General features: G+C 37.4%; 4 protein-coding genes across 8 annotated transcripts in view; 2 read left to right on the plus strand and 2 right to left on the minus strand.

Moving 5' to 3' along the window:
- The window catches only part of GUCA1C (guanylate cyclase activator 1C), a gene marked incomplete at its 5' end in the record, with an annotated part of 14,861 nt that extends 141 nt beyond the window's left edge, over positions 1–14,720 (minus strand). The window contains 4 exons of the mRNA XM_081326553.1: positions 1–310; positions 3,391–3,478; positions 5,882–6,031; positions 14,529–14,720. The exon at positions 1–310 is cut by the window's left edge and continues 141 nt beyond it. Of these exons, the coding sequence (XP_081182679.1) occupies positions 198–310; positions 3,391–3,478; positions 5,882–6,031; positions 14,529–14,720 (543 nt within the window). The 3' untranslated portion in view covers positions 1–197. The remainder of the gene's footprint in view (positions 311–3,390; positions 3,479–5,881; positions 6,032–14,528) is intronic.
- Positions 14,721–27,739: 13,019 nt separating this feature from the next.
- Positions 27,740–113,747, minus strand: MORC1 (MORC family CW-type zinc finger 1). Of its 5 annotated transcripts, none has more exons than XM_081327302.1 (28): positions 113,698–113,747; positions 86,713–86,766; positions 84,951–84,985; positions 83,612–83,680; positions 83,294–83,349; positions 80,248–80,335; positions 78,869–78,898; positions 75,941–76,100; positions 74,617–74,722; positions 73,555–73,680; positions 71,138–71,217; positions 69,087–69,151; positions 57,175–57,248; positions 55,714–55,857; positions 55,313–55,467; positions 53,224–53,349; positions 50,521–50,623; positions 49,543–49,678; positions 47,944–48,012; positions 46,837–47,049; positions 44,726–44,812; positions 38,813–38,888; positions 37,905–38,004; positions 34,849–34,992; positions 33,711–33,801; positions 30,886–30,936; positions 29,594–29,776; positions 27,740–28,291 (listed from the first exon to the last, which is right to left on the minus strand). In XM_081327302.1, the coding sequence occupies exons 8-28, from the start codon at positions 75,972–75,974 to the stop codon at positions 28,211–28,213; spliced, it is 2,244 nt and encodes a 747-aa protein (XP_081183428.1). In that variant the 5' UTR covers positions 75,975–76,100; positions 78,869–78,898; positions 80,248–80,335; positions 83,294–83,349; positions 83,612–83,680; positions 84,951–84,985; positions 86,713–86,766; positions 113,698–113,747; the 3' UTR covers positions 27,740–28,210. The 5 variants fall into 5 exon arrangements, with proteins under 5 accessions (XP_081183428.1, XP_081183427.1, XP_081183425.1 ...); XM_081327301.1 differs by having other exon boundaries at positions 78,869–78,977; XM_081327299.1 differs by lacking the exons at positions 83,294–83,349; positions 113,698–113,747 and adding an exon at positions 88,113–88,241 and having other exon boundaries at positions 46,837–47,046; positions 78,869–78,977.
- LOC308667597 (uncharacterized protein) lies at positions 99,667–100,304 on the plus strand. Its single transcript, XM_081326917.1, has 3 exons — positions 99,667–99,764; positions 99,857–99,943; positions 100,049–100,304. The coding sequence occupies exons 1-3, from the start codon at positions 99,734–99,736 to the stop codon at positions 100,285–100,287; spliced, it is 357 nt and encodes a 118-aa protein (XP_081183043.1). The 5' UTR covers positions 99,667–99,733; the 3' UTR covers positions 100,288–100,304.
- On the plus strand, positions 102,538–103,848 carry LOC308667198 (uncharacterized protein F54H12.2-like; the record flags this gene model as incomplete). The annotated part of the gene is made up of 1 exon (XM_081326345.1): positions 102,538–103,848. The coding sequence occupies one exon, from the start codon at positions 102,538–102,540 to the stop codon at positions 103,846–103,848; it is 1,311 nt and encodes a 436-aa protein (XP_081182471.1).
- Positions 113,748–144,179: the final 30,432 nt, after the last annotated feature.

The following is a 144,179-nucleotide window of genomic DNA, read 5'->3' on the forward strand; positions in this document are numbered from 1 at the left end:
GGCAATGGGGAAAAAGTCACAATAAGTTGCGACACGACACATGACATCTTGAGTTTGACACCCGTGGTCTAGACCATCTTATGCTTTGAATAGTGGATGGGAAATGTAACAGTCAGTCTTGGTATTTGATATTATATTTCTTATATTCTTTTTGTCATAAGTACCGTTTAGAATAGGTGTGAGATGCTGTGTCTTCTCTAACTTTGTATAATTTTCAGTACGTTGGAGAGCTCAAAGCTCTTCGAAATGACTTCCCGGAAATGTTCATCCTTTTCCATTTCATTCATGAATTCTTCTAAGGTCAGTTCCCCTATTATGAAAACAATATACACTTCTTAAGACTCAAAATTTTGTAGACTGACATTTTCTGTCTTGGAATTGGGGAAAACACTATAATTACCTCTACAATATTTATTACAGATAGTCGTTGAGTTACGAATGTAATGGAGCCTGTCCATTACAGTTGTAATGTTAACTGAATCATGTTAAATGAATTAGCCCCATCCCTCCTCTTCCCAATGCATTCATTAATCGAATGTGCGTTAAGAGCATATGAAGTATCTCAGGAGTGGCAAAGACTATGGGAGCCCTAGTGCAAGGACGAGACCACAGCCTCCAGCCACCTGAGGCCTCTCCCCACCCACTGAGATATCCCATGCTCCTTTCCACCCCTTGGGGTCCCCATAGCTGTTTGGGCTTTCTCTCTACCCATCACCCACTTACTTTGTGAAGATCTCCACAGCTCAAGTTGTTGCAAAGTTGTTTTCCTTAGTTCTTGCATTTTTACATACACTTCCATCCTCTTTGGAAAAGCGTATGTAACACGGAAGCGTATGTAAGAATGCGAGATTTATCGCATCTCTTGTTTTGTCCATGTGTGCCTTCTGCATATTTTCAGCAACAGTTTCCTAATAGAGCAGCAGCACCATTGCCAGGGTCTCCTGAGCCCTTGCAGAGGCATAGGTCAGCGCAGCTGCTGGGTGCCATGCCTGGGAGTTCCACACCACCTGCACTCACCTCCTGTACTGCCTTGGCTGCTGGGGCCCTTGTTCAACCAGGTGGAGAAACCCTGGGCTGGCCCCTCCCCTTTCCCATTGAGCCTCAGCATCTCTCACAAGTGAGCGTCGCCCTAGCCTACCACTTACTGGAGTGCCAAACTTGGCTGCATCTTGCCAATTGTGTTGTTGCAGAGCCAGATAGAGAGTTAGAGATATTGGCGCAAGAAAATTTGAAGTGGTGCACCTCTTGCTTGTCAGGTGCACTCTAGTAGAGATCTGGCAGGCATGGAGATACCTGAGGGCCAAGGGGCACCCTGAGGGAGGAGACCCTCTTCAAGGTGGGAACAACCGGATCTCTGACTGTGTGCCTGGCAAGCGAGGGGTATAGGGCAGCCGATGCACCAAGCTCTCCATTTCTCTATTCAGCTGCACAGTGGTGCAATTGGCGAGATCCAAGCAGGGTTGACTTCAGCTTTGGAGATCTTCCCAAGTTAAGTGAGTGATTGATAATAGGTGCAGAGGAACATGGAATGTGGTGGGCTACCAAAGCATACCCCATGTCTCTGGAGCCCTGGCAGGGCAGTATGGCGGGGGGGGGGGAATTGGCAGGGAACATGTTGCAGCCACTCTGCAGTTGGTCATAAGAGGAAAAACTGCTGTGGTGCTGCAACATATGTAACTTGGGACAGTATCATAAATACTTTTGGGGGAAATGTTGTAACTTTGAACCTTTGCTAAGTGAACTGTCATAACTCAAGGACTACTTGTACTTGGTAAAAAATAATATAGTTGCCCAACAATATCTCCAATTTGTGGGGAACCAAATATTCCATTCATTTGAAATTGCATTTGATGCATTTCTGAATCCTGCAGTTCCATCTGTAAAATAGACCCACATAAGAACTCATTTGTTAGATGAATAGAGCAGACTTCAATCTGTTGCATGACATTCTAATAATTAAAGGAAATGATATGGAGAGCCTAGACTGAGGAAGGCTGGAGATATGCACAGCTATGTGACTGCTTCAGGGTGAAAAATGGGGATAATGAAAACTGGGAAAAGAAACTCTTAAGCTCTAAGCAAATGTTGAGGTAGATAGTACAAACTCCTTGCTTCCTCAAGCTGCTTTTACTGAAACAATAAAAATGCAGAAGAAAAATATATTTGTCTTTGTGGGCCTATCTAATTTGAATCTCAGTTATTAGTTTCATTTTAATGTGTCAAAATAATGAGTCTCTCATCTGCCTTTAGCTCTGCATATTTATTCCATTCTGATCAATTTTATATTGCAAGGAATAGTGTAAGTTTTTCTTAAATATTTCTTTTTGGAATTGATTGTTGCTACTTAGGGGGTTATTGAATGTGACAATAAACTGAGATTTATAATTACGATAGAGCTTAACTAAAAAAAAGCAGATTTCCCTAACATACAACCAAAGCAAGAATATCTTATGTAATAATGCAACTGAAGAATGCTAGGTACAATTATCCTGTTCCATCTGGATAAAAATATAGCTTGCGACATTTCAAACATTCATGTTTCTCACTTTGATTCTCATGGCAAGATTCAGCACTTTGCTTCTAAAAAACACAGAATATATATACATATATGTGTGTGTGTGTGTGTGTGTGTGTGTATACACATACATACATATATATACACATATATGCAATTAATTATGGTACAGTTAATTTGTAAGAATCTCTGTAAACCAATTTAATAAAATTTGCTCAACAAAGAATACAAAAATAAAGAATGAAATGAATGAACCATGCTTTTCTCCATTCTCTTTCTCTGCTGTCTTCGATTTCATCTTGCTGCAAACACACAGTGAGATCAAGCCATACAGTCTAAAAGACTCTTTGAATTTAAAAAAATCAACTTTTGCTTTATACAGTGTCCATCATATAGTAATCTTCTTATCTAATTAGATCAATTTCAATCAGTTATGTTATTTCTGAAGTATATACATGTAAGGGACACGGTAGCTCAGTGGGTTAGGACACTGAGCTTGTTGATCAGAAGATCGGCAGTTTGGCGGGTCGAATCCTGAGTGCCGCGTAGCAGAGTGAGTGCCTGTTACTCGTCCCAGCTTCTGCCAACCTAGCAGTTCGAAAGCACGTAAAAATGCAAGTAGAAAAATAGGGACCACTACGGTGGGAAGGTAACAGTGTTCCATGTGCCTTTGGCGTCTAGTCATGCCAGCCACATGACCACGGAGATGTCCTCGGCCCTAGAGTTGGAAACGACTAGCACGCATGTGCAGGGGAACCTTTACCTTTATATACATGTGGCTAACTCTATAGATATATCAACAAAATGCTTTTACCAAATTGCAAAGTCGTTTCAAAATAATGAAAATAAAGATTTCAAGATGTATTTATCCTTACCATCATTGTTTGCATCTATCTTCTGAAAAATCAGGTTTGTCAATTCTTCAGGAGTCATGTCTTGGTTGTTATTGATGGTTTGAATAGCCTAAATAAATAAGAATGCAAAAATAACTACATTCATATTGCAAATATAAGAGGCAGCTTTTGTATACCCTGCACTTGAGGGATAGTTAGAAAAGCAATCCAGTTAAATCAACACTGAAAGCTAATCACATTATTTAAAAGAGACTAAAACTTTAGAGACTTAATAGCATAGTTTATGCTGAAATGCATATCACAGTGTTTTGATACTTAATTTTTTTTTAAAAAAAACTATTAATACTATTCTGCTTTTAATTTTTCATTGCAGCTGAAGAAATGAAGATGGTGATTGAATATATCAGTATTTATCCATGTAGAAACACCATAGGTTTACTAAAATACTATATGTGGAGGAGCCTGTGGAGATAATCCAGAAGCTACAACTGGCAGGTCAAAAGTATTCTGGCAGAGTAACATGTCTTCTAAAATCACTACACTGATTACTAGTAAGCTTAACGGGTCAGTTCAGAATACTGGCCAATACTTATGAAGTCTTCCATAATATAGCTAATATCTATTAGGCACTGTATGCTAGCATTGAATCTGTCCCTTGGGAATACCTTATAAGAGCTAATCCAACTTCAGAGGTAAACAGATGTAAACTACACAACTCTGAAACTCTGTCACCGGACATATGCTCAGCTCCAGGTCTCTTTTTACAATTCATATATTGGTTTACACTGTTTCATATTTTTACATCATTATAATCTGCTGTATAAGCTCTTCCTGTTGGGGCACACTATAAAAACATTAATAAAAACACTAAGAAGAAAATCAAAGCATAAAGTTGGAACGGGGTCATTTAAGTCAATGCAGGAATCCAAATCAAAACATGCATAACACAGAGAAGCCTAAATTATGAGCACTCCACTGCAGAAATCTTCTGAATGTTTGAACTGGCTTTTCTAAAGGGCCAAATTAGGTGTAATAACAGACAAAATTCTGGCGATAGAAATGACGATCAGAAATAATTCAACCTGAACATAATCTAGGTGGCCTTAGTTTTTGCTTGCTTAGTTCTTAATGACCTTTATGCTGGATATTTGTATTTATCTCTGTTCTGTAATTACATTAATGAAGAAATAATTAAATGTTAAAAGGCTAAAAATACCAGATATGGTGCACTGTTCCCATTTATGATAATATTTTCTTGCACTATACGAATAAAAAATGAACTTGGGAAAGAGCTTAAAATACAAAAACTATGTGAAGTAGTTTAAGTAGTTTTCTTCTTGTCCTGCTGTTATAGAAAAATCACTCGTATATACAAACATTCAACTCTTGGTGTTTCCTTCTTAAGTGTATGTGATTATTTGAACAAGAAGCTGTCCATCTGCACATAGATGAACACACATAATTTGTCCCAGGAACTCTCATATTTTTGGGGTTTGTTGTAATTCTAAGTCTTAAGTTGGATATTCTAGAAAAGAAATTAGATTAACTGCTGCCCTAAGTGATACAATAATTTTTTTAGGAGAGTTTTAAGTTTTTTCTATATTGGAATCACGTTAGTCATATATATAGTAATAGCACTTAGACTTATATACCGCTTCACAGTGCTTTATAGCACTCTCAAAATGATTTTACAGAGTTAACATATTTCTCCCAACAATGTGGTCCTCATTTTACCAACCTTGGAAGGATGGAAGGCTAAGTCAATCTTGAGCCAGTCAGGATCAAACTCCTGGAAGTGAGCAGTGAGTTAGCCTGCAATACTGCATTCTAACCATTGTGCCACCAAGGCTCTGATATATAGGAAGGCTTTTTCCTATGTAAAAAGGCTTGGGAACTATGATCCCTATATGAAAATAAACAGTTTTACTGTTTATGGCTAAACAGTTATTCTATTTGCAAAAATATGATTAAGAATCTCTGCCTTACCCTTTCAAATCTGTTTAAAACACAAAGAATGATAGTAATTGTGATACTGGGCACCTGGTAAAAAAGATAGTTGCATTTTTCCCCAGTTTCTTTGAATAATATGTAAAATAGCTGTGTAACTCAGTTCCTCCCATGAGCAATGAAACACTTGTCCCATCTACAAAGTTTGGTTCAATCCTTTCCACCATTGTGGTTCATCTCTAAATGTACTAAAATGTTTGGTTGTGATCACTCAGCACTATCTTAGGTAAAGCAGCTCCTTTGAATGTTCTTGAGCTAGATTACTTCCCCAAAATTCCAAGAGCCAATAGCAGCTTTGGATAGTTTCAGTTTCACCTAATGGAAGTGAGGAAAGCTCAGTGTAGATACGTATTGCCTTTGCCTCTGGGACAGCAAAGAAATCATAGGTGATAATTTGGCCATATATTTTTTATAACAGTTGTTAAATCAGTCAAAACATCAGCATGTTGACAATATTAAAATCCCATAGAATGATTTATCCTTGCAAATTTGAGCATTTACTCACCATTAAAATGCTTATTACTTCTTTTTTGTCAATTGTTCCGCTCCCATCAATATCATAAAGTTTAAAATACCATTTCAATTTTTGGTCAATTTTCCCACGTATCACCAGATTTATAGCAGCTAAAAGCTCCAAATAGTCAATAAATCCATCCTTTAAAAAAAGGGGGGATGTGGGGTGAGTAAATTTAAAAGTATATGAAATTGCATTTATTGTAACAATAATATTAATAAGAGAATAACTGGTTGCAAAAATAATTAAGGATGATTTGATGGCTTCTCCATCCTTTAATTTTCTTGCTACAGAAGATTCTCCCATTCAGAAAGAAGGAAAAAGGTCAGTAGAAGACCAGAAACAGAAAAAACTCACTGTCTATCCATAGATCATGAGAATAATAACAATGTAAAACAGAGACTTCCTCTCTATACCACCACTTCAGACTGCCCACTAGATTTTAAAAAGTAAAACTTTGCTGCTGTTACAGCAAACCAGAACTGTTCATTATGAAATGGCAGTTCCACATCAAGAAACGTTTCTAGCCCCTTAGAAGAACAACCTCACTGTCTCATTCTACTGCAGCTCAAATTTCTGTTAAAGCAATTTTACAAAAAGCACATTGTCAATAATCTAAGTGATGCTAGCAGAGTGTGTGGTTGATAGCAGTTGTTTGCTCCATGTGAAAAATAGCAATGTAAGTTGTTCATCTATTGAAAAGGCTAGTCATATCAGGTATGTCATGGAATTTTCACAAAAAAATGAGCACAATGCTGAGGGGAAAAAATCGAATCGTTATTCAATGATTATGAGTGCCTGCTTTGCAAGAACGGAATCCTGAACAATAGAAAGGAAGAGAACATTATACATTTTAGGATTGAGGGCGGGACATGTGAATGAGCTTATTTATGGACACAGTTTGAGCAAGTGAGACAGGTGTTTAAACAAAGAAAAATGTATTAGCAAGCAAAGCTGCTGAGAATTCCATTGTTAAAAGGATGGCTCTTTCACCTATTTCACAGATGAACTTATTTTAGGTGAGGAATGTTCATTATTTTCTTTTTGATAGGATTAAAAAGCTTTTTGGGTAGCAGAAAGATAGCCAATAATGAGTTATGCATTAGCCAAGGATGGGAAGGATTCTGTAGCTTTATTATTATTATCATCACAATTGATTCAGTACTTTTGATTTATTTTATTTTCAGGCATTTGATACCCTACCCTATCAGTGCTTATTCTAAAAAAGGTTCCAAGGTGTTCCATTAAAATGTACTCATATAAAGATATATAAAACTCTGCCATGGCGGCTAATCCAAACTTCACTGCAATACATTGATGAGAAAGATGCAGAGTAGGTCAACAATAGGTAAGTGGCAAAAACTAAGGCTTGAATATACAGTCAAGTACTGGGTCATCAGAAACAAAAGAAGTGATGTACTAATACCACTTTACAATGCTTTGGTAAGGCCACACCTGGAATACTGCATCCAGTTTTGGTCACCACGATGTAAAAAAGATGTCGAGACTCTAGAAAGGGTACAGAGAAGAGCAACAAAGATGATTAGGGGGCTAGAGGCCAAAACATATAGGGAACGGTTGCTGGAATTGGGTATGTGTAGTTTAACGAAGAGAAGAGTGAGGGGTGACATGATAGCAGTGTTCCAATATCTCAGGGGCTACCACAAAGAAGAGGGAGTCAAGCTATTCTCCAAAGCACCTGAAAGCAGGACAAGAAGCAACGGATGGAAACTAGTCAAGGAGAGAAGCAACCTAGAACTAAGGAGAAACTTCCTGACAGTTAGAACAATTAACCAGTGGAACAATCTGCCTCCAGAGGTGGTGAATGCTCCAACACTGGAGGTTTTTAAGAAGAGACTGGACAGCCATTTGCCTGAAATGGTATAAGGTTTCCTGCCTGAGCAGGGGGTTGGACTAGATGACCTCCAAGGTCCCTTCCAACTTATTATTATTATTATTAAAGCATCAAGGCCCTGGTGGAAAGTCAGAGTTTAATAGAAAAATACAGCAGAGACCAATGGATGGTGCCTCTCAAAATCTCAGATATTTCTACACCAACAAACAGCATGCAAAATAAACAGGATATCTATAAAACTAGAGATCCTAACTCAGAAATAGAAATATGTGATTGTTATCATTGAAAGGTTATGGGATGATATTTATGTTTGGCACACAACACTGGAAAGCTGCTACTTGTGCAAAAGGAGCAGATCCAACAGAAAGAAGAGGGGAAGCAAGTGTTTTATTTAGCACTCGCCTACTCTAGTGACCTAGAATTGCTCAAGCAACAGTCCAGGATTGACTGTACTGGTCCTGGGGCGCAGTTGGGCTTGCTGCTGGTGTACCTTTCGCCTAGTCTGAGCTTCTTGACATTCTCTCAGGGTTGGTGACTGAGTTCCCCAAACTCATAGTTTTGGGTGACTTCAATCTACCATCCCTGGGAGGATCATCTGAGTTAGCTCGGGAGTTCATGGCTTCCATGATGGCCATGGACCTGATGCAAGTAATTCATGGACCGACTCATGAGGGAGGCCACACCCTTGACTTGGTTTTCTTATCTGGACGGTGGTTAGATGATCTTGGTGGGGGCTCTCCAATTGTTATGCCCCTGTCATGGACCGATCATCATCTCCTACGGCTGGTCTTCCGTTTTGCCACTCCCCGCCGTGGGTGTGTGGAGCCAATTAGATGGTACTGCCCCAGGCGCTTAATGGACCCTGATAGGTTCCAGCGAGCGCTGGGACCCCCACCTGCCTCCGTTGCTCACAACTCGGCGAATGCCTTAGTGGAAGCCTGGGAAAGGGCAGCCACGGAGGCACTTGACCCTTGCGGCCCCTGACTCGGGGCAGATCCCAGCGAGCTCCATGGTTCTCCGTGGAGCTTCGGGAGATGAAGCGTCAGAGACGGGGCCTAGAGAGCTGTTGGAGGTCCAGCCGATCCGAATCCGACCGATTGCGACTAAGAACCTATATGAGGTCTTATCTCGCAGCGATAAGGGTGGCGAGGTCTAACCACTTCGCTACCCTTATCGCGTCCGCAGATAACCACCCGGCCACCCTGTTTAGGGTGACCCGCTCCCTCCTTAATCAGGAGGTGAGGGAGGAACCCTTGCAGGGTCATGCCGAGGAGTTTAGTCAACATCTGTCGGACAAAATCGCTCGGATTCGGACCGGTCTGGACTCCGACTGGGCAGAGTCTGATGATCAGGACACGAGCGGGCTTGTCGATATTATCTGGGAGGAGTTTGATTCTGTGACTCCAGAGGAAGTGGACAGGATTATGGGGAGGTTGAGCTCTACCACATGTTTATTGGACCCGTGCCCTTCCTGGCTGGTTTATGCAGCTCGGGAGGGGACACGAGGCTGGTTCCAGGCGGTTATATCTGCTTCTTTGAGTGAGGGTAATTTCCCCGCCGCCTTGAAGGAGGCGGTGGTGAGACCTCTCCTCAAGAAGCCCGCCTTGGACCCAGCTGTGTTAAATAACTTTCGTCCGGTCTCCAACCTTCGCTTTCTTGCGAAGGTTGTTGAGAGTGTGGTGGCGCATCAGCTCCCTCTGGTCCTGGATGAAGCGGATTATCTAGACCCGTACCAATCGGGTTTCAGGCCCGGGCACAGCATGGAGACGGCATTGGTCGCTCTGGTGAATGATCTCTGGAGGGCCCGGGACAGGGAACATTCCTCTGTCCTAGTCCTATTAGACCTCTCAGCAGCGTTCGATACCATCGACCATGGTATCCTGCTGCGGCGTCTCAGGGAATTGGGAGTGGGAGGCACAGTCTTTCAGTGGTTCTCCTCCTATCTCCTTGGATGTTCGCAGTCGGTGTTGGCAGGGGGGCAGAGGTCGACCTCGAGGCCTCTCACTTGTGGAGTCCCTCAGGGGTCGGGCCTCTCGCCTCTCCTGTTCAACATCTATATGAAACCGCTGGGTGAGATCATTCGTGGTTTTGGAGTTGGGTATCATCAGTACGCTGATGATACCCAGCTTTTTATTTCGACCCCAAACCACCCCAGTGATGCCCTCGACGTGATGTCCCGTTGCCTGGAAGCGGTTCGGGTCTGGATGGGGAGGAACAGACCTCAACTCAACCCCGACAAGACTGAGTGGCTGTGCATACCGGCATCCTGGGATATTCAGAATATTCCACCTCTTTCCATGGGGGGTGAGCTTTTACCCCCCGTAGATAGGGCTCGCAACTTGGGAGTCCTCCTAGATTCACAGCTTACTTTGGAAGATCACATAGTGGCCGTGACTAGGGGGGCCTTCGCCCAGGTTCGCCTGGTGCGCCAGTTGCGACCCTATCTAGACCGGGATGCCCTGTGTATGGTCACTCATGCGCTCGTGACCTCTCGTTTAGACTACTGCAACGCTCTCTACATGGGGCTGCCCTTGAAGACCACTCGGAGGCTCCAACTGGTACAGAATGCAGCCGCGAGAGTTGTGTTGGGAGTCTCCCGATACTCCCATGTTACACCTCTGCTCCGCGAGCTGCATTGGCTCCCAGTTGTCTTCTGGGTGAGGTTCAAGGTGCTGGTATTGACCTACAAAGCCCTACATGGCATGGGTCCGGAATACCTTGGGGAGCACCTGCGGCCGGCATCAACTTCCCTCCACCCAATACGCTCCCACAGAGAGGGTCTCCTCAGGGTGCCTCCGGTCAAAGAATGCCGACTGGTGGCCCCCAGGGGGAGGGCCTTCTCTGTGGGCGCGCCGGATTTATGGAAACATCTTCCGGTTGATCTCCAGATGGCGCCCGACCTTCGCTCCTTCCAGCGCGATCTAAAGACGTATCTTTTTGAACAAGCTGGCCTGGCCTGATGGGAGGGGGTTGGGTTTTTATTGTTATTTTAATATTTGTATTTACTGTTTTTAGTGGGCATATATTTAATCCTTTTTAACTTTTGTAACTCTGTATTTTTTATGCTTGCCCTGTTCACCGCCCTGAGTCCTTCGGGAGAAGGGCGGCATATAAATAAAATAATAATAATAATAATAATAATAATAATAATAATAATAATAATAATAATAATAATAATAATAATAATAATAATAATTATTATTATTATTATTATTATTATTATTATTATTATTATTATTATTATTATCTTTTGTTTCAGGTCTTTTAAAATCTACTGTTTGCTGGGCCAAATTGCCTTGGGCAATGCAGATTTACAAACTGCCACCTAAGTGTTTGTTTCTTTGATTTGTATCCTCTTTCATATGGAGTATCCTTCTCTTTTCATTTTAGAATGCCAGGTATGTAGTGCGATATGCTCATTTTCTTTTTCAGATATAATTCCTGGGGTCTCTTCAATGGTTCTTTTGGAAAAATCATTTTTGTTTAAATCATAAGTAGACAGGTTACAAGCAATCTCATTGAATTTAGTGGAGAAATACATTTGCAGGATTAAATCCTTAATAATACCATCAAATGTATAGCAAAAATAGCTTTTTATCTAATACTTTTAATTGGATGAGATCTTGGATATAAAAGAAATGATTGATTCCATAGGGAATGTCAGCGTTGTGACAACAGAAGAAACTGTAGCCATTTTATTGTTGTTGTTTATTGTAACTTTCTACTCTTTAGCTGGGGATTTTTCACATAGAATAAGTGGGGGGAGGGAGAGGTATGAGCATTCTTAATCATAACAATTGTACCTGCATTTTTAATCAAGGTTGTGAGAAAAGAATTTTGGCTGTAGGAGGGTGGTGGAGAAAAGCCCGCGCTTATTTGTCATTGGGGAATGTGATGTGTGACAGCTTGGTTTGGGGTGGGAATTACAACTTGTAACTTTGTTTCAGGGGAGGGAACTTTCAGTTTTGGGTTCAACTAGGTAAGTGCTGATATCTTGTTTTCAAATAAAATGTTCTCGAGGATGAATTTTTCGCCTTGAAGTTCTTTTGACTGGCTTCATTTATCGGAACCATGACAGGGATACAATTGTGACATAATTGAAATTGTTGAACTGTGAATGATACGTCCAAAGCAAATTTGTCAACAACTTGCAAAGAAAATGTCAGAGTATGTAAGTATGTCTGGACAAATGGCTGCATTTATGCAAGCTATGTGTATGAGACAGAAAAGGGGCATACTCAAAAGTGGATATAATGCATAGTTTAATCAGAATAAAACCATCATGTTTTAATAGTATGGAAGCATATAAACTTTTCTGACATGCATGGGAAAGGATACAATTAGTGCCTCCCATCATGGAATTTAAATATTTACAGTTTAATATTTGTTGATTTCTTTTATCAAATCATTTTTCTGAAAGAGTATTTTTATCATTTTTTGTGAATTTCTTTGAATTCTAAGAGATTACTAAGAATAATAGTGCAGAATAGATGAGTCCATCAATACCACTGGACTGCTACACAGTTGCTGGGAACTGAGATTCAGCAACTTCTGCAAAATTGTAAATATTCTGTTCGTAGACTAGAAGAAGTGCAGTCAAATCTGGTTCAACTTTACTACCGCTGAGTATTACCAACTGCAAAGAATTTCATTTTGCAATTTGTAAATTGTAAACAATAGATGTATTAAATATGTGCAAATTAACTCAAGTCTTGCTAAAGTCTGGCGCTTGTCTTCAGCACAGATATGGCAGAAAAGTGGGCACAATCATATTAAATGGATAGATGATGGCTTGAGGAATGTTACAATAAAAACACATGCTGTGTGTGTTTGTGTGTGTGTGTGTGCGCGCGCATCTTTTGTGAATCTATGCATATGAATAAGCAATTAAAATTGTGTGAGTTCACGGGTAGACAATCTCATTGGTGCCAGCCAGTGAGTGGGTAGACAATCCATGGAAATATTTTTAAAAATGACAGTGATTATGATTTAAAGCCTCCCAGAGTTGCCTTATACAGGAGATGGGCTGCAGAAAAAAATAAAAATAAAAAATAAATAAAATAAATAAATTTGAAATCACACGCTGCATAAGAAGCAGTCCTAAATATATACTATATATATATAGTATCTATCTATATATAGTATCTATCTATCTATCTATCTATCTATCTATCTATCTATCTATCTATCTATCTATCTATCTATCTATCTATCTATCTATCTATAAATATATACTATATATATAAATATATAACTCTGTGCCTAACCAAAACTCTTTCCAGGATCTCTGCAACTGTTTCAATGCTAAGAAAAAGTAATGAGAGCTAACTATGGTTCATATGAGTCACATTATTTTGACACTTCATAAAGGATTAGTGATATTATTTTTTCTCCTGAAGTTCTGCTTTTCTTTAAGCTCTTCTCATTACAAAGTACTATCTGCTAAGATCAATTTCTAATATTCTACAGTATTGTCACATTTTTCAAGCAAAAAAAATAGTGTGTAAATCAAGTATACTATAAGTCTCGGTGAAAGCAGTATAGTTGCTGGGCCTGTGGAAATACTGCTCATAAGTTTACCTTATATTCTTAAACTTGTATTTTATGGCAGATTGTATCTTCAGATAATAATGGTTGACATTAGTATCTTGTAATTTGTCTGAGCTAGGATTACACTTGACTTTAGCCAAAAGGCTGACATTAAGTCAATAATCCCCAAAGTACAAGTCAATCAATAATTCATACATATTTAATATGCCTAGTTTTTTTTCCAGGAAGACAATTAAAAAAAGTTTTATGAATACATTATGTATGATGAAAGAAACTGTCACAAATAAATTGTAAATAAAGAAAATTGTTTTTTAAAGTGTGTATCATCAGAAAAGCAAGCAAATATAAAACAAGTGAGTAAATATGATGCAACCACATTTGGAATATTATATACAGTTCTTATTGTATTTCAGAAAGAATATTGTACAGTAGTAATTGGATAAAATTAGAAAAAGATAAATTGTGGTAATGAAATATTACAACAACTAGGCAAAGTGACCAAAGGACTTACTATACAAGTATGATATGATATGTATGGTGGGCTCCAAAATTTCAAAGAATCATGTGACAAACTCATGAAAATTAATAATGAAGCATATTGATTGAATTTAATAGTTACTAGCTTTCTACAACCTCTAAAATTGAAGGCATAGAGCTGGCAACCATAGCTAAAGATGGCAATCGCTATTATATACATCTTAATTCTGTGCATCTCACAGATATCTGACCAATGTATAAAGCAACAGATGGAAGTAGATAGGTCTTTGTTGAAAGTAATCTTTTAATTATTTTATTTATTATTTTTCTTTAAAAATAATCGAATCAGAAAAACCAGTTAACATGCATATTTGAAAACACACTGATAATCATTTATGAAATTCTGCCAGCTTGAGAGGCTGTTTTCCCTTTTTGGCTTTTTTCCTTAGCTATCCTGTTCTGCATATATTAATATAAACTGTTAGCATACTCTGGGGATGGTATTTTTCCAAAAAACACAGTGTATGAGATATCAGGATAACTATCAGCTATAAAATATATTTTTAATCACTGATAAATTAAATCCCTGTTAAACAGGCATATACTCTTCTAGCTACATTTATATCTTGCAGAATCAATCTGGAAGGAATTGTAAATCAAATATGTCCGACATAAGATTCTAAAGTGTTCTGTATACAATAAATGAAAAACAGCACACAATTACCTAAAACTATGTACTATAGAAATAACCCTTACCTTATTTGTATCAAAAATATTGAATACTTTCTCAACATAATTATTTGCCTGAGGAGTTGAATTTTCAAGACCAAGGATCTTCTTGCATTCATATATGGTGAGTTGTCCAGATGGGCATTCTCTCATGAATTTTGCATACCACTGGTAATTTTCCATAGCAGTCATTTCCTCCATTGATTCATTAGCACCCATTTGGATGCAATTAATCTATCCTTCTTTCTTAAATTTGTTTCCACGATCACTTTCCCTCACTGCAGTGGCTCACGTTTAACTGGAATCAAAGGAACTCCAACACATGTAACAACTGTAAGCATCTTAAGATCACTATAGATTTAGTTTAAGTAAAAATAGAAGTGGGATTACCTTCAGCTCTACCAGTTAATATATATTTCTTTTACAACATTAACAGTCCTAAGGGAAATAGAAATATGTTACTGTTAAAAATAATTCATGCAGAAATAGCTATTATGATAATTTTATTACTAATCAACATTATATTTTGTATGTCGAGAAAAGAAAATCTATCCATTATATTTTTTAAACAACTAATTAAAAAGGGTTCTATATGGGAAGAAGGTTATGTTAGGACATAACTTTAAATATTTCTTTAAATATTTTTCTTTTTCTTCTTATTTTTGGACATAATAGAATAACAGAGTTGGAAGGAACTTTGGAGGTATTCTAGTCCAACCCCTACAGGAAACCCTATACCATTTCAGACAAATCTCTTCACCATTTCAGTCCAATCTCTTCTTAAAAACTTCCAGTGCTGGAGCATTCACTTCTGGAGGCAGGTTGTTCCATTGATTAATTGTTCTGTCAGGAAATTTCTCCTTAATTCTAGGTTGCCTTTTTTCTTGATTAGTTTTCATTCATTGCTTCTTGTCCTGCCTTCATATGCTTTGTGGCAATCCCTTAGATATTAGAACACTGCTATCGTGTCACCCCTTGTCCTTTTCATTAAAGTAGACATACCCAATTCCAGCAACCATTCTTTATATGTTTTAGCCTCTAGTCCCCTAATCATCTTCAGTGCTCTTCTCTGCACACTTTCTAGAGTCTCAACATCTTTTTTTACATCATGGCAACCAAAGCTGGATGCAATATTCCAAGTATGGTTTTACCAAGGCATTATAAAGTGACAACACTTCACATGATTTTGATTCTATCCCTCTGTTAATATCTAAATATCTTATTTTTTCTTCTGTCTTTTTTCGTTCTATATTCATTTTTATTTTTCTTCATTTTTTATCTTAGCCAAAAAAAAAACTTCAATAAAAATTAGACGGACAGAGTCCATTGTCTGAGGATAAAGGTAGATTAGAGAGAGTTTCATTTGCTGGCCTGCTCATAACTAAGTAAAATATTATATGAAAAATATCTGCTGTGCCATTCTATCTTAAATTGCAGAACAATAAATGCTGCTCATACAAAAAGCTTATTAAAATCAAGCTAATTCAAGTTACCCCTTCATGGATTACTGCCTTGTCGTGGCGAAGGGGCTTGCATAATTCAATGAAGCTATGAGCTATGCCGTGCAGAGCCACCCAAGACGGACAGGTCATAGCAGAGAGTTCTGACAAAACGTGATCCGCTGGAGAACAAAATGGCAACCGACTCCAGTATCTTTGCCATGAAAACCCTATGGACAGTTCCAAAAGGCAAAATGATATGATGCTGGATGATGAGCCCCTCAGGTCAGAAGGCGTCCAATATGCTACTGGGGAAGAGCAGAGGGCTAGTACTAGTAGTGCCAGAAAGAATGAAGTGACTGGGCCAAAGCTGAAAGGACGCTCAGCTGTGGATGTATCTGGTGGTGAAAGGAAAGTCCAATGCTGTAAAGATTTTTTCTCCATAGGAACCTGGAATGTAAGATCCATGAATCAAGGCAAGCTGGACGTGGTCAAACAAGAGATGACAAGACTGAACATCGACATCTTAGGAATCAGCGAACTAAAATGGACAGAAATGGGTGAATTTAATTCAGATGACGATCAGGTATAGTACTGCGGGCAAGAATCCCTCAGAAGAAATGGAGCAGCCTTCATAGTCAATAAAAGAGCAGGAAAAGCAATACTGGGATACAATCCACAAAATGACAGAATGATCTCAGTTCAAATCCAAGGCAAACCATTCAATATCACAGTAGTCCAAGTCTATGGCCCAACCACCGGTGCTGAACAGAATGAAATTGACTGGTTCCATGAAGCCCTTATAGAACTAACACCCAAAAATGATGTCCTTATCATCATGGGGGATTGGAATGCTAAAGTAGGAAGCCAAAAGATAACCAGAATAACAGGCAAGTTTGGCCTTGGAGTACAAAATGAAGCAGGGCACAGGCATAGAATTTTGTCAAGAGAATACGATGGTCATAGCAAACACTCTTTTCCAACAACCCAAGAGACGGCTCTACACATGGACATCACCAGACGGTCAACACAGAAATCAGATTGACTATGTGCTCTGCAGCCAAAGATGGAGAAGCTCTATACAGTCAATAAAAACAAGAGCAGGAGCTGACTGTGGCTCAGACCATGAGCTTCTCGTTGCAAAGTTTAGGCTTAAACTGAAGAAAGTAGGGAAAAGCACTAGGCCACTCAGGTATGAATTAAATCATATCCCTCTTGAATATACAGTAGAGGTGACAAATAGATTTAAGGAATTAGATCTGATAGACAGAGTACCTGAAGAATTATGGACTGAGGTTCGCAACATTGTACAAGAGGTAGCAATTAAAACCATCCCAAAAAAGAAATGCAAGAAAGCAAAATGGTTGTCTGAGGAAGCTTTGCAAATAGCTGAGGAAAGGAGGGAAGCGAAAGGCAAGGGAGAAAAAGATACGCCCAATTTAATGCTGAATTCCAGAGAATAGCTAGAAGAGATAAGAATGCCTTCTTAAATGAACAGTGCAAAGAAATAGAAGAAAACAATAGAATAGGGAGGACCAGAGATCTTTTCAAGAAAATTGGAGAGATGAAGGGAACGTTTCATGCAAAAATGGGCATGATAAAGGACCAAAATGGCAGGGACCTAACAGAGGCAGAAGAGATTAAGAAGAGGTGGCAAAATTACACAGAAGAACTATACAAGAATGAGCTTAACGTCCCTGATAATCACAATGAGGTGGTCACTGACCTCGAGCCAGACATCCTAGAATGTGAAGTGAAGTGGGCCTTAGAAAAGCTGAGCAACAACAAAGCTAGTGGAGGTGACAGTATTCCAGCTGAGCTATTCAAAATCTTAAAAGACGATGCAGTAAAAGTGCTACACTCAATTTGCCAGCAAATTTGGAAAACTCAACAGTGGCCACAGGATTGGAAAAGATCAGTTTACATTCCAATTCCAAAGAAAGGCAGTGCCAAAGAATGTTCAAACTATCGCACCATTGCACTCATTTCTCATGCTAGTAAAGTCATGCTTAAAATCCTACAAGCTAGACTTCAGCAGTATGTGGATCGAGAACTACCAGAAGTACAGGCAGGATTTTGAAGAGGCAGAGGAACTAGAGATCAAATTGCCAACATACGCTGGATCATGGAGAAAGCTAGGGAGTTCCAGAAAAATACCTACTTCTGCTTCATTGACTATGCTAAAGCCTTTGTTTGTGTGGATCACAACAAACTGTGGCAAGTTCCTAAAAGAGATGGGAGTACCAGACCATCTTATTTGTCTCTTGAGAAACCTATATGCGGGTCAAGAAGCAACAGTGAGAACTGGATATGGAACGACTGATTGGTTCAAAATTGGGAAAGGAGTCTGGCAAGGCTGTATACTGTCGCCCTGTCTATTTATATGCAGAGCACATCATGAGAAAGGCAGGGCTAGAATGAATCAAAAGTTGGAATTAAGATTGCCGGGAGAAATATTAACAACCTAAGTTATGCAGATGATACCACTCTAATGGCAAAAAGTGAGAAGAACTAAAGAGCCTCTTGTTGCGGGTGAAGAAGGAGAGTGCAAAAGTTGGGTTGAAACATTAAGAAAACCAAGATCATGGCATCCGGCCCTCTCAATTCCTGGAAAATAGATGGGGAAGAAATGGAGGTAGTGACAGATTTTATTTTCCTGGGCTCCAAGATCACTGCAGATGGGGACTGTAGCCACGAAATTAAAAGACGCTTGCTCCTGGGGAGGAAAACAATGGCAAATCTAGACAGCACACTAAAAAGCAGAGACATCACCCTGTCAACAAAAGTGCGTATAGTCAAGGCTATGGTCTTCCCAGTTGCAATGTATGGCAGTGAAAGTTGGACCATAAGAAAGGCTGAGTGCCAAAGAATTGAGGCCTTTGAACTATGGTGCTGGAGAAGACTCCTGCGAGTCCCTTGGACTGCAAGGCGATCAAACCGGTCAGTCCTAGAGGAGATCAACCCTGACTAGTCTTTACAAGGCCAGATCCTGAAGTTGAATCTCAAATACTTTGGCCACCTAATGAGAAGGAAGGACTCACTGGAGAAGAGCCTAACGCTGGGAAAGATTGAGGGCAATAGAAGAAGGGGACGACAGAGAATGAGGTGGCTGGATGGAGTCACTGAAGCAGTAGGCATGAGCTTAAATGGACTCCAGAAGATGGTAGAGGACAGGAAGGCCTGGAGGAGCATTGTCCATGGGGTCGCAATGGGTCGGACATGACTTCGCAGCTAACAACAACAACACTTCTAATACACTAAAATGAAAGAGTATAGATATTTCTTTTAGTTCCTTTATTGTAAAATTATTGTTCTATTATTATTAAAACATTGCATAAAATTTTCAATGTGCCATAAAGTATTGTACCCTTTACATGGTAATATGGCAATACACTAACACTTTAAAATGATAGCTTAGTTGTCTTGCCAAATTGAAGGCATTTTGAATGAACATTTCCTGACAAGCAAAGAGGTATTGCTCTTGTTCATGTAGGTCATCCTCAAGAAATGTCTAAGCTTTCCTTTAAATAGTTCTTGAAAAACAGGAATTAGAGTACAATGGCAGTGAGGGTGTTTATCATGCTTTATTGCTTGTGTGCCACCTAGAAACATTGCATGAGCCATAGAAGTTCTGAAAATAAATAAATAAAGCATAGGCAGAGCTGGTGTATCAGTTGATTGACAGGAAATCAGCAGAGAAGATGATGACCACAGTGAGAAAAAAAACCTGAAGCACTCAAAGATCTGAAGGTTTATCTATGTGATCACTAAGAATCAACAGTGAATCTGTCAAAAATATTTTCCTTATGTTCTTTTGCTTATTCATGTGAATCTGAATGAGACATGATTTATGCATTTTTAATCTGATTTACTTGGCTATGTACTTTGAAATATTTTGATTTTGCAAGTCTTCTGTAGAAATGTATTTCCATTTTGCCTCAACAAATATGTTTGTATAATATTAAAGCCAACACTACTTGTCAAAGATAATTACTTTAGGACTTGTTAAAGATAATGACCTTGCAACAACAAAACATATGTAATGGCTAATATGTAGATTTTAATAGTGCAATGAATTACATTTCCATTATTCATAGGACAACCACCAGTAAAAAGGATGTCAGGATCAAAAAAGAAGACATATTTCTCAATTATGAGCATCTTAAACAAATACATGCAGATACATACTTGTACCTTAAGTAAGGTCACTTGAATAGCCATTAATCCAGCAAAACCATAACAAAACTTTTAGAAGAGAAAAAAATATATTTACTTTTTATCACTATATTGAATATTTTATTATCTCTCCAGTTTATTGGACTTGTTCAAAAATATCAATATCTTCTTTTAGAATTAGTTCTGAAAATGAAGATTTTAACTTACAGAATGGATAGAATAATTGTTAAAATACCATAGAAGTCCTATTGAAATCTGTTTGATTTCATTTGAAAAGATTTTGTAATTGTTTTCTTTTACTACCATCTGCACATTTTGTACTGTACTGTTCTATAGATAATTGTTCATTTATTGTAGGGAAAAATATTTTTAATGTGATTTTATTAAATTCAATTTCATGGCTTTTGCTTTTGTATTTATGGTCAGAAGTCCTAATCTGTTTACTTTATTTATTTATTTATTTTATGGGATTTGTATGCCACCCTATCTCCCAAAGGACTCAGGGCGGCTAACAACAATAAAAACACAAAATACAAACATTAAAAGATATTAAATCAAATTATCCCATAAATAGTCCAATTAAAAACACAATAAAACAAAATTAAGAAAACCTCCCTTCCATCAGTCCAGGTCGGCCTTTTGAAAAAGCCATGTTTTAAGGTCACGATGAAAGGAACGGAGATCCGGGGCCATCCGGAGCTCCAAGGGGAGTTGATTCCAAAGGGCAAGTGCCCTCACAGAGAAGGCCCTCCCCCTGGGGGTCGCCAGTCGACATTGTCTGGCCAATGGCACCCTGAGGAGGCCCTCCCTGTGTGAGCACACAAGGCGATGGGCAGTCGTTCCTGGCAGCAGATGGTCCTGCAAATATCCCGGACCTAAGCCATGTAGGGCTTTATAGGTAAGAACCAGCACCTTAAATCTCACCCGGAGGACAACCGGTAACCAATGCAGCTCACGCAGGAGGGGTGTAATATCTCCCATATTACACCCCTCGGGACGCTCCCATCACAACCCACGCAGCCGCATTCTGCACCAGTTGAAGCCTTCGGGTGGTCTTTCAAGGGCAGTCCCATGTAGAGAGCTTTGCAGTAGTCTATACGGGAGGTAACAAGCACATGAGTGACCGTACGTAGGGCATCTTGGTCCAGATATGGGCGCAACTGGCACACCAGGCGAACCTGGACAAATGCCCCCTGGCCACGGCTCCTATATGATCTTCTAAACTGAGTTGTGCATCCAGGACGCCTAAGTTGCTCACCCTTTCAACGGGGGGTAACACCTCTCCCCCCATAACCAAAGATGGAATTTCCTGGATTACCTGAGATGCCGGTACGTATAGCCACTCAGTCTTGGCCGGGTTGAGTTGGAGCCTGTTCTTCCCCATCCAGACTCGTACCGCTTCCAGGCAACAGGACATCACCTTTCCTTGACAAAAGGATGATTTCTCCCCCCAATGTTTGTATTTCTCTTTCTCTGTCTCTCTCTCTCTCACTAACACACACACAAAGACATGAATGATATATAAAAATCACTTAATAAACATAAATGTTTACAATCTTGTGGGGCCGCATTACTAGCTGTCCAGGACTGAAAGCAACACATGAGCTGCAGGTTGGGCATGCCTGATCTAAACATTCTATCCCACAGATGTATTGTTTGTCAGCTTTGTGTAGATACAATGCAGCAGACACCCATAGAGGGTGTCCAAAAGTGAATTCTACTATATATGGCTCTATAGCCCAAACTTTCTGCTAATTGTGCTTTATTTATCAAGTTAACTGTTAACTGTTATCAGTTTACAACTCGTTATATACATAGAAACCAGTCAAGTTGTGTTATTTGTTTTGACTTTGCAGCTAACAACAATTCAAGTTAATAAAAAGTTTAAATATTTGACAGCCAAATTTTAAACTATATGACTAAATGACACACAATATTTCCAAATTATATTAAGCCAGTCTCAATAATGGTTTAGCTGCCACATTCCTAAATATCACGCATATACTTTCCTCATTTCAAGAGGAATTTGTATAGGATGACTTCTCCTGTTTTTTATTTTTATAAGTCTTAATATATCTAAATCCTATTTCTTTATAAAGTGATTTCGTTTTTGTCTATACCTGTATATCTAAGCAACTGATGACTTCTAAATTTGAGTTACCGGTAATTTCTCCATTGCATCCCTACTCCCAGATGTGATGGATAAATTCAGTTAACTGTAGGCTTGAAATGCTATGAAGTTTCTGATCTGATATCTTATGTGGAAATTGTGAGGACTACAGGAGGCCAAACAGCAGGCTAGAAGTACTGTTTTTCTACAAATATCTGGGCTTTGCAAAAACATGTTCCTGTTGTATTCCCTATATGGTTTAGAGCAGAGGTGTCAAACTGCTGGCCTGCAGGCCGGATGTGTCATGCTGAAACTGCGCCCACCCCAGCCCCGGCAATGGGAAAAAAGTTGTGATATGTTGCAACACGTCACGTGACATGGTGAGTTTGACACCCCTGGTTTAGGGTTCTACCCCTTACAGCTCCTGGTAGAGCTTGTGTAGGCTATGATTTGAGTTAATGAGCATCCCTTCAATTGAAGCCTATCCTGAGCCATCGTCTTCTAACCATCATCTGGGATGTCAAAGAAGGCTAGTACCATGTGCAGAACTAATCCAACTGACAGGTCATGGGCATAGAACAGGATGTTAGGAGAGATCTTCCTTGTTTCAACTGTTTTTCTAAGCACCTGCTCACTGTTAAATGAGAACATGCCTGGTCTGTTTTTATTGTGCTATTTTTTGTTTTTAATGCTATAAGTCATACAGTCTTATGGAGTTACATGGCCTCTTAAGCTGAACAAATAAACATGACAAGGGCCTAAGTCCACCATATTTTTTCCCCAGTGGCAGGCAGGTAATGTTTTGTGGGAGGGAAAGCAAAGTCAAAGGAATTCTCAAATCCTTAATTTGGACCACAATATATAAGGGTACTACTGTAAAAGAAAGGGAAATGAATGAACAAGCTGTTAAAGGGGATTTTCAGAAAATATTACTGAATCCTGAGAAAGAGGAAAGCATAAGAACCCCCCCTCAAAATATCCTTTCTTTTTTGGTAGAAGATGGAGTTGCTTGTCAACAACAACAATAAACAGCATTCCTAGAATTCCTGCTGTGCCTGTTTTTTGACCTTGCTTGCCTCAAATATCTGACACATGTCATTTATTGCCTTCATTATTGTGGCAAGATAGGGATTGGCAATAGGGCCACCAATTTATATCAGCATACTTTTATGTAACTCAAGGGTATGGATAGCATTTTAACTTAAGATGTCTGCAGGAGAAAACCCATCTAAAGAACTGCAACCCAGCTCTAGTGTGTCAAATAAGAAAATGTAGTTTTTCTGATATGATGTGAAATCATAGAACCTTTTTCAAGTTTTAATAATACAAGTATGTAATCAAGGGATTATACTGCACAATATCACATTATCAACCCCAGCAATAGTTCTCACCTGTCAAAGTGGATCAGACAATGAACCAAAAGCCATGCATGTCAATGCTACATTTATTATAACGGCATTCCCAACCGGGGGTGCTCATACCCCCTGGGCGTGGGAGACGATATTCCAGGGGGTGCAAAAACTTGGGTTTAGAAGTTTCAAAATTATAGTGTATATGCATAATTTGTTTCAAACTTTTGTAAGGGGTGTGAGACTGTATCAGAAGCGTTCTAGGGGTGCGGGGTATAGAAAAGGTTGGGAACTGTTCTATTATGTTATAGTAACAGAATCTTAGAAGTCTGAATGAGCTTTTCCCACCATCATTTTATCTTTGTGAGAACTAGAGATTTTTTAAAAAATATTTTTGTTACTAGTTTTAGCCAAACAAAATCAGATAATTACATTTACATGAAGATACAAAAAAACAAAAATAAAACCTAAACATATGGCAAGTACCAAGGAGATGTATTTCAGTGTAAATAAAAAAACATATTATACATATGAAAGTTTGGCATATAACAGATTATAATCTATTGCTATTGCGATAAACCATAAAATCCATAAAATTTAATAAAATTGTGGTCCCAGTATGATTCCAGGTTTTCATTATGTACATTCTAAGTTGGTACATAATTATTTGTAAATATTTTAATAATATGTTGGTTTTAGCAATACCTAAGTATTTTAAAGATGTATATGCTATTGGAATTCCTAAAACTGCGTCAATTTCCATTTGAATATTTTGGGATATGGGAAAACATTGTGATTTATGAAAATTAATGGTACTCCTGATACCCCTGCAAATTCCTCTAATTCCTCAATATAACTAGCTGAATAAAGTTTATATAATTGCAAACAGATTTAAAAGATATGCCTTATGTCCTGTTTTATACCATTGATCTGATTATTGAATCTAATAGCTATTGCCAGTGTTTCTATAGTTAAATTGAATAATAGTGATAAAAAACAATCCTGCTTAGTACTGCTTGGATTTGAATCAGTCTTATCTAGATTTTAATTGGTCCATAGGTAACGTATCTTACAGATGCTAGATCTAAATTTAAATTTAATTAATACTTGTTTTAAAAACTACTTTGAAAGAGTCAAAGGCTTTTAATACTGTATATCTAAAAACATATGCTTAATGAAGATTTATTAATTTTAGTAATTTGTATAATAGTTTCCTGATCTGGGTAAATATACAGTATTAGTGTGAAATAAAACCAGATTGTTTCATATGGTTAATTTTACTTGTAATCACTTTTATTAGCTAAAAATTTAGTGTACAGTTTATAATCCATATTGAGAAGCAACAAGTGTTTATAAAATGCCAAATCCTGGGAATCTTTATTCAATTTAAGGTTCAAAATTATCTTAGATTATTTCCAGGATTCTGATAAAGGATTCTTGGTGCAATGCATTGCACAAAAGTAAAAATTCGTAATTTAGATGAATTTTGAAATCCCTTGTGCATTCCAATCTGAGGTTTTAATACATCAATATCGAAGTCCCTTCTATTATTTGGATTACTATTGTTCTTTTTGTAATCTTTTGTCAGTACTCAATCTGACCTGATTAGAGGTATAAATAAATGCTAGTTAATATTATATGATCAAATTCCCTATATAGTTAGTTAAAGAGACAAAGGTGTTTACCAAAATACCTATCATTGACTTGTTGTACATGTTTCTTGTAACATAACCACAAGGCTTAAATTATTTAATACAATTAACCATCCTTTTTGTCTTAATAGAATCTCCAGACTTCTGACATTTAAAGAAATACTTTTATATTACTCTCCCATTACCTACATTTTTAGAATGTCTCTACTTTCCCTGTGCAGTTTTTATCTTGCAACCAAAAGTTATTAAAAGCTTATTGCTCACAGCCTGATTATATGAAAGACTATATAGCATTAATATCTCCCCTCCCCTACTTTAATACCCTCCTCCCCTTTCCCTGTCTCCTTAGAAAATCTCTTTCCACCCTTGTCCACTCCATGCCATCCACCATCCTATGTCATGTCTCCATTTCCAATCTCCCTCCCCATCCATCCCACTTTTTCAGAGGATCCTTAACAGATCATCTTCACAGTCACAGACCTAGTGGGCTTCCTTCTCTTTGTCACTAGCCAATAAACTCTTAAATTTAATTACAATAGTTCCTTAGCCATGCTTTTACCTACATTATTTTTTAATTTTATTACTTGCTCTTATTTCCCTTCTAAGCCTAAAAATTCAAACAAGATGATACAGTTAATATAATTTCTTTTATTCCACGGTTCAGTCCAGCATGCTGATCTAATCTGCAGCTTGTGGTTTGGTTTGCTTTCCACAGTTCCAAGGATAAGTCCTAATATGTTTGCTCTATCCCTTGTTAAAAAACTCTGCCACAAATTGTGCATATAAATTTAATAAATAATAAATAAAAATAAATCTCACTCAAAATTGAAATAAAATTTTGTCTTTATGGCAAAATTAAGGAAATCCCCACTTACATCAAATTTCATTCTGGGTAAGATTTTCTGTCAGTGGTTTAAATTCCTTTGCTGTAATGTAACTACACTGATTATCTTAGAAAAAGAATATTATCTATCTCACTTATTCTCCTCCAACCCATGTGATTTTCTTATAATTTTATCTTTTACATCTCAGTTTACAAATTAACCAAAACGGTGCTCGGTTTCTGAGGGTTCCTAGAAGAGTAAAACCAATAAGCTTGCTCAATACCATTATTTGTTAAGTTGAAATCATTGCTTGGGTCATTCATTTTAGAGATGAGATGTGTAATCAGATTATTTTCCCCAGTTTTCTCTGACCAGTTTCCTTTTCCAGCTGTGATTCCACAAACCTGTCAACTCAATCTTTAGTTCAGAGATAAGTCTTTTGAGGCTTGCCTATCTGACCAATATCCCAGGTTTTGCTGGCAATCTGAGCAATATGAGTTATTTGACACTTTCTTAAACTGTTCATTTGTTCAGCCAAATCTGCCAGACTTTTAGTCCCAAAGCATGTTCATCCCATTCTATCTTCAGCTTTATTTTGTTTTAATTGACTAATTAACATTCAGATTAAATGTTTGTCTGTGTCTGTGGGAAGTGCTTTCCTCTACCATTGCTTGTTCTTCATTCTGTTGAAGAATTCTGTCTTCCAAATAAGCTTTGATCCACTTTCCTTTGTACAGTCTTCTCCCTTAACATCCTACTTAAATTATTATTAAATGGTTTATGTAGAAGAAAAAGCCGGGGTGTGGGGTGGGCGGGTACAGGGTGTAGTGAAGAGAGGAATCAGCCTAGAATCTCTATGTTGCCACAAGCAGACTAAGTTCAATCGCTTTTGAATTATTTTAACCTTTATCTAATGCTAAAATAGTGCTAACCATTAGTTGACTAGTTTCCCGTGCAGACATGAGCAATAAATCAGTTTAATTGGAACTGATGCCTGACAGTTTAACATTATAAAGCTTTGTGATGTTACTTGTACTACTTTCAGATGCAGTTATAATTTAGATCAATGTATTTATCAGTATCCTGTTGTTTACAAGATATTAAAACATTAACTTCTTGAAGGTATTTTTTAATTTGTCAAAAAATAATAAGAAAAACAGCAGGATTTCTAATCTTTAAACATTATGGTATTAGTTTTATTGCATTAATTAATTTTGAATTGGGTTTTCACAAAAAAATTCATGAGTCTCATGCTAAACTATTAATTCATAAGGTAATGATTCATTATATTGGATTGCCTTATCTATGAGCCATAAATTTAGAAATGTTTTCATTGTAGCTGATCAATAGTTAAGGCTTCACCAACCAGCCTAGATATCTGGAAGTCTAGAAGCCACACAGAGAAAGTAATTAGTGATTTCAGAAAGAGAATAGGATTATGGCAAAGAAAATGAAATGGAGAGAAAAACATGCAATAGATAGAAAAACTGAAACAGAATAAAAAAAATCAGCTACAGATGATTATTTCAGGCTTCTAGAAAGAAAGCAGGAACAAAAAGTATAGATTGGATACTTGAAATGATTGGAAGGAAGAGAAATATCCTGCAAGTAATACTTAAACTCTATTAAATGTTTCCATTAATAAGTTCATATCAATTACTTCAGTCAATAAGAGTAGTCGATCAAGCTGTAAATTAACTTTATTTATGAGTTGTGGTAAATTTTAATAACTTGACATAAAAAACTTTAATTTTCATACAAAATGTTCTATAACATTTATGGGGTTATTTCAAAGCAATAAAAGTAAACAAAAACTATTTTAATAATTTCTGCAATAATTCCAAAAGAATATTCAAAAGACTATAGACTATAGAATACAAATCATTTAGCAAATATTTTCTTGCTAAATGTCACCCATAGACTTCAGTGTAAATACTCTTCATGGACTGGTTCCAATAATTTCAAAATATAACAGGTAAATCATAAAAGTGCAATTTAGAACTTTGTTTACACTATAACATGGAAGACTTCTGCACAATAACTGTAGATTGTTTACCTTCTGTTATCTACATATGTATCTTATTATACGTTACAAAGTGTTAAATACACTCCCGTTTTCTTTATCCAACAATGTAGATTCACTTATCAGTGATTAGTATTTACAGGAACCAAGGGATTTCTTGGTTTAGACATTCTTCCAGGATGGTATCGACGTGTTCCAGATTATTTATAACTAGATGCTGAAACAACAGACAGCAAAAAATGCATAGTATGTTATAGTAACAGCTCCAGATAGAATTAACCTAAATAGCCCCTTTGGCTAAAAACTACGTATCACAGGCAACTATCGTATGCAATGGTTTTCTTAGAATGGAAAATTTAAATAGAAAAAAAATCACTGGAAAAGATAACTTTTATTCAGACATTTGATTATGCATAATATATGCTTGCCCTACTCCCAAACTCTGATACTTCTGTGTTCTATCCCAATCTTGTAAAGCTGCACAGGAAGATATGAACATTCATGTGGATGTGAATTTTCATTGTAATAGGGGATAGCTTTATCAGTTGTTCCAACTATATAGACAGAACTTACAGAGTGGGACAGCACAATCATTCTTATAACTGATTTCATATTTTATTCAGACTTAAAAGTGTAAATAAGGCTAAACTCCATCAGAAAAAGAGCAGCCAAGGAAAATATTTTCATTCTCAGCTTCCCTCCTGTTTTGCAAATCATTATTTCCTTTTCTGAATGGCTTTTGGGTATTTTGGCCTATATTTGGAGACCTGTATGTTAAGACCTTTGTGTGTGAATGTGTTGTATATAATTTATATTGGAAATTATATAATTTTATACCTTATCTTATTACTATTATTTTATTTTTTCAAATAATATATTAAAACAATAATTTATTGTTTAATATCTGTTATTTCTGTGAAATTCTGATGCAGCTTTAGAGCAAACTTATCTGAATCACCTGTACTGAAAATTCTAATAAAATCAATAGTAATATTCAAGTTAAAATAACTGAATAATCTAGGATTCCATTTTATTTTGTTACAGAGTTATATAAAAACAACTATTTGTAAGTAAGGACCAGCTTGTCTAGTGTTTTAAATATCATTCTATGTATCAATACATAAAGATAGACATTAGAAGTGTCTGCCCATAATAAAATTTGGTTAATTATTTAAGTTTTAATTTATATCTCATTAAATGAAAGTATCCTACTGATCAGGGAAAATATATTCCTTCTTACTTTAATATGTCAATGGAAACAGAGCTTGCCAAACAAACGGCAACTTTAATATTTTCATTTTCCATTGCTTATCATTCTAAAAGCATAATAGCCCATAAACCTTTTTAAAAATTATTTCCTTGGCTTCCTAATGAACCTCATTTGGATTACAGCTCTGTTGGAAATATTGAAACAAACCATATTTTATGTGACATAGAATGATAATACTGAAATATAACTTTTACAGAAATAGAAGTCATCTAATTGCATCTAATATTGCAATTGAATAATAGCACTTACAGGATTCATTTTTGATAGCAATAGGGCTATTTTTCTACGAAGATGTTCAAGCTTTTTTTGGGTTGCTTTTACTTGCTCTTTGCGTAGATAAATTTGTCTTTTAATGACACAGACTTTTTGAAAGCATTGTTCTTCTTGAAGCTGGAGTTTTTTGGAAAGTTGTCTTTCATACTGTGAGAAATACTGAAATATATGCTTAAATGTTTGCAAATTACTACAAATTTTAAGCAAAGTTTTACATTCCCTGTGCAACTTTCTTCCATCTATTAAGGAAACCATCCTCCTCCTTTTAAACAGTTGCTCAACCTCTCTATGGAAGAGGCTCTCTGACATTTTCTATAGCACAATATCCAAGACACTATAAATTTGCAATTCCCTCCCTCCTCCACAAAACAATATACATATTTCAACTATGAAACTGGCCACTGGAAGGAATTATAGATTGGTCATACAGCTAAGAATTCTCAAGTAGCGAGGTTAGGAAATAAACTTAAAACTGTGAATAATGCAGTGAAAATGCAGATTTCAGTTCCACTTTTAAGTGATAATAGGCGGTTATAAACTCTAAGGCTAATGCCCTTACATCAAAGATAAAGAATCCCCAAATGTCTTGTGTGGTTCCAAGAGTTCTTATTAAATTAGTATTTCCCAAAGTGAAGAGAAAAAATATTCAAAACCTATCATATTAGCTATATCTACTTTTGATTCAATTTAAAGGTTAATACAAATAAATTGAATTTAATTTTTGTCCTTAACCTAGACCTTACCCAACATTATTCAAAAGCCTATAAAATGTGCATCCCTGCTTAACATGATTAGGTTTGAGTGAAATACTAGTCTTTGTTCTGCTGTTTGCCCCAATGTCTCAAAAAATTTTTTTGCTGCTGAATCTGGAGATTTGATTTATAGCATAATTACCCTGGCTATATTTTAAAGGTAGCCCTTCGGGCTCTGCTCCTGAAGTTAAGTATATAAAGAGAATACAGATAACTTTTATTTTAGATTAGAAAAATATCTGTATTCACAAAACAAGGATCAGTATAAACACAAGAAGATGGTTTTCAATGGCAAGACTAAGAGACTTAAGAGTTGCACATAATTCCAACACAATTTGTAACAAATATAAAGTTACAAAGCTAGCAGCTGAATAATAGTTTTACATGTATTAATTAAGCATACTATGAAGCGGTGCAATCTCATGAATTGCATCTCACTGTTATTTTTTTTCAAGAATCTATTACCAATGATGAAAAATCAGTTCAGAAAATATTCGTTACATTTTTATGTTTTACCTGATCGATGGATAAAACGACAGTCTTATTGTGATCCCAATGTCTTTTTAACTATTTTTACAAAAATAAAAAAACAAAAGGAAGTACATAGGAAATGTTATCACATAGCTTAATCATATAAATAAATCAAACTACAATGACTTTAATCATAGTTTTGCCTTTCAAAAGTAGAATATTTCAAAAAGAATTAAATTCATATTAGACCTAATATAGACAGTTTGGTTTAATGATTAAGGTAGTAGACTAGGAACTGGGAAGCCCAAGTTCTTATCCTGTAATATCTACAAAAGACAGATAATTAACTTGTGGCATCTCTAGTAATGATAAATCACTTCTAAAAGTATTTTCAAGAAAATTGCATGGAGTTGTCTATGTAGTCACCAGGAATCAAAACTTGTTCAAAGTCACCAAAACACAACAAACAAAAGAAGAAAGATCTAAAAATGCTTTAAAGGCCTCCATAGACAAAAATGGAACAGAAATAATGAAAATAATAAATGAAATAAAAATGGCCTTAAAATAGTAAAGTTACACACACCTCAGTACAAATCTGAGATCATATCTCCAACCTGCAATTTGCATTGTGAAGAAGATCCTATGCATGGTGATGTCCTAAGACACCTTGTCCACTTTTTAAATGTAAAACCAATATCTGGTTGTTATTTCAAAAAGAGAGATCAGAATTTTCGTAAAAAGCAAGCAACATGGATTTTCAATGGCTATGTAACTAAGATTTGCATTTACTGATTTAAAAATAATAAATTGTAATAAATACACAAGGAGAGTTATAAAAATTTGAAAATTACAATAAATTATCTTGTTTTAATTATTTATATTATGTCTTTACACTTTGTAATAGTTTTATATTGTAACCCATACTGAGTGTAGTGAATTTGTGACATATACATTTTTACAAACAAAATAGTTGAGCATGATTCATTGCTCAATTTCATCCCCTATGTTGAGAAAACAAATTATGGAAAATAAAATTCTGTATGAAACTATTTATACTCACTTTAGCTACAAGAAGTTTGCCAGTGGAAATTTGCAAGGCAGTTTAAGGAGGACTCCCTAAGTAATTTTCCTTCTAAGATAAGAGTCTATATTAGAAGGCCTAAGAAAGGAAGAACTAAAACCCTTTCTGATGTTGGTGCCTTTAGAAACAAAAATGAAGATGAAGAAATTTGCAATTGTGACATGCAATATCTCTAGAAAGTTTGTTCTTCTGTCTAAGAACCTGGCATATATTTGCAGAATCTACAAACTTGGCAACAGTTCTTGAAGAATATTTGAAAGGATGGAGTAGCGGGGGGGGGGGGTATGCTTTGAGTGTAGCTAACCTAATGAGAAAACAGATACTACCTAATGAGAGAATGATTAGTTCAGACAAAGGAGGTATTAGAACATAAACTCATAGTGAAAGAAAGGAGCCAAGTAATATAAATCAGGAAGCCCAGAGGATAATGGTAACAATTGGAAGCAAGAGATACAGATGATCTTCTGCACTACTAGAATTCAGAAACAGTTTTCAGGTTCTCTTAGGCTCTGAGTTTTCAGAAGCAGGAATAGAAGCAAAACAGGACAATGAATATCTACATAAAGGAGTTGTGATAGGGAATTTGAAACTGAAATGAGAAAGTTTCAAGTACAGTAAATTTGATTAGGGCTAGGAGGGATTTAAATGAATGACTGGCTATGTACATGATGCCAACTGGAGAGTCTGTTTCTGAGATAAATGTCTGAGTTTCCTGCTAAGTGTTAGCGGGAGATAGATTTAACCCCCCTCAGAAAAAAGGAAGAAAAGGCAAAAATGTACTTGGGGAAAGCATATTGAGTTTGGTTAGGGTTAGAAGAGCTTTAAATTTAATCTTCATGGATTGGAGATGAAAACCTTGAAATAAGAAGATTTAAGTGCTACACCAGGGGTAGGCAACCTCGGCTCTTTTATGACTTATGGACTAGATGAAAAAGTGGAATTGGAAATAGTGCCCATTTAACATTCAATTAAAAATAAGAAAGAAAATTGGGCCATAAGGTTCAGGGCATTTGTTGGCTATACATTAACTCTCAGAATACAGAACAAGATGAGTTTGAACTCTTAATACAAGAAGATGAATATGATTTTCCAGGTATAATAGAAACTTTGTGCGATATCAGTGAAAAACAGCAGCTGAAGGACATTTGCTTGAAAGAAATAGAAGCAACAGAAGAGAAGGTCTTAGACTATATATACTAAAAGTATTTATTATGTTAAGAAACCCAGAATGAATGAATGAATGAGGCAGTGCTGTAAACAACATCTAGATAAAAATGAGGACAAATAAACTGTTGCTGATGTCTACTTTTAGCTGCCTAATATATATATGATGTCTTCCAATAGCAAATGATGTATCTTCAAAGAAAAATGGGAAGTTATAGCTGCAATCCAGTCTGCATCAGGTCTCTGAGTCTTCAGCTTGCCCTGTCCGAAACAGGCTTATTAGTGAACTCGGGTTGAGGAAGGCATAAGATATCAAGTATCCTTCACAAGATACTCACTAGCGTGGAAAACCTAACTGAAGAAGTGGAAATGACCATGTAATGCTAGTAAAAGCAACTAATGAGAAAATAAACTCAAGATAGGTGGAAATTCCTAAAAAAGGGCAAATTAAAAGCATAATTACAAATAATTCCAATGAGAAAAAAATGAAGGGTGTAAGTCCCTTTATTCAGCATCAGCATAACTTTGAATGATTGCTAAATAAATGATGTTCAGTAAGAATACTAGTATATTGGTATGTATACGTTGACACATTTATTTTAATATAATTTAAATGTTCACTCACATTGAACATAGATAAAACATCTTCTGGGCACATAGATGTAATATGTTCTCTTGATTTATCACGTTCAGGTAAAAAATAGAGCAATATTTCCCTGAAAAGAAAATGAAACATTGCAGCAAAATAAGCAACCATACATGCCAGTCATTACATGGTTCTAGAAACTTCATGAAGGAGAAAACCTTCTCATGGACATTTTTAAGGGGAGGATGTACATACAATGCTTTGCTCTTTCTATTAGTAGGAATGGTATTCCTAGAGACTCAAAATCCAGACTTAATACCATATATTCAAACTTATGAGAGTATATTTTATGCAATTGATAAAATAGAAACATCCACAAATGGTGATAATATGTACATCTGTTATCGTTAAAGACACAAGACCCTTTATTGAAACCAGGTTGATACACAGCCATTATATATTTTACCAGACAGTTTAGGCATTTCTGTGTTCAACTGAAATTATTGCTGTTTTTACAACATTCCAGTCCTTAAAACTACACTTCTGTAAACTAACATATTAAAAAAATAATGAATTGCTTTTAAAATCCATTTAACCAATTTGTTTTCTCACTTAGAGGAGTAAAACAAAAAAGCTATTCCTGAGTTTCTGTTCCTATCCCAAAGGAGTTCCATGTAGTAATTAGCACCTCTGGGACCAATTAGCAGCTCAGGAGGATTTTTCTTCTAGGAGAAAAATGAATAAGCTCTTTATACGGCATTGTGAATGATTGTATCATAATGCAGCAATTCCCCATGTCCAAAATAGAGTGGGTAATACAACAGATTTTAACAAAAAAGTACAATTGTACTTTTTCAAAAATGTGCTGTTCAAATTATCATGTCTGTCTGAAAATGTAAATTCTTTTGATTACCTACTTAGTAAAACAAAAAAGTATAATAGCTACCCCCACCCTAATTTTAATTGTGGCTCTTACTGAAACAGTCCCTGGAGAATTTTATATAAGGTATCTTTAGCACTGATTTCACAGAATGCAACAATAATTAAATGGCCATTTTACTGGTGTGAAATTCAGCCTAAAAATATGACTTTGCACTGTTTACAAGGACACACACTGACTAAAGTATATTTACATTCCTTTATGTACTTTATAAACTTGGTCTTTAGGACCACTCACTTGATACGAGATGTTAATGTCTGAATCATCTTGGTTTTATTTATGTTCTGGGAATTTTCAGTTATGTGTGAAGAAACTGCTACTAAATTCTCTCCCACAATACAGACTTGATCTTTGTCTTCTTTTGTAACTGCTATGGATCCACTAAATAGAAATACCATAGGCATTATTACAAATTTTACATTATACCCAATGTAAGCAGATAGAACCACATTGAAAGCACAACGTTAAATTAAAAGGATCAGATTGTGCACTTTTAAATCATCTTTATTTAATATTCTAGTTTAGACACCTGTTATTCAATGATTGCTAAGCCAAATGAACAAATAATCTGATTGGGCTTAAGTTGCTATATCACTACGATACTAGATCTTAGAATGACCCTGTCAGATCATTAGCTCACTTGGGTTGGCATTTGTGTTGCCTGCTCAAGATTTCTCAGAGGCCTTTGCAATTGCAAGTTACAAATTCAGATAATTTTCTGTTTGCTTACATTTTCAATACACAATATTTCTTGTCTATAGGATGTTAAGTACAGGTGAAACTCGAAAAATTAGAATATCATGCAAAAGTTCATTTATTTCAGTAATGCAATTTAAAAGGGGAAACTCATAAATGAGATAGACTCATTACATGCGAAGCAAGATAGTTCACGTCGTGATTTATCGTAATTGTGATGATTATGGCTTACAGCTCATGAAAACCCCAAATCCACAATCTCAGTAAATTAGAATATTGTAAAAAGGTGCAATATTCTAGGCTCAAAGTGTCCCACTCTAATCAGCTAATTAAGCCATAACACCTGCAAAGGGTTCCTGAGCCTTTAAATGGTCTCTCAGTCTGGTTCAGTAGGAATCACAATCATGGGGAAGACTGCTGAACTGACATTTGTGCAAAAAACCATCATTGACACCCTCAAGGAGGGAAAGCCTCAAACGGTAATTGCAAAAGAAGTTGGATGTTCCCAAAGTGCTGTATCAGAGCACATTAATAGAAAGTTATATGGAAGGGAAAAGTGTGAAAGAAAAAGGTGCACAAGCAGTAGGGATAACTGCAGCCTGAAGAGGATTGTCAGGAAAAGGCCATTCAAAAGTGTTGGGGACTTTCACAAGGAGTGGACTGAGGCTGGAGTCAGTGCATCAAGAGCCACCACACACAGACGGATCCTGGACATGGGCTTCAAATGTCGTATTCCTCTTGTCAAGCTGCTCCTGAACAACAAACGTCAGAAGCGTCTTACCTGGGCTAAAGAAAAACAGGCCTGGTCTGTTGCTCAGTGGTCCAAAGTCCTCTTTTCTGATGAGAGCAACTTTTGCATCTCATTTGGAAACCAAGGACCCAGAGTCTGGAGGAAGAATGGAGAGGCACACACTGCAAGACGCTTAAAGACCAGTGTGAAGTTTCCACAGTCTGTGTTGATTTGGGGAACCATGTCATCTGCTAGTGTTGGTCCACTGTGCTTCATTAAGTCCAGGGTCAACACAGCCGTCTACCAGGAGATTTTGGAGCACTAAATAGTTCCTTCCGCAGACGAGCTTTATGGGGATGCTGACTTCATTTTCCAGCAGGACTTGGCACCTGCCCACACTGCCAAAAGCACCAAAACCTGGTTCAATGACCGTGGGATTACTGTGCTTGATTGGCCAGCAAACTCGCCTGACCTGAACCCCATAGAGAATCTATGGGGCATTGCCAAGAGAAAGATGAGAGACATGAGACCGAACAATGCAGAAGAGCTGAAGGCTGCTATTAAAGCATCCTGGTCTTCCATAACACCTCAGCAGTGCCACAGGCTGATAGCTTCCATGCCACGCCGCATTGAGGCAGTAATTGCTGCAAAAGGGGCCCAAACCAAGTACTGAGTACCTATCCATGCTTATACTTTTCAGAGGTCCGGTACTGTTCTATGTATACTCCTTGTTTTATTGATTGTATGTAATATTCTAATTTTCTGAGATTGTGGATTTGGGATTTTCATGAGCTGTACACCATAATCATCACAATTATGACAAATCACGGCTTGAACTATCTTGCTTTGCATGTAATGAGTCTATCTCATATATTAGTTTCCCCTTTTAAGTTGCATTACTGAAATAAATGAACTTTTGCACGATATTCTAATTTTTCGAGTTTCACCTGTAAATCCCATAAATTTAGTTCTCTATAAAACGAGGGGAGGCAGAATAGAACTTTTCAAATGTTTAGGTCCTACTGTTTTTTTCAGGAGGAAGACATGCTCAAATGTATACAGCAAACGTATTCTGAGGATATGTGAGCAGTTAGCATTCATGCATGACTTCCAAAGACATTGCTTTATAAACATGCATGGTAAGACATGCTTTCAACAAATAAAACTGACATCTGGCTTTAGCTGTACTGAGAATTAACATTCATCAACACAGAGCATCAACAGTTTTAAAAATAATTTAATATTAATCATATACTGTTTTATTATATGCTTATATCTAATTTTTAAAATTAATCACAATTCTAATTAATAAGTAATCATAATTTTTCTTTGCAGTGGCATTTGCTTTGTACAATCAGAAATAACATAATGGAAAAATTCTGCTTAAGTCCTTATATTTCAAAGGATGTTTACCTCTGATTGAACAGAATGAATATTTACTAGTGTGATGCTTTTCTAATATTACATGTATATACTTTTGTATTTACCAAAGTTAAGCAAATTATTTATTATATGCAAATTAATTATATGCAATTAAAACAATACTTTGACTTTGTTCAGTCCTCGTCATTAAAACTATTGCAATGTTACAGTGTATTTCACTTTTATATAGTGTATTTCACTTATTAATTTCATATCCTGCCTTTCCTCTAGCATTTTGAAATTACATACACTGCATTCCATTCTATTTTTTCCCAAACAATTCTCTCTATGTAGTAGATTGGGCTAAGTAACCAGTGAAAGCCCATGTAGCACAGTTCTGTGGCTGAGTTGGATTTGATCGATTCTCCTGAATCCTAGGCTAACACTAAACAGTGCTAATAGAAGAAATCCAGAATTTGTCTACCAAGTGTTCCAATTCACTCACCTTTTTGAGTTTGCTGATAGCATATACCTTTTTTTAGATTTTCCATGCTTGTTTAGACCAAGGAAATTATCTGCTGTTTCTTCAGACTGTTCCTGTTTTACTTCATGTGGTTTAAACATTTAAGATAATAATAAACAAAGTTATTAAACATGGATTTAACCAGATGGCCAGGATAAGAAAACTGGAGAACTTCCTGAAAGTTGGGGTTTTGAAAAAAATGAGTGGAAAATGTAGTTACGTGTTAATTGGTTATATTAGCTAATAAATTGTACAAGAATTTGAACTTGGTCATGGCTTGACCAACATGAGCTTCATTATGATTTCCAGTTATTTAGGACATGAAAACTCTCATGTGGAAGTTCACCTTTTGAAGGATGTTCCATAATACAATTACAGAGTGTGCAAAAAAACCCCCAAACCCCGTTAAATAACACACTATGTTGTGTAATTGCTGCAGGGCAGAGATTACTAGAAATCTTTTAGAGATGTCTTTCATTCCTGATCACTCAGTATTATTAGACAGCAACAAAAACTTTTCCTTCTTCCTTTAATATCATACAACAATACTATTTTTAAATGCAGTGCATTATACCACATATACTGTTATTATGGTTGCCATCTACAATACAGGCATAAAGAGTTCTCTGCAGTTTATTCAGTAAACACCTTCTAATGACCATTTTGATGTTGTGATTATACAGTATCCTAGTACTTCAATTGTTTTTACCTTTTACCCAGAGAGAAGGTATTAGCAATGAAACAAAAAAATAAAAATTCCCAACTTCTGCAATAACTTCATCCAATGACCCCTTGCCCCCTTTAGCGCATTTAAGATATAAAACGACATCTGAAGGTAAGATTGTTAGCTTTAATCCACATACAAGTTAAGAGTTTAACATCAACATTACCTTTTGGCATTAAAAAGCATCCTGCAAACAATTCATTCTTGGGCAGATCTTCAGTTTCACTATCAGATGATATGATCTGCAGTGAAACACTTTGGTTATAAAGAAGTAGCATGCAAGTCCTAAATAATTAACTTCAACTTAAAATGTATTACTCACACCTTGATTTTTCTTTTTATTATTCACACGCTTTAATTTTTGCATTGGAGGAATAACTATATATTTCCTTATCTACTTTCTTGGAAACTATTATAGGTTAGAAGCAACTGTTTGCCCCATTTAATAAAACAAGTAAGAAGTGAGATATTTGCTATTTTACAAACATGTGTCCCCCCTCCACTTTGCAAGGAACTTTTTGCTTCTAGAGTCTAGACCATTAGCTATTAAGAAGTATTTTAAGGAAAAAGTATTTTCTTCCTAATTTCATGTAAAGTCTTTCTTGAAGGTTTCCTGGGTGTACTATATGTAGAAAAACAACAAAGATTTACTACCACATTTACATTTCAAATGGACTCTGTGAATGCAAACAAAATTTATTTTAATCTCTGGTTATTATGCATTTTATGATGCAAATGATTCTTAAGTTATTCTAAAATGTTTGTTTTGCATTATTTTCTGGAAGCCAATTGTTTTCTTTTCCATAATGCTACTTAACATCAGTCTCCAAAGTGACTGTAAAATAGTATCTTTAAATGCTAATATGCAGTAACATAATTAACTGACAATGGTTAATTCTTTTAAGCACGTGCAAATTATACCAGTGTAACTGTTTAGGGACTTTTTCTTCATTAGAGACAGACTGTACAGTATTTTTGACAAACCAAACAGTCAAGACAGATGAGTCATAAGTAATAAAGAATATTTAAAAGCAGAATTTTAGAAAGTTGTATGGACCCAGCATAGCAATATTATGCTATATGTAATGAAAACTGGGTTTTTTTGCAAGAATATAATAGAGAAATACAAGTGAATGAGATGTTTACTCCCAAGTATGTTAAATAAATCTTTTAGTAGTAACAATCAGAAGAAGAATGTTATAGCAATTGGTAGCATCTAGCCAGTTACAGCTGACCTCTTGTCTCCTTCCCCTACAGTGGGGTGGGATCTTGCTGGACCTTTTCAGTTCTCTAGTGAAGAGGAAGTTCAAGAGTTGTAGGCCACTCTGGAAGGTGAACTACAAACATCCAGAGGAAGATAATAGTATACAACTTCTGTATACAAGGAAACTATATGGGTAGTCCATAGTTACCAAAATCAAGCTCAATTTGAGTCTTCATTTGTTTGTTAGTCATTCAAAGTATACTGCAGCCAAACACAAGAATAGAATAAGGCAATTAACTATTTAAAAGTAGAAGAGGAGGACAGAATATAGAACACAAGCTATTCAAATTTGACATCAACTCCCATGGTCTGTCAGAATGCTTCTGATTTTTTTCCACCAAAGCTAGCACACAGACATATCTCAATGCTACTTTACGTGGATGGTAGAATCATTCTGTCTCAGACTGGCCTAGGCAAGTTGCCACCCACTGCACAGATGAAGTTAACAATACAACCCTGCTGACTTCTGTTTTGACATCGCGGCGTTGGCGGATACATGGAGGAAAGCTCTGTCTCCAGTGTCTCATTTTCTCCTGCTGGGGGACCCTGGAAAGGGTTGGAAGTCGCCCTGTAGGGGCGACGAGCAAGGAGAGGACCCCGCTTGATCGTGGAAGAACCCCTGCTTGATCCAGGGCAGCTTTTCAAACTGACAGGAAAAAGATCAGCCATAGCAATATGGCCGTCATTCAGCTGCTGACAGCCGAAGTCAAACTTACTACCAAGCACACTGAAAGCAACACAGATGAAGCTGGGTGAGATTTTATCTTCTCTCTATCCTAAGTACTTTCCTGTAAAAGCTCCTTGAAGTACTATCTCCCTGTGAGGAGAGGGGGAAGGGAATTTCTACCCCACTCTCCAAGAATAGCGGCATCTGACTACCCAGGGGAATAAAGCATCAAAAAGAACAATTTTAATCGAATTGGATTTATATGCCTTTGAAACTTGGGGACCCTAAAGTGTCCTATTCTTACTGGAAGTTCTGCAAAAAAGAAATAAAATTGGAAAAGAACCCAGAAAAATTTGGGATTTAAAAAACCTTAAATGGTGCCAGTGACATCTTGTGGTGAAGCTTGGTATGGCAATTTGTATTTCCTAAAAAGAGACTTGGCTCACAGCCCAGACCCAGATATGACTGTCCTGACCTTGGCACTATCCAACTGTAAGAGAACATCTGGGCAGTGAAACTGGCCTACCTAAACTGTGAATGTAAACACTTACTGATTTTTGTTTAATACACTAGAAAGACTGTTTACAAACACACGAAAGAGAAGGACAAAGACCAGCAAAAAATCTTCTCCATGCTAAAAGCAATACATGAAACCATCCTTGCAGTTTGTGACAAAATCAGACCTAAAATAAAAGACCAAGACACCAGCTTAGATGCACAAGGCCAAATTTTGATTGCAACTAAAGAATCAACAATGCAGAAGACAGCAGAAGTGGAACAGCTAAATATTAAGACAGAGGACTCAACTGACCAACAAGTACAGCTGATGGATAATCCAGACAAGAAAGTGACAATATTGAAAATGGAAATGACTTTCTATACAAACCAGAAGAAATTTCAGAAAGAAGAACACACTGAATTGAAGACGAATGTACCAGAGCAAATATGGGGGACTGGAATCACAGGGTGACAATTTAATGAATACAAATGGGCCAGTCCTTCCAGAAAACTGGCAATTAAATGGTCTCCTTTGATTCAAATAACACATATAAAAATGGAGGGAGATTTATTTGATGATCTAAAGACGTTGATATGGAAGCCTAGTTGGCAAAGGAAGAAAACTAGAATAAGGTTGAAAATTGGGGTTTTGATTTATTAGAGGGGACTTTATACTGTCAATTAGAGGGTTAAAAGGAGATGCTGAGACAAGGGGAATTTGGGTTATTAGATTCAAAATAGTTGGAAATTAGTGAAAAAAAAGGATTTAATATTGAAAAATTAGATTTAAAAGAGAAATGAAAATTAACTATCAGGAATATGTTTGATTTATTGACTACTGACTAACCCAGGCAATCTATCAATCTATCTATCTATCTAGGTTTTGATCTATTAAAAGGGGATATTTTATTATTAAGTAGAAGATTTAATATGGTGGGAAATAGAAATTTTTTAGGAAATAGAACAATATTACATTTAAAAAGGTAAAATGTGTATTTTCGATATTACAGTTTCTAATGAAATGAGATAAGGGAAACCTTGGTTACCCAAAGTTTGAAAATTATGGATATTAAAGGTTAATTGGAATATTGATGAGAAATTAAAAATTAGATACAAATTAACAACAGGACATGGATTGTTTTACAAAGATTAATTAAAATATGTATAAGCTAAAAATGTATTGATAAATGTAATAATGGTGTTTTTACTGAGTTGATATAATTAGAAATGTACTAGCTTGAATATGAGATAGTAAATGTTAAGGGAAAAAAAGAGAAGAAATATTTGATGATGTAACCTGAGATTTGTACTAAAGATTTTGTTATTGAATTATCGTTTAACCCGGCCACCACGTTGCTTTTTAAATACTTAAATGTAAAACTGGAAAACCAATAAAATATTATATTAAAAAAAAAAAGAAAACAACCCTGCTATTTGCTAATTGCCTTCAAAATTACAAGTGGCAATAAAATGGGCACAAACGCAACAAGTCAAAGTTCTTAGATGCCTTGGAATTGAGTTTCAGGCTTCTGGATTATGTAACTCAGAAGACCCAAACTTCAGCCTCAGCAACTGAAACTTTTTACAGGACAGAAATGCCTTTTTACTACAGCTGCCATAAGCTACTTACAAAGTATCTGAAGTTATTTTTTTTCCCTATAGGATTGACCCTCCAGACATAAACAGACAATTTTAGTGCCATGTGAAAGTGATAGCTTCTTGATAAAATGTACTTTTATAGCTTTTCATAGGAGGCTCTCCTTCCTCTGGGGTATGAACAAGCCAAGAGAATTCTAACACAAGTTCTAGATGGGGAAAGACAAGAAGGGCATCTCTACTGCTAATGTTTTCCTAAGCAGCTGGTCTTGTATGTTTAGCCTGATGAGATACTTAAACCACATCATACTATCAAAGCTGAGAAGGGCCTTAACACTGATTAAATGTTTGAGTTAACACTCAGTTCAATGCTCTTCAGGCAAGATACAAAAAAATAAAAATAAATCTATATGCTACTCAACTATATGTGTGTGATATAGGCACCATAGAATCTACTGCCTACATTTTACTATCTTGCTATTTTTTTATATAGATGTTAAATTTTGTTTTATGTCTCCTTATCTGATAAAGTACCCAAGTCATTCTGATTTTCTACATACAAACTCTGCTTTCTTATCAAAATATTCTACTTTCCTAAATGGTGACAAATTCTATTTCCCAACATGATCAAATCTTGATTTAATCTCCATCTTTTAATATGTAACTGTGGCTAACTTTTGAACAACTTTAAATAAGTATATAGTTAAATAGGTGTTACATTATTTCAAATTAGCTTTAACATAATTTTAGTTTATGTCTTAGTTTTAGATAAATAACACTCCTAACAGAAGAGTATATATAACTCATATGTAACATAATTCAAATTGAACTGTGGAGAATTGATGCTGTCTAAATTTGGTTGTTTGCATGTAGATATTTCATTAAGCAATCAAACAGAAAATACTATTCTAATCAAAGAATTATCATGGCCAAAACCACACCCCCACTAAAACTTGCAGGGCAAACTACTACATATAAAAAGAGAGCAAATCCCACACTCACTCATGCTGTTGATGTTATCTAGATGCAGTGTTTTGTAAAAAAACAAAACAAAACAAAAAGGTGCCGGAACTCACACACGTCATACAATCCGCCTTGCCTACCCTACAAGGTTCCATCCAAAAAAGGTGCTGGAACACCGTTCTGGGTGTTCTATGACAAAAAAGCCCTGCCTAGATGGATAGTGAGGGACACGGTGGCTCAGTGGGTTAGGACACTGAGCTTATCGATCAGAAGGTCAGCAGTTTGGTGGATCAAATCCCGAGTGCCGCGTAGCAGAGTGAGCGCCTGTTACTCGTCCCAGCTTCTGCCCACCTAGCAGTTCGAAAGCACGTAAAAATGCAAGTAGAAAAATAGGGACCACTACGGTGGGAAGGTAACAGCGTTCCGTGCGCCTTTGGCGTCTAGTCATGCCGGCCACATGACCACGGAGACGTCCTCGGACAAGCGCTGGCTCTTCGGCTTTGAAACGGAGATGAGCACCGGCCCCTAGAGTCAGAAACGACTAGCACGCATGTGCGGGGGAACCTTTACCTTTTTAGATGGATAATGAAATGTCTGCAAGCAAACAACCAAGCTAAGAGAAGACTAAGAAAAGAACTCCACAAGTAGCACTGTTTTTTGGTTCTATAGACACAATTTACACTAGTAATGATAGCGACAATGTTTCCATTATTCCTTAGCTTTTGTTTTATATTAAACTTTGACTGAATGCAGATCTATTAATTTGATTATTGGAGGAGTATGTAGTTTAGTACAAGTTACAAAAATAGAGACTGATTTGTTTCAACCTGGATCTATCCAGAGCATATATTTTAAGATTTAGGGGAAAAAAACCCAAAAAACGAACATGACATACACTTCCACTCAAGATTCCCTCCCCACTTTTGTTCAGCCAAGCTTAATTTAGCTATCAGAAACAATGTACATAAAGTTATCCCAGGTAGATTCCCTAAATCCTCAAATGCCCTCTTGGCTTTTGAAAACAGCTCCCATTCCTCCCTTGGAATAGATTCAGATCAAGGAAAAGCAAAGCAAAACAAACAGGTTCTTACATAAATGATTTCTGGCTTGTTATCTGATTCAATTTTCAATTCAGGTTCTTCATAATACAATCTTTCAAAATGTACTGAAGGTAGCATCTGTATGAGAATTATTTAATAATAGTTAATGAAAAGTGAAAGGCTAAGTGTTGGACTTATAAAATAAGAACTGCCTTTCTCAAATTATTTACTAATTTAAATCAATTATAAACACTAAATAAACAACCTCAACATTTAAGAAAGGTAATCTTTTGTACAAATGTCCTATTTCTTCTGCATTCTTGTTCTATTAACAGTTGTTTTCCCATTTTTAAAAATGTAAACAATACAATGTGGTAGTATAAAAACTATTTGGACAAATGATGAGGTGTAATGCAACCTGCCCCCAACCTGATAATTTCCACATATGTGGAACAGAATCATGATGGCACAAGATTAGGATCAGAAGGCTACCAATTACCAAAACTAGGTAGATGCATGTTTGCACTGTACAAAGTACAATACGAACAGGCTATCCACTATAACAGAGGTCCCCAACCTTTTGGGCACCAGGGACCGGATCCGTGGAGAGAGCTTTTTCTGGGGACAAGAGGGGGCATGATTTCATGTATTGCCTGCATCCCGTGGATGAGGCTTTGCTTGTTTGTGCTGACTCGTTTCTGGCATGTTGTGACCCAGTGCTGGTCCATGGACTAAGGGTTGGGGATCCCTGCACTGTAAGACCCAGCAATGGTAGTCCGAGAATGGGATGGAAAGCAAGGGGAGAAGAAAGGAGATATGGCAAGAGAAAAGAGGGAGGAATGAAGAAAGGAAGAACAACAATACAATCTACTCAACTCAGTCTTTGAATCCCTAGAAGGCAAGATGTGCAACATCTGAAATGCCTCTCTCTCTCCCCCAAATCTCTCACTTCCCATAAGCCAACTCCCTTTATCAGTCTGAAGTTTTAAAAAGTTATTTTAAAATACTGTTTATTGAAATAAGATCAGATATCTTTATGTTCCATATGAACATCTATTACATTGGATATAGAATGTGCATTAATTCCACCAAAAAAACATGAGATGCATTATTATATATGTAATTTATAGCTAACTTGCAAATAAGTGTATAAAGAAATATATGTATCTAAACATCTATGCAAGCATCTCAAGACTTGATTTCCTCTAACATTCTTTCTCTCTATTAAGTGTCTTACGTCCTGCCTTTCTCTGTGGATAAGTCTTGTTTTCCCCCCAAACCTTTTAAGTAGTAATTTTATTGAAACATTACAATTAAAAAAGATAAAAGTTAAGACAAATTGGATAACAAATAAAAAAAATGAATATGCAGAAAAGAAACAGATAAAAATAAAAACAGTGAAAAAAGAATATAGGTAGACTTTGACATAGACCATATTGGAGCCTGCCCATTATGTCATAAAATGGGTTGGTCATGTGATTTTATGTCTGTAGTTTTTTTTGTGATAGTTGTTAAGCTATACCAAGAATGTAAAGCAAATTCTGCAGTCTACAGGAGAACACCATGGTCATTAAGCAAATCATTGGTTCCCTATGAACATGTTTTTTTTTAATAAGTGCTGATTTTCAGCAAAATCATCATAAAATGTGGGCACATGATCATGGGATGCTGCACATCGCTGTAATTGTTGCCATGAGCCCAAAGTTTAGAACTTCGAATCTGGGTCCAGTCCCTTTTTTGGGTTAGTTGTAACTTGAACTGTTACTTGTTAATAAGTCAGAGGTCCCCAACCCTCAGTCCATGGACCGGCACCGGTCTGCAGCATGCATACAAGCAAAGCCCCATTCGCAGGATGCAGGCAGCACACAAAACCACACCCCCTCCAGTCCACGGAAAAAACGTTTCTCCACAGAACCGGTCCTTGGTGCCTAAAAGGTTGGGAGTTCCTATACTAAATGATTGGGTGTAAGTCAAAGACTACCTATAGTTTAAAAAAAGGTTTCCTTCTCAAAATCATTTGATTTTATACATTCATTTAGCAATCTATTTAACAAAATCCCATAAGGCAAACAAAAACTCGTGTTTATATTACAATACAAATTATTAAGTACATTGTAACTATCGTCAGGCTTTTCTTTTCAGCATTTTGAAATATATTATACCTTTGCCATACTATGATCCTTTCTGTCCTCTACTGTGGAATTTTTTTCATCCTTATAAAAATAATGTCTCCTTTCTGAACAAGTTGTTTGCCTTGCCAATGCTTGTTTTTGATAATCTGCTTGTTGCATATATCCTCTACTTGCATTTTTCATAGCCAGGTGTCTATAGGCTTGAGGTGAACCTTTATAAAAAGGCTTCTGGTAGACATTCTTCTAGACATTTTTTTTTAAAACAAGAAAACAACAATCCAATATTACCTTTAAGCCTGGATATGGAAATTTTCTCCAAATTCCCAACTCTTGTCAGTTCTTGGGGAAAAAATGATCCTAAAATTGCATTCTATTAAAATTCTTATTTTTGCTTGACTTACAGTACAAACCAGGATTGAAAAATGGGGTCTACTCTTGCTTTCTAAATTCCAATTTAACTGTTGTAGTCCTGAAAAGCTAGGTTTTCTAGTCATAGCAAATGATTCCTCTCTTGTACTTGTGGTTGATGTAGTTTTATTTAAGGAAATACGTTTTTCCCTGAAGAGAAAATACATTATTATAGCATACTTTAAATATGTAGAGTGGATCTTGCACTTTCATATGTATATTTGCATACATAAATGACAGTCTCCATTGTAGACTGTAGAATATTTGTGGCTCAGGTTGAACTGTGGAGTTCTTAATATTGTCTGAGCTTAGTTGTTGATAGTTAACAATAGTTTTGAATCCCAGTTAATTGCTTTTCTATTGCATGTTTTGTAATTATTTCTACCATATAGTATTTGACTAAGACATATTGAAACAGATTGTTTAAATGGACTATAATGGGAATAATAATGTATTTTGCACATATTAATATTTATTTTTGTTTTCATTTTTAACACTTTTTGCCCCTTCTGAGTTTAATCTAAATAAGGTTTAAAATTTCATTCTCGGCTATGGATGCTCTGTTAAACTTCAATACTTAAAATTTTAAAAAGCATAAGAATGTATTTCCATACAAGATTGAAACTGTACGCTAGGTTAAGTTCTGATGCTTATCTCTGATTTCCATTAATATTAATGATATATGTTTCCAAGAAAGTTATAAATACAATTGCAGTCCAAATTACTCACATCCTTAGCAGGAGTTTTGCTGTCATCTGTATGTTTAACGAATTTATGTGGTTGAATCAAACGAAGTTGCTGTAAAAATGACCCAAAAGTAAGATAGATGTTTTTACTTTTTATTCTTTTAAATAACAATTTTATTATGAATGGGAAACTCAGTGAAAAAAGTCCTATTATTTGCTACCTTGAATATTTACTATGTACAAAGGCAGAATATCAATCAGTTAATCAAAAAATGACATCCCTAGATAATATATAAAAACTTTCCATTCCCCATCTCAACATAGATAAAAATAGAATTCTGAATAATATTACAGGTAAAGTGTTAGTGATTTTGTATTTGTCACTGAAGAACCTTTCAAGGTTTACAGAAAGTGTCTCAAAGTTTGGAACACAGGTTTTACAACCCTACTATATACTTTCTAAATATATAGACAACTGGAGTAGGAATCACCAAGATTGTTGGACCAATGTCCTGACTGTAGCATAATATCTCCTATGTGTCCCTTTCAGGAAAATATTGGGGATGTGCAGTTCAAGGAAATTTTTGCCTTTTCTATGCATTTAGCATGGCCATCTAGTCTGTTTCTTTCTTTAAAAAAACGAGTTAAGCTTCTTGTAAGTAAACTTTTTCATCTAATTGAGGAAGAGGACATCGTTATTGTCTGACACCATGCCTTCCTCTTTATTCAAAATTTCATCTTCCTAAAATTTGCCGCAGATCTTCTTCATTTTATAATTAGCTTGTTTCTGAGACAATTTGTTCGATCTTGAAAAAAAGTTATAGGCATTTTTAATAAAAGGAGAATTTATATGAGCAAATCCTTCTACTGTAGTTATTTCTACCAAATTTATTATACTTTAGTTATACAACAGTCCACATGACTTCTGTCCCACTCTAATAAAAGCTACAAAAAATAGACATTTACAAAAGCATCTACATTACAAGAATGCAGCTCAACACTCTCTGCCCACTCTTTCCTCCTTTCTTTCATTTTAATGAAAATTGATCCATTTCATGTACCTATACTTCTTTCCCTTTATGGAAATTTCTATCATATGAGAGACATACATACTGTACATAAATACTCGTATTTACATTTCCTCATGCTAGATCATAGGAAGAGAATGTGTAGTCTAGTTTTTCTGATTTATTTTTGGACCAAAAAATCAGGCTGTGGATAGATCAGTGATCCAGTCTTTCCGGTTTGTCTGCTTGCACAAATGGCATTGTGTGTGCATACTTGCCCACTGTTCGCGCAAGTGGAGCTGTGCGTGTGCACATGCTCACCTGCTGCTTCTGTGGCCCAGTTCCAAATGGGGCCAAGGCCTGTTAGGGCCACAGCCTGGAGGTTGGGGACCCCGGGGTAAGATAATTCTTAGATGATCCTGGTAAATAATTCTTTCTAACAATTTGATTCATTTGGGATGCCACTTAAATTTTGTGTTCAAAATCACTACCTTCCAAAACACCGCAATTTTAATTATCCAAAGTGTATGTATGATTCTATATAATTTAATAAAAATGGAATTATTTAATTCTACCCAGATAAATTATTGGAACAAAACATATTCATCTCTATGATAATTTATATAATAGCTCACCAGAAAATCCTGATTTTCCACTTTCCTTTTATGCCTCTGAATGGAATCAATTAGCAGCTTTTCTTTGTCATTCAAATAATGAGTTGGGTTGAATGTGCCCAAAGGGATTTTGGGCAAATTCTCTGGTATACTGCACCTATCAAATTATTTTGATTATTGCAAGAAAAATACATTATTTATAGAAATAATTATGCTTTCCTCTTTATGTTTTGCTTGGGCTTCCAGATTTTGGACACTGATAGCTGAATGGCTTTGCACACGGTTTTATGCTATTCATAACAAAATACTAAACCCACAGTCATTGAACATGTGCATTTGTGTTTAGTTGATGTTTTTTATATGTACGTGTGTGTGTGTGTATCTTCAAAACATATGAAAATACAAATCAAATATGTACTGTATATTGGATATAAAATGTTGTTCTGACTTAGTATTCCACGAACTACTGAATGTACAATATGCTGCACTTAATAGCTTAATGTTGTCTTTCCATGATTTCTAAAAGCCCTAGTGTTATTACTGTTATTACTATTGCTCCTAATATTTTGCTCTACCTTTTTGGTGGTATTTAAACAGTCAATCAAGAATATTTACTCAATAAAGGTAACTAATTTGCTAATTACAAAGAATAGAGGTTTCTTTGAACATTTGCTCTTCAACAGTTCCTATAGTCAATGTTTATAATAGTAATTCTTTTATCAAAATGACTTGAGGACATATTTTAAGTGGTTTGCTTGTTAAGTACTGCTGTTGACTTTAGGAACATGCCTACTATTATAGACTTAAATAGCAGTGTATTGTAAACTATTTATAAATACAACAATCTTGAGAGGCATAAAATATAGTTGATATGAATATAAAAATAATTATCAGTCTGATGTCTTATTAGGATCCATGTACATTTAATGGAACTGTGCTGAGGAAAGTAACTCTGCTGGTAGTGAAAGAGCGCAGATTTACTGTAATGTCATTACTTACTTATTTTCTAGAGAGTTGGGACTTCTTCCACAGTTCCAGATCTCATGATGAACATTATTTATATCAGTATTAAGTGACAAGAGTCTCCATTTGAGGCAAATATCTAATGAGTTAACAGAATTAATCCAAAATTAATTATAAACTAGATTTTACATGGGGCATTACCTCTATCATTTACTGTAAGTAATTAGGAACTTGATACCTGTATCACAAATCAGAAAATATTAGTTAAGCTATGGAGTTTTCTTTCAGAATAATACTATTATTATCTGAAATTAGCTTAGAAATTTTTGGGTGATTAAAATAGTTTCCTTCAAATTAAAATCAACACCTGGTAATCACATTTATGTGGTTTCCCTGAAGTCAAAATGGCAGCAGTTTTTTTTAAAAAAATCTAGCTTCAGCCTGGGATTTCCCACTCAAACATTAATCAGAACCTAAGCTAAGTATTATGAAATATGCAATACTACTCAGACCTGAAATACATATTTAAAGAGCATATTTTCCCAGATCTCTGGATTTCACTTAGTGTTTGGATGATAAGCTACTCTAAAAAAAAATTAGTGAAGAAAAGACCAAAAGAAGTTAGGACAACCAGAACAAAAACTGCATTCAATTTAAATTTAGATTTTATTAAAAGAAGATTAGAGATAGACTAAAAGTAGATTAAAAATATTTAATATAATTAAATATATTACTTCCTCATTTAGTAGTGCTTGTTTAGAGACCACAATTGGGACTGGCATTATTGTCCCAGATATGTGGAATGAACCCAGAAACAAACTGGTAACAATGGAGAGAGAGATATATTGTATGACATTTGTTATTCTAGAGAAACACATAACTGTCTTTCCCCCAATTACCACTGACTGGGATTGACTCCAGAGAAAAGAAGCAAAACAGCACAACACTGTGCTTCTCACTCTCAATCCCTTTAGTCAATCCAAAAGGATACCATGGTCGATGGTATCAAAAACTGCAGAAAGATCAAGTAGGGCAACAGTGGATATAAACCTAAATCCTGCTCTCTTCAGAGATCATCCTTAAGTATGCCAATGTTGCTTCATTCCATATCCAGTTCATCCAAAGTCCTCAACTACTTTCTCACTGGCAGCAGCTATCAAGGTCACATTCCTATCATAGTTGTGTAACTGGGTTCCCTCAGCCCAGAAACACTGAATCCATCGCTGTCACTGGTCAAGCCTAGCAGCCAATCACGGTCACTTCTCTGTCTCTCCAACACAGCCACTGACAAATCCCAACAAACAAATATCCATAGGGAAAAAATGCCATTTGCAAAGAAAAGATAATACATATAGAAGGGCTGTCTCCCCAAATGCTGCAGATCTACAAAGTGGTATGCACTGCACATCGGCATAGCCCATCCTACAGCCTGCTCATCTAGGAACGTAAGAACAGAATCTGAACAACCATAACAGGTCCAAATCCAGGTCCAAACCAAATCCAGCCTTAGTCTGTAAATTCTATGAGGACAATCCCTCCATGGTTCCTGCTATCTCTGCCACATTCCAGAATCAAAGACTTTGCTTCAAATTCTTCTAAGATATTTTACTGGATGGTTACTTTGTTAGTGCTGTTGTAACTTTGAATAGTTGCTAAACAGGACAGTTGTTAAACAAGGTTTATGTGTAATGATGTTGCCCTTCTGCAATCTATAACTTCTGTTGTAATACTCTGGGAATTGTAGCCAAGATATTTAAAAGGGATACATGTAATTTTAGTCATAATCACATAAATCTCTGTGATACATAGGATTCACATCATGCTACACTACTTCTGATTTCTTTACTGAAGTCTAGTGACACAGTGGCCATATCTGTATAGTATATAAGGAGGATAATCCTTATCTACAGCACAATTTCTTGAACTAATTCACAATCCCAATTAAAATTGTGCATGTGCTCCCCACCCAACACACACACACACGCACGCACACACACACACACACACACACACACACACACGTAGCCTAGCAATGTCTTTTTCCCACAAGGGAAGGTGGAATGATTAAGTTCCCTCACCTTGTAAATGGTAGACAAGATCTAGATGGGGCAACCATGTGTTTATATTTTAGCAAAGAAAAATCAGAAGTTGGGCACCAAAACATAAATCTTATGAATTGTATATATTTCAAGTAGGAAAATGGATATTAAAGAAATCTTAAGCCGCACTTTGAAAAATAGTAGGCTGAATAAGATCCTGCAAAAATAGATCAAACACTTTTTTTAAAAAATTGTGACTTCAGTTTGTATCTTCCATCTCAACATCCCCAGGAATGCCACCGCATGAAGAGATTAAAAGAAAAAAAAAGGTTTTTTTTATCTGAACTGTTCTCAACAAATAGTATACTTGCCTATAATCCTTTTTATTCTACTGTGAAGCTAACAAAGATATATGTTATATGCTGTGAACTTTACAATAAAACATGAAGGAAATCTTTTACATCTGCTGCCTGATAGTTTGCTTTTAAAGGCAGCAAAAATGAAACAAAGGAAGTGTTTACAAGAGGACCTTTTCAGTGAAGAAGGAAGTGAAAAACACAGCTGTATGCAGCACCCATGAAGAGGAGAGCTCAAACTCTTCTTTGAAGTAAAAGGGAAAAAAGGCTTTTAAAAAACATTCACTGAATTCTATCTTTTCTCCTTTTCTCCTCTTTCAAACTGCCTAGCTATAGAAACTCACCACATTGCACAATGTTAGGAATTTCTGCTGCTCGTCTTCTTTTATACTGAACTGTCTCAGAAGGTCTTTCATACCATTTATCACTTAGATATCCAAAATCATTCCAGAACTTTTCTCCTTTTTGACCTTGGAAAATAAATAGTTCCAATATTACATTATACGTTACCGTGAAAGAACAATAATAATCTCTATCAGATCAATTTGAGTTGGAAGACTATGAAGATTGCTGGGTCATAGTCAGGAGAAGGACAAGAACGTGTCAACAAGAAATTTCTCTCAAAGATAGCAGTGTAGGCACTTAAATAGAGTTTGTTTTCTTGAGGAAAATGTCTTATTTTGACTGAAAAAAGCTATTGTAATTGTTTACAGTGTTAACACTGCAAAAGCAAATCAACATAAAATAATTTTTAAGCATGTTTATTTTGCAATTTCCAGCTTGATCTCACTAATTCTAAACTTTTTTACGCAATGTACAAAGTGGTCCCAAATCCACCTGCATTTTTTTTATAAATTTCATGGGTCTATCAGTTTTCCTCTAAAGCAGGGGTGTCAAACTATCAGCCCATGGGCCGGATACATCATGCCAAAACTGTGTCCACCCCAGCTCTGGCAATGGGAAAAAAGTCACGACACGTCACGTGACCTTGCGAGTTTGACACCCCTACTCTAAAGTCTTAAAATGAAATAAGTAAAGGTCTTCTATAACTGTGTGTTCACAACAATAATCCTGTCATTCAAGTGAGCTCTGGTTAAGTTTAAAAGTTGGATGTCTCCAGCTGAATTTGCAATATAAGCCATACAAAATGGTGGAGAGAAGATTGTGCCTTCAAGTCAGTTTTGATTCCTGGTGATGGCTGAAATAAGTCTGGGCAATTTTCTTAGCAGTATTTTTGGAAGTGGTTTTCCAGTGCTTTTTCCTAGGGATGAGAGAAAATGACTAGCCCAAGGTCAGCTAGCTGGCTTTATGCCTAAGGAAGGAGTAGTACTCATAATGTCCCAGTTTATAGAAGCTTTGTGCCTTTAACCACTACATCAAATTGACGCTCTCTGTCTCTTTCTGTTTCTGAAAAAGTACTAATTCTATTTTAGCCTCTGTTCTTTTGCCCAAAGTACACTCTTCATCCTACAGTGATCCTGTAGATTACTGAGAGAATGGGGATTCAAATCCTGGCAGAGTTATGTTTCACCAGGAAAGGAACAACGTTGCTTGCCTGGGATTATAGGAAACATCTATTCAGGACACAATGCATTGGGTGAGGACCAGGGATGGGGTGGGGGACATTAAAACAGATGAGGTGATTCTGGCAATGTTATCCATTAGAAGGACAGAAACCAGATCCTTTGTTTGTGATCCACCTATCTCAATCTATCTAGTAACCACCAGAAGCTTCAATGCTTTATGAATTTTCCACCTGCCAAGGATTTATTAACCATTTACATTTAAACATGAAAAAATTATTCCAACTACCACCTTACAAATGCCAATAGAATAGTTGTTTCCTCAAGTTCTTATTTTTATCATAACCAGTTTGATATTAACAGTTCAGCTTGATAGGAATAATGGAGCCACAGATTGCTGGCTATAAAGGAGCCAAAATAAATGATCTTTTGAAAGAAACGTTATTCTGCCCCTGCCCATTTCCCATAACTGTTTTGAATAATACTAATAAAATAGATATTCCATGCAATATTTTTTTATATTGCATTATTGGTTTGTTCTATATCTGCATTCAAGGAGACATTATATATGCATATTACCCTAACATGAAGGATGTTATCATTTCTGCCTTAATTCTCCCTTTTCCCACACTGAGGGGGGACAAATCAGAAATTGTTTCTCTTTTCTGTCTTACTAATCTTCCCAACCCTACTTGCCTTCAAGTGAATTACAAGTAGAAAGCTTTCTTTGAAACTTGTTGATAAATGTAGAAAAGAAGATAGCATCTGTATGCATGGGAGTTATGAACAGGGCTGGTGTGCATGACCATGAGCCCATTAATGTCCCCGGTGACTCACTGAAGCATAATGTATTAACAGAAATAACATGAGACTATGGTTGCGTGAATCAACTTCAACAGTGGCTACTTACTTATTCCCATGTCTTTCCAGTACTGACTAAGATAATTTTCCGTTGATTTCAGCAAGTGCCTGTATTCCTTAATGTTGGCAAAAGCCTGCTTGTTGTGTGTGGGTTCCATAATGTCTAATGGTACATCTACAATCCCCACAGCTCCAGCACCAAAACTGAAAAGATGAAAATGGATGTTAAATAATGAAACAATGGATCATGACTTTAGTCCTAAATGCTTTTATTTATATCAAATTTCATAAATTGTTTGGACAGTTTTTTAAAAAAATAATACTTTATAATTTTTATTTATAATCAGAAATTTTATCTATAACCGATCCAATTAAATCAAATTAAGGTAAATAAAATAATTTTTAAACAATACAGAAAAGTGATTCTTACATATTAAGAAGAAAACTTACTATGGTCCTACAGTTTTTCGTGATCCCAATTTCTCAAACATTCTAATCAAGCGATTATTGCTATAGATAAGCATTCCATCTTGACTTCTGTTCTGAATGTTTATTCCAAATATTATGAATAACTTTTTTGGTCTTCTCAGATTTCTAAAAAGAAACAAAATAAGAGGGGAAAAAACCCTCTTTCTCTTCTTTTAATACAGACCCATGCACACCTACACCTATATAGTATATAGACTACACGTATGCGTGTGTTTTTACAGTGCATTCATAAAGTATTCAGACCTCCTTCATGTTTGTCAATTTTGTTATGCTGCAGTCTGATTCTACAGTTGTTGAAATACATTTTTCCTCATTAATCTATACTCAGTACCCCAGTGAAAACAGAATTTTAGAAATGTCTGTAAATATACTAAAAAGAAAAAAAAATGAAATATCACATTGGCATAAGTATTCAGATCCTTTGCAATGCTTGAAATTTAGCTCAGGTGCCTCCCATTTCTCTTGATTGTTTCTGACTCCTGATTGGAGTCCACCTGTGGCAAATTAAATTGATTGGACATGAAGCCTATAGAAGGCTTCGCAGCTGACAATGCATACCATAGCAGAGCAAAAGCCATGAGGTCAAAGGAACTGCCTTCTGTCATAGACAGAATTATTGCAAGCCTTAGGAAGGCTACAATAAAATTTCTGCTGCACTGAAGGTTCCTAAGAGCACATGGCCTCCATAATTCTCAAATGGAAGAAATTTGGCAAAACCTTCTAAGAACTCTTGTAAGAACTGGTCGCCAGGTAAAACTGAGGAATTAACCAATTTATTAGCTGTATGAATGGAGGAAAACTGAGCACTAGGTAATGACATTTAAGGAATTGGCCCTTCTAGTCTACCTTTAGGCATGAAAGCCAGCTGCTCATGAAAGTCACTTTGCCCCATTAATCTCACAGAGTTGTTGTTGTTATGGGAAAATGGAAGAAGGAGTATTATGTAGGTTCAATGCCTTAAGTTATTTATAAAAATAATGGTTTAGTTAAAACTAATCTGAAAAAAATGCTAAACAGACTAAAAACATGTCATCAACTATGAAGTTCAGTAGGAGCCATATCAAGATAGCAAAAGCACTTAGACTTATATATCACTTGATAGTGCTTTACAACCTTCTCTAAGCAGTTTACAGAGTCACCATATTGCCCCTAACAACCTGGGTCCTCATTTTACCAATCTTGGAAGGATGGAAGTTGATCCTGAGTTGGTCAGAATCAAATTCCTGATAGTGAGCAGTGATTTAGCCTGCAATACTGCATTCTAATCACTGTGCCATCAAAGCTCTGTTGAACAGGTAATGACTGTGCTTCCATCAAGCAATTGTGTAAGCTAGAAGATTTCAAACAGGTGCTGCAAAGGTATGGCTTTCTTTAGTTGCAATACCTTTTCAAAAAAATAAATTATTATATGTCTTAACTTGCCTTTTTTTCTCTTCATTTTTTTCTCTTATTCTCTTTTCTTCATCCAGAGCGTCTTGTAACACAACTTGCAAATACTTTTCCCCCACAATATCAGAAAAGAAAAAGAAGTTATTTCACTGTTTTTAAATGAATGTATTTATTTTGAAGAACATTTTGAGGCTAAAGAAGGAGTAGGAAAACTACATATGTCAGTTGTATATCCATGATACAGTTCCTGGCTTTTGTGATTGTGGTATACTGAATATTAGAACTACAATGTAAAACATAAAGCAGACAAATTCTGCCAGAAAACTACTGTTGCCCCTTTAGTTTCTTGCCTTCAAAAAGATTACCTGCTGCAGGCTAAAATAAATGACACATAGATAGCATTTCATTCTATTTTAGTGTGTAAATTAAGGAACAAATTGGAGGAGGACAATGTAATATTAAATTTTATTCTTAGATGTTGCCTTGATTTTGTAGAATTAAGCCCATAAATTAAATTAGAACCTCAATTTTGGAGGAAGCATGCACAATATACAGTCTATCACACTCAATGAAGAAAAATAGCAATTTTTAGGACTTAAAAATTATCATGCACTTCACCCCTTTTTGTGATATAAGAGTGACTGATGGTAGTTTTACGGCTGGGGATACATAGGACTTTCAGAAAAATAATTGCTAGAGACCAAAGGAGCTGTTTTGCTTTGTTTTTCATGTGTTCAGAAATTTCTATACAGAAATTAGGGGAAAATCCAGATTCAGCAATGTATCCAGTTTCCTCCCCCATCCTACCTCTCAAAGGGCTGTTTTTTCTAGTTCTCTTCCAAAGCTACTGTATTTGCTAGCAACCACTTGCTCTGTTGTTTACCTACCAATTTTCCCTCTCCTGTTTTTTTCCTCCCTCTCCCAGCTTTTGACTAATTTTGGCCATAAATCACTGTAGTTGTAATATGACTGGACTTATGATTATTATATGAAAGTTGTTAAGTAAGCCACCATGGTCGTTAAATGAACCAGGTAGTCATAAATCAGAATCCATCTTATCCAATGGTTATTTTTTTTGCTGGAAAATGGCAAAAAATACCATCAAATGCAATCACATGACTGTGGAATGCTGCAACCAGTCATAAATGTGAACTGGACATACTTCCCTCCAGGTTTTCTTCTCCGACCATTTTTGGTCTGAGGCTTCCTGGAGGGCTCCAGCATCTCTCTGTTCCCTTCTACCTTGGTTTTGGGATAAAGTACATTTCTCTGTCTGGTTCTTCATTTATCTTCTCCCTGGGAATCCTTCAGCTAACATGTTCTCCCTCTTGGACCAGGAAACAGCAACTGCCCACTTTTTGACCCAGCATAATCACACAATGTCTCTCCAGCCACCAATTTCCCTCATAGTCATTTCAAAGCACTTTCTGCCTTCATACCTCAGTTGCACAGATTCAAATGTAGCAACATGTATTTCCATCTTTCTTCTCTTTCTCTCTGGCTTATACCAGTTTCATTTCCCACAGTAATAAAGGGGGAGAAAGAGCCCTCACTTTTGAATTCCAAAGTCTATCTATAAAGCTTAGCTGTTGAGAATCTGCCTGTATCTACTGCACAAAAGTCTTGGCTAGCACAGTTGCCCTCCAAGGCCATATCTGAGCTTGTTCTTCAGGATCATTTCCTCTATTAGAATTTGTCTATCCTACTCTATCTGGCTGGGAGAGGATGTTGCCAGTACCTATCCTTAAAGAAACCAGGAGGGAGAGAATCTTGAAAATTAACATTCTCAGAAGCAGCCTCCTCACAAGGAACAGTTTATCCTTTGAGAACCACCCTTTCATCTTTTTCTGTTTTCCACAGGGCTTTGGGAGACTGAATTTGGAAGACCACAGAAGACTTTTGAAAATGCTAGGATGCAATGTTTTAAGGCACTATAACTAATAATTTAAGGCTTAGAGTAGGTTACATACATATAATTGCTACAGATAAATACAATATCAACTCATACTGCATATGGATGCATGAGGTTAGCACTAATAGTCTAGCTAAAGAATCCCTTTACCCTTAATGAAAGGGACTGTATTTGGCATTTCCTCATGTAAAACTGCCAAAAAGCAATGGAACTTCCACTATATTAATATCTTATTTCTAGTAGACTGGCTCTCAGAAAGGTTTATAAGACACATTTGGTTGTTAATTAGCACAAGTGTTTTACTTTCCTGACTTGGAGTATGTAAGACTATTTATGTATTGTACCCAGCATATCCCCTTCATGGATTACTGCCTTGTCGTGGCGAAGGGGCTTGCGTAATTCAATGAAGCTATGAGCTATGCCGTGCAGGGCCACCCAAGACGGACAGGTCATAGCCGAGAGTTCTGACAAAACGTGATCCACTGGAGAAGGAAATGGCAACCCACTCCAGTATCTTTGCCATGAAAACCCTATGGACAGTACCAAAAGGCAAAACGATATGACGCTGGAAGATGAGCCCCTCAGGTCGGAAGGCGTCCAATATGCTACTGGGGAAGAGCAGAGGGCTAGTACTAGTAGCGCCAGAAAGAATGAAGCAACTGGGCCAAAGCCGAAAGGACGCTCAGCTGTGGATGTGTCTGGTGGTGAAAGGAAAGTCCGATGCTGTAAAGATTTTTTCTCCATAGGAACCTGGAATGTAAGATCCATGAATCAAGGAAAGCTGGACGTGGTCAAACAAGAGATGACAAGACTGAACATCGACATCTTAGGTATCAGCGAACTAAAATGGACAGGAATGGGTGAATTTAATTCAGATGACCATCAGGTATACTACTGCGGGCAAGAATCCCTCAGAAGAAATGGAGTAGCCTTCATAGTCAATAAAAGAGTAGGAAAAGCAATACTGGGATACAATCCTCAAAATGACAGAATGATCTCAGTTCGAATCCAAGGCAAACCATTCAATATCACAGTAGTCCAAGTCTATGCCCCAACCACCAGTGCTGAAGAGGATGAAATTGACCAGTTCTATGAAGCTCTACAGCACCTTATAGAACTAACACCAAAAAATGATGTTCTTATCATCATGGGGGATTGGAATGCTAAAGTAGGAAGCCAAAAGATAACCGGAATAACAGGCAAGTTTGGCCTTGGAATGCAAAATGAAGCAGGGCACAGGCTGATAGAATTCTGTCAAGAGAATACAATGGTCATAGCAAACACTCTTTTCCAACAACCCAAGAGACGGCTCTACACATGGACATCACCAGACGGTCAACACAGAAATCAGATTGACTATATGCTCTGCAGCCAAAGATGGAGAAGCTCTATACAGTCAATAAAAACAAGACCAGGAGCTGACTGTGGCTCAGACCATGAGCTTCTCCTTGCAAAGTTTAGGCTTAAACTGAAGAAAGTAGGGAAAAGCACTAGGCCACTGAGGTATGAATTAAATCATATCCCTGTTGAATATACAGTAGAGGTGACAAATAGATTTAAGGAATTAGATCTGATAGACAGAGTGCCTGAAGAACTATGGACAGAGGTTCGCGACATTGTACAACAGGTAGCAACCAAAACCATCCCAAAGAAAAAGAAATGCAAGAAAGCAAAATGGCTGTCTGAGGAAGCTTTGCAAATAGCTGAGAAAAGGAGGGAAGCGAAAGGCAAGGGAGAAAAAGAAAGATACGCCCAATTGAATGCAGAATTCCAGAGAATAGCTAGAAGAGATAAGAATGCCTTCTTAAATGAACAGTGCAAAGAAATAGAAGAAAACAATAGAATAGGGAGGACCAGAGATCTTTTCAAGAAAATTGGAGAGATGAAGGGAACGTTTCATGCAAAAATGGGCATGATAAAGGACCAAAATGGTAGGGACCTAACAGAGGCAGAAGAGATTAAGAAGAGGTGGCAAAATTACACAGAAGAACTATACAAGAATGAGCTTAATGTCCCTGATAATCACAATGAGGTGGTCACTGACCTCGAGCCAGACATCCTAGAATGTGAAGTGAAGTGGGCCTTAGAAAAGCTGAGCAACAACAAAGCTAGTGGAGGTGACAGTATTCCAGCTGAGCTATTCAAAATCTTAAAAGACAATGCAGTAAAAGTGCTACACTCAATTTGCCAGCAAATTTGGAAAACTCAACAGTGGCCACAGGATTGGAAAAGATCAGTTTACATTCCAATTCCAAAGAAAGGCAGTGCCAAAGAATGTTCAAACTATCGCACCATTGCACTCATTTCTCATGCTAGTAAAGTCATGCTTAAAATCCTACAAGCTACAGCAGTATGTGGATCGAGAACTACCAGAAGTACAGGCCGGATTTCGAAGAGGCAGAGGAACTAGAGATCAAATTGCCAACATACGCTGGATCATGGAGAAAGCTAGGGAGTTCCAGAAAAACATCTACTTCTGCTTCATTGACTATGCTAAAGCCTTTGATTGTGTGGATCATAACAAACTGTGGCAAGTTCTTAAAGAGATGGGAGTACCAGACCATCTTATTTGTCTCTTGAGAAACCTATATGCAGGCCAAGAAGCAACAGTGAGAACTGACCACTGATTGGTTCAAAATTGGGAAAGGAGTCCGGCAAGGCTGTATACTGTCGCCCTGCCTATTTAACTTATATGCAGAGCACATCATGAGAAAGGCAGGGTTAGATGAATCAAAAGTTGGAATTAAGATTGCCGGAAGAAATATCAACAACCTAAGATACGCAGATGATACCACTCTAATGGCAGAAAGTGAAGAAGAACTAAATAGCCTCTTGTTGCGGGTGAAGAAGGAGAGTGCAAAACTTGGGTTGAAACTTAACATTAAGAAAACCAAGATCATGGCATCCGGCCCTCTCAATTCCTGGCAAATAGATGGGGAAGAAATGGAGGTAGTGACAGATTTTATTTTCCTGGGCTCCAAGATCACTGCAGATGGGGACTGTAGCCAAGAAATTAAAAGACGCTTGCTCCTGGGGAGGAAAGCCATGGCAAATCTAGACAGCACACTAAAAAGCAGAGACATCACCCTGTCAACAAAAGTGCGTATAGTCAAGGCTATGGTCTTCCCAGTTGCAATGTATGGCAGTGAAAGTTGGACCATAAGAAAGGCTGAGCGCCAAAGAATTGAGGCCTTTGAACTATGGTGCTGGAGAAGACTCCTGCGAGTCCCTTGGACTGCAAGGCGATCAAACCGGTCAGTCCTAGAGGAGATCAATCCTGACTGCTCTTTAGAAGGCCAGATCCTGAAATTGAAACTCAAATACTTTGGCCACCTGATGAGAAGGAAGGACTCACTGGAGAAGAGCCTAATGCTGGGAAAGATTGAGGGCAATAGAAGAAGGGGACGACAGAGAATGAGGTGGCTGGATGGAGTCACTGAAGCAGTAGGCGTGAGCTTAAATGGACTCCAGAAGATGGTAGAGGACAGGAAGGCCTGGAGGAACGTTGTCCATAGGGTCGCGATGGGTCGGACACGACTTCGCAGCTAACAACAACAACAACACCCAGCATATGGTGGACCCTACATATATTTAGCTGGAAGCTTTGAATTATTAGTAAAACTCATAGCTCTTTAAGCATAAAAATTCAGCACAGTAGGGATTAATAACAGGATTATTCCCAAAGAATATAATGATTTGGAAAGGTATAATTAGGCTTCAATTATCATGATGAAATCCAAAATGAGAATTGCTTTCTAAACATTGTTTTAAAATAAATGAACCCAAAGCTAAGATAGCTTAGTGAAAACCCGGCAGTAGTAAACAGGCAATTAACAAGATGTGAAAAATTTTCCTGCTGTTTAAAGGTCATGCAAGGAAAACTTTCAATAAAGTGGAATTAACAATGTTAATAGCCTTTATTTTTCAGCAACTAACCTATCTAACTGTCTTAACTAACACAATCAGGAAGCAAGGATAAGTGTGGTTTATGTTGATATTTTACAGTGTTTCTAGAATTTGTTTTACCCAATGTTTTTAATGTAAATAGAAATTGTGTTAGAGACTTCCTGTTCCTGTTTTCCAGCGAGCAGTCTGAAGATTCGGAATGCCGAACTCTTCAGCTGGAATTTCTTTTTGTTGGGGACCCTAAGGGGCCAGAACCCACCCTGAAGGGGTGGAATGAAGGAAGGAAATCCCAGGAACTTAGGAGAGATGGCGGTGTCTCCGAATGGTCCAGGAGAAGCCTCCCAGAAACCAACAGAAGAAAAGGCTGACTAACTGCATGTTCAGCCATAGTTGGAAACAACAGAAGTCATAAGCTTTTAAATTAAGCGGATTTAAAACAGCATGCTTGAATCTGGGTAAGAATATTGATTTTATCTATCCTACTTATTTTCCTGAAGAAGAAAGTTGCCAAAATAAGAGATCTCCGAAGAAGGAAAGGGGAAGGGAGATTCTGCTCCCTCCTTTTGGTTATCCGAAGCGGCGAAACTTACCCTTTAGAGAGAGAAAAAAGACTAGAAGACCTGAAAAGTGAGCAAATGCTGACAACTGCTGGTGGGTGGGGATTTTTTTTCTCTGACTCTCAAAGTTTTTAGAAAATGCAGCTGTGTAAACAAAGTGAGAGTAATAAAGCTGAAGCAATGAATACTTCACAAAAGGAAACATATGATAAGCAGCAACAATTTCAAGGGACAATGACTTTAAACTACAAAGAAATGCAGAATAACCTTGAGAGCATGAATCAACTTATTTCCAACTTAATTTCACTCCAAGAAATTTCCCAGGAAAATACAGTAGAGATGACAACATAAATCTGAGGATAGAGACCTAAAGATGGAACTGTATAAAATAAAAAATCATGATTTAATTCAAATGGGAAATATTTCAACACATCCAAGCAACCTTGAAGAGAAGGAAAAGAATGAGAAAAAATTCTTTACAGGGAAACAAATGATGCAGCAAAACATACTGATTAAGAAAGGCAATGGCCAGAGAAAAAAGACTAAAATGGAAATCGAGAAAATAGATGATGGAACTTATCAGAGAGAATACTTTAAAAAGAAACATTTGTTTTAATATAGCTAAAGAAATGGAAAAACTTTGAAATATATTATTCTTAGAGGGATGATTTTTTTTCTTTTTTCTTAATGTTTTTTATGTTAAAAAAAGTTGAAATGATTTAAACAAAGCAAATGTTTTAGTTATTTAAATGTGACGATAAGAAAAGCATAAAAATGTGTTTTGAATGAGAGTTAAAGGATTAGATGATTAGAACTACTGAATGGAATGCTTAAAGTTTAAATAAGATTACCGTATTTTTCGGACCATAAGACGCACTTTTTTCCCCAAAAGTGGGGGGGGAAACGAGGGTGCATCTTATGGTCCGAAGGTGATCTGTATGGCCAGCCCCAACCTCCGCAAGTGGAAAGTAAGGGAGATTGCCAGGAGCACGAATCGGCACGTGCTGAGAAACGCCGATCTCACGCTCCTGCACTCTCCCTCGCTCGGTTTCAGCTTCCCTTGCTACAAGAGAAAGCAGGCTGAAACTGAAAGAGGCAGATTGCCAGGAATGCTGCAATCTGCCTCGTTTCAGCCTGCTTTCTCTTGTAGCAAGGGAAGCTGAAACCGAGCGAGGGATTTGCCAGAATTTGCCGATTCGCATTTCTGGCAATCTCCCTCACTCCGTTTCACACACGGACCATTTCCTATTGCACAAAGACAAGCAAGGTGAGTGGCTCAGATTTTCAGTGGGAAAACGAGTGAAAGCAAACAGAGGGCCAGCTGCATTTCTGAGAAGAGATCCCGTTTAACATCTGGTAAACAATCTGGAACTGCAATTCAGAGAGAAGGAAGTCTGCACATCACAAGGAGCCACAAGTTTGTTTTAAGTGACAAGCAAAACAAATGAGCCTCAGTAAGTTGGGCCTGATTGGTAAAAAGTTCCCAAACTGTCCCTAATCTAGTTAGCTAAGTTTCATGTTCTTTTCTCTGCTGGGAAGAGTATGGAAGGAAGCCGTCAACCAAGTGAACTTTAAAAAGGGATCCATGGTTTTGTTTTGTTTCTTTAATTCCAGACAAAGTGAAAATTCTCAGGTTACATCTGCAATGGTGACAAACCACAAGCCATGCTTGCTTATAAACGTGTTAGCGGCCCAGCCATAGTTCTTGTCTCTACAAGACCCCCGCTGCAATCCTCTCTCATAATTTCTCTGGGATGCAAAATAAAGAGTTGCTGGTACCCCATCTTGCGGGATTAGTGAAGGATAATTCAAACAATAACCCATGTAAAATATTTCGAGTAACGCTCAGCATTGCCTGAAGTCCAATCCATTTAATGGCGACTGGAAGGAAGGAAGGGACAATGGGAGAGGGAGGGAGAGAAAGAGAGAGAGAGAGAGAGAGAGAGAGAGAGAGAGAAGAAATAATTTTTTTTCTTGTTTTCCTGCTCTAAAAACTAGGTGCGTCTTATGGTCCGGTGCGTCTTATGGTCCGAAAAATATGGTAAATATATTACTAGCTATGGTCAAAAAGAATAAGAAATTGAGGGAATAAATATATATTAAATTAGGAGGGATACATATTTTAAGTTGTATGTTATTTTTTGTATCTAAGTGCTCTTGTCTTTCTTTTTTCCCCTTTTCTTTCTTCTTTTTTCCTTTTTCTTCTTTTTTTTGGTCTCTCTCCTCTATTCTTTTCTCTTTCTACTTTTTTTACTTATTAAGAAATATAAAATTATGAGAGGGCTTATAGGGAAAAAACAGAATTAAATCCACCAATGTAAATATAGTTAACTGTTGAAAAAATTGTCACTAGTAAGAATACAGGTGAAACTCGAAAAATTAGAATATTGTGCAAAAGTTCATTTATTTCAGTAATGCAACTAAAAAGGGGAAACTAATATATGAGATAGACTCATTACATGCAAAGCAAGGTAGTTCAAGCCGTGATTTGTCATAATTGTGATGATTTGGCGTACAGCTCATGAAAACCTCAAATCCACAATCTCAGAAAATTAGAATATTACATGCTATCAATAAAACAAGGAGTGTACATAGAACAATATCAGACCTCTGAAAACTATAAGCATGCATATGTACTCAGTACTTGGTTTGGGCCCCTTTTGCAGCAATTACTGCCTCAATGCAGCGCGGCATGGAAGCTATCAGCCTGTGGCACTGCTGAGGTGTTATGGAAGACCAGGATGCTTCAATAGCGGCCTTCAGCTCTTCTGCATTGTTCGGTCTCATGTCTCTCATCTTTCTCTTGGCAATGCCCCATAGATTCTCTATGGGGTTCAGGTCAGGCGAGTTTGCTGGCCAATCAAGCACAGTAATCCCACGGTCATTGAACCAGGTTTTGGTGCTTTTGGCAGTGTGGGCAGGTGCCAAGTCCTGCTGGAAAATGAAGTCAGCATCCCCATAAAGCTCGTCTGCGGAAGGAAGCATGAAGTGCTCCAAAATCTCCTGACAGATGGCTGCGTTGACCCTGGACTTAATGAAGCACAGTGGACCAACACCAGCAGATGACATGGCTCCCCAAATCAACACAGACTGTGGAAACTTCACACTGGACTTCAAGCATCTTGCAGTGTGTGCCTCTCCATTCTTCCTCAGACTCTGGGTCCTTGGTTTCCAAATGAGATGCAAAAGTTGCTCTCATCAGAAAAGAGGACTTTGGACCACTGAGCAATAGACCAGGTCTGTTTTTCTTTAGCCCAGGTAAGACGCTTCTTACGTTTGTTGTTCAGGAGCGGCTTGACAAGAGGAATACGACATTTGAAGCCCATGTCCAGGATTCGTCCACTCAGTCCACTCCTTGTGAAAGTCCCCAACACTTTTGAATGGCCTTTTCCTGACAATCCTCTCCAGGCTGCGGTCATCCCTGCTGCTTGTGCACCTTTTTCTTCCACACTTTTCCCTTCCACATAACTTTCTATTAATGTGCTCTGATACAGCACTTTGGGAACATCCAACTTCTTTTGCAATTACCTTTTGAGGCTTTCCCTCCTTATGGAGGGTGTCAATGATGGTTTTCTGCACAACTGTCAGGTCAGCAGTCTTTCTCATGATTGTGATTCCTACTGAACCGGACTGAGAGACCATTTAAAGGCTCAGGAACCCTTTGCAGGTGTTATGGCTTAATTAGCTGATTAGAGTGGGACACTTTGAGCCTAGAATATTGCACCTTTTCACAATATTCTAATTTACTGAGATTGTGGATTTGGGGTTTTCATGAGCTGTAAGCCATAATCATCACAATTACGACAAATCAAGGCTTGAACTATCTTGCTTTACATGTAATGAGTCTATCTCATATATTAGTTTCCCCTTTTAAGTTGCATTACTGAAATAAATGAACTTTTGCACGATATTCTAATATTTCGAGTTTCACCTGTATTTAGAATCTGGGGGGAGAAATAAACTGAAATAAACACAGTAACAGGATTTACGATAAGGCAATTAAAATGACAAACAGGATTGTTGAAATTATATACTTAATTGTTGTTAATTAAAATTATGAGAATTGTTTTAATCTAATGTTTTGCAAAGAAAGATACTTTGGGGAAAGAGGAAATCAAATGAAATTAACAAATGGAATATACAGTAGATCATAGAAATTAATTGTTAAAGATTGTCTTATCAGTGTTACCCAGACAACATACTGTTTACAAATTACTGAATGATTTATGTTATGTTAAAAAATTCTAATAAAATATATATACAAAAAAATTGTGTTAGATATTGTAGGGTATAGATTAAAAACTAACTCCTGCTGTATTTTGAAAGCTGGTATGCAACAATACTGATCAAGAGTATCAACCCTTTTAATTGGATGGGTATAGTTTAAAAAATAATGCTGTTTTGCCCCCCCCCCCTATTTCTCCCCCTTTTTATTCGAACTGCTGGCTTCACAGATTGTGTAACAAGCATAATGGAGAAACCAGTTAAGATAAATAAAGATAAATCTGCTCTAGTGATACACATATAATTCTTCCAAAGTTGGATTACTGCAATATGGTCCTTGTGTGCAGCCCTTGCAGCTCACCTAAACATAGCAGGCCACATGGTGAAGAAAACTGCTCAGAGATGCCTCACCTCCCATGAAGAGTACTATATTGAATTGATTATTTCCCAAGCCAAATCAAAGTATTTATTTAGTATACACTTCTTTACATGATTTAATTACCTAGAGCAGACATGTCAAACTCGTGACATCAAGTGACATTGCGCAACATATCGGGACAGTTTTGCCACTCACTGCCGGCAATGGGGTGGGCGCGGCTTCCATGTGACACATCTGGCCCATGGGCCGGCAGTTTGACATCCCTGACCTAGAGCCATATGGTCTGCTCCATGCCTCAGGTTTTTAAGAGGGCACCTTTAGTATACCTCATGAACCTAATTTTGACAGTAAATTCTGTTTTCTTTTTCAGGTACAGTCTTCACTAGTAAATGTAAGATGTCCTAAATCAGCAATCTAGCTATGCCTTTTTGAGTTTATAGAAGGTTAGAGATTTATGCATTATTTTTTATTTATGTGATCAGCTGTCCAAAGCCATTTGGGAATATTTGTAAATAAAAGGTAAATATAACATAAAAATCATAGAATCATTTAATTATACCCTTTTGGCTGAAACCCCATAAATTCAGTTCTATGAATTTTACAATGCATCTTTAAAATAAAAATTGTATGCATTATATATAGCATATATGTATCTAAAGACATATCATAGAATCTTGCTTGCAAAAAATGCAGGTTCAGCAAAATAGTATAAATGTGCATATAAAGAAGCAATATGTACAAATATACTGAAAACAATAAAATATTTTTTGGCATTTCATTTGGAGTATGGCTATCTACAAGCCAATGTAATCCTGAGAAGGGTTTATCACACTTCTCCGATTCCATATTTATCACTGATTGATTTCAGTGAGCTTTATACTGGGGATAACCACAAAGGATACTGATCTCTGAAAAGAAAACTTCTGATCAATATAAGATACTGTTAATGTTATTTCTGGTTCAATACCTCACTATCTTCATACAAGGAAGTCTGTTTTAGTCTGCCCTTTACTTCTGTCACAGCATTTTCAGCTACAAGCATAAGCAAAAGAATTTGTTAAACTATTTTGGAGAAATGCTTCTTCAATCTGACATACACACAGCAAAACTATTAAAGTTGATTCTAGTTGGCACCTGATTTATGATCATTTCATGAACGGGAGTACCGTATTTTCCGGCGTATAAGACGACTTTTGAACCCATGAAAATCTTCTCAAAAGTTGGGGGGCAGTCTTATACGCCCAGTCGTCTTATACGCCGGAAAATAGTACATAAATCGAGCGCCCCCGTTCTTGCAAAGCAATTTCAAGCCTCCTTAGTCCAATCCCCCCTCCTTCGTGACTCTCCCTTCCCACCCCCCAAGAGCCTCTAAGCCCCTTCCCCTCCCCCTTGCAAACGCCAGACCCTGGGAGCGGCAGGAAGCCCCTCCCCCTCGCCCAAGCGGCATCTGAGCATAAGCAGAGCGCGCCCTGCTACCCGCTATCTCTCCCGGCAGTCTGGACAGCGGTACTTGGCGGCCTGGCGCCCCTCTCACCCGCAGACCATGCAGCGGCCCTCGCCAGCTGGCCTCGGCATGGCTGCCCCAAGCCCAGCTCTCCAGCGCGTCTTCTGGGCCCGCCTGGCTGACCGCCTCCCGGGCGGGGCTTGGCTGCAGACGCGGTGGCTGCTTTGTCTGCAAATGTGCTTTCAAAGCCGGATTGCGCTCGGCCGTGCAGGCTGCCGAAAGGCTGGGACTCGGAGTTCTCGTGGTGGTTGCGGCTTCTGGCATGCCGTTTGCAGAGTCTGGCCTGGAAGAGCGCGTCGTGTGAACGCAGCTCTTGCGTTTATTCCAAAGGGTGGGTGGAAGGAAAAGCCCCTTTGGGCTTCAAAAGGGAGGCTTTGCACCATCTGCATCAGACGGGGCTGAATCGGGCTTGTGTCGGACACTTGGCAACTGGCATGTAATTATTTTCCGGTGTATAAGACGAAAAATCTTGAAAATCTTCTCAAAAGTCGGGGGTCGTCTTATACGCCCAATCGTCTTATACGCCGGAAAATACGGTAGCACAAAAGATCTCCCTGCACTGAGCTTGAAGACATGGCTCTCCGAGCTCTCTGGCCCAGGCTGAGAATTTTTAATTTTTAATTTTAACTGGGGTTTTTATTTTCTCTCAGGGTTTCATTTAATCTTTTTTAATTGTTTTAACTTTTGTATTGATTTTTCTTTTAAACATCCTGTAAAACATTAAACATTCCCTGAGTCCTTCGGGAAAGGGCGGTATATAAATCTAAATAATAAATAAATAATAAATCTCTGAACATTGCCTGAATTCAACTAAAAGTTGGTTTTGTAGGCATGAGAAGCCAAAGTAAAAACTGATGAAATTGATAAATAAAACTTTTCCATTTTCCATGTTGTGTGACATTTATTTTTCACACGCAATTTTCCCTTATTTGCAACTTATATTTTAAAACTAACATTTTGTATTCTGTTATTGCAGAGGTATTAGCTACTGGTTTCCCAAAACATGCAGTTATTTCTCTTTAACCCAGACTATTTTTTCCGTGAAGGTAAAAATTAGGTAAATTTCAAACAACTAGGAGATTAGAGAGCTTGACTGCTTTTTCGTTTTATATATGTGTTTGTGTGTGCGTGTGGGTAAAAGGGAAGGGGAATTTACTGCTTTTTCTTCTTTCAACATCCAGCCAGGGTGGATCCTACATGTTAAATGTTAAATTTAATTGATCACTTTTTCTTCTTTTTTTGCACACTATTTTTTCTTTTTTGTTATTGTTTGGGTTGAATGTATGTTTTGCTGTGTTTCATTTTGCTTGTTTGTTTTACTGTTCTGTATTTTATTTTTTATGATAACATAATAAATATTAAAAAAACAAGTTGGCAATAATAGAACTAAATTATGTGTGTATGTATATATCTCTATCATCTATCTATCTATCTATCTATCTATCTATCTATCTATCTATCTATCTATCTATCTATCTATCTAAATATAAATATGAATATTGGATACTACATACCAGCCTTCAGTTCCATTTGCGCCTTCTGTAATTCATCAGTGGCAATTTGTTTGAATGAAGATGATATATATGGATACATCCTATTAAAGCATAAAACATGAATTTCACAGAATTAATATGCATACAAAGGGCTAGTCTGGTGTAATGGTTAAGGCACCTGCTAGAAACCAGGAGACTGTGAGTTCTTGTTAGATAACTTTGAGCCAGTCACTCTCAGACCTAGGAGGCAGGAATGCTACCTACTTCCAAAATCTTGCCAAGAAAACTCCAGGAACCAGCCCAGGTAATTGCCAGAGTCAAAAGCACACACACAAAAAAGCATATATCTTATTTACAATTTATATCTGTAAATTAAGCCCTCATTATTTGCATTTTACAGGTGAAGATATTTATATCCTCCTATGCATATGGAGAACTACGTCTTGTTTACTCCTTTTCCCAGTACTTCTGTACATTTTACTTATTGCGTGGGGAATTTGCACAATAGTAATAGCAACAACACTTTGACTTATATATTGTCCCAGAGTGCTTTACAGCACTCACTGGGCGGTTTACAATGTTAGCCTATTGCCTCCAACAATCTGGCTCCTCATTTTACTGACTTTGGAAGAATGGCTGACTGAGTCAATCTGAAGCCCATCAGGATCAAACATCTAGAGTTTGCCCGCAATACTGCACTCTAATCACTGCACCACCTGGGCTCCAAATAAATGATAACATAAAACTCCCTTTATGCATAAATTAAGATATCTGTAGAACTCTGTCCATGGATGTGTCTTTTGCATTATATAATTGTTTAGAGTAGAATGAAGACAAGTTTCCTGTGATAAGCTAAATTTCTATAAGGTTTCAGGAGTTTCTAGAAGCCTTCAAAAACCAGCCTCAATAGTCCACAACTGAAGCAGGATTTGAAGCTAACAAATATTGTGAACTGGGTTTCAGTTTTCTTCTCTGTCTAAAATGGCTATATCTGCAAAACATAGAAGCCATCCTGGCAGGTACCATGGAATTAGTTAAAATATTTAATTTGTTGTTCTCGTACAAGATTAAATAATTATTAAGACAAAACCTCTGGTCCCTGTGACCAACCCAGATTAGATCCTAAATGATTATTTTTCAAGTAGGCAAAACTGAGAGATCAGTGGGATAGTTTGTCCTCTCTCCTCAAAGTTCACAGTGCTGATTATATTATTTATTTTATTTTATTTATTTATTTAGCGTATGGCTGGTCACACACAGAATTAAAAGCACTTCATATTTACAAGTTAGAACAGTTAAAACAATTTTTTTTAAAAAGAAGCAATTATAAAACCTAAGAGGAAAGCAGAAATAACATTTCAGAGTTTAATGTCGAGTTTGGAGATCCAGTCAGTAGCTGCCGTTGTTACGCAGAGGAAGTCCTTAAAATCTCCTGGGTATCTTCTATTAGTGCATTCCCTCACTATATGTTGGATAGTCTGTCGGGGAGCCCCGCAATCACATTGTGCTGAAGGTGTCTTTCCCCATTTATACAGAGAATTGGCACACACCCCATGAGTCGTTCTAATTCTATTGTATGTCACCCATATGTGTCGGGGTAGATTAAGTCCTGGAGGTATACTATTAGGATTAATATGCTCAGAAATATCTTGGGAGGTATAGCTACTCCATGCTTCCATGGATTATATTATGTGGCATATACTTTCCCCTTCACTTTATAGTTTTCAGCTCCAAGATTACTCAGAACTGGGTCAGTTTTCAGCCTCACCATAACTAGTTCCAGGATATTAATTACTAAACTTCTAAATCCACATTGTATTTGTAATGGTAAGTGAGAAAGACCTTGCAAAGGAAGGTGAATAAATTTTGCCTAGGGAACAGATAGCTAAGAATCACAGCTACTTAACGGGCAGACAGAGACTCAGAAAAGACATACCCTACCTTCTCATATTTGTAAAGGAGGCAGCTTGAGATTTGTACTTTGAGACTTTCAAGATTCTGCTAATGCAACCTTAACTAAGGTAAAATTAGCTTATCTGGTCATGTTTCCTATCTGGTCTACCTGAGCAAGTGACAGTATTATAATACTAGAGGTTCGTTAGAAAATAAAACAAAATATAAAATTTGCATTATTCAGCAGTTTCCCCCCCCCAGAAACAACATTAAAACAGAAATTCAAGCAATAAGAATAAATCAAATAAAGCCTACCCCACTGTTGCTAAAGGTGATTATTTTATTTAAAGTGTTCTAAACTCTAGGTCACAGTTGACTTACTTTTAAAGAGTTCACTCTGATTTTAGTTTGACTCAGATCATACATTATTCTAAATCCAAATCAGTTTGTCGCTGGGGCCAAAGAAGTGTTTGCTAATGCTTTCAAGCACATTGCTTTGAACATTTAAATATATGCCTTTATATATGTAGGCGAAGCTGACTCACCTGGGCCTGTAAAAACAGAAAGGCAAATGCTTGGTTTTGACTTTCTCAGCTTGAATGAATATCCTCATTCGTGGGTTGAGATACAATATAGCTGTATAAGCTCTTAGTGATTTTTCTTCTGGATAGCTGGTGTAGAAAACATTTAAGGCCAAATGAATTTCAATTAGAGTTGTACTGGTTAGAGACAATGAAGTGTATTACCAATGTGAAAGAAAATATACAAAACTAAGATACTGTGCAATTACTTTCCAAGAAAGGCATACAAACATTTTTCAGAGAAAGCTGAAAATAAACTGAATTACTTTGGGATGCCAATACTATTCATTTGCTGGAGAAGAAATTGACTCTTGAGCTGAATGATTAACAACCTTCAACCACAGGTTTCAGGTAAGATATGTTCCTTACTGAGTAAACTGTTTTCATAAAGAAAAAATAATACAGGTCTTTCTTAAAACATTGAAATTGTTTTTAAGAATGCAAATATTTGGAATGCTGAATTCTGCAGTACCATTATAAAGATACAGTTATCTTTGACAGAATCCTTGACATTTCTCAATGTTTTAAAAGATATAGGAACTACAACATTTTGTCATATTACAAAGCCCAAATATTTTGTTAAAAATTACTTTCATAAAAAATAGTTCAAACTGTATTTAAGGAAATGACGTGTGTGTGTGTATATGTATACACACACACACACACACACACACACACACACACACACACACACAGATTTTTAACACTGGAAACAATATACTGGAAGCAACCAAGAACAAAGCTATTCTTCCTATGCTTGAGTAACAACAAGATAAACATGCTAAATAATTTGAACTTATATATATATTTCCAAGATAGTGTTTTGTGAATATATTTTCAAAAAATGCCTAGTACTATAATGGGCTGAAATTTCTATGGAAAGAATGAATTTAGGGCTCTATCTTTCAAAGAGATATATAATACATGTGTGATCAGTAGATATCAGATTTCAGAACAAATTTGCTTCTTGTAAACATTTTTTTTAACTTGCACAATATTCTTACTTTCTTTTTCATAGTAACTTACTTCTCTGGAGTTCTACCAATCAATATATCCTTCTCATCTGTTAGAATATCAAGTTCTGGCTCCCCATTCAATGTGAGCTTCAGATTGTATATCACAAGCAGAGTTCCTAGGTATGAATATGTAAATAACAGGTTGTATTGTTTTTTTTCAAAAAACAATCTTACTGTATAATGTCAGTGAAGATTCACTATAATGGATAAAATACAACAGCTTATCTTTTTTTAAGAACTATTCATGTATGGATACTTAAGTATTCTACATTAAAATCCTTCTTTGTGTGCAACTCAATTTTTAAGAATATACAATAGAAGACACCATTTTTGTTATCACCAGAAAAACAGAATTCTGTTACTCCAGTCCAAAGTTGCTTCTGACAATAAAAGCAGTATCAGCATGATCTTTTTATACTTCTGCTATCGTCATAAAATAAGGATTTATTCATCTTTCTCATGAACTTTGTTCATCTAGATCTTACACTAACTGAAAAGCGTGTACATAAATTTATGAAGTAAACCACTTTGTGCATATTTATAGGGAAAGCACAAAAAAGAAGTTAAGTCATCATAAGGGCTTGTTTCAAATATAAAATACATTATTCATAAAATACATTTTCTATTTTAATTGTACTAAAAAGGCACATTTAATTTCTATTTAAAATAAATTTTATTCAGAATTTGCTTCAAATGAGTAACCCAAATATGGCCTTCCAAGTCATTTATTTAATCTACATAATCTGCAAAACCATTTTTAGTTTTCCTTTAATTATTCTCTAGGCTGGAAGTTTTGTATGTTAGTCAACAACAAAGTTACTTTAGGGCCTTCATACATGCATACAGCAACTGAGAAATGATTTGCTGCAAAGAACATGAGGGATGACTAACGGTTCCAATTTCTGAAGATACTGATTATGCAGAATGCCGTCTCTTTGATTCTGAAGTCTATATTGCATTCTAAGGAGGTGCAGACTCACTTGGATATTAGGTTCAAGAACAGAAAGCCTGATTTATCCGGAGAGGCCTCTGTGATATTCTGAACTTCAAGATGCTTAAAGGTCAATTTAAAATTCTTTATTGCACTTGCTAATTGCTGGAAAAATATCTATGTACTAATTGCAGCCATTGTCTCCTTCAGTGTTGAAACAATAGTGCCTATATCTTTGGTCTATTGTTTTAGTTTAGTTTTGCTAATTGCTACAATCTCAGTTGACCCATGTTAATTTCTGCTGCTTCCTACCTTGGTCCAGCTCACAGTACTCTTCCGACAATAGAGCAATATTGATATTGCATAACTGGATTTAATATTTAAATTTAAGTTGTAAACTCACCTGTTTTTCCATAAATGGCATTAAACTGATTCATCAATTCATCTTCATTCTTAAAAGGAGAATATTTGCAAATTATAGATAATTGTGTAGGAAATTTCTCAGGATCATTTATTATTGGAGTCGTTGTGTCACTTGACCATGAAAGGATTGGCACTATGACCTATAACCAAGAACATCATTAGAGTGATTGATCTGGTTCAAAGATACTAAACACAGTAAGAGGTTTTTCTATTACCTATACAGGCAATCCTCAACTTACAACAGTTCATTTAGTGACAATTCAAAATTACAACGCTATTGGAAAAAGGGACTTATCACCATTTTTCACAACCACGACCTTACCTTTGCAAAATACCACTGATCATGTGATCAAAATTCATATGCTTGGCAACTGGTTCACATTTATGACCGTTGCTGTGTCCCAAGATTGTGTGATCACCTTTTATGACCTTCTGACAAGCAAAGTCAATGGGGAAAATAGATTCATTTAACAACTGGGTTACTAATTTATCAACCAACACTGATAGGGCAAGCTGCTAGAATATAAAAGAGAGCAAAGCCCACTCTTTACTAGCACAGAAGATGTTATGTAGTTTGGATAATGAAACGTCTGCAATAAAACAACCAAGAGCAGAGAGCACAAGGACACCAATTATTTTTCACGGTTCCAATATTTTCAAGTAATAAGTCTCCATTTTTGCCCATAATAATGGCCATTCTGATTTTTATTCCAACCTTATTTATGACTTTTGGGATGTTTTTTTGGCATAAAATGGCAAAAAACACCCACTGGATATGTTGACTTCTCTTAATGACCACATAGTTCAGTTAACAACCACAGTGACTTGGTTTACAACCATCATCAAAACAGTTGTAAAATTTAAGTCAGGTCATGTGGTGACCTGGGTCAAAATGAGCACATGCTAACAACTGCAACGACATGTAACCAAAGGTTCAGGCCCAGTTGTGATCATTGAGGACTTAACATTCTGGAAATAAAGAGAGCTTCACTTCAAATAACCAACCACACATGTGGATGGTATAGGTATTTTCCCTTTTTTGTTTCAAATCTTTTGGGGCTTACTGTACAGTTTTTGTCTGTAATGCCTCAAAATGTTGATCAACCATGTCTTCCATGTGCACTAATTAAACTGTCCAAATACAGTAGTAGCAAGATGGGCACGAAAAATATGCTTTGGGAACTGTTTGCAACCTTGACCATAGATGGATATCCTATATTTGTGTGCTTAGCCTTCTCTTTCCCACATTTCGTCAATGGGTTAAAATTAGGTCCACAAGCAAAACATTATTTCTAAATGGGGTCATGATTTTCTGCCCAAGAATCCGATGTATGTTCAAAACATCCCATCGATCACTGTCACAGCAGATTGGCCAGGCAGAAATAACACACACCATCTTCAGAGAAGCACATATTTAGTCATTATCCACTCTTCTATTGTCATCTGTTTAATGAGAAATGAAGGGGCAAGACTTATGACAGTAGCTGTCATTTATAATCATTACAACAATCTGTTCTAAAACTTTCATACAAGTTTCCTTATTTTAAGGAACTGTTCCTTGCGGATAGGATAAGAGCCACGGATGATGAAATTGTCTTTCCCAGGGCAGAGAAATATGTTTTAAAAAGTTACATATGTTGAGGTAAGAGCAAAAAGCAGGGTTAAAGACAGAAAAACTGAAGCTATTAGATTCCTTTCTTAAAATCTTACCTGTTTCAAGTAACCTGCAAAACCAGCATTTTAATGGTAGATTTTAATTAAAACTTTTAGGCAGAAAATGACTCTTTTGTCTAATTCTGGAGCAAAATGTTGCCTTAATTAAGATTAAACTGCTTAATCTTCATGTGATAAAGTCTATTACTTTAAACTTGCCAGGGCAGAAAGATAGCTAAAATAAAATGAAAGAGAATATAGAAGTGTATTTTACTATATCTACTTATTCATTCAACAGTACATCTGAATTATGGAAAAAGACAAGGATAGAATACAGATTTATAGAGCAGTATTTGTACTTCTGTTCAATGCTGGCTATATTTATATTTTATAAATTTTCAATATAAGGCTAATGTCATATGCAAACAGCACATTTTATGAAACAATCTCTAGTGAGACTGATCCTTGAATTATTAGACTAGATGACCTCCAAGGTCCCTTCCAACTTCTTCTTCTTCTTCTTCTTCTTCTTCTTCTTCTTCTTCTTCTTCTTCTTCTTCTTCTTCTTCTTCTTCTTCTTCTTCTTCTTCTTCTTCTTCTATTTAATTATTCTAATATATTTATTTTTACGGCTAAGACTGGAGTTATCAATACAGCATATTTTGAGCATATTTTTGGACATAGCTTAATCCTGTTTTAAGTTCCCCCACAATTAGAGCCAATTTATAATGGAGAACTCCCTAATCAGGGAGTCATTTTTGTAAATAATCATAAGAATGCAATCCACATTCCAAATTTGCCCATATGCAATAAATAACATTTTTATGTGGGGTTGAAAAAAAATAATCAGAAATATTGTTTCAGCTAACTTGCAATGATCAAAAGCCATGAATGAAATATGAGTTGCATGCTATAGAAGCTCTCTTTTGGATATAAGTTAATTCATATATTTTGTTGTGGAAGATTCACTGGGATTTTAAAATATTTTTTATTTATATAAAATGACCGGAAAAGTAACACAGAGGCAACATGAATAAACACTGTGCATTTTTATGTAAGTAGGAAGTAATAATAAAAGTATAAATGCAATATATGTTTCTTTGGTTTTTTTTTACATTTTGATGTTAGTTCTATTTCAATCTATACACTTGGTCATGTTTTACTTATATAAGAATTTCTGAACCACCTTGATGTTCTTATCCAGACATAAAAATAGGAAATAAATACTTCAAAATGTAATTCTGAACAAACATACCTCACTGTGACCTTCTGTTTCACAGAACGTCTGAGAGAAAAGAAGACATGTCATTGTATTCTCTTTTTTGGTAAATAATATCAAGTCATTCCCTATACGCATTGAGCCTCTGTAGTAAAAATATAGGGAAAAAACATTTTTAAAATACTTGCATTGTCTGTATGTAAATATGCTTACAAACTGTATACAAGCAACACAGTTCCAAAGTGTACTGTGCAATACTATAATCCCACAAGTATTATCCAAAATATGGAGTTATTTTTTCACCTTGCTTGCTATAATATGGAATGTTTTCTTGGAATACCACTCAAAGACTAAGCACAATTTTTATCCTGGAAAAACTGGACATCCTTAGCTAATGATTTTGAGCAGTTTTCTTCTTTTCCTTGCTTTACTGAATTATGAAAATTGATAACGCCAGATTCATGTAAGATATAAATGCTACAACTAGAGTTTAATCACATATTTAGTTAGTTACCTTTACTGTCTCCTTTTTCTCAAATTCCTCCTTCTCACTGTTTTATTTTCTCTGCTGCTATCAGAATTCAAGGTGGAATATCAGGATTATCCTTTTCAAATTTTAGCTTTGAACTGTATTCTACTCTTCTGTGCATTTCTCAAGATTCTAACGTTTAGTTAGTCATTCAGTCTCCCTTTCATCACCTATCTATCCAAATACAGACTAATGCAGACATGTCAAACTCGCGACATGATGTCACGCAACGTATTGGGCCTGTTTTGCCATTGACAGCAATGGGGTGGCTGTGGCTTCCGCGTGATGCGTCCAGCCCGGGCAGGCAGTTTGACACCCCTGGCCCAAGGTGAATGAGGCTGAAGGTTGTTTTATGGTGATTTAAGATTGTAGCCACTTGTTACAAAAATATAAGCCCATCCCATTCACACACATAGCAAGGCTCTATCTAAGTACTTATGATAAACTGGCCCTTAGATTTTGTTTCTTTAAAACCAAGCACATATACCTATTAAAGCCTTTTTCCTTAGGTAAGTGTTTATGGTACAATGAAAATTATGTTTTACTTTGTTGATGTTGTCAAGGTTATTACTGCAGCAGTAATAGCATAAAATCTATTTTGCTTTCACACTTACAGCAATGTTCTTTTATGTCCATAAATACATTTATTATCTATTTTCAATAATACATTTTTCTAAATACAAGAACATTCCTTACATATTGCTTCACAAGTTTGCAATATGTTTGTGAATAAAGATATTATTAGTTATAGTAGTTACTGTTAGAACACTTTGATTTTTCTGGCATTTAACCTGCAAGACTCTGGCATTTTATATATTTCTTCCTGTATTTCATGACAACCAGAATAAAAACTATATAATAAAATGTAGAAAGAATGAAGTCTTACGATTTCAGTCCATTGCCATAACGTCCAATCATCTTGGGATTGGTTCTCTTAGAAGATCTTCCAAAATATACAATATCTGTAGCTTCACCTAAAATTAGGTTTATAATATAGTTTCAAATATTGTTCAAATTTCCTGTGGTATAACAGTACATTTAAAAAAAATCATACTCTTAACATTTAAAAATAAATATTACATGCTTCGTTAATTATTGCAACTTTCTAGAGTAGATTTTACTTATATATACATTCTATGCCCAGACTTAACAATTATGTTTTTCCTAAAATTATTTACACAGTGACTGTAATATACGACATTCAAATCCAATATATGCCAATCTGAACTTAGTATCTCAGTCCTTCATCATTATGGTCTTTTTGCAGCTCATTCTGGTTCAAAAACTAGGAAACTCTAAAAAAAAGCTACGTATATATGAAAATGGGAGGTCTGGCAACATGTGCTAATGGGGAATGATCCATCCAGCAAAATTTGCCCACTTCTAAGAAATCCTCTATATACCATATAATCATGTAAATAAATAAAGTGCATTTTTTTAAAAAATGCAAAGTATATTTGAAAAGGATTATTGATGATAATTACTGATGTTAATAAAAGCATCCTGGCATTGTTAATATAAAACTACGTGGGATAAAGTCAACAATAATTCAAATCTGACCAGAATTTATGGGATTAAACTTCTTCAATGTTATCTTCAAACATTCTTTTTGTTCTAGAGTGCCCCTTCTAAAGTCAGTGTGTTCTGAGAAGAGGAAATATTGTCCCAGTGGTTTACAAAGTTAGATTTCTTATATCCAGTATCCCTTCACATAGTAGATTTGCCTCTATTTCTCTGTATATCTGAACTTGGGGCGGGGAGGGGGAGAAGGACCACATCTGGATATTACCTGAATTCAAGATTTTCAAGAAATTCCAAAGCAGTAGACTTTGTAGCAAAGAGGGGAAAAATCCAAGAAGCCATGGCAAATTGTTGATATATTTTTTGCCATGGGAAACATGGAAAATAACTTTATATTGTGCAAATGCTATTATAACAATAATAAATCACAAAACATCTGGAGTACCACTTGAAAACCATCAGCATTGTCAAAGTCACCACCAGTCAACTACAAAAGACAGCTTTACTTTGAAGAGCATACATCCTGTGTGATCATACCTTCAACACCATCAAATAACATGTGCCTATCCCAAGTACTTGGGAAGGACTCGATAGGTGGATAAAAATGCCAATTGGGCTGAATCTGTGACCAACTATAATAACAACAACTCTCTCAATATTGCTGCTTTCATTGAAATAAAAATACCATTTCTCTTACTAGTCTTCCAGGACCATACAGATAAATACTGAGAGAAAATGCAGTGCCTTTGCCTGCCTGGAATGTGTTTTAACTCCCCCTCCCACATTTTTTAGCATTTTAGATAAGTCACCAAACAGCTTAAATTTGTTTGCTCAAGACTGAAAAAATGCATGTAGTTGGTCAAAAATAGAGCTGCTGCCAGATGATTAAAAAAATTAGCCCCCCTTAATTAGGAGATGCTTTAAGAGGCTTTTTACATGGGAGGAATTGAATCTACTAGCTGATTATTGTGGTCAGTATAATATGCAGCTTGTATGCAAGTTTTAAAAAAAATTACTTTAGCTCTGTGGGAATTCTAAGAACCCTGAGACACTCAATCTGGGAAGAGTTTATTTTAAACACTGGTTAAAATAAACTCTCAAAGTCAATGACATTATCTTTTGGCACCAGCCTAAGGTTGCTATGTGTATATAAAAATAATATATTTATATAACCTTTTTATAATTAAGGGGTTGGGAAAAGGAAATATCCTATCTTGGCAAAATGAAACCACTAGGTGAAGCAAGAGAATCTAGACCAGGGGTCAGCAACCTGAAACAGTGAAAGAGCCACTCGGAACCGGTTCCCTCACAAAAGGAAAAACTGGGAGCCGCAAAAAATGTGTGCGCATGTGCGTACATGGGCGCATGCACAGAACAGGGTTTGACTGAAGAGTGGAGCCAAGGCGAGATATGCACCTACCCTGCATATTTGAATTGATTGGTTGAACTTTTTTAGTCCCACTTTTTTTTCGGACTGCACATGGCAGAGGACTGGGAGCCGCAGGAGATGGCTGAAAGAGCCGCATGCGGCTCCGGAGCCACGGGTTGCAGACCTGTGATCTAGACCTTATACACAACTAAGTTGATTATTAGTGAGAAGATTAGCCCCATCACTCAGGCCAAGTTAACTTCACTGCTCATTTGTTTGTAGCCATTTTATTGATACCTAGGCCTAAACTAACTGTGAGGCAGGAGATACTCAATGTCCTTCTGAGACTTAAAAAAATGGCAGCACTCTCTGGAGCAACGTGCTGTTTTTTCTCCATGAACCTGAGACAGGGGCAAAGAGACCAAATCCCGTTTCCATCTTGTTTTTTTCAGCTAAGTTACCTTGCAGCCTGGATGACTAGGCTGGGGGACATATTTTGAATGGGCCAACAGCATGGTGAAATATTCACAAAATTCTAGAACATAAGGATTTCATTTGACAGCCTGTATAGTCCTCTTCCTAGGCCCATGAGGCTTGTGGCACTACTGCCCAGAAATAACAACAACCAGACAGTCTAGTAATGTCTTCTGAAATTCCAGAGAATAACAGTGATACTTTACAGGCTTGATTCTCTGAATTCTGTTCCTTCATATTTTTATAGTGTCTGTCTAGCTGTTTCTATCTACAGAAAGACTATTTGATCCCATGGTCTGCCACACTTTTTATATCCAGTTTTACTAAAGTTAAAATAAAACATTAGGTGCCATATCCCCATTACTATCCATGCACAAAACTGCAAAAATTACACAAAATGATACAAACACAGAGAAAAATCAAGATCCTTTTCTATTAGCTTCAGTGAATTTCAACAACTCCATGTATTCTAGGGGTAGCAAATTCATATTCAGTGATACATCAAATTCTCCTCTGACTTTTAAATTGTGTCATAGCAAAATCCAGAAATGAACCATGGGAATACCACCTGGAGTTGCAGGACTTTTCTCTTGTTCTTATTTGCCTGTTAATCTTTAGTCAAACCTGTAGGTTAAAAAGAACTATTTTTCATATGTAAATCCTATCCTTCATTCTACAATTTAAGGTAAAGTACCTGTCTTTTTATTCACAACATTCTTGAGGAAGGCTATGGTTGAAAACCCTGACTAGGCCAACATGTCCAATCAGAATTAGGACTGAATTTATAGCCGAACATGGATTTTTTCCCCATTTCCCATGGTTCCACCAACTAAATCTGACTCTACAACCATGACACCACACTAACGTTCAAGGAAATAGTACTTACGACGGGACATGCCACATCCATCATCTAGAAAGCACAGAGAAAATCCTCCTCGCAGGTTATCATTATTCACTGAAAGAGAAAGCATGGGAAAGAGGGATTTTTGTCTTAGTTCTAGTATTTATAGCGGTATTTTTCAACCTTGGCAACTTTAAGGAATGAAAACGTCAACCCCCAGAATTCTGCAGCCGGATGCTGGCTGAGGAATTCTGAAAGTTGAAATCCATGTCTTATAGTTGCCAGGTTGAGAAATACTGCTTTAGTGAAGGCAAGCCAACCAGGGACAGAAAAGGCAGGTGGTGCCTCCTCTTGCCTGCAGACTTTTCTGCCCCTTTCAGAAGGTGCAGGACTTACAAGAAACCATGGGAGGGGGGGGGAAATCAGAGAAATGGGAAGTCCAAGGAACTTAATGATTAATCCAAGGAGCTTATTGATCCCCTCCTTATTTTTTATAACTTTATGCTGAAAGTTCAATAAAGTAGGAGAGATTACTCTAAGTTATTTCCATTTTTTCAGCAATGGCTTATTTAATTTTAAATAAAATTAGTTTTGTTCTGCCAATATTGCACGTCTACTTAATCTCCAATAAGGTACAGCAAACTCTGTCTCCCTACAAAGTCTTAGCTATACCACTCTTCCCTCCGTCCAAACCATCTAAAAGTTGGTATCAAATTATAAATTGGTAAAAGAGGAAAACACATGAGGAATAATTCTAATAAATAAGTTTAGTTAATTTAATTATAATTAAATGACATACAGCTTCTTCCTGATGATGCTCACTTTATGGAATGTTGCCCTTAACACAATACTCAAAAAGCAACTGAAGCCCTCAGAGAATAAAAGGCTGAACATTCCTCTATCGAACCCTTGGGACAGCCTAAATATACTTATTAATAAATAAATTATATGCCATCCAATTCAATATGATTTCTTTCATTCCTCCCCTATATGTAAGATCTTTACTGTCTTTCTTCCAGTTGATAGAGTTTTTTCATCTGTTTAAATCTGAATGGGTATTACATTTTAATAAACTATTGTACGTTTATAAGTCTGTCTGTCTGTCTATCTATCTATCTATCTATCATCCATCCATCTATCATCTATGTCAAAGTACATATATGCTATTAGATATTTAGATTAAAGATAGAAATATTGTAACTTTTACCAGAGATAGGGTAGATCTTTGCCTTGTCAAAGGAAGAAAATCTTCCAAACAATTTATTTTCACAAGGGAGCTAATAAGTAAATTTAATGCTGTGTTCAATAAAACAATGGAATCAAGGAAAGAAGTCACTGAAATGTACATATTTAATATCCAAATGAGTATTTATATAGAACTCACCAGTATAAATGTCAAGTCGTGTGGCACCAGCATCTCTGAAAATATTGTTTAGATATTGAAAGTATTAAAAAAACCCTTCAAAACACCAGAGTAATAATAATTACCTTTTTACTAAGGATTTATGTCCTGGAAATGCAGAATACTCTAGTTTAAATACTAAATTAATATGAGCTGCTACTGAATAGCAAAATACAAACATAATAAAATTTAATTGAAAAGCTACAATAAAGTGTAAAGTTATCAGCCATCAAGTGGATAAAACATAAAGAAAACCAAAAGACTGCAGTATTGTGACTCTGCATCTGGAATTCCAGTTCAAACCCCAGAAAAAGAGGCCAAAGATTTTTTCCTCTCAACCCTCCATTTTCCCAATCTGGAGAAAGAAATTAAATGATTGTTTAAAAAAAAACCATGCTAAGAATGTGGCCCCATCACTCAGGCCAAGTTAACTTCATTGCTCATTTGTTTGCAGCCATTTTATTGATACCTAGGCCTAAACTAACTGTGAGGCAGGAGATACTCAATGTCCTTCTGAGACTTAAAAAAATGGCAGCACTCTCTGGAGCAACGTGCTGTTTTTTCTCCATGAACCTGAGACAGGGGCAAAGAGACCAAATCCCGTTTCCATCTTGTTTTTTTCAGCTAGTTACCTTACAGCCTGGATGACTAGGCTGGGGGGCATATTTTGAATGGGCCAACAGCATGGTGAAATATTCATAAAATTCTAGAACATAAGGATTTGACAGCCTGTATAGTCCTCTTCCTAGGCCCCTGAGGCTTGTGGCACTACTGCCCAGAAATAACAACAACCGGACAGTCTAGTAATGTCTTCTGAAATTCCAGAGAATAACAGTGATACTTTACAGGCTTGAATTCTGTTCCTCCATATTTTTATAGTGTCTGTCTAGCTTTTTCTATCTACAGAAAGACTATTTGATCCCATGGTCTGCCACAAACAGAGCAAGCAAAAGAGAACAATAACTATCTTCCTCTTCCTTACATTTACCCTGCCCAACTGTATCTACAAGATCTCGGCTATGTTGAGATACACTGAAAGGGGTACAGGTTTGCTCTGTCAAACTCAAAGGTAGATTTTAAAGAAATGTCAGTGCACATGGCACATAATATGAGCAGTTCTAGGGGGAAAATACCACCAAAAAAAGCACTGGGGAGGTTAATTTTGCAGTTGATTTGACAAGATCTCCCATCCCTACAACTTATAAAGGCAATGAAAAATAAGAATTACCTTATGCTTTGTTCACTATCATTCTCATGGCTGCCTGATTATTTTATCTTGTAAACTGTGCAGTTTTCTGGGTTAGTTTTTCTGCTTCATGTTCAAAGTTTTTAACTAGTTTGTATATCACCCAGAAACTGCAGTTAGAGCGTAGTAAATAAGCCTGAAGGTTCACTGAGCTTCAATAGAGCACCAAAACTCAGCACAATCAATGGGTGACATTGATTCTTACCCATTCTCCAAAAGAGATGTACAAGACTACAGCTGATTTCTTAAATAACAGCATTCAATTAAATGAAGCAAAAAAACCAACAACCAATTAGGGTTTTTTTTGTCAGTCCATACCAGCTCCATTATCCAGTCACTGAACTTGGTGAGAAGGTCCAGCCTTCAAGTGTAAGTAGCTAGTAGGGCAGTACAGAACAGAATAAAAGGCCACTGCAGAATAAAAGGCCACTAGGATAGGTACCAGAATGAAAAGCTTAGCTTATTATAAAACATGGACCTTAAAAGAAACATATTTACCGTGAATTGTCAATCAATTCAGCTATTGCTCCAAAAAGAAAGTCATGTGTTGTGCTAGAAAGAAGCATTAAGGCAATTTTAACACAAAAGAAGCCAGAAAACACAGGGATGAATTATACATGCACAAAATGGCAATACAAAAAAGGATTTGGAGTGCATTAGAATCCCAGTCTTTGAAATATGAAAAAGTCAAAGGAAAAGGTGGGGGAGATAAATACTGCTTTGATATTTGTGCATAAATGGGAAAGTAATATCAATTAATTTTCTATATGTCATAGCAAAATAGAATTCTTTATTGGCCCAGTATGATTGAATACACAAGGAATCTGTCTCCAGTGCATAAGCTCTCAGTTCACATACAAGCAACAAGTAATAAATATGATCATAATCATAAAATACAATAATCATAAATCATAAGATACACCCAGCAGATTTACCCCTAACAAGCAGACAAGAACATGGACCACATGAGTAGCCTGCTGGATGTAGCTTATTTCAAACATTAAGTTTAGGACAGGCTTATCTTTTTAATTGAACCTTATTATTTTCAACATTCTAGTTAATGTTTCTGGTTTATACTTAGCCCTTGTGATTTTTCAGGCTTACTGTTAGATTTGTTTCTAACAAATCAATTAATGATTGCAATATAGATTGAGTTCCCTAGGGGTGTCTTATTGCCTAAAATTAAAAACCTGTTCATACTTACCCATGAATTACCACCATTAAACGCCACCGTTGACTTGAATAGTAAATTTACCCAATAATCTAATGTATGAAACACGCAACTCTACTCAATTATATTAAGACACAATTTCTTAAAGTGTTTATTATCATGAAATATCGTGGATCCTAAAAGATGTAATCAACAAAAATTTATGTGCTAGCAAGTGTACCTATACCACAATCTCAGGAATTTTTATTCCATTTAAATCAGTAGGACATATATATTCCCAAGCAAACGTTGTGCAGAACGGCACAAAAACTATTCCCCGCCTTCTATTTGTTAAGTGTTTTCCATATTTGGAAATTTTAAGGTATGTAGACTTCAATTCCTTGAATTTCGCAGTTTGAAAAACATTTATTTAGTCAACCGTTTGAGCTCCCATAATTTCATTATTCCTTGGGTTCAAAATCTATTGCTAAGCACATTGGTTTGTGCTTAAATTGTAAGCCGCCCCGAGTCTTCGGAGAAGGGCGGGATATAAATGGGATTAAATTAAAAATTAAATTAAATTAAATTAAAATGAAAAAAATCTTTATAAAAAAGTGAGCCGTTCTGCAAACAGTTCTCACTATTATTCAGGAAAACAAGGACTTTTTTTTTGTTCTGCTGCCCGTTGAGGGCAGAGCCTAATCAAGGTATCGACACAAAGAGAGAGGCAGTCACTTGTCTCACTCACGAGTTTGCATGCAAAAACTCCAGCGTTAATTCCGCTCTACGCAGAGCTCCATAGACAGCGGATTCAGCCATGAGCACGGCCAGGGAGAAACAGCACTGAGTAGCTTCGTCTCCGAGAGTGGAGGACCGACGTGCAACGCATTGCGACCAGGGCGTGGCTGCGAAAAGGCTGCCGAAAAGAGAAGGGCAAGAGAGGCAGACCGTAGGCGCCCTCTTGCGGAGACAGTGATTGACGTTAACAACCTTGCAACGACGTGAGGAGGGGAAAGTTAAACAGTTCAAGCTACTGTATATGATACCTATTCATTACTCTGTGTACTGTACTTCTTATCAAGCACATCACTTTTAGTGGGCACAAATATTCATTATACTCCATCACAGAGAGCTAGTTTAGTGTAGGCACTAGGCTACTATCTAGGAGACGGTGAATTCTAAGTCTGATTTAGGCACAAAGCCAGCTTGGTGCCTGGTCAGTCACTCTCTTTCAATCTTAAGGAAGCAGTAGTAAACTGCTTCCAAAAGGGTTGCGAAGAAAACTGCAGGGATTTATCCAGGCAAGTGGCCAGGGGTCAAGTGACTCAGAGCTCACACAACCCCCTCCTCCCCCATCCATCATATCTGTACTAGGGTGCATTGGAACTTGGTGGTTTGTAAATAAGACATTGCACCCAAACCAATCACTTGAAATTAGTTTCAAAAATCACGGCTTGCAGTTATGTGAATTGCAAACTAGCTCCTCTGAAAAGCACAATTAGAAGATTTAAAAGTTATGAATTTTAATTGCCCTTGCAAAAGATCCACACAAATAGCTCATAAGCACCAGATTAGTGACCAAAATGTTTCCTCCATTCCAAGGCTCCAAAAAGAGTTCAATAGTGGATTCAATTCTAGAGAGACAGTCAGATCCTCTTTCAAGCAGTGAATGAAAAGCTATCCTTCAATCATTCTTTGATTCAGATTTGTATGCTGAACATGTTGCACTTGATGGCTTAAATGACCCTTTTCAACTCCAGTATTATGAAATAAAGAAAACAATTATTGTTATTTGCTTCGAATTAATAAATTTGCAGTGCAAAGCAACACTTGAGATTTGCTTGTTTACTTCTTTGTATGGTGAAAGAAGACTTCAGTTTGTATCTTGTTAATGCAAAAAGCAATGGACTCCCATACTTGTACTATAACAAATCTTTCCTAAGAATTCAGTATTTTTAGGACTATTCCAAAAATCAGATTCATGTAGCAGGAAATGATCCTACTCACATATTTTCCATCACCTGTGTGGAATTTCTTTCAAAATATTCAGTGAAAGAAAAAAGACATATGGTATGCATACACATATACTTTGAAAATGATTCAAAAAAGGCTTTTGAAAGGAGCACGGATATGCCTGAGGCATCCTTTCAAAGTAGATTAAAAAAAACATGGGTCTTTGAAGAGGTCCTGCAGCCCCACACTGGCAAGGGACAAGGCCAGTTTTCTGTATTATTTCCAAAGCATTCACACCTGTAAGATGTATAACAGTTTCCTATATTCTGACCTATTTTAATAGTTTTTTTCTGTCACAACCTATATTACACAGGACTCCATGGTAAATGGGCTTAATCAAAGGTGGGGTCAGACACCAAAATGAAAAGGGAACATCCTTTTTCCTCTGACTTTGGTCTTTTCTTTTCTTGATTTTAGACAAGGTCTAGTGTTCCACAACTGTAGCATATGTGGACTTCAACTCCCAGAATTCCCTAGCTAATATAACTGGTTGTTGAATGGTCTAGATCTGAGCTCAAGAATTCTAGGAGTTGAAGTCCACAAGTCATAAAAGGGCCATAGTTCCCCACACTGATCTAGATATTGAAGATCTTGGAAGGGTTGCTTCCCTTTGACAAAGGCTTGAATTTCAACCACCCATCTAGTAAAGAACCATGCTATCCAGCTTGGAAGTAGGATAGTGGAAGTGCAGAAACCAGTTGTATTAATACAAATTGGTTCAAAGAAGTGGAGTGATTAGTCTTGGTAAAATCCTTTCATGAATATTGGTGAGAAAACTAAAATTATCCTGAGGATCACAAGATGCCTTAAAGCTGCAGGTTGCCATCTGCAATTTACCACATTTAAAAAAACCAAAATATTCAAGCCATGATCTTGATTGTAAATTTCTCGACTCCATGCTTGCCTACCTATCTTATCCACATTGGCTTAATATGTAGTTGCACAATAATAAATGTGGAAGGTAGATGATGGGTAGAGATGCTGATAGAAGTCTGTAACAAGTTGGCCTGCACTTCCTCAGGTGATGGAATGATGAGCAGGTAGAACATGGAAAGGAGAGTTATATTGGACTCCTTAAGTTAGTCCATCCTAGGTAGCTGTAGAAGAGAATCACCAGCAAAAAAGGGAGCTGTCTGTGATTTCCTTATATTGGGGAACAGCAAAAAGGACCATATTGGCCTTCATTGCAAGAAGGAATGTAGTTTCACTCAGCTCTGGTCACAAGGCAAAAATACTGGAAACATGTTTGCAATAAAGTTTAAAGTTTAATGGGTCCAGTGTCCATTCATGGAAGGGAAAAATATGTCTGAAGTGAATCAAAACTTCCATGTAAGAAAGTCTAAAGGGCACAGGGAGGTCGATGGAACATAAAAATGCAACAATGGACTCTGCCCTCTTTCTGCACAACTGTTCAGACACAGAGTAAATGATTGATAAAGCAAAGGGAATTAAATGGTCAAAAAGGATACAATTTTTACTTTTCCAACTCCAGAGAAGGCACCATGAGTATTATAATGCTTCATGTGATGACCTGTGTTACTCTGCTTACAGGTAAAGCTTTTAAATCACATTATGCTCGTTCTTGAAATATGTATATTAATTTTGTTTAAATGAATTGCTGAAATTCACAAAGAACTGCAATGAAGTGCTCTTAAAGCCTAAGAAATTCAGTTTCAGTGGGTAAAATTCATTGCAACTGGAAAGTTATGATGACTCAGACGAGGTATATTTTTTCTTTCAAAATAATGTTTGGTTTTGTGATTATAAAAGGCAGCTTAACCTATTAATATCATGTTTAGTAATATTAAAAACTTAGAAAAAAAATTGCCTAGCATGGAATATAACTAATATAGAATATAACTACATTTTCCATACTTGGTGTGACCAAAAGATATGGGTAGAATCTAGCATCCAGGAAAAGGCTCAATGAAGTCATATGTATTATTATGGCATTATCTGTGATTGATGTAACATACATAATTCATTTCATTTGTGTGATGACCCCAGTTGACACATATGTCAATTGCCCCCATGCAGATCCCTGTGAGTAGCACATATCTGGAGATCATCAGGTTAGAGAAATCTGGTATACAGCTGTATATTTTAGATTTTGTATATGTTCTGAACCCATGACTGTTAAGCCTGTGGCTTTATCATTTCAGTGGCTTGGGGACTACCATTTACCTCTCAAGAAGAAGATAATGAATTTTTAGGACTTAAGAGGCTACCCTACCCACCCAATTGGCATGCATTTACAGTGTCTGAACAGGTACTGACCTTTTCTAACATTTTAAAAACCTGTATTTATTACTTAATTTCTAATTCACTGTTCCCTGGGGGAGCTTAAGGCTCTATGCTGGCCTAAAACCTTGTGATGAAGACTTCAGCAGAGCAGAAATGACTCATCTAAAGTAATGCAGTCAGTTCAAGGGCTGAATGGAGCTTGAAACATACCCCACACGCCCATTCACAATCAAAGATTTTGCTGAGATACTAGTACGTTTTAAAAAATAGAGTTCATCAGATTCATTATAGGGCTTTCGATCTACTTGGTTTTTCAATCACACATTCAGAAATATCAAAATCATAATCCTTTTAGACAGAATTGGAAGAACATTTCAGAACTCTCGGTCTGAGGATAATGGTTTATAACCACAACTCATCTGGGATGGGCCTGGTGCCAAGGGATTAAATTCTGATGTTTATGTTTAAATAGCTAACACTTCTCCAGTCTTACTCTGTGCAAAAAAGAAAATAATGATCATATATTCACTGTGAACAATTGAGAAATAAATGACACAAAGGAGTCTCAGGCCAAGAAATTAGAAATTCAGAATATGGTACAATCTAATTTTGTGAACGTGAAGTCTTTAATTTTTTTGTTCTTGCTTTTTAAATATACTGAAAAGTAATTTGTTATCATTCTCACCCCTGTAATTCTTTATTTGTTTTTCAATGGCATCTTACATTAAGAAATAAAAAAATTCCTAATATAGCAATTACAGAAATGTCTTTCTGGGGATGAAACATTAAGAAGCATGTTCACCCAGAAAGAAAAGTAGTCTTAGTCTCTATTGCCCCAGGGCACAGGAGTACAAAAAATGAATTAAAATTACATGGAAGTAGAATCAGAAGAAAGTTCCTGATTGTATAAGCTGTCAGCCAGAAGAACAGATTGCCACATTGCGTGAATCTATTTGCTTTTTATGGAGACAGACATGTAATGGTCATTGATTAGAATTCTATATTTATTCATTAAATTCAATATTGTGTAGAATATTCCTGATCATGGAGGACAGAGTAGTAATCTTTAAGTTCCTTTTCTACTCTGATTCTATGAAAATTTTGGATTTTATTTAATTTTTGAATCTTAGTCATATATGCTCTCAGTTTGTGTTTTTCTCTTATATTTCCATGCAAAATCAGCAATTGCTATGCAATGCTGTGCTCTGAGGTAGTGCGTTTTCCCTTCCCTTCCTTTCCATATTGGGTTAATTCTGTTATATAATAAAAATAAAGTAAACTAAACCATGATAACCAGATTCATCCTCGAAAAAGGAAGGAAGGAAGGAAGGAAGGAAGGAAGGAAGGAAAAAAGGAAAAAAGGAAAAAAAGAAAAGAAAAAAATACTGCAAAATTGCAGAAGGATAAATGCAGGACTGCCTATCATACTGGTTGGGAATTATAATTACCATATTAGGACAGCATTAATTGCAAAAGACAATGTGCTTTTTTGGGGTACTGGGAGGTGTCCAAATTGTTATTATTTCAGTTTATATACTGTCTTTCTGTTCAGACTACATGTAAGAATGATAATCTTTAGCTTCTCTGAGATTGCCAGTACTAACTAATGTCCATAGAACATCTTTTCCTTGTAAAACTGAATCACATTTTTATTCTAATCAGATGAGTGAATATTGGTCACTACTGAAGAGATCATCACAGTATTCCATGGACATAGCCAGGTAAATCATGGAATTGGAAACTTTTGAAAGAATTTCTTTATTTACAGCATTTAATGGGATGGATATTAACACATGGGTTATATGAGAAATCACACAAAGATATTTATTAATATTTTTGAAATGTGTAATTTAGAAATGATTGCTAGCAGAACCATCCATTGCTAAGTAGCCTAATAAATAGATATAATACATGGGGAACTTTAAAATGCTTGCTTTACACTGGTGAATCCTTATATGAAGAACTGTAGGTGTTACATGATGCCATGCAAAACGAGAATTTGGCACTGGGGATAAGAATTGGCAGGGCATTCCTGAAGAAGGAGAAATTCCCAATGATTTGTCAGTGACAAGACTTCTTTACTCTTGGCATGAAATCTTGGAATGAATTTCATTATGATGTAGAAGGCTATGGATCCACTGACTTTAATTTAGCCTAGACATGTCAAACACAAGGCCCGTGGGCCAGGGCCGGCCTACTATGTGGTTTCACCCAGCCCAGGGACCTGCTCTGGAAACAGTGAAGGACCAGCCTGCCTTACCTCAGCCTGGCCCAGGCCAACAGGGCACTGATTTACAACCTGGTTGTGTCCATCAAAGCCAGAATGTGCTCAGCCTTAGATCCACGGGGCAGCCCTGCCCCGCCCCCTGGGCACACCGCGAGCAGAGTCCAGCATCCCTGCTGACTGTCTTGCCCTGCAGGTCGACTTCACCCAGGATGCCGGTGGGGCAGAGGCAGCGAGGCAGCTCCTTGCTGGTTCGAGGGCTTCTCTGTGGAACCTTCATTCCTTCATTCCTTTCTTCCTTTCTTCTCTCCTTCTCATCTCTTTCCTTCCTCTGTGCTCAGGAAGGAGTAATGGGAGGGGGAAAGTTTGCCAGCACTGCCTTGTTGCCTCTGGCCTTGCTATCCTATGTGGGAGGGTGGGGGCTGTCCCAGTGAAAGGAAAGCCTCATTGCTGCGAGGCTGAAGGTGCTGGTGGGAGGGGTGATGGTGCTGATCTACAACCTGGTTGCATCCATCAAAGCCAGAATGTGCTCAGCCTTAGATCCATGGGGCAGCCCCTCTGGGTGCATGCGCAAGTGGAGTCCTGCATCCCTGCTGGCTGTCTTGCCCTGCAGACTGACTTCACCCAGGATGCCAGCTCTGGCCATCTCCTATATGCACACCCAGGAGGCAGGACAGAAGTGGCGGGGTAGCTCCTTGCTGGTTCCAGGGCTGGTTTCAGGGCTGCCCCATGGATCTAAGGCTGAGCACATTCTGGCTTTGATGGATGCAACCAGGTTGTAGATCAGCGCCAAAGCAGAGTAAAGGAAAATATTTTCCTTTGCTATATTTCCAGGCTGAATTAGACCATGGCAGGGTCCCTGCAAGAGAGCTCTTTTAATGAGCTCTATTAATAGAAAAACAACTAACTTACCTCTTTTCCTAAATGCTAATGCTAAAGCTGTTGCACATAAAAAACAGAGAAGCTCTGATCAACTATCACAGCCACCATTTTGACAGTTCTCCTGTACTGTTGTCTGTAGACGCCTCCACTAAATGTAAGCATGGTATAAAATGAGCCTGGTTTGTTCTCGGTCTTTTAAATGGCCACAGACTACTAGCAAAAGTGGCATTTGATCACAAGTCAAGGAGGCATTGAGAAATGTTTCCCTTTTTGTATTTGAGTATCCAAGAAGGGACAGGAAAGGAGAAAGGGAAAGAGGAAAGACAAACAAAAAGAAGGAAAGAGGGGAAGGAAGAAGAAGGAAAGGGGAATGAAGAGGGAAGAAAAAAGAAGAAAGGGGGAAAGGAAGGAAGGAAGGAAGAAAGGAAGGAAGGAAGGAAGGAAGGAAGGAAGGAAGGAAGGAAGGAAGGAAGGAAGGAAAATCATAATGAGAGGGAGGAAGTGTCTGAGGGATGTCCTACCTTAGCACTTGGCCCTGAGCAGCCCTGCTGCCCTTTTGCTATCCCTTTGTCCCCTCCTCCTGACTTCTTCTGATGGTTTCCCATCCTATCACTGAGGATGCTTTGGTTACAAAGCCAGGTCTCCTCACATGGAGAGGGAGTGGGCTTCCCTCTGACCCACACATTTTGCCCTCCCGCAACACCATAAGCAACTTGGCCAAGGAGAGCAAGCACAGCAGCAGCAACCTCGAGGAGGAGGTAAGGGCAGCTGGGCGTCCCCTTGTGGAAATGGTGCTAGGCTAGGCTGGGCTGTGGGGTCCCTGAACTCGATGGCTGGGTGCTTGGCCTCCGCTGCCCAAGACTCTAGGCAGCCTGCGCCACCGTCCGCCCCCCACCCCCGCACGGCCTGAGAGGGAAGGTGAGGCTCCTCCAATGGACCATGTCCTGGCACTCACCCCGGTCCCACCTTCCTCCACCAGAGACCCTTGGATCTGCCCCAGGCCTGCCCAGGCCTGCACAGATGCCCCTGACATGAGCAATGTCTAGCTGACCATGCCCACTCAGTAGGCCCTGCCCACCCAGTAAGCCCTGCCCACCCAGTAGGCCACACCCATGCTAGCCACACCCACTTGGCCCCGAGAGCAACCACAATACTGATGTTTGACACTCCTGATTTAGCCACATGTGTGAAAACACCTCTTTTAGAGCACTGAAATTTTTTGGAATTTTTTTGTTACCTTTAAAAGGCTTTCTGAAGCAAATTCTTTTTTTAATAGATTGAAGAATAATAAAAATACTAGAGAATTATTCTGTATGGCATTATTCTGTATAGCAGAGTTGAGTTTTCTCTATTAGTTATGAATTCCACCAGGTGCTAAAGCAAATTGGACATGAAGGTGGTCTTGATATTAATGGAAAAGGCTTGTTCAAAATTCCTAGTTGTCAAAAGCTGGATCGCGGTCATAATTAGTTTTCACCTATTCTTAGGACCAATGCAAACGAACACCATTTTGAAAAATATTCCATTATTTAATATGATTTTTAACAAAAAAAATCTTTGTTTTTTTACAGGGACTATATTAGTTTTTACAAAAATATGTTACAGCAGCATGAAGAGCATCAGGTTTAATCTGTGACTCCCAAATTTATATATCTACATCCATGATGTTAATCAACACAATTCTTCTGGAAAATCAGTGCCTGAGGCGAATGCTATTATGTCTAATTGACAAGGATCCAGCATAAATGTCTTCATCCTGTCCTGGAATTGATAAGGGTATATATATCCTGTGAAAAAAAGCGTCCAGGCCTTCAGCTACAATCCTCTACGAAAGAAATTACTTTTTAAGTTGTCATGCATAGGATTCATTTTCCAACAGGTTTTGCATGGAAATCTACCCATTGTCATACATAAATCAAAAGTAGTTGTTATAGCCTTTGAATGTGAGGAATGTCCTAGTCAATGTAATATTGATTTTGTAATCTTGATCATGAACTGGATTATTCTTAGGGATTGTTCGCAAATTAGATTTTAACTTGAAACTGTTCTGCTAGAAGCAATATGGGAGTATAATATTAACAAAGCACGCAGTCTTTACCTATCATTTTATTTATAATTCCTTCACTTTTGTGAACATATAAAAATCCAAAATATATATTACCACTTTGCTTGTCCAGATGCCTGTAATTCAAAGCGAGAAGGAATCTGTATATTCAAAACATATTCATTCACCCGCTGGATCTTGACTTTATCTTTTCTTGGTTTACCTTATAACTGTTTAAGTACACTACTTGAATTTCATTCATCTTACTTTTATGCTTTTTCTGACTGTATTTTTCCACTTCTGTATAACAAAGTGAGCAAAAATACCCTATTACATACAGCCATTTTTGCTTCTTTCAACAACCATTAATTCCATACTACAGGCCTGATATTACCTTAGCTTGTAGGAAGGGAACTGTATTAAGGTATGGAAGAAAAAAAAAGGATATGGTAGTACATGTTTTTAAAGACATACGTAAACCTCTATGATTTGTAGTTCACAACAACTTTAAAGGAATTTTTTAAAAAATATATGTCAGAAAATATGCAACTATACTCCTGTTTTTCTTTCCTTTTCTCTAAGAATTAACTTGTCTTAATATTTCTTTGTCTATTTTACCCATCCTTAGTGAATATTCTGCCAAGGTATATACATTTATCTACTTTTTCTAGTTTTAACATGCATGTATAACTCTTAATTGCTCACATGTATTTTCTCTGCCATGTTATTTGTCATTTACAAATTAATTTTTAGATCCTTGCTTGTACAACTCAATGTAGTGTATATAATGTTTCTGTCTTCTGTGTTTCCAACAACAACATGTTGTGAGGTGGTTTGAGATGAGACAGAGTGATTGGCCCAAAGTACTGATCTAGCTGTTTTCTACTCACAATTGCTGCTAATCACGAAGCAACCATTTGGCAACATTTGCATACAAAGTTCATGTACATTAATATCCTCGGTCAACCAAATTCTAATACCTCAAAATCATTTTTGTATGTTTATAAGTTTCTTAAATAGTCAAGGAGATATACACATTTTTATCTTATTCCCTGGTTAATGTTGAACCATCCATTAAGCTTAGGTTCACTTTTGTCCCATCATATATAACTCTTAATACATTCAGCAACTAACCTTTGTACAAGTATTACGCATATATTACCTACTCATTATATCATATGGTTACTCTAAATTAATCTATGTGCAACCTTTATTTATCTACCTGGCAATATTAATCTTTCCTGAAAATAGATGTCGCACAGCAGAATATGTAAAGTTTGAAATAACACTGAAACAGCCGAGAAATCAAACAATCTCTTTGAAAATTCATATATATACAGTAGGCACTCAGCTAAGTTTAAAAAAATGAATGACAGAATCCATCTACATTTTCATCAGTGTGGGATATTTGCATAATTCTCTTGAATAGTTCTGGTAACTTAAAGTGCAAGTTGCTTCATTAAACAGAGAGGAAGAACGGGGACAAGTGTATTTGTTCCCTATCCTTCTGTCACCATTTTCATCACTAAGAACTGAGTAGTCTCCCATATCATTTCCCATGAAATTCACAATTCTAGACAATAATTCCTTAAGACACCTGTCAGGCTAATATCTTCAAATTTATTTGTGTTTGCTAATTCATAAGCACAAAATAAAAGAAAATATAGTTTGCTCTGGACTAGGTTTGCAGTTTTAGATCTCCTTTTACCTGGGAACAAGGTAAGTAAGATAATTTAGTTAAAACTTCATTTGCGCAGTTATGAATACATCATTCTAACATTTCATGGCACATCTTCCCCTTTATCTGCGAATAAACCAACCTATTTTAGTAGTATAAGTACATACAAACTTTTAATGGATCTTATCAGTAGTTTTGATCAGTGACGTCATCAAAGTAAACAAAGCCACGTGCTGATTACGTCACCAGGCCATGCCCATAAATGGAAGTGACGTTCGCACCCCTCCTCCCCGGAAGTGACGTGCATAATCCACACCCCACCCCTCATGGTACAGGACTCACAAGGCCATAACCCTAGCCGGATATGACGTGTCTGCCCAACCCCATCAAAATAAGCATGGGTAACCCTAGCAGATAAGGTGTGATATAAGGTGATAGCCCTATTTCCAGATGGTGCTTGCCGAACCTAATCCCATCAACAAACATGTGGCGGTCAAGCTTCTGTGTACTTGATTACATTAGCCCTAGACTAATTCCATGGACGTGCAAATCCAAAAGAAACACAGAGACCTGTGTTTTTGGGAAACAAAACCCTGCTTTTTGGGGGGGGTGATAATTAAAAAAAGCTTTTTATTTCTAATCATTCTAGCCTAATGATGCTTTTAATTTTTGTGGAGTTTTAAAAATCAATACCTCAAAAGCTGGGGGTGGGGGGGGGAAAGGATCACCTAAAAGGCTTCCAGGGTTTGCATTTAAACCAGGCAATTTTAAAAACATTTTCCCTGAATGTAGGGGGAAAAACCACAGGCCTTTTAAAGCCCACAGCTGGTTTTTTACCTTTGTAAAAATCTAAAGACTTATATTTTGGCATTTGCAACTCCCTCGAATTCATATGTACGCGTAACCGTACATAGCAGAGATTTAATAAAATTTATTCTAACCTTACAGCAAAAGCGAAGCGTTTCTGACTGGCCAGAACAGATTGATGTATTAGGTATGTGTATTGTGGGCATGTCTGGACATGACCTGTAAGCTCGTGCTATAGAGCATGCGCGTGGCCACAGACAACTCGGAAACTTTAAAGCGTAGATCTATTTTAACAGCGTCATGGGAACTTGTGAAGGAAATAATAAAAAGGGTGTAGAACCTGCTGCATCTTGGTTGGCGACACAATCTCTTTGGAAAGATTTCCATAAGATGAGCGGTGATGTTCGTGATGAAACCCCGGACTACTCCTGGTCTACCTTGTCTGAATGTCGCTTGCCCTGTTGTAACGTGCGGGAGATGGCGTGTCGTGAAGATGAGGCCATACCGCGTAAGTAAAAACCTGTTATGTGTTCAAATGTGTAAAGCGCAATAACCCCACCGTTAACAATGTGATTGCTAATGGCTAAATACATTTTCCAGGTTCTGTTCCGGGGTATAGCTATAATGCCGGCGCCTCCTTAATAACAAACGTCTCAAGTGATGAAGAGGATGCAGAGGTCGATCTAGGTAAATGAATTGTCTTTTTACTATGCATGCTGTCATTAATATTATATAATAAAAGGAGAGTTAAAGAGGGTTTTACTAATGGATTATTTTTGCATTTTTAAACAGGTGGGTACCCCGGATATTACCTAGCCCCGTCTCTGTCTGATTGTCCATGCTGTCTACAGATTGATCTCAAAAGAGATACTCCAAATGACTGCTATATAGAATGTGATTGTGGCGCATCGAATTGTATATGTACAATGCCTACAGAGAATGAAGATACTGATGATACAGATGACCCCGGTAATGATAGTAATGATGAAGGATATTATTCTGTAAATGAACGTGATGATAATTGCGTCTAAATTACAAATAAAAGGTTTGTGCTAAACCGCAGTGTGTTTATTGTAAGGTTTGAACGGTGCAGAATGAAGTGTGAAAATGTACTAAAGGAACTGTATTATACGCCGGAAGGTCCAGGTAGCTATGGTGGAGTAAAACCCCTATTTAAGGCTGGGAGGAAACGCTTTAAAAACTTAACCTTGAGGCAAGTCAAGACATGGCTTTCCGGTCAAGAAGCTTATACCCTGCATAAGCCTGCAAGAATAAAATTCTCCAGGAACGCTACAATAGTTTCCTGCATAGATTGCCAATGGCAGGCTGACCTTGTGGATTTATCAGGATTTGCCTCTGAAAACAGCGGCACAAAATTTATTTTAACGGTAATCGATGTACTTTCCAAATATGCTTGGGCAGTCTGTTTAACCGTTAAGTCTGGACGAGGGGTTGCCGGTGCTTTCCAAAGTATATTCCAATCAGGAAGGGCGCCCAGAAAGCTGCAGTCAGATGCCGGGAAAGAGTTTTTAAACAAGCCTGTAAAAAAGCTTTTTGAACGCTATGGCATACATCACTTTGTCACACATAGTGAAACTAAAGCAGCGGTTATAGAGAGGTTTAATAGAACTCTGAAAAACAAGCTGTGGAGATTTTTCACAGCTAAAAATACGCACAGGTATGTGGATGTATTACCAGCCCTCATGCGGAGTTACAATAGCGCTTACCATCGCAGTATCCGGACAGCCCCAAACATGGTAAAACACTCTAATGAAAAAGATGTGTGGATGCATCTATATGGGAATATTTTAAAATCGGACAGAAAGGCAGAAAACTTTAATGTGGGGGATCACGTTAGGATATCCAGGCTAAAGGGGAAGTTTGAAAAGGGGTATCAGCAAACCTTTACAGATGAAATATTTATCGTCAAAGAAAGGGTTAGGCGGAGAGAAAGGGATGTATATAGATTAATGGATTATGCAGAAGAGCCGGTACAAGGGTCTTTTTACCCAGAAGAGCTGCAAAAAATTCCTAGTGATCAAGAACGCGTCTACAGAATTGAAAAAATATTACGGAAAAGAGGGAGGGGTAAACAAAGAGAATTCCTGGTTAAATGGCAGGGGTGGCCAGAAAAGTTCAACAGTTGGATTAAGGAGTCTGAAGTACAACATCTTTGATATGGAGGAGTTTTACATCACCCTACCCAGCAATGCATCAGCAGCAATTTTCCCCCAAAACAAAAATTCTAATTTTACCATACAATTAGCGAGAGCGCTGGATCTTCCAGGAGCGTGGGAAGTAGCGCTAGCAGAGATACAGTATCCGCATAGTTGGTACACATTAACTTCACCTGGATATTTTGAAATTGCTAACGAGAGAAAGAGATGGCATTTTTCTTTGAGAAGCGGGTACTATAACAGCATCCGTCACCTGTTAGAAAATATGAACAAGCTTATATCAAACGCCAAGGATGGCCCTAAGACAACCCTACATTATGATTCGGTGGGACGAAAAATTAATCTTAAAGGAGACGAACCGCACACCATTCTAGTTAGCGGAGATCTCGGACATTTGTTAGGGATGTTCCCTGGATTCAGTACATTATATGTTTACACAGACATTGTAGAGCTCCAGATAGTGGGCGACTTCTATGTGCCGTTACTGCGCTGTGTGCCTGTGCGAGGGCAAGACAATGATGTCGTCACAATTACCTATGACCGCCCGCATTATGTACCGGTCAGCAAACATCACATCGATACCATTACCATAGAAATCAAAACCGATCAGGACAAAAATGTGCATTTTTATCACGGGAAGGTGATTGTCAAGCTTCATTTTAGGCCTCGGAAAAGTGAAGGATGGTTGTAATCAAGGAGCACGGGAACCCTCAAGACTACGTGGCTTACTACAGGGCACAAGCTGGCGGGGGCCTTCCAGGCTTTCGAGGAGCCCCCATTATGTACGGGACAGGTTTAGGGGGCCTGTTCCGTGGGCTTTTTCGAAAAGCAATGCCGTTTTTGAGGCGAGGATTAGAAATCATTAAGCCGCATGTGAAATCTGCTGCCAAAAACATTGCCAGAGATGTCGCGGGTCATCTTGTATCCCGTGTTGTTGAGAGGGGGCAGGATGGATCAGGGATGATCATAACCAAGAAGAATTACGCATTGGGCCCGCCTATTCCGTTTAAAAAGAGAAGACTTGTGAAAAAGACCCGCCATACCAAGAGGAGACGTGCACAGAAGAGGAAGCCCTGTGACAAGGAAGACATATTCTAATACGATATGGCATTTATTCATTCTGCTTCAGAGGAATGTGTTAAATCAGAACTGGATCTTTTTCAACTGGCACCTACACAGACCAGTATTGAAAGCAGTACTTATGTCGAGATCCCACCTTTATCAGCGCTGACACCCAATGCTCCCCTGGAATTTTTTATCACGGGGCATGGTGAACATTACACGGATTTAAACAACACCCTGTTGTATGTGAGTTGCAAGATTGTAAAGGCTGACGGTACGGATATTGATGACGGGGCTAGGGTGGCCCTGACCAACTACCCCATAGCATCACTGTTTAATCAGCTGGATGTTACCTTGGGAGATCGGCTCATTACACAGAGCCATCATTGCTATTCTTACCGGGCCATGATTGAACTGATTCTGAACTTTGGTGGTGATGCGCTGGGTACTCAATTTACAGCTGGCGGTTTTTACAAAGATGACTCGGACCTCATGGAGAGTACTCTACTGACAGCCGCTGGGAACTCCGGTTTCAAAGCGAGAGCAAGACAGACGGCCGGTAGCCGTAAATGGGACCTGCTAGGGCCTCTGCATAGCGATCTGTTTTTTCAAGACAGACTGCTAATTAACGGTGTCGATGTGAAAGTCAAACTCACAAGAAGCAGAAATGAATTTTGCGTGATGAAGGATGGCAACGAGAATTACAAAGTACAACTCTTGGAGGCATCTCTCTTTGTAAAGCGTGTAAAAGTAGCCCCGGGAGTGCGCCTCGGTCATGCAGAAGCTTTGCTCTCCTCCAATGCTAAATACCCCATTGATCGAGTGGGAATGAAGGTTTACAGCATTCCTGCAGGTAGCCTTGTGTGTAATCAGGAAAATCTATTTCTGGGCCAGCTACCTAAACAATTAGTGATTGGGTTTGTGGACAATGCATCTTTTAGTGGGGATTATGAAAGAAATCCGTTCAATTTTCTACACTGCAATGTCAATTTTTGCGCCTTGCATTGTGATGGCGAGCAGATCCCTGCAAAGCCTCTTCAGCCTGATTATGAGCACGGTCTTTTTGTGAGAGAGTACATGCAGATGGTGCAGGCCACAGGCAAAGGCATGAAAGACAGGCCGCTGTTAATCAGTAGGGAAGAGTTTAACCGAGGGTATACTTTGTATTGTTTTGACTTGAGTCCTGATCAGGGGTGCTCTGAGCACTATTCTTTGATCAGGAACGGTAACCTCAGAGCCGAAATTAGATTTGCGCAACCCCTCCCCAACACCGTCAACATGATTCTCTATGCAATCTTCGAAAACCTTATTGAAATAAGTCACACAAGGAATGTGCTCTTTGATTATATGTGAGTATGGACACACTGCAACTCCGCCACTTGTTCTCTGGAAATAAAGCCTTTCTAGGGGTCTACCCTTGCGACCTGCTACCCCAGAGACAGATCTCCAAAAGACCTTTTGGATTAATTGTAAATACCCACCCTCACACTCTGCCTGGTGAACACTGGCTGGCTCTCTACTTCCCATCTCCCGGATATGGCGAATTTTTTGATTCTTATGGAAGACCGCCGGATAGCCCTGACTTTCCTGGCTCCATAGCGACGTTTTTAGAGCAGCAAGCTGAGAAGTACACATTTCACCAACGCCAACTGCAGCACCCCAGCGCTGTGACCTGCGGGCAGCACTGTGCATTTTTTCTACTGAACCGGACTAAAGGAGTAGACTATGAAAATATTTTAAAGATGTACTCCAATGTTGATATTAAAAATGATCAAATGGTAAAGCTGTTTGTAAAAACTATAAAGGTGGGAAGGGGGCTTGGAACCTGTAACCGTCACCAGTGCATGCAGACATGCCTGCCTTACTGTAAAATAAAGAAAAAGACTTAAACGTTTTTACTTGTTTCACTGTGTTTTTATTCATTTTACAAATTGAGCCAGTCACCAAACCTGAACCTACTTCTAGGGTTTAATGTCCAAGGGCTAGAAGGGGCACTGGAAAACAGAGGCTTCTGAGCCCCAAAAGGGGCTGTCATAACAGAGTCGGGGCTAGTAGCAGTTTCATCCTTAACAACCAGAGAATCTTTCAACTTTTCTACTTGCTCTTTAACAGCTGTAGACCCCAACACAGAGGTCGGGACATTCACCTCAGCCATAGCATTCATAAAGTCATCCCAGCCTTTAGGTTTCCGCTTCTCAGTAGGGGCTCGGTGCTGCGAAGCTCCTTTCACCAAGTCTAAAATATTAGTCCCAGGAATAGGGACCCCTTTGTATAAAAAGGTACCGCGATCATCCCAGGTTGAGACGTCCTGATGCTGTTTCATTTTGTTCAGCAAAAGTTCCGCATTTTTCCTGTAACGGGTGCTCACACCGCTTAGGATTTCGTCCATCGCTGTGTCCTGCGGAGATGGCTGTGGTGGCTGCTCTGGTAATGTTGGAAGTGGCCGAGGTTCTTCAGGTGGGTAAATGAGATTCAGTCTGTCCTTTTCAGACTCATTTTGCCTGGTTAGTCTTAGATACCTCTGCAATGCAGAACTGTAGAGCTTAATCTTGTCATCCTCAGACAAATCAGCTCTCTGAAGAATGGAACGCATCTCAGCATCCAACCGGTTAGTGGCTGTAGCCCCCATAGTAGGGTGCCTGCCCTGTAGTTGCTCCATCTGATGACGCGATACCAGATACATTTTCTCAGCATGATCCATGGTTTATCCAGCTAACAGGCTAGTCAACAGCGGAATAGCTGCCCCTAGTAAGGGACCAATAAAACCACCTGACTGAAGTATGGCCTGCTTCTTCTTTTTGAGTGAGACCTTTCTATCGCTCAACTTTTTAATGACACCTTTCTTTCTCTTCAGAGACCGGAATTGTGAAGGTTTCAGAGGAAGGTTTCCTTTTAGGGTGTTCAAAGCTATTTCTGCTATAGCCCCCACCAGGTCATTATTAGCATTGCATAAGATGGCTTTTCTCTGTCTTGGTCCGGCCTTTACTAAGATTTTTAAAAGCCCCCAATTTCTACGTACCCTCTCTGACATCTTAAATGAACTAGTGCTAAGGCAGCCGGGCTACTGCTTTTTACACTTCTTTTTCATTGTGTAAACAGCAGGCCAATCAGGTGGAAAGAGACCTGTTCTCAACCTGTAGGATTCTGGAGTGGTGGCTGCCAAATCTACCAAAAGGTACCCGTGTGGTTTGTGAGTGGCGTCTTGGAATACTTCTAAAAAATACTTTGTGTTAGTGGGGTACATCTGCCTGGCCAGTGTGACAATTTGCATCTGATCACGGGGGTTGCTGAATAAAACCAAATATTTGGAATTCAGAGCTATTGTTCTCATTTTCTTGCCTTGAAAAAACAGGTTTTGTAGTATGAGAATAATGCTCAGGTTTCTGTGATGAACGTACTGTGTAAATGCCTTCTCTATTTGATCGCTCTCACTGGCTGATGTCATGAGATCATCTATCACAGCTAGAGTAATTTGATTTGGCGGAAACAAATCATCATCTTCAAAAGAAGACGGAAGCCCCTCAATAAACTTAATATAAGGGAATTTATTAAGCAGTTCTTTGTACAGAGGTTGCCAACAGCTATAAAACCATACAATATTTTGAGGCAATTGAGACAACACAACATCACCATGTTCTAACATTTGTTTGATAAAAAAAGATTTGCCAGAATTGGACGGACCGCTTATAATACACGAGAAAGGGTGTACAAATTGTGCAATATTTTCTGCCATCCTTAATAACCGTAAGGTAGCGTACAGTAATCTTTGCTCTTTAATAACCTTTTATTATACACTACTTTTAGAGTTTTTCGGAGGACCCGCGTTTCAAGGGACCACTGTTTCTTAACCCTAACAATCCCCAACTGTTCTACCCTGATCTCTTTTTTTCTCTCTGCACCAGACAGACAATAATCATCTACCAAATCTTTCAAGCTGTCAAAATTAACCTTTTTGCTGTTACCGCAGTTTAGTGTGATTCCCTTCACCTTTAGCACCGCTTCACCGTTGGACAAAGCATAGGCATACGTTTTGGGGCCGGCCGCAACAAACTCTGTTATCGTAGTGTTTGGAGGAATCTCACTTGTCAGCTGTCCTAAATAATCACCCAAAGGTGGAGTCCACGCCCCCTCTCTACTTACAAAAATGACTGAATCGGTGTCATGATACAGGCATCTATCGCCCAGCCCATCCAGCAGCCTGTATAATTCCAGTCGTGCATACGCTGTTGTAAAGCTGGCAATGAATACGTTAGTACATGAGGCTTTGGTGGGATGGTTCTTGGCAGTTTTCCACGTCACAACGGCTGTCTCACTATCCACAAACTCACAGGAGGAAACATCATAATAGGGCACAAAAAGGTATTTGAATAATTCTTCAGGGTTTGTCACCACAGATGTTGTCAGGTGATTGGTGCTCTGACCAAACTTGCCCCACAGCGAGTTTAAAAAAAGTTTGGCAATCTGCCTTTTAGCAGGATTTACCTCAATGTGTTCACGGCGTAAGCGGACACCTTCCATCTTTTCATAATCACGAATATATTGCTCTTTATCCTGTTCTGTTTTGCACCAGTCAGGGTAACCGCTGGCCTCCTGTTTCTGTCTGAGATGTGCGTTAATATAATCTGAAAATAGCCCCTTTGATGTACTTTCAAAATGCCAGATCTCATAGATTTCAACAATTCTGTAACCTTTTTCTAAAGCTACATTCAATTCACCAGTACACCATGTTCCAGTCAGAGCTCTTTCCTCATCACTGTGTTTACAGGGGGTAGTCTGCAGTTTTTCTGTGCAGGTTGCACACAAACTAAACATTAATTTTCCCCCTGATTTGTGGGGTAGTACAGGAAAATAGAGATTCCTTGGCGGGTACACTTTGACTTTGGCTAACCCAAAATATTGTTTTATGTCCCCAAAATCTTGGTAGATAATTTGTGGATGGCCAATTGGGTACTCCTTGGTCTTATTCACAAAGGGGTACAAACTGGTGAAATCGTAATATAAGATTTGTTCACCAGGTTTTGGTTTGTAGTAAAGACATGTAGCATTTGTTCTACCACCAAAAAAGGCATCTCGAGGTATCAAAGGTACTGGGAGCTTATTCTCAACCAGAAACTGCTTCAAAGAGGTGTCAGCCTCCACCAAGGCCCTCCATTCGTGTTCCCAGATGCAGCGCACAGCATAACCCTGGCTCCTGAGGTCCTCTTCTTTAATCCTAGTACGGCTGTGCAGGGTGCCATATGTTGATCCAAGTAAGTTGTTGAAGTCTCTTTCAGAGTAGCAGACAGGGCACCCATGAAAAAAACAACCATAAAATTCAAAAGCTGTGGGGGTGTCATTTATGACAGCAAAACCATCCAAAAAATATTTGCCTACTTGTTTTTCACCCCCCTTCAGGGCATGCTGGATATTGACATTCTCAGTGTGCTCTATGTACATCAACCATTGTATCGCAGGTGCTGAATACCTTTTCTGGGTCTTGTGATAATTATCCATAGGAGCCAAAGCAATGGAGTTGTTTTTCAAATACATGAACCGGTACTGTGCCATACAGACAGACGCCAGTGTGATATATTGGAATGGGTCAATGCAACGAATCACTATCTCCTCAACAATATCCCCACCGCCCCTCTTGACGAACTCACGCTCAGTCATTTCCATTACCTGTTCCCTAAATCGAATACATGCTTCTCTTAGTATATCAACATCCTGCCTGCAATAGTAAGCCAGAGCCTTCTTTAGTTTAAATACAGTACCTCTATTAGCAGCGTGCCATTTCAGGAATTCTTCTCTCTCACCGGGCATCATGGTTTCAGGACTATAATACTTGGCTTCAGGGAGCGGCCCAACATAGTCCTGATTGGCCATTGTATTGAACAAATGGGGGAAATATCCTTTGCAGCCTTGAAACCCCATAGCTTTGGGTAATTTACTTAATTTAAGGGGCAAAAATGAGAGGCTATCAATAAAACGGATCTTGTAAGCTGGCAGGGTGATACACAGAAGTTTCCCTCCCAGGCTTATAAGCTGAACCCTAACCTTTTCCCGGATCAACTGCCTCAGTACTAGGTACCCATCATAACCTTTGGCATTGTGAGCGATAAAAGTGCATCCTTTAAACTTATCATTTATAAATGTCTTTACAAACTGATCCAGACATCTAACACCGTAACAATCCCACATCACAACATCTTCGTCATCATCATCCTTCAACATATCCCTGGCGCATGCATAATTAGGTATATGTGTGCCAGTTTCTTGGCAGCATTCGAAATCATAAATAATGTACCTTTGGCCAATTCGTGGCCGGACCAGCTCTTTTAGAAAACATAAATGATATTCCAAACTTACAACCTTCTCAGAACACTGCCCACACTTGGGTTCCTTGCATTTCACGTGGGGAGTAAAGACGTAAACCCCACACTTTTCACAATATTCTTTACTCTTACAGTCAACTTTCCCCTCCGTAGCTAGCTGTGTGTGAGTTTCAAAACATACCTTAGAATGACAAACCACTTTGCACCTATAGCAGCGCATCTTTTCCTTCTCTACCTGCTTGCATTCTTGCTTGAGACATGATCTGCAGATATATTGACAACCATGACTAAATTTATGGTGATAGTGAGTGTGGCAAAATTTACAGAAATAGCGTTCGCCCAGGAAACCCTTTATATTTTTGATGGCATAGTAATGATTGTCGTGTAACAATATAAACACTATTTTTTCTTGCTGTGGGAGGCCTGTAACAAAAAACCTCCATCCGTCCTGCAGATAAAACAATATCTTTATAGTAACCCCTAAAGCTTTTTCAAAGAGGTGTATCTGTGAAAAGTTAACCATGTTTTCTGTGGAAATACCCAGTCTGATGTGAAGTTCCCTGGCCCTGGTAATAATTTCTTCATTACTAACACCCCCGCCAATGAGCCAGAACAAGCAGCTAGCAAAACACAGAAATGCACCTTCCACATTGAAATCTACTAGGTGACGTCTTTTTTTCTCCAGTACTTTGGTGAGCAGCACAGTGCTTAACTTCCTAAGCCCTCCCCCCTCATTGTTCCTCACAATGGTAACCACTAATTGTAAATCTCCCCCCCACAATATCTCTGCTTTACTTTGAAGCAGATTTTCAATACTGGTCAGAAAATCATCAGCATTTAAACCATCCATATTCCTCCTAAGAGAAAAGAGAGGATGATTTAACCCATCTGCATCCAACCGGAGTTGAACAAAATCATTTGCACCTATGTCTCTAGCAACATTATTCAAAACATGCTGTATAGCATTATGAATAGCATCTATAGCATGTACAAAAGACTGAATTTGGTCAACATTAACGAATCTATATCGCTGATAGTATTCCACAGCCATGAAATTTCGGATAGGATGCTCCCACTCTTGCACCAAATCCAGATAAACATTGTTCGAATTCTGAGAGTTTGCAGAGTTAGTGCTTTGTAGCTGGGGCATAGAATGATTTATCTCCTCTTCTTGTTGAGATTCAGGCGTAGGTTCACTACTATCACTGTCTGCTGGGGGTGCGGGGAGTTCGCCTCCATGCATTTTTGCTTTTTTGCAGGGCGGCCCTGGTTAATCAAACAAACAAAATGTTATCACCTACATTCCTAATAATGTAATACAAACACACACACTTTTTTAGATTATAAAATAATACGATTGGATTTGTAGTTGGATAAAATGCTAGATGTTATACCTACTAACTCTTGTGCTGTGTGGCTTGTGCATGGTTGAGGGGTCATGCCATTCCGGGGTCCTTCCTGATCTGTGGGTATAGTGAGATCCACAAATGGTTGATCATCTTCCCATTCTGAAGGAAAAGAAAAACCCAATGGTCAGAAATGTTGCAGAAATTTTTGTAAGAATCTGAATGTATGTAGGTATGAAAAACAAATACCATTATAAAACCTCAGACATTCGGAATCAGTCAGTTCCATCTAGTAAAAGAAAACAAACATGCCAAGAATATTATAATCACATACTTTTTTTTTTTTATATCTAAGAGGGACAGTGTTTCAAATTTTAGCAATAAAACTACTTACAAGATCAGCACCCCTTACACATTCGGAATCAGTTAATTCCATCTAGTAAAAGAAAACAAACAGGCCATGAATATTATAAATACATTCTTTTTTTATATATATATCTAAGAGGGGCCGTGTTTCAAAATTTTAGCAACAAACTACTTACAAGATCTGCACCCCTTACACATTCAGAATCAGTTAATTCCATCTAGTAAAAGAAAACAAACAGGCCATGAATATTATAAGCACATTTTTATAGCTAAGAGGAACAATGTTTCAAAAATTAGCAATAAAATTACTTACATTTGTAGCATCCATTCTGTAAAGAGGGTCTTCTTAGCAGATCACAGGGGTCCAGAGGTATGAATATGCCAGAAACTGACAAACGTGTCTGGGGTCAGTATGAATCCTACTTTTTGTACACTCTGGCTATGTCAAAAATCACATCGCCCACCAATCAGGTAACCCCCCAGCCGAATGATTATCTGTGTCTAGCACCTGATAGGATTAAACATGAGACGAGCAAATGTAAACTTCATAGTGTTAATAGTTTCTTGTAATTAATTCTGCTGAGTTCTTCACTCCTTTTGACCAGTCCACCCTCATATCAAGAAAAAAATATAATACAACTTTCATGTGATTTGTAAAACACCTTTTATTATAAATTTCATAGCGTTAACAGTTTCTTGTAATCTATTTCTGTTACATTCTGACATATGATCCTCTTCAGAGACAATGGCAATTTGGCTTCAATCTTTGACATTAATGACAGTGGTTCACGCATAAGAGCTATACGATATATAAATTTCTTGACCTCCCCAAGGGAATCCCTGGTAAAATATAAGTTATTCACTTTGTCAGAAATACTGATGATGACCCAGAGAACATGAGGCATAGAAAGTCTAAAGCATAAGCTGCTAATAAGCTCTGTTTCACTGGTTCCATCCGTATGGTCTTCATCTGATTGTAGGCACCCCATTAAACAATGGTGTAATATTTTAATGATACACGCTTTCAGAATCTGAGGCATGCTGGCATTTTGAGATTCCGCCGTTTCTAAAACAGGAAATAAGGTAGAATTAGTCTAGCTGTTTCAACTAATCAAAATACTGATTTCTTAATTTTTATATTTACTTACCATTTGATGTTTTGCAGAATCTGCAACAACAAGGTTTTATAAATTTGTTGTCTTCCACGACGCCGCGTAGGTCAGATCCTTTTCTTATTCTACGTCTACGCTTGGGAGGTTTGGGGGTCAAATTTACATCAAACAAATCACCATCAATATTTGCCATCTTCAAAAGACTGCTGGAATTAATTTGCTAGCTGTTCAGACCTGCCTGTACAACACCCCCACGCATGCTATGACACGTCCTTGAGCCTTGTGCCTGTCCAGAATCACGGGGAATGACATGTCCAGACATGCCCACAATACACATACCTAATACATCAATCTGTTCTGGCCAGTCAGAAACGCTTCGCTTTTGCTGTAAGGTTAGAATAAATTTTATTAAATCTCTGCTATGAACGGTTACGCGTACATATGAATTCGAGGGAGTTGCAAATGCCAAAATATAAGTCTTTAGATTTTTACAAAGGTAAAAAACCAGCTGTGGGCTTTAAAAGGTCTGTGGTTTTTCCCCCTACATTCAGGGAAAATGTTTTTAAAATTGCCTGGTTTAAATGCAAACCCTGGAAGCCTTTTAGGTGATCCTTTCCCCCCCCCCACCCCCAGCTTTTGAGGTATTGATTTTTAAAACTCCACAAAAATTAAAAGCATCATTAGGCTAGAATGATTAGAAATAAAAAGCTTTTTTTTTTTAATTATCACCCCCCCCAAAAAGCAGGGTTTTGTTTCCCAAAAACACAGGTCTCTGTGTTTCTTTTGGATTTGCACGTCCATGGAATTAGTCTAGGGCTAATGTAATCAAGTACACAGAAGCTTGACCGCCACATGTTTGTTGATGGGATTAGGTTCGGCAAGCACCATCTGGAAATAGGGCTATCACCTTATATCACACCTTATCTGCTAGGGTTACCCATGCTTATTTTGATGGGGTTGGGCAGACACGTCATATCCGGCTAGGGTTATGGCCTTGTGAGTCCTGTACCATGAGGGGTGGGGTGTGGATTATGCACGTCACTTCCGGGGAGGAGGGGTGCGAACGTCACTTCCATTTATGGGCATGGCCTGGTGACGTAATCAGCACGTGGCTTTGTTTACTTTGATGACGTCACTGATCAAAACTACTGATAAGATCCATTAAAAGTTTGTATGTACTTATACTACTTATTTTCTTTCTCCTATTATTTTTGTATTATCCCTTCAATATGCTTTTGTTTTTGTTTCAAAATATGACACTATTTTTACCATAGGCTGGAATTGTGAATCATAATTTTCTATTAATAATATATGATTTTTAAAAAGATTTTAAGTGTCATGAAAATAGTTGCTTTTTTTATTAACATACCTTAATGGCACATCCAATTTTTATCCCAAGCATTATGGGACATACACAGATATAGTGTACAAAAAGTATTCCACCTGTCCCAATGGGGATAGCAGAGGAGAATGCCACCAATTCTATTAAGATGTATATATGAATAGTTGGATCTAGAGAACAGCAATACATTCTGAATGTTCTTACACATTATCCTTTGCAAGACATGAGTATATGACGTGAGTATTCTTGCTGTTTTTAGTTATGTAAATAGTACTTTGATTCCCTTTGGCTCTATTCATAAGAAAATATCTGCCTATCTAACATGATTTCTGACTACTAGGAAGTACAAATAAGAAATAAAAATACTGATAGTGTCAGAAGCGGATCCTTACAGATAGAGTTTAGATCAGCCATTCTCAACCTTATGACACTTCCTCTTTCATCTGAGCTGTGTTGGAGCTCAATTCCAATACATCTGAGGGGCATAAGGATGGCCAATAGGTTTTCAATCAGTCCATTGCAATCAGTCAGTTAAAATATTGTTTAAAATAAAATGGCAACACACATCATTTTTTTTTCCTGAAGGACTCTAGACAAAGGAAGAGATACTATCTTCTTAAAAGATATGCCACCTCCTGCTGCTCAGCCCAACAGGCACATGAATCATCTAAAAAATAAAACACTGCTGCCTTTTTCAAAATGATTTATAATCTAAAGCTCACCTGGAACTTGGCCTAAACAGATGCAGTTGAAAGAAAGATATGCTATTCCCTGCTTAATGCCAGCCTCTCCTCCTCTTCTAATGATCTCTTTCTGTGGAATTATAAACTAATAGGAGCATGGGATCTGCTCTGTGAAGCACAAGGCATTTCTAGAGCACATGTGCAGTCAGATATGATTTCTGTAACTGGATGACACATATTGAAAAATAAGTTGTCCCCCTGAAGATAACTTGCCATCTAAATTTGGAGTGAGTAACTTGAAACCAAGAGCTGCCTCTGGAGAACTTCTGTTCACAACTGCCAAAATGACAGGTTTTTGGGGCAGGAAACACAAAACTAGTAATGGAGGCCATGCTATAGATTTATTGTGGCACAAAAACAAAGACAGAAACAACCTCAAACTTCCTCCAGAGCATCTTGTACCATATACCCATGTAAACTTGGTGTCAGATAAATGGTGCCAGATATATATGGCACATCTAATACCACTCCAGTGCGGTTACTAGTGTGTTTCTGAGTGTAATTCAAGGTGCTGGTGGTTGCCAATAAAGCCCTACATGGCTTGGGACCAGGGTATCTGCCTGACAGATCACCTCTTTTTTAATATTTTGACTAGTTTTGTCCCTTTTCAGTAATTAAATATAAATCATTACCAGCTTGTCACATTTTGTAAAACGATATAAAGGGGATTTTAGTTTTGATTCTACTTCTAAACCGAAAGTAATATTCAAAATGGTCACATGTACAGATACATCCATTCTAATAGTGATTTCTAAGTGAGCAAAGGCAGAAGCAAAATTTCAAGTTTATTAAATGCCCTATATCTCAGGAGATGGCCAAACCTCAAAATAATAATCTCATTTCCTTTCAATCTTTGCAAACCAAAATGAGGTTTTGAAATTATGAATAACTGTCCATCTTCACTAGCATTCTGGTCAAAGGGCAGCTCTTTAAAACAAGATGAGATTTATACACCATAATAACTCCATAATGAGTTTTATTCAGGTTTCTGTAAAGTGTATCTGTCTTTTTGCTAAAAGTTGACAGCACTAGTAAATAAACCAGTGATTTGAAATAGTCTAAATGGCAGCTGCTTGTCATTTTTTCCAACATAATTTCCAGATATTTGAGATTATAATTTCTATAATCACAACTATACAGGTTGTTCTCAACTTACAACCACAATTGTGATTGTTACGTGAGACATTTGTTAAGTGAGTTTTGCCTCATTTTACAACCTCTTTTGCCACAATTGTTAAGTGAATAATTTCAGTTAATAAGTTAGTAACTCAGTTGTTAAGTCAATCTAGTTGCAAAAGGTGATCACGTGATCTTGGGAAACAGCAGTGGTCATAAACATGAACCAGTGGCCAAGTATATGAATTCTGATCACATGATCATTTATTTATTTATTTATTTAATTAAATTTTTATACCGCCCTATTCCTGAAGGACTCAGGGCGGTTTACAGGGCAGCATAAAATACAATATAAAAATAGTATAAAATTAAAATAGATTAAATTACTTAAGCCCAACAATTAAAACAATATTAAAAGCTAAAACCCCTTCAGTCCTGATAGATCAGTCCTGATAGATCAAAAAACCAGGTTTTCAGGTCATGGGGTTGCTACAAAGGTTGTAACTCTGAAAAATATTCATACAGTAAGTCATTTTTTTCAGTACCATTGTAACTTTGAACAGTCACTAAATGAACTGTTATACGTCGAATACTACCTGTATAATGTTGAGGGATGATGCAATTTAGTAATGTTAAATTAGCCACAATTTGTTCACCTCTGATTTAAATCAAATTCATGCCAGCTATGAATAAGGGAGACCAAAACCTACTACTTGTTAAGGTAGAAAAATGTGGGTTAGACAGCATCACCACCAGATGGATTCATAGCTGGCTGACCGGCCGTACTCAGCATGTGATTCTCAATGGAACTACATCTACATGGAGAGAAGTGTGTAGTGGGGTGCCTCAGGGCTCTGTTCTGGGCCCAGTGCTCTTCAACATCTTCATCAACGATTTGGATGAGGGGATAGATGGGGAACTCATCAAATTTGCAGATGACACTAAGCTTACAGGAATAGACAACACATCAGAAGATAGGCTTAAAATACAGAAGGATCTTGACAGGCTTGAACATTGGGCACTATCTCATAAAATGAAATTCAATGGTGAAAAAAGTAAGGTTCTACATTTAGGCAAGAAAAACCAAATACACAGGTATAGTATAGGTGGCACCTTGCTCAATAGTAGCAACTGTGAGAGGGATCTTGGAGTCCTAGTGGACAATCACTTAAATATGAGCCAGCAATGTGCTGCAGCTGCCAAAAAAGCCAACACAGTGCTAGTCTGCATTAACAGAGGGATAGAATCAAGATCATGTGAAGTGTTAATACCACTTTACAATGCCTTGGTAAGGCCACACTTGGAATACTGCATCCAGTTTTGGTCACCACAATGTAAAAAAGATGTTGAGACTCTAGAAAGAGTACAGAAAAGAGCAACAAAGATGATCAGAGGACTGGAGGTGAAAACATATAAGGAACGGTTGCTGGAATTGGGTACATCTACTTTAAGGAAGAGAAGGATGAAGGGTGACATGATAGCAATGTTCCAATATCTTAGGGGCTGCCAAAAAGAAGAGGGAGTCAGGCTATTCTCCAAAGCACCTGAAGGCAGGGTAAGAAGCAATGGATGGAAACTAACGAAAGAGAGAAGCAACCTAGAACTAAGGAGATATTTTCTGACAGAACTATTAATCAGAGGAACAACCTGCCTCCAGAAGCGGTGAATGCTCCAACACTAGAAGTTTTTAAGAAGAGCCTGGACAGCCATTTGTCTGAAATGGTATAGGGTTTCCTGCCGGAGCAGGGGGTTGGACTAGATGACCTCCAAGGTCCCTTCCAACTTTTTATTATTATTATTATTATTATTATTATTATTATTATTATTATTATTATTATTATTATTATTATTATTATTATTATTATTATTATTATTATTACCTTCAGTCCTAAAAGTTCTGAAACTTGATTAAAGGGGGTGTTATTTAGTTTACATCAGTAAAGACTGACTCTTTCTGATTTGTAATAATATTGTTCTGTTTTGATTAACCTACCATCCCATTTTTAAGAGTAGCCAAACTCAGAGAAATAGATAATGCACCACTGACGCGGTGGCTCAGTGGGTTAGGACACTGAGCTTGTTGATCAGAAGGTCGGCAGTTTGGTGGATCAAATCCCGAGTGCCGCGTAACAGAGTGAGCGCCTGTTACTCGTCCCAGCTTCTGCCCACCTAGCAGTTCAAAAGCGGGTAAAAATGCAAGTAGAAAAATAGGGACCACTACGGTGGGAAGGTAACAGCGTTCCGTGCTAGTCATGCCGGCCACATGACCACGGAGACGTCCTCGGACAAGCGCTGGCTCTTCGGCTTTGAAACGGAGATGAGCACCGGCCCCCTAGAGTCGGAAACGACTAGCACGCATGTGCGGGGGAAACTTTACCTTTACCTTTTTTAATGTCTCTCAACTGTGGCAACTTTCAGATATGTGAACCTCAGTTCCCAGAATATCAGCAATGTTGGCTGAAGAATTCCCAAAATTTAAGTCCACACATCTGGAAATTGGCAAGATTGAGAAACATAGAATTTTGTATGCTTTTATGTTGAAAAAAATAATTTTCTTTTCCTTATAAATTCTTGAACAAATGAAATGTTAACATTAACAGAGCATATAGATTTTTAACAGGAAAGAAAGAATTATTTTAGAAAAATAATTGTTAAGGCTACCATACTGTATGTGAACTACAAAAAGCCAAAGAGCCATGCAAACAGGGCTTGTTTTTGTAACTCTTTGCTGCCATCTAGCAGCATTCATCCTCATGTTGGCAATTCAGATATGATTTCCTAAATTTGATATCATATATGTCTTGCTTCTTTACTGCTACTCATAAATAGAAGCTACAACAAAATAGATGGTATTAATAACAAACCTTTTAATAGCATGCCTTTCTATGTTCAATACTTAGCTATAATCCTTTGCATTTAAGTTGAAAGTTTCAGAATGGGTACAAAAAGTAATTTGTGCCACTCCCCAATTGGAATGTAGGGAAGTTTGGATATGAATCTAACAGAAATGGAGTGTTCCAGGTCTAAGCTTCTTCTTGATATTAACTGATGTGTTTTGATATGTTCCTAATTGCTTGCAGTCACATGGAACTGACACAGCTGTTTTCTGCAGCATCAAAGAAGGAAAAAAGAGGAATATTTTGCTATATTATACATTAAAAAGAGCAAAAGTTAACATTATGCTAAACATAATTAAACAATTAATTAATGGCAAGTCATGTGTGTCATGCAATGAAGCAAATCATCTGAGCTGAATGTCAATAAGTCTTCAATTGCATATTAATCTTTAATATCCTTTGAATCAGTGTATGCATCTGAATCCAGAATTTTCTAGCTTTTTAACATAGCCACCAAACATAACAAAATGTTTCTTGTTGTGGTTCCCATTTCCAGTATAAATTTAGAGTGTAATTAAGAATGCTTTAATACTATTTGTTGTTTTGGTTAGTATCATGAAGAAGAAAGTAAAAGTGCAAATGGAATTCTTGACAGGATTTCTGCCCCCTCCCCCCAATATAATTGTTCTACATCATTTTTATTTTATTAATATTTTCAGTTTTGTATCAATATTTTCATACCTGTTACGAGTATGGAGAAATAATATTAAAAGAACAACTGTTAAAATTATTGTGGCCAGGGCTTTTTTTCTCATAGAATGCTCAGAACGGAGTTCTGGCACCTTTTTTGGATGGAACCTTGTAGGATAGGCAAGGTGGGTTGTATGACATGTGTGAGTTCCGGCACCTTTTTCTTTTACAAAAAAAGCACTGATTGTGGCATTATAAAAATATCTCAAGCACTGTTGTTTAATATGCTATTTTGTCTAAGACATGTACATATTTTCAGAAATTACTCTTATAATTATTGATTCCCTAACAAAGAAATTATACACCTACTTTTCTCTGGTGGGGAGGTAAAAAAAGCAACTAGTCAAATATATTGTGCATTGATGGCATACCTTCATAATTATTGATTGAACACATAGTAATTAATTTAGAAATTAGTCTAGGAGTTAAACAATCTCTGTATAATCTCTTCTTTTTCTCATGCAGTATGATTCTACTCAAAACTTCAGGAGCTTTACTTTGTACGTTCTTTGAAAACTTCATATGATTAAGTGAACAGTTGTAAAAGGTTAGAGTTGATACTATATTGCCTGAACTACCCAATAAATTAAAATGAACAGTAAAAAATAGAAAACAAATCCTACTGTTCTCTGCCATTTCTGAAATCCATATGATCAACAATCTGAAATCTGTACTTACTTTCTGTACTTACAGCCTATTTCTCACTGCTGCCCTCATTAAAATGGAGCACAGCTGGAGAAAAGCTTTTATTGAAAAGCTAATTGCTTTCAGCTCTAATATAAGTACATGCGTGCAAAGCAATTGTGGGGGTTTTTTGGGTGGTAAATCCTGGTTGGAGTGAGGGGAAGATCTTGGCTTCTTTTCTCATGTTTGTTTTGATGTTCAGTAAAACCCTTTTGTGTTAAAACCTGCCTGCTCTTCATGCTGACTTACTTGAACTGTAATCAACTCTTCCATTTGCATAATCACTGTCTGCACTTTAAAAAATGCTCTGGGAGTAAGGAATGTAAAAGGTGTTGGACACTGCCAAGCACCTCCAATCTATCCACTGTACAGCATTCATAAGTAATTTACAAATTCAAGTTCTGCATAGTTTTAGAAACATTGTCAAGAATATAAGGTGAAGTGAATCCTCCCACTTCATCTTGCAACCACTTCCCAGTGTCAACTAGTTTGATAAATATTTAAACATTTATTTATAGCAGTGGTTCTCAGCCTGTGGCTCCACGCATCCCTGGGGGGGGGCATGATATCATCACAGGGGTCAGTGAAGACTTGAAGAAATGTTATGATTTAAATCTTGAGTTAAGTCTTGGTGGTCTATGGCCATGGTTCGAGGCCACAAAAGGTAGTTAAAAGCCTTCCATGGTGAAGAAAAAGTTGAGAACCACTGGTTTAGAGCTTTTATGAAGAAATGCTAAATGAGCTACCAAACATCTCACAGGTTCTGCCAGATGATGTGGCAAAGCAGAATCTATCTCATATCATTGCACTTCCACAGTGATAAGCTATCAGCTTTTTCAGCTGGCAAGCGATGCCAACTATGGAGATGTGACTTTTTATCTGCCAGGACTTTGCTATGAACAATCCAAAACCTAAAAATAAAAAAATCTCCTCCCCTTGATTTTCTCCCCATTCCCTGCCCAGACCTGCTAGTCTTGAGGTCAGCTGAGATATGACAGCAATTCCCCAAACTGTCAGAACCTGCCAGAGGTAGCAAGGGAAGTGAGGAATGGGGTCCTTGGCTCTCTCTGAACCTGGTTGTCTTCTTGCAGATGTTTCATTACCCAACTAGGTAACATCATAAATGCTAGCTTGGTGGAAGTGTGCAAAAGAACCTCGAAAGAACCAGATTTTAGTGCTGCCATCAGTAGGCTGTCTCTGAAAAAACAGTCTTCAGGAAGTGGAGAGAAGTGTCAGGTTTCACTCCCTTTAACCAGCTTGTCACTATTGTATTGTTGGCAAAGAAAAAAGCTGACCTTTAACACTGGAATAACTAAAGTGACTCTTCTCCATAGAGGGCTGAGGAGGAGACAAAGATGGTATTGCAAAGTTATTCCTTTAAGAATGATTAATGCGGCAGCTTCATTCAGTGCTTATCAGAATTTGTTGGTGAGCCTCATGTATTTCAAGAGTAAAGAAAAAACAATTTCCAGAGTGCCAGAAATACCATTACTTTAATGAGAAAGATTCAAATTTAGGGGATACTGTTCCTACTGAAAGGTGTAGGCTGCATTTAACTCCTCCAGTTGAATAAATTCAAAATAGAAGAGTAAATGGAAAGAAATGTTTCATTAATGCTGTAGATATAATATATTAGCAGACAAGTCCTGAGAATTTGAGGGATGTTCATTAGCATGGTGGAATTGATACTATTGGAAAAGATAAATTGAGATGAATATGAATCAACGAAATACAAAAGGGAAGACAACCTTTACGTTGAATGGGTAGAATCAAAGGAATACAAGAGTATCCCTGAAAGAGCTGTAAGTCATTACTTAACAAGATGGCAAGGATTTGTCTACATATACAAATTGAGTATGACTTCCAGAGACTATATGATCTCACTTAAAAAGTTTTATTAGCAAAGAATAGAAGTAGTTTTATATTTATTTCTTCTGGAGACTTTTTAACTCCTCTCTCTAACATCATGAAATACTATGCTGACCTCTCTTAAATGGATCTGGCTTCCCCCATTGACTTGGGGGTAGCCGGGAAGGTTATTCACATGACCCCAGGATACTGCAACCAGTATAAATTCGTGCTGGTTGCCAAGAGACCAAATTTGGATTACATGACTGTGGGGATGCTACAATGGTTGCAAGTGTAAGGACTGATCCTAAGTCATTTACTTTGTTGTGGTGGTACCTTGGAATTGTTGCTGAACAAATGGCTGTAAGTTGAGTACTAACTGCATGAAATTTGACACATGTGAAAAAAAAAGAAGGAATGTAGCTTTTACATGAGAAAGTCTAAGAGAATGAAACAGTAAGGAGTAATCTTCAGTGTCAAAGCCATTGTTTTTACCTTTCCCCCCATAAATATTTCATACCATCCCTTCAGCAATAAAATTGGCTGTTCAGCCAATTTTACATTTACATTGTCAGAACACTGCCAAGAATACATATTTTGGCTTGATCCTTGAATGCAGAGTTTAAAAGCATTATAGAAACAGTTATAATTTGTTTAGACCATGATGCTCATCTTATATGAATAAGTTTTTTAAATTACTGAGTATTTTTTTAAATGTACTTCATGAAATTAATGGGAAGATTAACCAATGCCACCTCTTAAGTTCAGGTCCAACTTTATTGTGTGGCTTTCTGCATTTAATACATGAGTTGAACAGATAGGAGGAGGACATTCAGTACTGATGTTCAACAAGAACTTCAAAAATATCAGAAAATCCTTAATGTATGCAAAAAAACCTTGTGAGATATACATGGATAGTTAATACATCAGCTTGTGATCAGTGGCTACTTCTTGTGCACATTTAGCTTCTTAAAAATATGAATGAACAGGTGGAATATTTATGTGGCACTTAACTGACCTTGATTAATATTAACGAATTAAACAGAATTGGAGGAACATAATAAAAAATATTTGTTGCCAATAAACTATATGGTTATGTCCATAAAATCACAATTAGATATTTTACCTGTACCTGACATTATATACCTTATATCTTGAAAAGGCTGGACTTGATAAGCGCTAGCAGGAGAGACCACCTTTAAATTCAAAGGTTAAAGTTGAAAAAATCATCAATCAATGACAAATCAATTCTATTTGTTGCCATAAAAATTGTGTAGGCATATGTAAAGGTAAAGGTAAAGGTTCCCCCGCACATGCATGCTAGTCGTTTCCAACTCTGGGGGCCAGTGCTCATCTCCGTTTCAAAGCCGAAGAGCCAGCGCTTGTCCGAGGACATCTCCGTGGTCATGTGGCCGGCATGTTGTTGTTAGTTGCGAAGTCTGGTCCGACCCATCGCGACCCTATGGACAATGTTCCTCCAGGCCTTCCTGTCCTCTACCATCTTCTGGAGTCCATTTAAGCTCACGCCTACTGCTTCAGTGACTCCATCCAGCCACCTCATTCTCTGTCGTCCCCTTCTTCTATTGCCCTCAATCTTTCCCAGCATTAGGCTCTTCTCCAGTGAGTCCTTCCTTCTCATTAGGTGGCCAAAGTATTTGAGTTTTAGCTTCAGGATCTGGCCTTCTAAAGAGCAGTCAGGGTTGGTCTCCTCTAGGACTGACCGGTTTGATCGCCTTGCAGTCCAAGGAACTCGCAGGAGTCTTCTCCAGCACCAGAGTTCAAAGGCTTCAATTCTTTGGTGCTCAGCCTTTCTTATGGTCCAGCTTTCACTGCCATACATTGCAACTGGGAAGACCATAGCCTTGACTATACGCACTTTTGTTGGCAGGGTGATGTCTCTGCTTTTTAGTGTGCTGTCTAGATTTGCCATGGCTTTCCTCCCAAGGAGCAAGCGTCTTTTAATTTCTTGGCTACAGTCCCCATCTGCAGTGATCTTGGAGCCCAGGAAAATAAAATCTGTCACTACCTCCATTTCTTCCCCATCGATTTGCCAGGAATTGAGAGGGCCAGATGCCATGAACTTGGTTTTCTTAATGTTTAGTTTCAACCCAAGTTTTGCACTCTCCTTCTTCACCCGCAACAAGAGGCTCTTTAGTTCTTCTTCACTTTCTGCCATTAGAGTGGTATCATCTGCATATCTTAGGTTGTTGATGTTTCTTCCGGCAATCTTAATTCCAACTTTTGATTCATCTAGCCCTGCCTTTCTCATGATGTGCTCTGCATATAAGTTAAATAGGCAAGGCGACAGTATACAGCCTTGCCGGACTCCTTTCCCAATTTTGAACCAATCAGTGGTTCCGTGTCCAGTTCTCACTGTTGCTTCTTGGCCCGCATATAGATTTCTCAAGAGACAAATAAGATGGTCTGGTATGCCCATCTCTTTAAGGACTTGCCAGAGTTTGTTATGATCCACACAATCAAAGGCTTTAGCATAGTCAATGAAGCAGAAGTAGATGTTTTTCTGGAACTCTCTAGCTTTCTCCATGATCCAGCGTATGTTAGCAATTTGATCTCTAGTTCCTCTGCCTCTTCGAAATCCTGCCTGTACTTCTGGTAGTTCTCGATCCACATACTGCTGGAGTCTAGCTTGTAGAATTTTAAGCATAAATTTACTAGCATGAGAAATGAGTGCAATGGTGCGATAGTTTGAACATTCTTTGGCACTGCCTTTCTTTGGAATTGGAATGTAAACTGATCTTTTCCAATCCTGTGGCCACTGTTGAGTTTTCCAAATTTGCTGGCAAATTGAGTGTAGCACTTTTACTGCATCGTCTTTTAAGATTTTGAATAGCTCAGCTGGGATACTGTCACCTCCACAAGCTTTGTTGTTGCTCAGCTTTTCTAAGGCCCACTTCACTTCACATTCTAGGATGTCTGGCTCGAGGTCAGTGACCACCTCATTGTGATTATCAGGGACGTTAAGCTCATTCTTGTATAGTTCTTCTGTGTAATTTTGCCACCTCTTCTTAATCTCTTCTGCCTCTGTTAGGTCCCTGCCATTTTGGTCCTTTATCGTGCCCATTTTTGCATGAAACGTTCCTTTCATCTCTCCAATTTTCTTGAAAAGTTCTCTGGTCCTCCCTATTCTATTGTTTTCTTCTATTTCTTTGCATTGTTCATTTAAGAAGGCATTCTTATCTCTTCTAGCTATTCTTTGGAATTCTGCATTTAATTGGGCATATCTTTCTTTTTCTCCCTTGCCTTTCGCTTCCCTCCTTTCCTCAGCTATTTGCAAAGCTTCCTCAGACAGCCATTTTGCTTTCTTGCATTTCTTTTTCTTTGGGATGGTTTTGGTTGCTACCTGTTGTACAATGTTGCGAACCTCTGTCCATAGTTTTTCAGGCAGTCTGTCTATCAGATCTAATTCCTTAAATCTATTTGTCACCTCTACTGTATATTCAACAGGGATATGATTTAATTCATACCTGACTGGCCTAGCGCTTTTCGCTACTTTCTTTAATTTAAGCCTAAACTTTGCAACAAGAAGCTCATGGTCTGAGCCACAGTCAGCTCCTGGTCTTGTTTTTACCGACTGTATAGAGCTTCTCCATCTTTGGCTGCAGAGCATATAATCAATCTGATTTCTGTGTTGACCGTCTGGTGATGTCCATGTGTAAAGCCGTCTCTTGGGTTGTTGGAAAAGAGTGTTTGCTATGACCATCGTATTCTCTTGATAAACTTCTATCAGCCTGTGCCCTGCTTCATTTTGTACTCCAAGGCCAAACTTGCCTGTTATTCCAGTTATCTTTTGGCTTCCTACTTTAGCATTCCAATCCCCCATGATGATAAGGACATCATTTTTGGGTGTTAGTTCTATAAGGTGCTGTAGGGCTTCATAGAACCGGTCAATTTCATCCTCTTCAGCACCGGTGGTTGGGGCATAGACTTGGACTACTGTGATATTGAATGGTTTGCCTTGGATTCGAACTGAGATCATTCTGTCATTTTGAGGATTGTATCCCAGTATTGCTTTTCCTATTTTTTTATTGACTATGAAGGCTACTCCATTTCTTCTGAGGGATTCTTGCCCGCAGTAGTATACCTGATGGTCATCTGAATTAAATTCACACATTCCTGTCCATTTTAGTTCGCTGATACCTAAGATGTCAATGTTTAGTCTTGTCATCTCTAATTTGACCACGTCCAGCTTGCCTTGATTCATGGATCTTACATTCCAGGTTCCTATGGAGAAAAAATCTTTACAGCATCGGACTTTCCTTTCACCACCAGACATATCCACAGCTGAGCGTCCTTTCGGCTTTGGCCCAGTCGCTTCATTCTTTCTGGCGCTACTAGTACTAGCCCTCTGCTCTTCCCCAGTAGCATATTGGACGCCTTCCGACCTGAGGGGCTCATCTTCCAGCATCATATCGTTTTGCCTTTTGGTACTGTCCATAGGGTTTTCATGGCAAAGATACTGGAGTGGTTTGCCATTTCCTTCTCCAGTGGATCACGTTTTGTCAAAACTCTCTACTATGACCTTTCCGTCTTGGGTGGCCCTGCACGGCATAGCTCATAGCTTCATTGAATTACGCAAGCCCCTTCGCCATGACAAGGCAGTAATCCATGAAGGGGGTGGCCGGCATGACTAGATGCCAAAGGCGCATGGAACGCTGTTACCTTCCCACCGTAGTGGTCCCTATTTTTCTACTTGCATTTTTACATGCTTTCGAACTGCTAGGTTGGCAGAAGCTGGGATGAGTAACAGGTGCTCACTCTGTTACACGGCACTTGGGATTTGACCCGCCAAACTGCCGACCTTCTGATTGACAAGCTCAGCGTCCTAACCCACTGAGCTACCGCGTCCCGTAGGTATATTTAGAAGTAGTTAAACATGAACTAAGGGAATCTTTACATTTTATATTGAAGCATAACTTTGAGATGTTAAGAAGTTTGCCATTCCTTACTTAAAACATTTGATGGCTTGAATAACTTGCCTTTAGTCTTGTAAGTGTTACGTATAACTTTTTACAAATCATAATTTTCTGCCCTTGAGAAATTATTTACGCACTGCAAATATTAAGTCTATTTAATTAACCTTTATTTATTTCTTTATAAATTTATTATAAATTAATGCATATAAATTATACTATAAATTTACTATGTTATTTATGAAGTTATAAATTATGTATAAATACATTTAATATGCTTAATTATTTTTGCATCCTATTTGAAGAATCACATTTAATGCATAGCGGTTATATCTTGTCCTTCTTTTGAGCATTCAAGGGAGCTTTTTAAGATGTAGTTGCTTTTTTATGGCTTAATATGTTGTGTGAGGCCATTTGCTGTGATTTGTTAACTATTTGTTAACTATGGCACACGATGTTGTAGAAAACCAGGTGATCATAGTTTACTCAATAAATCTAGTAAAGCAGTCTCTGGCTGATGTATGCTGTGAGCAGAGCTTAAACTGACAAAATAAAGACACCAGATGATGAAATTTGTCTTATTATCTGCATTTTAGATTAGCTAAAGAAGTATTAATATGTGAAAGCTTAACAAAATGAAAGATTAAATAAACTGACTACAGATTGATATCTTAGTCATCCATACATTGAAATGGATAGGAATTGGATATTTTCAATAAAAAAAATCATACTGTTTATACTTAGAATAGTGATAGAATTTCATAATTGTGAGTCTTCCTAGCTGAGTGGTTTTGAGTCTTCCTGGCTGATGTTTTATTTTATTTTTTATTGTCACTGTTGTTATTTTTAACTCTGACCATCTTTAATGTTTTTATTGTGAGCTGCCGAGAGCCTTATATACAAGATGGCAGCCTAGACACTTATTTAATAAATAAGTCTCCTTTCTTTTATATTGTCATTTATTTAACAGCGTGTGCAAAATATCACACAGAATCTATAATTTCATGTCAGTAAAATAATGTTTGAGGGTCATCCAATGCAGATTAGAGTCCTATATGGAAAGAAAGATGTCAGATGTTGAAGAAAGAGTTGCATATTCTGTCCTTGTTTATTCATCCTATATACAGAATATATGAATTAGAAGATGAGTGCATTCAAAATTAGACAAAAAAAATCAAAATTTGTGTTGTTGATAACATTACTCTGTTATATGCAAACTCTAATAAAGTCAAGAAGCACAGTGAAAAATATGGGATTATGATTAAATATGAATTACACCAAACTAATAACAATAGGCCAAGCAATTAGAATTGACAGTAAAGACATCAAACTGGATGGACATTAGAGAATGCCCTGCTAGGAGAACAAGCTGAGTTCAGATCATCTTGGACAAAGTCTATTTATGTGATTTCCATAAGCCGTCCCTGATTTCATATCAATCAATCAAATCAACATTTTAAATAAATAGGATTTTTTATGAAAATATAATAAAATCTCCTTGTTGGTTATTATTTAATCTTCTTAACTTCCAGACCTTGTAGTTTGGAATTTAAGAGTTTTGAAACCTGACTTTCTTTTTAATGTATGTTATTGGAAAAACGATTGTATGCTGGCTTGCATAGCAATTTCCTTTACAATGTAGCTGTTGCTTTTTCCCCTCTATTCATTCTGCTTGGAAAACAGGCTGAAAGATTTATCAAAATGGATTTTTGTCAATTTACGTTTTAACTATTGTGTGTGAATGGTCAAACTAAAAGAATGAAGCTGGAAATCTTTGTCAGAAGTAGAGGAGCTGTAGAATCCTGGATTTTAAAAGGCAGAGTAAATCCTGTTAAGCATTGCGCAAAAGCTGATTACTTAATCATTCCTTCTTTTATGATTATTTTTTCCATAAAGTGAATTCAGTTCCTATTAATGCCACATATAGACAGTAGTCTATTCTGTTAAATTTCAGTTATTAAAAATATTCATAAAGAGCTCTAAGCTCTTTCTCTGTAATACTACTTTCTTATGCATTTTTTTCCTTTAGATTTTTGAGCTCAGAAATACCCTGAATTTCATTTCAATATACAAATTCCCAGTTTATATGGATTCCATTTTGGTCAGATTTTGTTTATATCCTTTGCAATCAATCCATGACTGAACCAGTCATTTGCATTTATTATTGAATACAAAAGAAAACCAGATAACATAATTATAATTAAAATCTGTCCTAATATCAGGCATAGAACCATGCATATTTTTTTCTAAATTGTTAAAGAAAAGGAACTTTTATCTGACAGTTCCATTTATCAAGTTTCCTCCTTTGTTGCTTTTAAAACAGATGTTGAGGTTGAATGTTTCTGCTTGATTTTAATTCCTGCTGGTTCAGGTTTGATATTGTTTGGTTTGCATTGGGATAGCATTTAGATCCTGATAATTTAGCTATTCCTATTACTATGTTTATGATTTATAAAGAGTTTAGGTAAAAGATTTTAGCCAATAAACAGTGAATCATAATACTTAATTTGTTAGGTGATGAATGAGAAAATAGAGGCAAACAAATCAGGAATGACACCAAACACCCACATTTGTTTTCAGTAATGCTCTTCAGAAAAATACCATTCTAAGCTGAATTTATGTCTTTACCTCTTATTTATTTATTTATTTATTATTTATTTATTTATTTATCCTTTCTATTAAAAATCCACTCAAATAACTAAAAATAACAGTTTTTAAAATTAGACTTGTAATTGGGTATACAAATTTAGACATTCCAATTAAAAAGACTTCTTTATTACTGTTAGTATAATTATTGCACATTTTGTGACAATAAAAGTTATTTGAAAAAATTAACTATTATTGATTACCCAATTAATATAATGAAACAATCTAATACAGAGCACCAAACCATTGAAGCTCATGAGACAGGTGGCTATATGTAATAAGTAAGTAAGTAGGTAAGTATGTAAGTTGGGAATGGCTTGGAAATCCAACAGGTTGTGGCATGGATGTTAAAACTGTCTAAAAAAGCTAAAGAAGTCTTTCCCATCTTGTCCAGATATATTGTGACTGCAACTCCCAGAATTCATTGTCCTGTTAAAGACTGGAACAAGCTATAGATAATCCTTGACTTACAACCATTTGTTTAGTGACTGTTCAAAGTTAGAAAAAATTGACCTATGATCAGACTTCACATTTACAGTATGTCGGTTACAGCATCCCTGCAGTCATGTGATCATGATTCAGGCACCTGGAATCCAGCTTGTATTTATGATCATGTGACCCTGCAATGACCCAGGGTTACATAATCACAAATTGTGATTTCTAGCTTGCTTCTGATAAGCAAAATCAATGGTAGAAACTGGATTCATATAATAATTATGACAAAAAAGGTAATAACATCAGACACAGTCACATGATGACTCATTTAACGATCACATCACTTAACAATGGCAGTTGTGGTCCCAATTGTGGTTGGAAGTCAAGGACTATGTCTATAAGGGCAGTTGTTTCAAGTAAACAGGAAGATATTGGCAGTAGTTAGCCTATTATGAGCTTTGGTGGCACAGTGGTTAGAATGCAGTACTTCAGGCTACTTTTACTAACTCCTGGCTGCCAGCAGTTCAGCAGTTCGAGTCTCACCAGCTCAAGGTTGACTCAGCCTTCCATCCTCCTGAGGTCAGTAAAATGAGAACTCAGATTGTGGGGGGCAATATGCTGACTCTGTAAAACCTCTTAGAGAAGGCTGTAAAACACTGTGAAGTGGTATATAAGTTTAAGGGCTATTGCTATATTGTTTTATGAACTACCTAAAACATGCTCTGAGATTATGTCTGGCCCCAAACTAGAATTATACAAGGTGTTTCTTCCAAGCCGAGTTCTTTATTGTTTTCACATTTATAGACAAAATCTCGCCAGATTGCGAACTCTACTATCTGCATTTACAATATAGGTAGTGGTTGTCTTTACCCTCTTTGTGTCACACATAATATTCTTGCCTCTTACTGGAATCCACCCTCTTACTACATTCCATCACAAACTGCTGGTTCAAAAAAACCTGTGCATAGTTGCTGATCTTTGGAATTTTAGCCTGAAGTGAGCAAATATCCAGCCCAATTTTGAATATATCTTTAACAAATTGAAATCTCTGCTTGCATCCTTAGTTTTTCTTCCAAATACCAGAACTAACTTAATAGCCCCAAAAGTAGTTTGAGACTGTTAATTTGATTTATATACCCACTCCAAACCAGGAATAATTGCAAGGATATTGTATTTTTATAATCCACTACTTCAGTAAAAATAGATATACAATGATAATTCATATCTTGGTATATCAGCAGAGTGACTAATAACCAGAAAATGCCACAAAAATATAGATTTTTAATTTTTTTTGTAAATACTGTTTTTATCTATGCTAGTAAAAATATATTAATTTTATGATAATAAAGCTATTTTTTATTTAAATTTAATTAAGGGTTTATAGAACATGGGAAAAGAATGCTGCATAACTTTTAAGCTTTTTGTTTGTTTACAAAAACTGATATCTATGCTTGTAAACATTTCACACAAATATTCTAAACCAGCTTGGAAGGTGTTCGAGATCTTCATTCCCATGATGCTAGTAATATTGGAAAGCTAGGTAAGTTGAATGAATTTCAAATCAATGTAGTATAATCACTCCTTCTCTTTGGAGACAGTGTAGTTTCATTTTCCCATTGAAGAGAATTCTTGTCTTCTAACCTGAAGATCTGATAAGAAAAATCCGATCCTGACAACCTTGCAACCTTGCAACTCCCCTTCCATAGGAGTTTAATCAGCAATGCCAGGCACCAGACTGCATATTGCTCCCTTTCTTTTTCCATGTCTCTCTTTTATGTGTAGCTTTGTATGGAGGTTTTGTATGGAATTTAAATTGTCAAATTACTTATTGTATTTGAGATAGAAATTCTGCTTTTATCTTTTGATATATGTATCAAAGCATCAGCTTTAGATGAGGATCAGGGTTTAAAACCCTTACCCCATGCAAACAATGAGATAGCTAATTAGCACAAATGTTTTAGATAAAAGTCTGGAAAAATAAAATATAATGCATAAAATAAATGAAAGACAGCAAGCAAGAAATACAGCTCGGTAGCTGGCTCAGGAATTCTGGGAGTTGAAGTCCATGACTCATAAAAGAGCCGAGGTTGCCTACCCCTGGACTAGGTGGTTCACAATGCAAAGACACAGAAAAATAAAATATAATAAGATATAACAATAAAAATAAAGGAGCAAAAAGATGGCAGAGCTAGGTAACAGTGAAAAATATGCTTCATGTTCATAAGGGCTTCAACACCTTTAGCCAAAAGCCCAGGCAAAGAGCTAGGTCTTAAAAGGATCTCCGAAATCTTGACAGAATCTAAAGTATCTCTTTTTTTGTATGTTTTAATAGAATTGAAATATCTGTGGGTGCTTGTAAAAAAATTATTTTCCTTTGCAAATGAAACACTACATGTATGGATGTCTGTACTCCCCACAGGTATATAATAGGGAATCCCCCCCCCACCAAATAACTATTTAGAAGTAAGCCAAGTCATCATGTTTTGCTTTTTTGGTCTACTAACTAGTGAGCTCCACTTTCTTGTTTTCATGTGGGAGTCTTTTAAATCTAAATATCTCAAAATGCTTAGGTGTTTTTTTTTTGTAAAAACGTCTGAGCAAGTTCTGAGAGTACATCAGCAGTGAAACAAAATAAACCTTTTACCAGTTAGCATTTGCTAATTTTTGAATATACTACTAAACTCAGGGGACTGCTTCCACAGAGGCAAACACCACTTGAGCCTTCATGCCTATTATCTTACTGAATTATATGTAGGGCTTGAGAGAGATTGTGCGTAAGTATGGGTGGGTGAGTAAGGGCATAAAGAAATATTGTGTGTGGCAGACCATGTCCTTTATTTAAAAAGCCTTAACATAATAACTCTATCTCCAAAAAGGTCTAGTCACCTGGCTACAGTTAATCTCTGCTTGGCAGTGGATTTCTTACCCAAAATGCAGTCACAAAAAGATACTCAAGCTTGCCAAGCACTGTAGCGGATGAAGCTGTAAGTTGGAAGAACATTATGTCTTAACCAGGAAGACAAAAAACCCTACCCAACAAAACCCAGCAGGAATGAGACTCAGGTTTTCTACTTAATAGGGCTCAGTCCTTTCATCTTCAAAGCTCACCTCCCCCCCCCTTTTACAAGTATTACCTAATTAATCCTCACTACACCCCGGGGTAAAGGGAAAGAGTTATGTTCAATGCTATTATTTCTCTGCTAGTCCAATTAGGCATAATTGTGTCTCATTTAGGCTGACCGTTTAAAGGGCAAAGCAAACAGAGGCGGCAACAGATTAGAGAGCATTCCACATAATATTAAGGAGGAAAAATCAGTGTGATTGGCATCATAACTTGTATGCTTCCCAGACAACTAGACACCATTCTTACTGCTTCATACATAGTGAAAGGACTGAATCTGTAAACTGCATAAGACTCATTTTTACACATATTTTCTGATAAAACCTATTTTAACAACCTACTATACAGCAGGAAGGCAGTAGATGTTTCCTCATGAAAGTAAGGACAGTAAAAATGTGCATGTAGATTTAGTTGATAATTCCAGTACATAAATTCAGACAAACAACTCTGGTGTCCAGATATATAATCAAAGCATTAGTGTGTGATTGGGGTGTGTGCTTTTGAGTCAGCATTGATTGCTGGTGACTTCAGAAAGTCCCTGCCATTTTTTTTGCAAGATTTCAGAAGTGGTTTGCTTCCAAGAGCTGAAAGAGAATGACTAGCCCAAATGGCCAAATAGCTTGAACCTTAACTTCCACACTAAACTGTTACCAAGAATATTTAGAAAAGCCAAATTTTGAAAAGTGCATCAGAACAGTAATTTAAATATAACTTTAAGCCTGATTCCAGCTTCTGATGTCTTCTTTACCATCATGGAACTATAATTCTGTCATCTTTACATAAAAAAATGTTATATATTTTCAGATTTTATATAACCTCAATAAAGCACAGCATAAATTATGGAATATTTATTTCCTTTATGAAAAGTGTACTCTAGACTAAAATAACATTTAAGAAGAAGCATGTGTAAACCAAGGTATTCTTGAGCAATCCCTAAAATCCATAAATCTGAGGCTTTACCAATAATCCCTATTCAGAGAAATTGGAATAAACAAGAAAGCAGACTAGTACTAATTTATTTTTTGTGTATAACTTCTTTCTCGAAGAGAATAAATGTATTCCAGACTATATTTAAAAGAATTTGATTTATTAACTGATCACACTTTTTCAAAAATCTGCAGCCTTTGGAGTTGAATATGGAACCAACATTTCATTGGAGGTCAAATACTTCAATACTGTATTTTAAAGTAGATGGACTTCATGATCACCAGGATCAACATCACAGATTCTTTTTTCATTTCAATAATCATGCTGGCCACTATTTTGTATCTTTCACAATAATCCAGATGGAGCATGGTTCCAATGTAATAGGTGGTGGGAATAGCAGATATATTGCTAAATAAATTGAACAAAATTGTGGAATGTCTATAAAATGGATGGATTCAAATCTGAAGAAGGATATCATGTTTAACTTGGTATCTAGTATCAATCTGTGCTGAATTAGGGATTCACTGAAACATACAATTTGACCACATGTAAATCTTCTATGTGATAAATTGTTAAATATCGCCCCCCACCCCAATCTTTGCAAATATTTAGGGATGTATCCTAATGGCATTTTTAGACAACTATAATAATTTAGATTGCTTAAAGAATGACATTATTTACAATTAAAAGTCATTCTGAATTTTTTTAAAAATGTTTGAACAGATCTTTATGCCATGGATTTTTCTTTTGAAAATTCATAGGAATTTGCATTTGATTTAAAAATGGAACCAGAGACAAAGCATGAATGGTGACTAATAGATATTTTGACAGTGTACACAAATACCTTGAATACCACCAACAACAGATCTGTAATAGACTTAAAAACATAAGCGGTTATTCTGGGAAATATTTATATTCCAGGGGTAAATTCATGCTGCAGATTTATATGCCATTCAAAGACTGAATGCTATGCAAATTAATTTACCACTATGTTACTAAGCAGGGCCAGACCTGGTTCAGTCTTGGATGGATGCCTACCAGAGAACATCATGGCTTATTCAAGACCAAAAGTAAAAACAACTTCTCAGAAAAGGCAAACCACAAATCATTTCTGTACTGTTAACAGAAAAACTTCAGGGACTGTTCAAAAAACCAGCAGAAGTTCAGCTTTATTCAAAAAGGTGTTCTTTATTATTATTTTTTACTATACAGAAATGGTATACCTGTGGGTATATCTGTGATATACATGTGGAACATTAGTAGTAAGAATCCAGGTGCCAGGGGAAAAAGGAATGTAGGGATTGTATTCTCTTGTTTCTGCAATCCCCAAACCAAAGAAGAATTGTTCTAGTGTTGTTGACACTACTGTAGTGATCAACTAATAACATTTGGGGAAGGAAGATGGACAAAATAGAGATTCATGGAACAGTTAAGCAGGGGATGTTATTCCAGCATCATGCAACAAGATTTTACAAAAGCTCATCTAGACAGTCTGGATTATTTTTGTACTTTTAAGTAGGTGCAGTTGGGCTATTGGTCCTTTATTTCATATGTTTGCAGTGCTCTCATGTTCACTATTTTATTATTGTTAAGATAAGAACATATACAAAACTCTGCTTATTCTAGTCCAGCACCCTGTGTTATGCAAGTGACCAGTCAGATGAATCTATAAAGCTTAGAAGTATGACGGGAAGATGAACTCTTGCTTTCATTGCTGCTCTATAGAAACTAATGTTTAAGTTACTGCTATGATATCTCATAGTCATTGATAGCCCTTTTCTCCATGATAAAATAATGGAATCCACTTTAAAGCTGCCTAAAGTTATAGTCATTGTTATGTACTGGGCTCATAGTAATACCACGTGGGTTGCTGGAGCAGCTAACAGCTCTCCAGCCACCCAGACTACAAGTCTCCAGCGCTACAATTGGCTATCCCTATGTGGCAATGGTTGTTTCAAACCTATTGGCTGCCACCTAGGGGCTAGACTATATATTGCGGCTGGTTGCAGCCATTTGCTCAGGACAGATTCTGCACGAAATAAAATATGAGTTTCCCTGTACTCAACTACCTCGTCTTCATTCCTGCGCCAAAGAACCCGCTATTTAACAGTCATTAACATATTTAATAAGGGACGCGGTGGCTCAGTGGGTTTAATAGTGGGTTTAATTTAATAGGTGAGAATACCAAAGTTTGTCAGACATGACTCCAGACATTTAATTCTAATAACTGAACTTAACCTTTAGCATGATGATGAATAAACTGCTTAGTTATAGCATACTGTCCATTTCATTTTGCTAAGCACATTTGATTTGTGCTTAGATTGTAAGCCGCCCTGAGTCTTCGGAGAAGGGCGGGATATAAATGGGATTAAAATAAAAATAAATAAATAAATAAATTTTCCTTTAGACTGATATTTTATGATTATTTCAAACATAGGTGAAGAACATATAATAAAGACCATGTATACAAACATAATGGAGTTGAGCATGAGGAAATCAGGAAATGAGGGCAGACTATTATATCTGTTTTGAAGAAGAACCTTCATTGGATTGGATAGAGGAGTGAGTTTCACTCTGTTCAATTGAGCCAACTTTGGATAGAGTTTGGGATGAATCATCTTTTATTCTCAAATTCTTTTCTAATAACTCTCCTAGCCAGAGTGAATTTCAGAGAGTAGGTCCTTCATGTTTGGTAATGAAAACATTTGATACTTAAATGATATATGTAAACTTGGCAAACTTGTTCTGAGCAACTTGAAAATACATCTTTGTATTTTTGCACATGATGTTCACAATACTAGAAAACTCTAGTATTAGGTTAAATTCTTTAATCTAATCTTCATGTCTTTTTTTTATTTAAAAAGTTTTACAATACATTTTGACTTTAACCCCCCCTCCCCCACCCCTATCTAACCCTCCCTATCCCTCTCCCCCATTCCCTCCTCCCCCCCCGACTTCCCAGAGCTAAATACAGGGTATAAAATCAAAAAACAAACATAAGCACCCCTATGTTATCAACAATAAACTATTAATTCTATCTCCCTCTAGCTCATATAAAATGAATACAAACAATATTAATATTACAAATAAAGTAAAAAAGAAAAAGAGGAAAACAGAAAAAAAGCTTTACTCAAAATAGATTTTCTTAATCCAAGTCCTTATTCATATTAATTTCAAAAAAAAAAAAGAAAAAAAACTTTCACCTACTATTTACATTCTCCAACCTTTCTCTAATTTCTAAACAAATTCTCAGTTACGCGCCAAAAGCGCCTATCTCTATTAACCTTAATAATCTCCAACCAAACTAAACTGTGATCAAAAATAGTTCTTGCATGTATCACGCCAAATGTCTCACAGTTCCAAATCATCCTTAAGTTCAAATAAAAAGAATAAAAAAAAAAGGTTTAAGCAGTCTGTAAGTCAACTTGTTGTTAATTAGGAGCTTGCATACCCATTCTTAATTCAACACATACTTTTAGTCCATAGCCCTAATATACTTTTCTAACAAGCAAATAACATCAATCTTAAATTGTGTTAAATATTTAAAAAAAAACTTTCTTTCTCCTCTATGATAAATTTAATCCATTGACATTCTAATTTAAAAATTTAATCACCAATCTTGACGCTCCAAAGCTTTTGGAGCACGTCTGTCATGACCCCCAAAACTTCTTTGGACCGCGCCCCTCCCACAGCTTCACTGTAAGTACACTTTGGAGATTCCATAACTTTCTGCTGGTCTTGCTCTTGCTCTCGTCGCGCTCTTCTTAGGGCGGCACGCGTCATCCTCTGGCCTCCTGCAACAACCGATGAGACTGTATCTTGATCCCCACCAACACCATTGTCCTCTATCTGTCTATCTGCAACATCTTGAAGCTTTCCCTCGCCGTATCCCTTTACAGCTTCCAAAAATGATAGGGGGGTTGCTTTTAACACATTGCTATAAAAATCACGTGCCTGGGCCACAGTAACCAGACGATGTCTTTTAGCTTCGTGCATCACCACCAGTCCAACTGGAATCTCCCATCTAAACTTAATATCACATTTCTTAAGTTCCTGTACTAGAAATGCAAAATCTTTCCTTCTCCTTAATATCTTCGGAGGAATCTCTTTTAAAACCAAGACTTCTTGCTCAGCCACTACCAATTTAGTATCATAAGCAGCTTGAATGACTTCATCTCTAATTACTCTCTTTGTAAAATAGACCACCACATCTCTGGGTAACTTCCTCTGTCTTGCAATCCATGAATTTACACGAAAAATTTTGTCCATATTTCCCTCAATTTCAGATGCTGGCTGGCCCAATACCCCTTCCAGAGCCTCAGAAATCAGCTGCTTTAAATCTTCTTTACAATTCTCCTTTAAACCCCTGATTCTAATAGCATACTGCATCTGATGATACTGAACAAGGCTCAATTCTCCGTCCATTTTGTCCCTTATATTTTCATTTTCTAATACCTTTGCTTCTAATATAGAGTTTTTTTGACTGAGATCCTTCACTTTTACATCCAGCTGTTGCACACATTCAGCTACAGATTCAATCATAGACAACATGTCCACCCTCATTGCTCTAAACTTCTCTTCCATCTTCTTCTCCAATTTCTCCATTTTCTCCTCCATTTTCTCCTCCAGCTTTTTCAACTTTTCATCCATCATGTCAGACATCAATTGTGAATGCTTTCCAAGAGCATCTTGTAAATCCTTAAGCGTCAATGCCTGAGGAGGTGCAGGAGGAAGCAAAGCTTGCAATGAGGTCTGTTGCACCAGGGAAGACCCCGCACTCCGAAGAGCTTTAGAAGTTTTAGCCGCCATCTTCCCCCACTTTCACTTATTGCGCACTTTCACTTTAAAGCTATAAAATCCATTGAGCTAGAGAGTAAAGATAAGAGTCCACATCACCTTGACCTCCTGTACCGCTCTGCCTGCATCTTGATAATCAAAAGTATTTCCTTTTGGCAGGGGTGGTTGCTAACGCCTGGCTCTGCTCCATAAATCCCAGAGCAGGGGCGCTGCGCAGCTCGGAGCAACCCAGGCTTCGGGGGGGCTCAATCCTTCAGCCGCCCAAACTCTCAGCTCAGGCGGCCCCGGAGAGCTCAACCCCTACCTGGGGCCTCACCCCCTCCTCTTCTCCCGAGGAGGGGGCTTCAAATCCATCTAAACAGCTGATCGGCGCTGTTTACGATGGAAAAACACAGCTGCGGAGCGGGCAGCCCGAAAACGGCTGTCTTTGGCGTCGCGTCGCCACCGGAAGAGCTAATCTTCATGTCTTTAACAGCAGGAAGATGGACTACCTTCAAGAGACACAGTTCACTAGAGGGAGCCTAATGCTATTTCCTTTGCAAAAGAATCTTTTTTTTTACTTAAATGTTGGAACTATAAGTTGATAAATTTTTCATTCTTAAAATCCAAATGACAATTATAAATAGGCTAAAGATAACAATAATAAAATCTAAAGAAGGTCTGTGAGGTTTTTTGAAGAAAGTATAAGCAATATAATAAAAGCATATCCATTAATTAGACACTGTAATATTTTCCAGATGACCAATTTTTACTAAGGTGATTGGTTGATATTTGCTCTTGTGGTTGGAGACAAGGTCAGAGAATGCTAATGTTCTTTGATGAAAGTTTAGTTCAAATACAAATCAACTCAGAGAGTTGTTTCATCTTTCAATCAATCCCTGATAAGTGCGAAGCTATTAAATCAGTTTGATTCTTATTCTAGCTTTATAATAAATGTCCTTCCATCATTAACTCAGATCATATATAATATCCTAAGGCCAATGTGATAGAGCCAATGGTAAATTCTGTATAAACAGAACAAGAATCAATCTTGTCACATGAATAATGGTTAAAATTTTGCTGTAACAAAATATTTGATTTTATGCATCTAGAGGTATCCTTTATACCACCAGATGTAACTTTACAATATTCAGCAAAAGCAACAAATTAATACAGATGGTAGGCTTTTTATGTGACTTATCCCTTTATATAATCAACATTTTTAAACATGTACACACATTAATATTTCTTTCAAAACAATGTTTCATAAAACACTATCTGTGTTTTATGAAACATTAATTTTAGAAAACTCCTTGGAAGATTTTAAATTTCTCTTTTCTCATTAGATTTGTCTAAAAGGAGCCCTGCTAGCACAATGCTTATGTGCTGTCCCCCACACACACATATACACCACAGATGTTAGGAATCTTTATTAAGGCTTCTTAGTATTCCCCTGCAATTTACTTTGCCAATACCAGCACCCCCCCATGAATTCAACATGCTTCTCAAGAAAAGCCAGCACCAGTCCATAGCACAAAGGCAAGGCAAGTCCACAAAGCAAAGGGAAGTCTAGAATTCAAGAGGCACGATCCAAAGTTCAAGATACAGAATCCAGTCTGAGAGTCAAGGCAAGAATCATGAAGGCTGAAGAAATAGCAAGGAAGCAGACATGTTATTTCCAGTGTTGTTTCACTCCACTTGCTGAGCTAAATAGCTGCTTCCCAGTGCAGCCCATCAAGAGGAGTGAGGCTGCTTCCTCACAAGAAGCCTGGCTTACTTTCATTGTGCTTGCCTCCTCTCAGCTCTATGTAATCCCTGATCAGGAGGAAGATGCAGTTCTTCCTCATCTCTGGTGACCAGCTGCAGCTATTGCCTTCTCCACCTGAAACCTCTGGGCTTTCTAGCTACAGCTGTGCCTCTCCTGTCCCTAGCTCAGCTGGCTACTTGACCAGTCACTCCACTGTGCTCCTCTGCTCCTGGCTTATACCGGCTGGCAATCTCTGGGTATTCCTCTACATCTCTCCCCAATATTCCTGTGCCTGGCTTTTCCTCATCCAAACTAATGTCTGGGAAAATGTCCCAGGAAGTCATCACAGGATAGAATGTAGTATTGCAGGAAAACTCTTCCACAGCCTGGAATTCGATCCTGACTCAGCCTTCCATCACAATATATACTAATAATCAGATAACAACAACAACAACAGCCTCAATCTGGTTGTGGGGCTTGTGTACTCTAAGGAAGATGAGAGCTATGCCAGAGGTTTAACCATACTGGACAGGTCTCATCAGAGGAGTCAGACAAAGAGTCTCTCTCTCGTAAAAAATATGGTGAGATGTAATTTTCAGAAAGCCACACTTGATATTGGAGTTCCCTGATATCTGGTGAAAAATGGGCTACAGGACTCAGGACTGTTGGCTGAGTAACCAGGGCCAGCAGATGCAGAACTACTGGAAGAAAAGCTGTTTACCCGTCGCAAATACAAGTGATTGAAAACAAAGAAATAATAATCTGTTATTACAGATCAAGTCCAACAAGAAGAGGATATCTGAAATGAATGCACCAGTTCTGGAAAGAACAATATCCAGAATCAGAAATAACAGAACAGAGACTAGCAGATCAACGTTGATTTATAATATGAAATAAAGTATTCACAGAAACAGAATTGGATGAACTGCAAATGTTTTACTCAGGGCAAAAAAAAAATCAAAGCCTTGCCAGAAGTAACCCAGAATGTAGAGGCAAACCAGGGGGAGTTGGCAGTAGAGCAATCCAGCAGAGATATACAACTGTTTTCATTTGGAAACCAGGCACTCTTCCTCAGGAAGAACACAGCCCTCTAACTGAAAAAATAAAAGAATTGAAACAAAGAATAACTGAGCATCTAGAACAGCATAAAAACAACAGAATAAGGCTGCCTGCACTGAAACTTGTTCCAAAGAAACAGCTAGCACAAGCATTAAAAGATGCAAATACTGCAACATCAAGCATAAACACCCCTTCTTTGCAAGAAACAAACCAACCAATGTACAGCACAGCTGCAGTTATAATTGAATACCTGGGATGCAAAATCAACTAAGAAGAAAACAAATCAAACAGTACACCACAAAAATGGAAGGTTAGACTGGAAAATAAGATCAGCAAGTTAAGATCAGATGCAAGCAAGCTAGAACAGATGAAAGAAAAGAAGCTGAAGAACAAGAAAACCAAAGAATACCTAATCAAGAAATACCACTTAGAAACAAGGAAGATCAAGGAAGCACTGGAAATAATAAAGCAGCAAATAACAGCTATAGCCAGAAAGATCAGCAGATATGAAGCTCAAATTGCAAATTATAGGCAGAACCTCCAATTTCAATCCAATCAATGGAGAAACTGCAATGAATCAGTCAGTACCTGACAAGGAAGAAACAGTGCAGTTCTGGACGCAGATATGGGATAACCCAAAGAAATACCACAAGGACACAGCTTGCTTAAAAGAGGTGGCTGCAAATAAAACAGAAATTGAAATGAAAGAACTAATAATAACAGCAGAAATGGTAGAGAAAAGAACAAGTAAAATCAAGAATTGGTCAGCACCAGGTGAAGATGAACTGCATGGTTTTTGGTTAAAACATCTATCTGTTCTATACCCACTCATTGCCAAGCAGTTCGACACATACTACAAGGAGGAGAAATTGAAAAGTGGCTAACAACTGGGAAAACCTACCTGATAATGAAAGATCCAGCAAAAGGAGCAGCACCAGGCAACTACAGGCCAATTACCTGCTTACCAACAACTTTCAAATTGCTAACTGGTGTGGTGGCTGATGCAGTCCAACAGCATCTAGTTGAAAACAATCTCTTTCCACCTGACCAGAAGGAAACTGCCCCAATAGCAGAGGAACAAAAGATCAACTCCTAATAGACAAAATGATCTTGGAAAACTGCAAGAGAAGGAAGACCAACCTGAATGTGGCATGGATTGACTACAAAAAGGCATTCGATTCTCTGCCACATGACTGGATAATCAAGTGCCTAGAAATAACAGGAGTCAGTAGAAACATCAGAAAGTTTGTGCAAAGATTGATGGAACAATGGAAGACACAGTTGCAGGTCAATGGTGGGAGACTGGGAGAGGATACTATCAAGAGAGGAATATTTCAAGGAGAGCATACAGCATCACAGTCTGATTTGGAAGCATCACTGCTTCAGACAGGAAGGCGGTGCAGAGAGTGGTGAAGATGGCTGAAAAGATCATTGGCAGTTTCCTCCCTTCCATCCAGGACATAGCACAGAAGTGTTGTTTGAACAGGGTCTGTAAGATTATCTGGGACACTACTCATCCTCTTCACAACCTGTTTTCCTTGTTACCTTCTGGGAGGAGGCTTTGTGGTATCTATAGCAGAACATCCAGATTCAGCCATAGTTTCATTCCATACAGCATTAACCTTGTGAACTCTCAGGTTTCCTCCTACATGGCCAGTATATTCAAGATGGATAGTATTTAATTGTTACGTATATGTAGGGATGTGGGTCTATACATATGTTGTATATAGTATGTTTTAGGTGTGTGTCATGTATGTGTTTCACTTTGAGAGCAGGCAACTAAATTTCATTTTTTCAGTGCTTTTTTTGTAAAAGAAAAAGGTGCCGGAACTCACACATGTCATACAACCCGCCTTGCGTACGCTACAAGGTTCCATCCAAAAAAGATGCCGGAACTCCGTTCTGAGCGTTCTATGAGAAAAAAAGCCCTGCATTTTTTGATGTGTGCTGATGTGTCCACAGTAAAAAATAACAATAAAGATTATCTTATATTATCTTAGATTCACGATCACCACTATTTGTTATTGCACTGTTTCCTCTGTCAACAATACCGAATAACTCAGGACATGGTTACCAAACATCAAAAACATCTGCCAGACTATCCCACCTCCTTTACATGGATGATCTGAAGCTGTATGGAAAAGCATTATCTGAAATATAATTACTGCTCAACACTGTCCATATATACTGTATATAGCCAAGTTATTGCAATGGAGTTTGGCTTGGACAAATGTGCCACACAAGGAAAAATTGTGAAAACTTAAGGAATCAAGATGCCCCACAAAAATAACATTAAGAGTCTGGATGAGGAAGATTACTATAAATACTTGGGTATTGTTCAAACTGACAACATCAAGCACACTGAAGTCAAGAAAAAGATTAGAGGTGAATACATCAAGAGAGTGAAGAAGATCTTAAAGTCTAAACTCAATGGAGGAAATACCATGAAGGCAATCAACACTTGGGCAATTCCAGTCATCAGATAAACACCTGGAATAGTGGACTGGACTCAAGCAGAACTAAAAACAATGGATAGGAAGACCAGAAAAATAATGACAATGAATCATACCCTTCATCCACGCAGTGACATTGACAGACTCTACCAAGGGAAATAGGTGGGCGTGGAATGTTGCAAATACATCAGATGGTTGAAGAAGAAAAAATGGCTTTGGAAGAATATCTGAAGGACAATGATGAAGATGCACTGAAGTTAGTACGTATATCAGGAAGGCTTACTGATTACTGGAGAGACCAAACTGGCCTACAAGAAAGACCAAATGAAGAAAGGATGGAGGCATGGGAAGACAAACCACTACATGGCCAGTACATTAAACAAATAGCTGGGAAAGCAAATAATAACAATGGCAATGGCTAAGAACAGGAAAGTTGAAGAAAGAGACCGAGGGACTAATTCTGGCTGCACAAGACCAAGCCTTAAGGACAAGTGCATACAAAGTCAAAACTGAGAAGACAGCAACAGACAGTAAGTGCTGCCTATGCAGAGAAGCTGAAGAAACAGTGGACCACCTGGTAAGCTGCTGCAAGAAGATTGCATAGACTGACTACAAGCAGCGGCATGACAAAGTAGCAACAATGGTGCATTGGAAGATCTGCAAGAAATATCATTTACCTGCAAGCAAGAAAACTGGTGGGACCATAAAATAGAGAAAGTCATAGAAAATGAAAATGTTAAATTGCTCTTGGACAAACACCTGCTACATAACACCCTGGACTTAACAATTGTCGACAAAAAAGTCTGGATAGTGGACGTGGCAGTGCCTGGAGACAGCAGAATAGAAGAGAAAGAACTTGAGAAGATAACCAAATACAAAGACCTACAAATAGAAACAGAATAGCTGTGGCAAAGGCAAGCCAGGGTAGTATCAATAGTAATAGGCAATGACTTTGCGATGAATAATGATAATGATAATGATAATAATTGAATCTTGCCTATTTTTTAAAAAATGGCTCAGTGACATAGTAGCATACCTTCCTATGTAGGAAAGTAGTAAGAAATGCTATGTAAGAGACAACATACTGACCAACTAGCCTGTGGAAGGAATTTTGATAACTGTACTTTTTAG

This window comes from Vipera berus, assembly GCF_964194415.1.
Source record: "Vipera berus genome assembly, chromosome: 4".
NCBI classification, from domain to species: Eukaryota; Metazoa; Chordata; class Lepidosauria; order Squamata; family Viperidae; genus Vipera; species Vipera berus.

Excerpts from the sequence above, each read along its gene's own strand:
- MORC1 (XM_081327298.1), bottom strand. The coding sequence starts at position 88,183 with ATGGCTGAATCCGCTGTCTATGGAGCTCTGCGTAGAGCGGAATTAACG. Across the intron at positions 78,978-80,247 it reads TATGGCAATGGACTGAAATC|AGGCTCAATGCGTATAGGGA; the intron begins GTAAGACTTCAT and ends TTTTTACTACAG. Across the intron at positions 55,858-57,174 it reads AAAAATGAAGAGAAAAAAAG|AAATCTGAGAAGACCAAAAA; the intron begins GCAAGTTAAGAC and ends GTTTCTTTTTAG.
- LOC308667597 (XM_081326917.1), top strand. The coding sequence starts at position 99,734 with ATGGCGTGTCGTGAAGATGAGGCCATACCGC. Across the intron at positions 99,765-99,856 it reads TGAAGATGAGGCCATACCGC|GTTCTGTTCCGGGGTATAGC; the intron begins GTAAGTAAAAAC and ends TACATTTTCCAG. Across the intron at positions 99,944-100,048 it reads GGATGCAGAGGTCGATCTAG|GTGGGTACCCCGGATATTAC; the intron begins GTAAATGAATTG and ends ATTTTTAAACAG.